The sequence below is a fragment of the Diaporthe citri genome (genome assembly GCF_014595645.1).
Source record: "Diaporthe citri strain NFHF-8-4 chromosome Unknown scaffold_10, whole genome shotgun sequence".
NCBI classification, from domain to species: domain Eukaryota; kingdom Fungi; phylum Ascomycota; class Sordariomycetes; order Diaporthales; family Diaporthaceae; genus Diaporthe; species Diaporthe citri.
The window spans coordinates 1,092,142-1,232,970 of NW_025064855.1; the positions used below are offsets into that span (position 1 = coordinate 1,092,142).

Below are 140,829 nucleotides of genomic sequence, written 5' to 3' on the forward strand. Positions count from 1 at the left end.
CTGGGGTCTATGTCTGGGCGAAAGCGCAACGCTCTTGGGTCCAGCTCCGATGAATAGCCCGGAGGCCAAGAAGGGGCTTTTTCGTCTTCGCCTGTGTGAGGAGCGGAACCTGCTTGACTCGTATGCGGTTACATGGCATACACTCTTGTAGAGCGTGTATTTCTGTTCATATTGTGGTCTATGGTGTATGTCCACACATTATCCAGCTGGCACATGGAGGACCCTGAACGGTAGAGTTTTTTTTTACCCCTTTGGCCTTCGAGAACCGACCTGTCACAGGTCCCGCCAGAGCCAGAAAAAGAAGATAGACCGAAGAGTTTGACCGCGCTCTCCCGGGCCAAGGGCAAAAAGGTGCACGAGACACATCCGCCCCCTGGGCCAAGCGACTCAGCTTTTCCGTCTCTTGCGCCCACTCCCCCGCTGGAATCATGTTTAGAGTTTGGTCGCTTCTCATTCTGCCCTGGGGCCCTGCCAGCCCGAAGGAGGCGCCAGTCTTGATCCGGTGTCTCAGATCCTCGCGAATATCAGGTGTCCTGTCGGATCTGGACGACAGGCGCGTATGTTGATAAAACAATGAAGCAAATGATAGTTGATTATTGTGTGTTAAGGAGAGAAATCTCCCGCTATTAAACGCTCAAAAGGAGCCTATTTATAAGCTAGCGCTAATACATAGGTATATAACCCTCGCACCTTCCAACACACCCCCCATTGCAAATATTATTATTTTAATAATAATAAGAAATATCTCATTTTAATAGCTAAAAGATATAATTTAAATATTCCGCTATAATTTATACCAAAACTACTATATAAATATCATCCAATATCTATATATTCCGCTTGCATTATTTTTAATTAATTATTTAAATGCCTATTTAGCAATATAAACTTTATATTTATCTTAATCTTAATCTTATATAAGCTTCTTTAAGAATAAAACAAGGTAATGCTTTTATATAAATATTAGCGAAATTATCTTTAAATGTAATATAATAAACGTTATATATCTCCCTAATTCCTTTATAAATAAAATAATAATAAATAGTGATATATTTTAATTAAGCATTAACTTTATAATTTTAAATAAGGTTTAATATTAATTAATTATTAATATATAAAATAAATAAACATTTAATATATTTAATATTTAAATCTTTTAATACTTAAATTATTTAATAAAGATATAATAATGCTAATAAATATGCTATATATTCCGCCTTATAAGTAAATTTTACAATAATAAATTAACGCTTTAATAATTAAATAACTAGGTTGTTATTAAGTAATTATATATATTTGCTAAATACTTTTAAATTATTTAAATCCATATTATAAGAAGCGTTAACATATATATTAAGTATAATAAATTAAAATAATAATATTTATTTTAGAAATCTTAAGGTATAATTTAATGTATATTAAATATATTAAAGCACTTCCTTTGCAATATTTAAATAATAAATTACAAGCTTTATATTAAATATTAAAAGCATTATATATAAAAACGCAAGATTAAGTCTCATTTTAATAATAAGAAAATTAATAGATTTAATAAGTAATTAATATATTATTGCATTTATTGCAACATTATTAAGTTTTTCTTATTATAAAAATAAATTTAAATTTATAAGAGTTTATCTTTAATTATAATTAAATATATTAAAGCATTTTAAAATTTATTAAGAATATTGCTTTTAAAAAATATAAATTTTATTATTAATTTATATAATTTTTAATTTAAGGAGATATTTATAAAGATTAAGATTCTCATACTTAAAACATTGCATAAGCTTAATGCAAAATTTATTAACTTAAGAGGGATTTTTAATAATAAGGATATTATTAATATAAATAATAATAATAATTTAATCTTTAATAAAAACGCAAGGGTTAAATATTATTTTTATTAAATATTTAATTAATTTTTCTTTAAAAGTATTAAATTATTTACAGCTTAATTATTTAAGTTTATATAAGGCATTAAGAAGTTTTAAAATAACCTATTAATTCTTAAATAATATTTAATATTCTTGCAATAATTATATATAAACATTATATTTTAAATAGCTATATAAGTATATTATTTTAATATTAAATTATTAAAGCTACTAACTTATTATAACGGCAATAATAATAATTAATCTTAAATTATTATAATACATTATAAGGTTATAAATATTATTATAATTTATATTATAGATTTATATATATTTATAAATAATAAGTTAAGCTTTATAGCAAATAAGCTTATTAAAAGCATTAAACTTTTTTATATATACCTAGTAAGAATTAATAACATATTAATTTACAATAGCAAGTACTTTAACTTATATACTTATATTTAAGAGTAATTTAAGTTTTCTTTCAATAGCTTATTGCTAAGCATCCCTTTTATTACTCTTTATAGCTTATATATATATATTAAAAATATTATTAATATTTATTATGTTAATAAGTAATGCTTAAGTAAAGATTTAATTAAAGTAGTTAGCATTAATAAATATTAATTAAGCAAGATTTAATATAAGGTTTGCATTAATTAATATTAAATTATTAAAATCTTTAAAATATTTTATAATAATATTTATATTTTCTTTCGCTTTTTATAAAGGCTAAATTTATTATTTTTAAGAATTATATAATTATATAAATTTTGCAAGTTTAAGTAGTTTATTAATGGGTTTTATAGGTTTAAATGGTTTATTAATGAGTTTCGTAGGTTTAAATGGTTTATTTATAAGTTTCGCATTATTAGCAGGTTTTATTAGCTAAGACGCTAATAATATCTTTATCTTAAGTAGCATATTTTTATTTAGCTAGCTTATTATTTATATAATCTTTATTATTAAATTAAATCAAATAATATAGCTTAATATTGCGGTTATAACAACTTTTTAAAGTAATATAAATAAATAAAAAATAGTTTTACTTTTAGCCTTAACTCTTATAAAGTATACCTTTTTAGCTTTATTTAATAATTTCATTTTTAATTTATAAGCTTTAATAAGGATATAAAAATATGCAAAGTAAAAATATAGTTAAAAATGTTTAATATTAAGCTTTTATTTATAAAGCGCCTTAAATAACGTTATTTAGCATGATAAGGCTAAGTATAATTTCCGATTTTATAAGTATATTGCATAGGAAATCGCTTTAAGCCATAAGAATAAATAGTTTTTATTGTAAATTATTATGTAAGTATTGGTAATAATGGTATATATAAACCTTTTAAGCATATTATTTAATTTATAATAATAAGGGGGTAATTTCTTATAAATAATTCCGCGTCTTTAAAATATTATAATAATTATTTTATTTATATATTTACCTTTATTATTTAAATTAAATATTTTAATTTTTATATTAAATTAAGTTTTAATTATATTTAAGAATCTCTTAATAATATTTAAAACGTTATCCTTTTAAGTAATAAAGTAAACTTAATAAAATTAAGTATAATTATTAATAAATGGAATAAAGTATTAAGAATTTTTTAATAATCTTATTAAGAATTTACCTAATAAATTAAATTAAATATATTTAAATAACTACATGGATTATTATTTTAATAATAAATATAAGCGTTTCTTAATAAACTTTATAAGTTAGCATAATTTATAATAAAAATCCATTAATTTATTTAATATAATATCTTTATCTTTATATAAGCATTAAGTAATTAATTTTAATAAATTGCTATAGTTAAAAGCTTTATAAAATTTATTATATATTATAAACATTATAAAGTTATTTTTTATTATTTAAATTTTAAAATTTTTATATTAAAACTTTATTTATAATATCTTACGAAATTTATTATCTTTTAATAATAAGAAGATATTATTTCCTTATGCATTTAATTAAAACCTCTTTTAAATTATAATCCAGCTAAATAAACAAGTATTCTTTAATGCATAATTATATAAAATATTAATAAAGATACTCTTAATAATTAATTTATTTAATAATTATAAAAAGATTTTCATAAAGCTAATGCCTTTTATAATAAGTTAATTACTACTTATAATAATAATTATACTTAAATATAATTATAAAAAGCTAAAAATTTTTATATATCTTATTATATACTTTAAAGCATTAAAATTAAAAATTTATAATATTAAAGTACTTACAATTATTAGGAGCTTTATTATATATATTAAAATATTAACTTGCAATGCCACTATATTTTCCTCATTATTATTAAAAATTTTAATAACTTTTTTATTTATAGCTTAATTTATAGCAACTTATTTCTTACCTTTTTTCTATTCCTAATTAGCTTTATATTTAATAAGCTTTATATAATTAATATATAAATAGTTAATAAATATAAAATTTTATATATAATATTAAGTGCATTCTTTATTGCTTAATATAAAGTTAATACTCATTAATATAAACTTTACAGCCTTTTTACACCCTTTAATATTAACCTTTTTTAAATAAAAATAAAATAAGCTTTAAATTATTTAACCTTTATATAGAAAATAATATTCATTATCTTAAATTTAATTTTAAAAAATATTATAAGGTTTTAATTGCTTAAATTATTAATAATATTATTTATAATATTTAATAGCATTATTAGGAAAAAGGAGCTTTTAATCTTATTACTTTTAAAAAGTAATTTTATTAACCTCTTAATTAATTATCTTAATATTAAGATTTTAATATAAAGTTTTATTTAAAAATTTTAAAAGGTATTTAAATGGCTTTATAAGTTAAAGCCATCCTTATATTATAAGTTTATTAATTAATAAAAGAAGTAAATAATTAAATTATTAATATTATAATTAAATTAATTAATTAATATTTTTTAAGTATTAAAAGATTTTTTATATAATATAATAAATATTATAAGGCTTAAATATATTAAGCTTAAAAGTATAATAAAAGCTTAATTATTAAGTTTTTCTTATTTTATAAGGGCTGCACCTTTATTTAATTATTTCTTAATGCTTATAATATATTTATTAAAGCTAATAAACTAAAAGCCATAACTTTATACTACCCTTTAATTTAAAAAGTTTTCTTCTTTTAAGTTTAACTTTAAGAAAGATAATAAGTTAAGCTTAAAGTTAAGTATATTTAATATCTTTAAGATAATATTTACATATCTTTAAGCGTATTTTAAATAATATTTATATATTTTTATTTATTTATAATAATTAGCATTAATTAATATAAATAAATAAATAAAAAGAAGTAAGTAATTAAAATATTAAATAAGGTAAGAGTATTAAATTATTATAAGTTATTATTAGCCATAGTAGTTATTATAAGGTATAATGATAATATATAGGTAAAGGCTAATAATATTAAAATCTTAATAATTTAAGTATAAAAATAATTATAAAAATAAGGGTATTAATATTTCTTAATGTTTTAAGATATCTTAAGTGTTATGATTACACCAAACCTTTGTAAGATTTAGCAATGGTTTGTAGGGTTTATGTTAGCAATCTGGCTGTAGAGGCGATACTTAACTGGGCAATATCTTATGCATGAATAATAATTACTAGCTATAAGGCTATTTAATAGGTAAGATTAAATACTTAAATTAATAATTAAAGAGTTTATTTTATAAAAGCTATTTATTATAATAATAATTATATCCTTATATATTCCTAACTCTTTAATAAATTAATAAGATTAATATTAATTTTATTAATCCTATCCGCTTAATAAAATTAATATTAATTTTATTAATTCATTCTTAAAGATAAGTCCCTAACCCTAACCCTAGGTTTTATATATCTCATAACTCCGCACTTTAATGCCGCTAGGTTGGCATTATAATTTCCTTTTATTAATCCCTTAAATTACTTAAATAAGTACCTTAATGCCATCTTACTTATTAATTTATAACATTATCTTTCTTCTTATTTTCTTTATCCTTAAAGGTTTATTTATAATCTTTATATATATTTTTCCTATATATATTTATGCCTTTTTAATTTATTATATTAAATAAAGTTAAAAGTTTTTAAGTTTTTAAATCTTATTTCATTAAGTCTTCTTTTTATTTTAAATAAAAAGCTTTATTATTATTTATCATTGCTTCCTTAAGTTTGCTTATTTCTATGCCTTATTTATATTATGAAAAGCATAACTTAAGCAAGGACTGCCTAGTTATTAATTTAAAATCCTCTCGCTATTTAATATGCGTTTAACTTAATTAATTAAATTATAATATTTAAGGTTTCTTTCTTAATTAATTAAATAAGATTATCTTAAAATATTATTACTTGAAAGAGAAGTTAAAGGCTATAAAGGAGAAGGCTTAGCTGCTAAATGCAAAGATCCTGCATCTTTATAAGTAAAAGTAAATATAATATAAGAAGATAATGCATGCAATGCATTGTAATATTAATAATTTAAAGGAGCTAAAGCATATAAAAAAGGAGGAGGTTAACGCTAAGCATTAGCATATTATTATATAATTTATTAAGGTGGCTAATCGCAGCTTATTTAAGGCTATAAGTAAAATAGTAAATTAAAAAGCTTAGCTTTATGCTAAGGGTAATATAAGTGTTTTTAATTAAAGTTTTATAATAGCTAAAGATTAATTTACTTTTTTAAATGCTAAGAATAAGGTAATTAATAATAAAAATATACCTATAAGTAGCTTATTTAATAATTAATTTAAAATAAAGTTTAATTATTTTTTTAATCTTTTAATACTTTAATTAACTAATACTTATTCTTAATTAATTAAAGTGCTTAATTAATATAATCTTTAATTAATAAGGCCGTTTATTTAATTTAATTTTTATATATATCTTTATTAATTTAAAGTATTCTTAACTAATTAAACTAATTAATTAATTAAAATCCTTATTAATAAACTTAATTAATTAATAAACAAAGTAATTAATTTAAGTCTTTAAGTTATTTGCTAAGCTTAATGAATCTCTTAAATTAATTAATTGCAATAGCTAATTAATTTATTCTTATTTCATCCTAGGCCGGGTTTTTAACTTAATATTGTTAAAAAATTTATTTATAATTAATAAGATTATTAACTAATTCCTATATATTTTCGCTTAAGTTATAACCCTTTTATTTAATAAGGTACTTTATCATTCCTTAATATTATTATAAGTTTATAATTTTCTTAACTTTATATTTCTTATTATACTTATTAATTATTTTAATTTATATTTTAAGTTTTACATTTTAAAGTATTAATTTTAAAAGTAAGATATAAAAGTTATTATATCTTTTTATTCCTTATAATAATAAAAGTTTATAATTAATATTTAAAAGTTTTTATAAAATTTTAAATAAGCTAATTTTCTTATAATTTAGTTTATTGCTAAATCGCTTAATTTTAATGTTTTATTAAAAAAGGTAAACTTTATCTCCCTCCTTAAAAATTAATTTCTTAATTTTCTTTTAATTTACATATTTAGTTATTTTAATTTATATAAATAAAAGTTTATTTTAAATATATTTTTAAATCTACTTAATCCTTATTACTTTTTATTTTACTGTTTTTATTATATTATTATTTAGCAAAGCTTTATAATATATTAATGATTTATATTTATAAATTATAAAAAGGGTAATTATTTAATTATACTTATAATCGCGTTATTATAAGCGAATTATATTAAGAATAGCAATTTAATTTAATTATCTTATAATTAATTAAGGTAGTGCTGCAAGTATTGTTTTAAAACTTAATTAATCCATTTTATTTATTTATATATTTATAAATGCATTGCTATAAAGAGCTTATGCTTTGCTTTAAGTTATTTTATTAATAACTTTTAAAAGTTTAATATAAATAGCTTATCTTTATTTAATATAATTTTTCATAACATTTTATAATTACTTATAATAGTTTATAAAAATATATAGGCAATATTATGGGCTTGCCTTAGGTTGTTTGCCATAAGGTGCTTGAATAAGGTTTATATTTAAAGTGCAAAGGAAAAGGTTTGCTCCCCGTTTGCACCTATGCTAAAGCCTATTCTTATAAGGCCAAAGCCCATTAATTAATCACAATGGGCAAAGCCTAAACCATAATATATCCTCCTTTTCTAAGTCTTTATAATAAGCCTTAAAGGGCAACTATATAATAAAAAATAAAGGATATTATAATTTAATTATAAATTAAATATTACTCTTTGCTTAGCTATTTAATTACACCTTAATGCTTTTTAATCCTAATTACGTTAAAAGCCCAGCCCATTATTTATAATTAGCATGCCTTAACCCTTATAATTTAATATATTAGCTAAAGCAAGCTAATAAAAGATAATTATTTAAGCATAAGCTAATGGCTAAATTAACGGCATTCTTATAATTCTTTAGTATAAGCTTTTTATATAAGCTCCCTTACTTAAAACCTTAAAACTATGGATTTATTATATAATTCATAATTAATTAATGCTTAATTACGAGTAATTTACTTTATTAGCAGGAATTTCTTAAATTTTAAGCATTTTTATAACGTTAAACTAACTAACACATAATTAACCTGCTTTAAGCCTGGGCCAGCATTAAGCCAACAATGCTTTTAAGCCTTACCTTATAAAAAAAATTTTATGCCCCCTTAAATAAACTCCTCCCCCTTACCAGCCTTAATTAATAAAAGCTATGTCCTTATTTTCTTATAATAATTAAAATAATTATGCTTATAATAGCTAAGTTAGCTATATATAAAATACTTAACTTTGCTTATTAAAATTACCATAATATTAATATTTATTACTTTGCTATTTTAGGATTAAGTATTATCCTTCCCCGCTGCAATATTAAAAACGCCCTTATATTGCCATAGGGCAAAGCAAAAGGCCTTAAATATATTTAACCACTCCTTATAATTAAGCTAAGCTTTCGCTATAAAGATTAAGTTATTAGCTATTAATAATATTTTATACTTATTTAGCTAACTTTAAGCCTTTATTATATAAGTTAATTAATTAAATTAAATAAGAAATTCTATTATTCCTTTTTTATAGCGTTGCTATAACATAATTAAGCTAAGCCCAATATGCTTTTACTTAAAAGGGTCCTTAAATATAAAGCAAACCTTCTTTAAAAAGCTTTTTAGCTGCCCCTTAAACATCTTTATAAAATTAATATAAGATAAAAATTAATTGTAAAAAGTTTTCAGCTAATTAAATATATAAAAGAATTAAGCCCCTTTAACGCTAATTACTTCCTTATTTATTATAAACTTAATCCTTATTTTTATTAGCTAAGTTATTAAGTATTCTTAAGATAAGAATTCCTTAAGATAGGGAAGGGCTTGGCGGGTTATTATTATTCTTTTTAAGTCTCGCTATATTAGGTTTTACATAATTATATTATAAATTTATAATGTAAAAGGATTTTAAATATATATTATAAGCTTACCTTAGGTTATTTGCCATAAGGTATTTAAATAAGGTTTATATTTAAAGTGCAGAGGAAAAGGTTTGCTCCCTATCTATACCTGCGCCAAAGCCTATTTTTATAGGGCCAAAGCCCACTAATTAATTATAATGGGTAAAGCCCAAACCGTAATAAGCAAGTTCTTTTATTATGCTAGCTTCTTTATATTATATAAAGTAAGCATATTTGCTTAGTTTATAAATTATTATTAAAATATTATTATATAATATTTTAATTAAGAATTTTTATAAGAAAAGTAGCTTAATAATAAAGTTTAAGTTAATAAATAATTAAATAGCTATAAATATTAATAAGAGCTTTAATAATTCATAAGGTTTATGCCGTATTATCTTGTTTTTATTACATAAATTGCATTTTCTAATGATTTCTTTTATTCTTCTTTAAAGGTTAGGAATTTAATAATTCCTTTAAATCCTTTTAATTATTACTATAATGCCCTAATATTTATATATTAAAGCTTTATAAATATTTTTAATTAATTAATTTTATTCTTTAGGATTTATAAGTATTTTTATTATTTCTTTAATCTTAATAATAATATTAAGTTCTTAGTTAAGCATAAAACTTTTATCTTTTTAAGTTTTAAAGATTATTTATTTCTTGGGTAATTCCTTATTATAATGGTTAGGTCTTCTACTAAGCGCGTTTGCTTTTGCGTTTTTAACTTTATTTATATAAATAATCTTAATATTAAATTAGGATAAAAATTTTATATATTTAACTTATTGCTTATTAAGTTCCTTTATTATAATAAAGATTGTTAAATTCTTATGATTTATATAAAGCTTAATTTATTATTTAGCGCTAATAAGGTATTATTATTATTCTTAAAATATATATATAATCGTTATAAATTCTTTATTAAGTATTATATAGCATGTTTTTAGTTTATTAAACTTTTTATTAAAGTTTATAATAATGCATACTTATCCTTAGTTATTTTTTTATGTAAGTTTTTTGCTTGCTGCATTATTTAAGGTATTTATATATATTTTAAATTTATTTTTTAGGTTTGCTTCTTTAAGTATTAGGTTTGTTATAACTTTATCTTTAAGGGTTTAAAAGGCTCATTATTTTTTCTTTATTTATTAAAATTTAAGGTTCTTTTTTATAAGGTTTATAAATAGCTTTATAATATTGCTATATTATATAATGAATTATTTATAAAAGTTAATATATCCTTGAAATGCCTTAATGTTTTTAATATATATTAAGGTTAGCTATTTTTTAATTACTTTAACTTTATTTTTTTGTATTTTAATGCATTTTAATTTAATAATATACTTAAGGTAGTTAACTTTTTATATATATTAATTGCATTTCTTTAATTTTATAAGAAGGTTAGCATTTTAAAGTTTTTAAAGCATTTATTTAACGTATTCCTTATATATCTTAAGGTTATTTAAAAAGATAAGGATATTATCAAAGTAGGCAATAATAAATATATTAAAATGCTTATGTAATATATAATTAATTATTTCTTAAAATAAAGCTAAGGCATTAATTAATTTAAAGGGCATAACTATTATTTTATAATATTTATAGCAAGTCTTAAATGCTATTTTTTATTCCTTTCCTTTTTTTATTTAAATAAGGTTATAATTATATTTTAAGTTAAGTATTGTAAAGTATTAAGCTCCTTTAAATCAATCTTATAGCTCCTTAATAAAAGGTAAAGGGTATTAATTCTTAATTATAATGTTATTTAACTATTAATAGTTAATATAAAGTTATAGCTTGCTATTTTTCTTTAATATAAAGAGGATTAGGTATCTTATGAGTAATTTAAAGGGTTTAATATATCCCTTTTTAAGATTCTTATTAATATACTCCTTAAGTGCTTTAAATTATTCCTTATTAAGGTTATAAATAAGCTTAAATTAGGATATTATCCTTAGTTTTAAGGGTATTTCATAATCCCATTAATTATATTATAGCAGCATTATATTAAATCGTTTTTAAAATACCTTTTTAAATTCATGGTATTCCTTAAGTATTTATGCCAGCTTATTTATATTAATATTTACCTTTTCTTCCTTAAGGTATAAAAGGTATCGCTATATTTCTTACTAATATATAGTTAATATATTGGTTTGCTATGGGCCGCTTCTTTTAAGTACCTTTTTTGCTTTTAAGAATCCTTTTTCTTTAAGTATCGCCTTTAGGTTGGTTTATGGCGAACCGCCCTTCTTTTAAGGTTTTATTTCTAATTAACTCCTGGCTGTTTTTAAGGTTTAAGGTTAATTTAATCCTTCTTTATTTTATTAAAGCTAAGTTTCTTTCTTACTTTTAAAGGTATTTATAGGTTTATTTAAGCATATTTCCTTGCTATTCTTAATAATTAAACTTTATTTTATGCTATTAATTGCAACCCTCTTTTAAGAAATAATATTATTTTAAGAATTTTAGCTAATAGTTTAATTAATTTAAGGATTTATAGCCCTTAGCTATAAAAGTCTTATAATTAATTTATATTATGCTATATTTATAATGTTTATAATTATAAAAGTTATATATCCTTAAATTAAAATAAGTAAATAATTAATCTTTATATTAATTACTTTATTTCCATATCCTACTTTTATTCCTTTTATAATATTAAGTTAATAAGGGTCTTCCTTTTAATGCTATAATATTTAATCTTTATTAATAATTCTTAGTAATATAAAGTTGCCTTAAGCACTATTATTTAATAATATATTATATATTTTTCTATTAATTTTTGCTTTTAATATAATATATATATAGCTTATTTATGTTGCATAAAGGGACTTGTAGTTTTAAATCGGCTATTATTTCGTTATAAGTAATTTTAATCTTTTTTTAATTTTTATTATTGCAAGGCTATAATTTCTTATTACATAACTATTTTTTATTATTATTTTTAATAATATTAACTTATAACCTTATATTTTATATAAATAGGGTAAAGAGGCATTATGCAATTTTAAGCCCTTTATTATTTACATAAGCATTTTAAGGATAAATTAAAGTTAAGCTTAAAGGTAATATAAGCCTTTTCCTTATTATAGCTTATAAGTTCCTAATGCTTAAGTTCGCCATAATTATAAATTTAAGTAATAAATCTTATTTTAAATTATTAAGAAAAGAAGGCATATTAAGCCTTTTATTAAAAGTATATATAACATATATAATAAATATAAGAAGCTTAAGAGACTTTTATATATATTAAATACTTAAGCCATAATCATGCTTTATCTTTAATCTTTTTAATTAAGGGCTTATTAAGTTCTTTATAAGCTTATTTAAGGGGTATATTTATAATTACAATTCTAATCATGCTAATATTTAAGGCGATGAAAATGCTATATCTTAAATATTTTTTAAAGTTTTTATTTAAATTCTTTATAAGGTCTTTTTTTATTTCCTTATAATCTTTTTAAGGGTCCTTTAATTCCTTATTTATAATGCTTAAGCAATCCAAGTTATTAATATTTATTACTATATTATATAATAATTTATATTTTCTTATTATTAATTATTATTCTTATTAAGGCTTTTTAGGAAACCATTTAAAAGCTTTTTTCTTTAAAAAATATAATATATATTAATTATAATAATAAAAGGTTTAATAAAGGGTTTTATACTATTTATTAATATTTATTATTTATTTAGGAATAAGTAATAAGTTATTTAAATCTTTTAATTCCTATTTATTAAAGTAAATTAAACATTTTATATAAAGATTAAGTTAATAAATGCAATTAATTTTGCTTTTTAAGTATATTAAGCATTCTTTATTAAGCTAACAGCTATATTATTTTAAGGTATTTTATTATTAAATTATATTTAGTTAACATTATCCTTTAAGGATTAGCTATTATTATTACTTTTTTAATTAATGGCAATCCCTAGCAAGGTGGCCTTTCTTATTATAATTATAGCAATCCTTATTAATAAGCCTTTGCTAAGCCATATTAAGTTTTATAAGCCTTATTTAAATTTTATAAAAAATATTACCATAACCTTATTAATGCTTAAGCTTATTATTGTCATAAAAGTTACTATTATATTAATACTTCTTTTTAATATTGGGTTGATTTTAAGGCTTTTATAAATTATTTAAGGTTTTATGCTATTATTTTTATTTTTATTTAAAGAGTTAATTATTAATGCATATAATTATAAAGATATATTTTATAAATTTATTTAGTTAATTTAGCTTAATAATTTTATCCTTAATATCTTTCTTAAGTTCTTTATAAAATTAGCTTATAAATGCTTTTTTACCTTAATTAATATAAGTAATAAGTTGCTTAAAGTATATAATGTAAGTAAAAGTTAAGTTATTTTATTAAAGCTGTATAAGTTATTATTTCGCAATCCTTTCCTTATTAGGATCTTTAAAAGCATCCTTAAGTACTTATTTAAAATAATTAAAGTTCTTAAATATCTTCTTTATATTATCATCTTATTCTTTTTCTTTATTTTTTAAGTAATCCCTTAAAATAAATTTAAATTATGCTAGCATATTGCCTTTAAGATAATATTTAATAAAGATAATCTTATTATAATTAATTTTAAATTAAAGAGCATAATGCTTAAAATAAGCTTAGCATTAAGTAAGGAATCCCTAAAGGGTTCCCTTGTTTCCTTTATAAGGGCTAGGCTTATTTATCTTATAGGACTTAGCTTATTAAGTAATATAAAGATAATTAATTTCTTGTTAAAGGAGTTTAATTTAATTAGCAAGTTTTTAAATATTAAGGCTAATATTATTGCTAATATTAAAGGAGGTAAGTATTTAAGGTGTTATTATATCTTAATATTACGTAATTAATATATATATAAGCTATTTTAAATAAGAGTTGTTAAAATGTTATAATTATATTAAATTTTTATAAGATTTAGCAATAATTTATAGGGTTTATATTAATAATTTAGCTATAAAGGCAATACTTAACTAAGCAATATTTTATATATAAGTAATAATTATTAATTATAAGGTTATTTAATAAGTAAGATTAAATACTTAAATTAATAATTAAAAAATTTATTTTATAAAAGCTATTTATTATAATAATAATTATATCTTTATATATTCTTAACTCTTTAATAAATTAATAAGATTAATATTAATTTTATTAATCTTATTTACTTAATAAGATTAATATTAATTTTATTAATTCATTCTTAAAGGTAAGTCCCTAACCCTAACCCTAGGTTTTGCATATCTCATAACTTTGCACTTTAATGCCGCTAAGTTAGCGTTGCGATTTCCTTTTATTGGTCCCCTGAATTACCTAAACGGGTACCCTGACGCTATCCTGCTCGCTGGTTTATAACATTAAGTAATGCTAAATTTATAACTTAATAAAGCAATAAAGTAAATAATAATTAATTATTATATATTAAGGAGAGAAATCTCCCGCTATTAAATGCTTAAAAGGAGCCTATTTATAAGCTAGCGCTAACGTATGGGCATACAACCCTTGCACCTTCCAACATATGTAGCCAAGTACATAGTCTACAAACATACGAGCTACGGGTAGAAGGCCGAAAGTGGTCATGTGCAATGGATGGATCGAATCATGCTCCCGTTCTGCCTTTCCCTGGTCCCTTGCTCGTAGCGTAGGCTACACCCATTCCCACATGCGTTTTGTGTGTATATGTGCGTGTGTAGTGTGCGCACAAAGCGGCTGAACTTTCGATATCCAGGCACACACGCGGGGCGGCGCCAACAGCAAGCCGCCCGCCACCAACCAACCTCTCTTACAGTAGAACCCCCTTGGCCGGGGATCCAGCCGGGCGGGCAGCGCCACGCTGCGGAGTTTTTCTGTTGTCGACAGCAGAATGCAGTCTCATCACGATCCTGGTCATCTGGCTCCGGGGGACTGGAACCCCAGCCCGACGACTAAACAGAACCAAGCCGGGCAGTCAGTCCCTCGCCTGTCTTCCCTGATAGATTCCGATCGTCTCTGGCGGCTCACATGGGACGAACACATGTTCTAGGGCGGCGGCGGCGCGGTCGACCCGCTCTTGGGTGGGCTAAACACGCATCGGCGACGGGCTTACTTGATTCGGATGTAGCTTGCGACTGTGGAGGGAGGGAGGAGAGGAGCCTCAACAGGGTGGGTGGTGGGGGCCGCGGGGAGGACAGAAATGGCCCCCGATGCAGTGAAAGATGTAAAAGTCGGGAGGACGAGATGCGCACCTCTCTCGAACGAGACACTCTACACTTACATGATGTTCCCGCGGTGAGCAGCAAAGGTAGGGAGGGGGGACGCTGACGTGTATTCACCGCCTCTATCTCCAACATATCCGATGCGGTGCGATCCGTGACGACGGCAACAAGCCCGCATCATCGGGGGACGAGGGCCCCTTCCTGCTCCCCACCATGTATGAACACGTCTCTCCGAGGAGAAGAGAGTCTTCAGCACCAACAGCACACCCAATGTGAAGGATCGCGGGCCCGGTCCCACCATGTGGAAATCTGGAGGCGCACTGGAGGGAATGGTGTGCCCTCATCAGACTCCTAACCCACTCAAGTGAGCGGGTGGGAGGCATCGAGAATTTGACCTGCCCCCGATAGACGAAGCCATGTACCATTTCCAGCCCATCGGGGCGTGATGAAGCAGGCCACAATAACATCCAGTCTCCAGGCGGTAAGGGGGGAGCGGAAGTCCAACAAGAAGTGCCAGTCTGTTCCTGCCTGTCGTCAGTTTCTTCCCTGTACGTACACATATACGTACGCACATATGCATGGCGGCTCTCCCGGCAGCACGACACGAAAGTCTCTGCATCCACTCGCATCTCATGCCCAAGTTGGCGGCAGACACGCACACATCACTCGTCTCGGCTGCGACACAGCCGCCGCTGAGAGGTGAGCAAGTGATCGGTCGATGTCGAGGAAATCGCCAGCCCACCTTTTCTGTTTCTGCTTTTTTCCCCCCCTCTCTCACTCTTTCTTTTTCTCTCGGGTCGGTGGTGCCCACAAGGCCCGACACGAGGCAGCTGTGTGGGAAACGTGCTTCGGAGGAAAGGCTGGTAGATCACCCGCCTGTGTCGACGGGTAGTTCCAGGCCACGCTGCTTGCTCACTGCCACCACGACGATTGGGAGGGCAGTATGGGGACAGGAGAAGGAAAAAGGAAAGCCAACTGTTCAAGCGGCCAAGGGTTGCCAGCAGGACGACACACCTTCCTTATTCGAACCCTTCAGAACAATAACCCCCCCTCCTCCTTCAAGGAAAGCCAAGAGGCGTAAATCTGGACTCACTCCTACAGACAGACAAGCCCCAGGCTCCCCAGACCAGTCGCAAGCCGGACCCCAAGATGGAAGACGCCTCGTCCCGCGCAAGCGAGAGACATTGATCTGCGGACATAAATCCCCGACGCAGGCCAAGGCGGCGGCGCGGGAGAGAAGCGAGAAGACGTAAAACCACCAAGATTGGAGAGGAAGAATGAAAGAAGTACAAAGAGGAAGAAGCAAAAGCTCAGGGGCGCGGGCCGCTGCGTTTCCTACATGGTACTGTACTGTACGTACACGTCAGCGCGCGTCGGCGCCGACGACCACCCACCCTATCGGCGCAGGACACGAACCACAACGCCATGCGGTCAATGTTCTGTGCTGCTGCTGCTGCTTCTGGGAGGGAAGGAAAGGGGCAGGAGAGTCGGGCTGTCGGGCTCTACTTGGGGAAACATGGACGGGCGGACGGACGGGGTGCTGCCCAGTCGGCGAGGAGGGCAAGGCAATCTGGGGGGAGGGAGTGTCATCCGTGGCGATATGCGGTGCTTGCCGGCTGGGAGCCCTCCCCCCCCCCTTCGGCCTCGCTCCCCGGGAAGCAGTCATATCATGGAAGGCAATACCTGCGGCGCCTGCTGTGCCCGCTGGCAGGTTTCTGCCCAGGGATGGCAGCAGTATCAGGCAACCAAGACGAGGTGAGGCGACTTGGGGCTGGAACCGGGCCCGGGAGGAAGGACGGACGGACAGACAGGTTTCACAAGACCACGAACCAGCACGTACGTATGCCCTTTCACACTCTCTGGCTGGTATTTCTCTTATGCCTGATGATAACAACTGCTGTTTGTTTGTTCGTTCGTCCGTCGTTGACCCTGATGCTTCTCCACCACCCATCCTCCATGATATCGCAACCTCACACGGCTCTCAGCGCTGACCCCATCTTCTCCGTCCCACAAGAAAATTCATAAACAAGAATGCTGTTTGTTTCCACCAGTTAGGTGTAGATAGATAGATAGGTAAGTAAGCTGGGTATTTTAGGTGATAGGTTAGGCATCCCCACGGAACCACGCCTCCCTCCCATCCAACATATATGTACGCTCAGTATCGGTACACCGGCCTCTTCCCCGACGAGGACCCGCCGTACGCGTCCGAGGAGGAAGGCGGCGGGTTGTAGATATCGTCGCTGAGGTCCGACAAGTTGCGCGGCCTCGACGCGGACGACGAGGAGTCGCCGTAGCCGCCGCCGTACCCGGCGCCGTACCCGGCGCCGCCGCTGACGACCTCCTTGTCCCCGTCCTGGTCCGACGACCCGTAACCACCGTACCCGGCGCCGTGCATGGTGATCTTGTTGGCCGCGCTGTCCTGGCGGCCAATGTAGCTGCGCGTGGGCTCGCCGAAGCCCGGATGGAAGGGCTCGTCGGCCAGCCGCGGCTCTTCCAGCTGGGGCGCCCTGCCTCCTCTCGGCCCCGCGGGCTCCGGGTCGCGGAAGGGGTCCTGGCCCTCGTCCGCCGGCGTTGCGTTTGCGGAGCGGGACGGCCCGGCTGCCGAGGGGTGCCCTGGCGGCGGCCCCGGCGGCGGTGGCACGTAGTCTGCTGGGTCGGGCTCTTGTCTCCCCTTACCCTTGCCGTTGTTGAGTGGCTTCCTTGGCAGCGGCGGCGCTGAGTCGCCCGTGTAGGCTCCGCCGCTAGGAAATGCTCCTCCTTGGACAGAGTATGACCCCGATGGCTCGGGCATGGGGGGTCGGTTGGAGCCATTTACTTCTGGCGCGGGGCTGACGTTCTCGGAACGGGCGTCGACGCCGAGTTCTTTCCTGGCGCTCAGCCTCGCGCGCTTCTCGTTGTTGAGCGCCTGTTGCAGCTCCTCGTTCACATCGATCAGGCTCTCCATGGTCTCGTTGTCTGGGCCAGGGTTCTCCGCGGTCATGTAGCCCTGTATGCTCCTGGACGCGCTGAGACACCTGTCGGCGAACTCCTTGACCAGGTCATTATCCAGGACCTCGGTTGACGGGGTGTTGGCTACCAGCTGCGACAACAGCTTTGCTGACGTCCGTGCCTCCTCTAGACGGTTTGCCAACTCAACGGGGCTAGGAAGACGCTTATTGCTGTGGCTCCTCGCGAAATAGTTCTGCGAGTGCGGGTCTGTAGGGGGCGCCGCGAAGTTCTGTGGACGTGGCGGTTGCGGCGGATGTCCCTGGAAAACATTAGCGACTCGCCACCGACACAGCTTCAGGAATACCAGGACGCACTCCGTAAGCCTTGTAGGCCTTGTCCTTCTCCTTCTTCCACAGCTCGATGATCGGGCCGAGGCCCTCGTCCCAGCCCTTCTGGTGCTCGAATGAATCCAGCGTCTCCATGAGCATTTGGCGCACAGAGAGGTCGCGCCCGTTCCGGAGAAGGTCCTTGACCACTTCCAGGAACTTGCCGTCCAGGTTCCGAGTGAATGTCGGCCCGGGGTTGTCGGCGAGAATCCTCGTGAGCATGAGCGCATTGTACTGGTAGGAGGGTTTCGACCAGTAGTCCTTCTTAAGGTATTTGCGTATCGTCCGCGCGCACTCGGCGGCTGCTGTTGGTGAGGACTCGGCGGATTCGACTATCGAGGGCAGGAAGGTGACCTCGTCGCCCTGTGTTCCATCCGATCAGCACTTCTGCGCCACAAGTAGTGTGTGAGGGGGGCACAGCAGCTGGAGAGACGATGACGGCACACGAGCGGGCGGCAGGGGGCGATGCGGAAGTGATGCGCCTGTCCTCCCGACCCCCACAGTGAACAATCACGCCGCCGCGCGCATCGCTCAACAAGGCCCTCACGTCCCGGGCAGGTGCCGCAGAGATCCATCAGCCATGCCGTGCGACACTTGCGCGGCTACCCAAGATGCCCAGCCTGGATTCCACAGGTGTCCGCCCCGATCATATGTAACATACCGTGTTGTTCGGGCCACCCGACTCGCAGAAAGCTTTCTGTGACGACAGCGTCAGCACTCATTTCCCAAGAATCGGTATTTGAGCAGCCCGGGGGGCGTTGGGTGTGGCTGTCGTACCACGCTCCTGGCGCCGACGGCCTCGGGCGAGTCGCCCTGCAGGTCGACGGCGGAATCGCTGCCTGCGCTCGCAGTATCGGCGGAAGAGTCGGTCCTCTTCTTGATGCTGCCGAGCATCTTATTGCTCAGGCCCTTCATGGACTTCATCTTGGGCGGGGGCGCCGTGCGACCGGATCACAGCGGAGAGGGAGTATGACGTCGTGAAAAAGGGGTGGGGGGCCCAGAGGGCAGACGTCGCGATAAGGCGGTTGTTTGAGTCGGGGTATGCCAAGGCTCCGAGTGAAGCAGCTGTGGACGCCCCTCGGGATGGGATGTTGACTCGTTCGGGGTGTGGCGGAAGAAGGCAGCTAACTGGTGGCGGGGAGGGCGTTCTCGTTCAAAGGAAGGAGGGAGGACGAGGGGTATCTCAACAAAGAAGAAAACAGAAAAGGATCGAGACGGAGGAACGAGGCAAACGCGAAGCGAAGCGGCGCAGTTGCGGTGCAGTCGTAATGATTAAAAGGGGGGATGGTTGTTGCGCACGATAATACAGTCCAGGCAGGCAGGTAGTAACACTGGGGTGCATGGGATCTGATTCGGTTTGTCGGTTGACCAAGGGTCCTCTCGAGCTCTAGCCTCTGGGGGATGAACCCACTTACCTACCACCTGGCAGCGACCCACGCCTGTTCTGGCTGTGCTGCGCTGCGCTGTGCTGTGTTGCGTGTGCTGGCAGCTGCTCGCTGTCTCGTGGTCTGTCTCTCTTTTGCCTCTCTCCCCACTCGCCTATCAGCTACCAAAGCAGATTAGGCTAGGCCAGTCGGCCCACTGAGACCTGCACTGGTTGTCGGCCGAAGGGACTCCTGACTTGCGAGCAAGACGGCAGTAGTTTCAACGGGCGGCCGGCGGTTTGAGGCCAGTGTTTTGACAGCTGCAGGAACGGGATCGGGCGGAGGGGCTTGTGTTTGTGTGCCCTGAGTTCGGTCAACAGGTTTGCCAGGGGAGACCAGGCACTCAGAGACAAGAGGTGCGGGGATTAATCAACAGTAGACACCTTCTGACGAGCAGCAAGACGGGATGAGACCGGATGGATTGGCTTGGGTGTCTTGTTGCTATTATAGCCTTCCCCCATGGTTGTTGTGTCCCGAGGAACCCCTGTTTGCCTCTCGTTGCCGCTTGCTGCTGCTGCTTGCTGCTTCTGCTGTTACCGCCGACGCCGCCGTTGCTGCTCCGTCACCGACGCCGACAACCTGCACAGCCTCAACTTCCACGCAACCCGACCACACTTCCAAGCTTCCTGGCACAGCAGCCCAGCGGGCGACTCAGCTCAGCCCGCACATCGTCTTACGTCTTGGTCGCGCTTGGCTGGCACGTCACTCGTCGCCCGTTGCCGTCTGGCATGTTGCCGAAAGAGACGGGCAAGGCTCGCTTGTCGCGGCCTGGAGGCTGCCACCTCCCGTCCCGTCAAAAATGATGGTGATAGAAGAATGACTGACGAGGCCGGCATTACACCTGCCTCGGCCAATTTTAACTCCGCCACTGCGTAAAAAGAAAATCATAGGAAACGATATCTTGCGAGGAACGACTTTTGTATTAATCTTTCAAATGCATCCACTCTAGCTCTATCGCTGCCAATGTTTTTCAAGTCTCCAGACTCCAGTTTGTATGGTGGCGGCAAGCGCAGCAACGCTGGCTCTTTGGCTAGACCCACGGCGCTTCTGCTCCTAACCTAGATTTGCGACGACGTTCTCGACCATACACAAAGATCCGCGCTCTGGTGAGTGCTCTGTCGGTCATCTCGCCATAACCAAATCGCACCGTGCTCCCACATGCGGCGAGTTCTTCGCACCAAACATCACTCAGACCGATGTCGAACGACTTGCTTTTGTGACTACCAGCGGGTGGCGAATACGTCCTCTGCCGTGCTTGCGACGGGCCTTTGGTCAGGGAGTGGACTAGGTAGACTGAGAGGATGTAGACGAGTCACCATCGATTGGTCGGCGTCCCGGTCAAAGAACACACCGAGCACGCTGCTAGTCTCGTCCGCTCCGCGATTGCTCTACGAGCTCTCCTCCGCAGAAGGCAACGGGACGGCCTTGTACAGCAGGATGAGGGCTGAGTGCGTCTCTCCGCCTCCAGAAAGCGTCTCGATCTTGTCCCCAGGCACCTCGGAAACCCTGTCGTCGTTGAACCAGTACCAGTTGCCGTCCTCCTCGCCGACCTTGCCTGTCTTGGGGTCTTTCGGGCCCGGCTTCTTGACATATGCCGTGTAGTGGCCGCTGTCCGCGCTGGACCCTTGGTGAGTGATTAAGGCCCGTAGTTCGTAAAGGCCAGACTGATTCGCGCCCTCGTCCTTCGCCAGGTCCTGGTTGACCAGAGAGAGGAGCTCCTTCTTCGCCTCACGGAGCGCTGACGCCTTCTCCTCCTCCCACTCAGCGTCCGTCTTGTACGTCTCCATCGACGTGTCCCCGTCAGAATCTGTAGCAGGCTTCTTGCCTTCCTTCTTGTCCTTCTTGCCAATCTCGGCTGGCTCCACTGGTGCGTCCGCAGATGCAGGGTTTGCCTTTCTCCTCTTGCGCGCGCGCGTGATGTCCTCCTCGTCCTTTTGAACCTCTCGAAGCCTGTCTCTGACCGGGATCAGCTTCTCCTTCAAGGAGTCCGTGCAGAATTCCATGATGTCAAGGTCCTTGGGAAAGGTGACCTTGCGGAGAATCTTGGCCTTCTTTTGTGTGTCTCTTCTCCAGAAGAAGCGGACAAATTGGACGGTCAGGTACAAGGGCAATCTTGAGATCTTGGACGACCTGGTATAGGATACGTCCCTTCCGAGGACCTCCGACCTCTTCTCGATCTTCTCTTTCAAGCCAGCCAAGATTCCGTCCCGCAGGTGGTTTGTCTCAGCATCGATGTGGCAGTTGAGCTTCAGGAACGTGTCAGTCGCCTCGACAGGTTGCTCGCCTCGCTCCCGGGCCTCGGCTTCGTCGCACTCGAGCTTCGACTCGAGCTGCAAAGACATGTAGCGGTCGACCCACGAAACGGGGGCAGAATCGTTCTTGCCCTTGATTTGCAGGCTGTTCCGGACCTGAGAAAGGATGTTGGTCCAGGCTTCCTCGGCATCCTGCTGCGCATAGCCCTGGCCCGTGCGAGACCTCTCGGCGAATTGGGGGAAACCCTGACGCAGGGCCTGAATGAAAGCGAAGGGCGCAAATGCCTCCTGCGTCTCACCCATGGCCTTGGAAAGGTTCTTCAGCTGCGTCGTGATGTCAAACTGGGGCAGGACACCGAGGGCACTGGAACCGGGTTGGCTCTTGTATTCGTACTTGACGAGAGACTCTTGGAGCTCAGGTATCGCGCGGAGGGTTTGCAGGGTTGAGTTGAGGTAGCAGGTGTTGCCGAGGTTGGTGAGACCGCTCGGGATCGCGCCCACCTGTTGGGCTTTCTCGGCGTCGGTCATGTCCTCCATGAACTTGATCTTCTCCTTGGGCCGAGCGAGTTCTGCGCCGCCGGAGCTAGGAGTGCCCATCATCATGATCTGCTGGCCGGGTTTCAGGCCCAGCTTGCCCATGTCCGCATCATCCTTCAGCTGACCGCCCTTGATGAGGATCTTCTGTCGTTCGGGCTCGACGGCTGTCAGGCTGTAGACTATTTCCTTGAATTCCGCGCCCGTGGCGGAGGGGTCCACCTCGACATCGTATTTGGTGCCCTGGTGTTTGATAATGACTGCAAGAAGAAATGTCAGCAATCGTCGGTCGAGTCGATCGTGGTAGGGATGCGACCAGCGTATTTGCAGCTTGGGTGCTTCGGAGGTAGGAGGGAAACTGGGGGTCTCAGCTCACCATTCACCGCCATCTTGTCAGTTGCTCGTATTGAGTCTGGTGAGCTACGATGTGCATTCGCAGAGTCACTGCGTAAATGGGAAGTTCAGAGGAAAAGTGGCAATCGTATAGACTTTATGGGAGAACTAGGTAGTGTTTGTCAACGTGGGCAGCAGGGAGGCAAAACTGCGGGAGGCGGGCAGGCAGCTGGGGGCTTGTGTCATCAATGGACATGGCGGGGTACTACAGATAGCCTAGCCTGTAACTGTGCAAGGGAAGGCGTGACAGGGGGGAGGGGAGGGGGGGGGCCAACACCGGAGCTCAAGCAAATAGGGTACGTACCTTCATGCCTTCCCCTGATTCCGCTGGCAGGTCCCGCCGCTCCTGACGCCCCACACGCGGGCTGGTTGACGTCGCTCCATTCGGGGACAGCTCCTCTGGACAACCACCTCGACCTTCACCACGCCAGCTCGGCATCTTGAACAGACCTGGCAGAGTTTCTGTGCCTTCAAGATGGTACGCACAGGCCCTCAGATCCCCCTACTCCCAATGCACAGCTGACACCCCTCCCAGTCTCAATCCCTTAGGCCGTACCTTCAGGCTGTCCGCAGCAGCCTGACAGCCGCCCTCTGCCTGTCCAACTTCGCATCCCAGACCGCCGAGCGACACAATGTCCCCGAAGTCGAGGCTCGGACGTCACCCGAGGTCCTTCTGACACCCTTGACGATTGCGCGCAACGAGAACGAGCGCGTCCTGATCGAGCCCAGCATCAACAGCGTGCGCATCAGCCTCAAGATCAAGCAGGCTGACGAGATCGAGCACATCCTGGTACACAAGTTCACCCGGTTCTTGGAACAGCGCGCCGAGTCGTTCTTCATCCTGAGGCGGAAACCTATCAAGGTGCGTGTTCGCAATGTCTGCGCTGCGGACCTGGCAGCTGCTGGGCGCCGCCCTTTCGTGGGCTGCGGGACACCCCTGACCAAGGTGGAGACTGACCGTCTGAGTAGGGATATGACATCTCTTTTCTGATTACGAACTTCCACACGGAGGAAATGTTGAAGCATAAGCTTGTGGACTTCATAATCCAGTTCATGGAGGAGGTTGACAAGGAAATCTCCGAGATGAAGCTATTCGTGAGCAACACATTACCCTACCCCCTTACTCCGTATCGACTAACTGGGTGCAGTTGAACGCAAGAGCACGATTTGTTGCCGAGTCATTCTTGACACCGTTTGACTAAGGCTCGATGTGCCTCATGTTTGTCGGAAGCCGTATGGATGCCATGATGGATGGCTTGTGGCAGACGACGCTCAGAAACGGAGTGATTCAACAAGCATGGCTCTTCCCTTCCACTGCAACCCTGGAAACTCCAAGCTGTGATATGCAGCTCGGCTACCATGGCGCAACTGAGAGAGGTTTTGAAGGGCACTGCTGAATGAGCATACATTGGCAGCACCTTGGCTGAGGGACAGCACATATCGCGGTCCTACTCATGCTGGCAACTGAGAGATGATGAAACGGATCAAATTAAAGGAGCGACCTGGACCAACAAAACATCAAATAGCCGTTTGTGATCAATTACCAGACGAAATGATCTTTCCAGACCTGAGTGAATAATTATGCTGTTTAAATATGCTGTGTCTTCCACGATGTCCTGCCAGGGAACTGGCACGGGTATCGATGCAGGTCTTGTTTCTGGTCAAGCCAAGGGCAAGTTTTAGGGCCTCATCAGATCATGTGAGTTCGCCATGCTGCATCATGAACGAGTCTTCCATGCTGGTTGACGATTCACCAGCATCGCTCTTCGCGTCACTCCACAGAGGTCTTTCCATATAATGGACTTACGCTCTCAGTCCATCAATGTGAGGATCAAGAACATTGAGGAGCTATGTTTGCAGAAATGTTCTCAGCCCCCTGTTATCATGCCCACCAAGCAACTATTGATATTGCACTATGTGCCTCTCAGAAGTCGCGTCCTTGTTCTGATTAAGAGAGAAGCGCATTCTGGTTATATATGATCGAACAAATAGAAATGTGCAGCCAAACTGTGGGCGCCCTGAAACATCGTCAGCTTGAGTATCATTGTTGACCTGGCGCAATTTGTGCACTTTGAGAACATATCGGACTTGGGATACTGGAGTGTGATTCGACAGTCATTGGACTGTGTGTTTTCCTTTCTAGCTTTTTCAAGTCACAGTCCCTGTTAATAGCCACTCTGCCTCCACTGCATACAGATCCGACGGAGCCCATTACACCCAAACCCATTATCATTCCTTGTTGATCTTCCTTCGCCCTGTAATCCATCTACCTTCCTCCCTTCCCTCCTTACACTTGTCCTTGATCAACCTGATTTCGTTCTGCTACTGCTTGTCTCCTGCTGCCGTCTGAGCTTGTACCCAGTCTCATCCTAGCTCAGCACCTCCTGACAGGTACTGACGCGTCTTGGTCCACATCACAAGCTTTAGGTGAGCCTGCCTTTTAATTTCTTCATGCGCTGACCTAAACTCTGCTTATTGCTGACCATTTTTCTTTTCGAAGCAACCTGCTTTAGTTCTGGAAATTCGGCAAGGGCAGCTGTACCCACGATACCGCCAACAGCAGCATCACATGTGCTCGAGGAACTCACTGTTGCCTTTGATCCAGTAAGTGCTCGCAGTTTCCTGTTCCCTCTTCATCGTCTGTTTTGTGCTGCTGCTTCCCTACCCCCTTCATGGCCCACTATCCTGCCGTTGTCGTCCCGTTGGCAGCGTTTCCCCCCACCACAAATACTTTCCTTATCGAGGCCGACACCTCTCCAACGCTGGATCCTGAAGACAGCGCCGGTGTCACTGGATCACCGGAACCTACACTTTGATCCATTTGTCAAGTCTGCCAGTCCGACCGTCAGGACGAAGGTGGGAACTTCGAAGGGAAGTGACGCAAAGTAGCTGCAGAACAGTGGCCGTATCTCAGCTTCCGCCGACCCCCACATCTTCATCATCTGTACTCTCCCTATCACACATCGGCATATTTTCTTGACACTTACTTCACCCGAAACTTTCCCATTGACTTGTTGGTGCTCACGCTTGCAATGTACTAAGCTCGATCAGCTCCAGTACTGACCTGCAATGGCCCCATCCCCGATCACCACCTCGACCCAAGTCGCCATGGTGAAGACTCTCGACGACACTGATCCCTTCTTCAACCATAGTCGCCGCGTCCAGTTCCAGCAGCTTCCTCCCCTCAAAGAGTCCTCGATCGAGTCGATCGACTCAACCAACGGCGGTGCCCCGCTTGCCACCTTTGACCCCAGCGACCCCTTCGCTGCGCTTCGATCCAAGAGCAAGAGCGCCAACAACTCCCCGTCTGCCTCATCGGACCACTCGTCTTCGATCAGGCACGCTTCTCAGATCAGTGAGCCCAGCGGTCTTCAATCCGCAGTCCAGAGAGCCAAGTTCAACCTGGCCTTGAAGAAGCTCGCAGGCTCCACCCACAGCAGTACTCCCAAGCTGGATCCGTCTACCGCAGAATTCCGACCGGCTGCTGCGCTTCAGGCTCCAGCCATGCACACCCAGCAGACTTCGCTGGGTGACTCCCAGGCTCAGGACAACGCCGCCATCGGATTGAACGCGTTCCAGCCTCAGCGAGGTGAATCATTTGAAGGTGTCAATCCCATCAACTCTCCTGGACCGAACACTTTCGCTCCCTACGCTGGTAATGTTGCCAGCCAAACTTCCAACGGCACACCTCACCAATACACCACCTTCCCAGCCCAGATCGGCGGTGTCCAGTCTCAGTCTCAGGTCCCTTTCCCCAAGAACAACGGTATGGCCATGGCCAACGGAATGGCCCTTCAGCCCGTCCGAAGTAATGTCAACGGTACCATTGGAGTGACTTACATGAGCCCCAACGGTTACAACCCCGACTACCAGCGACAGCAGCAACAGCAGCAACAATACATCAGCACCAATGGAATGGCTTTTGCTGTTCCCAATGGCAACGGTGTTCAGTACGATGTCAACAACATGAGCCAGGCCTTAGTTGCTAGAGATGGCAACGCGCCTCAGCAGCACGTCAACACCAACGAGATAGCTTTCGGCATGTCCAACGGCAACGCCGCTCAACATGTCAACAACATGAACGGATTGAACGGCACCAACTTTGGCACCGAGTATGATAACGTCTCTCAGCAGCACGGCAGTGGCGTCCGGGGTTTTAATGCTGTTTCCCCCTCGGCCATGAATTGTATGCCCAATGGCGCGAGGGCTATGGCTCCTGTCGCCGACGGAAGCAATGGCAACTCCTTTGAGCAGATGTCCATGTCCACTTTGCAGGCGCACCTGGATCTCGGAAGCCAGTACCCGCAGGCACAGCCCAGTCCGAAGCACACATTCCCGCAAGGCGCTGCTCGTTCTGCCCAGTACTCGAATCAGTCCCTTCCATTCCAGCCGCAGAACAATGTTGTCATGCAGCAACAACAGCAGGCGGCTACCACTCCGGTGCGATCTGTGGCGGGTAGCCCTTACGGCCAATCGACTCCCGCACCGCCTGCCAGCGTGTACAGCAGCCCTGGAGCAACCACGACGCGAGCTCAGCACATGGTGTCTCCCTCTTATCGAGGACGGACCGACCCGCGCAGCTATGATGCCCGCGCTAACGTCTCGACCGAGCCTCCTCCTCGATTCGATTTGCACACTCCCGTGCCTGTTCACCAGCAGGTATATAACAGTGTGATTTCGCCCTCCTCTGCCGGAGGTCCCTTTTCGCCTCGTGGGGCGACGGCGTCGCCAGGACACTCGTCCTCCAACAACTCTGTGATGGACCCGTTCAACGGACCTGCTCTGTCCAGCGTCATCCAGCCGATCGAGCCACAGTCCGCCATGGTCCTCCACGAGAGCGCCGTGCCGGTGCAGATCCGCAACATGCGATCCAAGCAGCTGAACGAGCTGACGGCCGGACCGACTGGCCGCCCCCGTCCAGAGGCTGCTCTGGATGCTTCGAACTTCCCGTTCCTTGAGAGCGCTCGCAACGCGCAGCCTACCACTCACTGTGGTGTTGTGAAGCTCAAGAACGTGAGTCTGAGACGTCTTTTCCCTTCCAATATGAAATTTGGCAACAGCTCGCTGACAGAACTCAATAGATCCCCTTTGGTACCAAGCGTGCAGAGGTCCTCGCCTTCCTTGGCCGCAACTCCAAGGTCCTGAACGACAACCAGGAACCCGTGCACATCATTATGGAGCGCGTTACTAGCAAGACGAATGATGCGTACGTCGAGTTTATGAGCATGCAGGCTGCCGTCAACGCGGTCGAGAAGCACCAGAAGACCGTGGCCAACGGCCGCCTCAGCCGCCTCGGCGACCGCCCCATCGAGGTGGAGCTTTCCAGCCAGGCGGCCCTCATGAAGGACCTCTTCCCTCTTGCCAAGGGCGTCCGCTGGGAGGGGGCCGTGCCGGTCGTCCTCGAGGACCACCCGTCGGAGCCGTGGAACTGCTTCAAGGGATTCGTCTCTGACGAGGAGATGGTAAGACTGCGATCGTCCGGGCCAGTATTCTGAAAATGCTGACATCTTTGTTCACAGGCGATGCTGGTGAAGCACGTTGAGGTTCCCCAGCGAGTAAGTTAAATCCCCATCGCATACCCTTCTCTTGACCAGTCGGCTAATCGTGTCTTCTCGCAGTCCCCCTTCTCTCGCGATTGCCCCCAGCGCCCTTTCGAGTGCATGATCAGCACCCTTCGAAAGCTCCCTTGGTACAAGACCGATTGTATCACGATCAAGCAGCGCCACTCGGTGTACAGCGCCTGCATCCAGCTCATCCGCCTGCTCCAGCATGCCATCAAGGAAAAGAAGGACGAGGAGCACCTGACGTCGCAGCTGCTCAAGCGCCTCTGGACTTCCGCGATGCTCTGCCACGGCTTCACCGTCACCATGAGGGACAACATTGCTTACCAGGTTGACATCCCCGAGGACCGCCTCCGCGAGTTCAACATGCCCCGCTTTGCCAACATGTGGGTGCACGCCTACACCCTGTGCCCCAAGCCTGGTACTCCACTGGATGTTCTCGAGGTACGTGAATTGCCTTTCTTCCTCTACCACGAAGTCAAGGAGCAACTTTGCTGACCTCGTCCTCCACAGTACTACATCGCCCTCATTCGCGAGGAGACCAACCGCACGGTCGGCCTTCAGCAGCCCAACATCCAGTCTCAGATCCACAACGAGGGAACGCAGACGAACCTGTACTGGGGCTTCTTCTTCAAGGAGCTGAACCTCCCCCACGGCCCGGCCTTCGACAACATGACGCTGGCGCAGATGGCGGAGCTGGAGTTCCGCGCCCTGACCAACATTCTCACGCGCGCTCTTGCCTGAGGTGCCTGTCAAGAGGTGGACGGAAATTCGAAGAGCTCATCCATGCACTTGTCGGTTATCGCTGGACCGGAAATCCATGTTACCCTTGAGGGACCTGTTGATTTCGTTCTAGATCGGATCGCTGATCTATACCACTCCTCTCCCCATCGCTCTATGTTGCTCCCCTGGTGGTCATGAGAGCGGCCAGGTTTTCAAGGAGCAAATTCTTTTTCGGCAAGCCTTCCTCATCTCGGCCGAGGCCGAGGACCTGGAGGACTCTTGTCCGATTTGATTGATGAGACTCATGGATCGGAGTTGTTGGCGGTATTTGCCCCTTTTTAATGCCTTCTTTTTTTCACTTTCCGGCTCTTTCCCTTGACCCCCTCGCCGCGGGTCTGGCGTTTCTGGACGGTTTGTTCACCCACAATTTGTGGTGGCCTGGTGGGGATACACTCGTACACATGGACGATGGGGCATGTCGCGACCGTGTGCGCTCCGTCTCAAACCATTCCCCCCAGGATTAGATTGATACTTCGGCGCAATGCCGCGACGATGGCCGAGGACATGATGGACTCGAAAACATTGCTAGACCAATAAAATTGGGAGGAGTTTATTGATGACTACTGCATGATTCTCCAGCGGTGATGTCCCGTGTGCCGTTCTGGTCGTGATATTAGCCGCTGATAGAAGAAGACTTCTTCAAGAAGTATCTATCTAGGGATGATAAGTGCTCGCTGTCTTCAATCCCTTTGATGTCAGTGGAATGAAGAGCTATCGAAGGGTAGCTGCTGCTCTTATGTAGCTTTGGCTTATGACATCGACATCCTCAACGAGCAGAGGCGTCGACTGTTAGGAAGCAAGTAGTAAATATATACAGAGAACCTAAGGATCATTGACATTGGCTGCTCTCGAGGCCTCCGAGGCTTGCATTGATGGATGAAGCGGGATGATTATTCACTGTCCGAGGTTGGCTAGCTTTCACTGCAAAATCTCCAATCACGGCTTAGATAATCACCAAGACAGACAGACCCCTGCCCAAAATTTTGGGCGGGAGACGTGCCAATCTTATCGGCGATTTTTCGTCATGGATGAGTTCAGTTTCCTCCCCATCAGTCGATTCTTCTTTTTGTCTCCTCCAACCTCGACCCACCGCCCGAAGGAACAGCCTCCAGCCCGGAACGACATGTTCTTCAGGGTGCGATAATACAGACTCCGTTTTCGTGGGTGGGATTCCGCAGGTTCAGCAGCCCTGAGTGGCAATGGCGCAAAACGCGACGCCGGCGACTTACACGATGGCCTCCGACAGGCACGATGGCCGAAGCGAGCAGCGGACGCCAGAACGTCTCTCGCCGCTTATCCAGTCGAGAGAAACCGGTGAGGTGATACCAGAGGCGCGTCCGATCGGTTCGAGCCAGCCTGTAAAGGCTTTACCGTTTGCAAAATCATGGCACCATATGGTAGCCGGAGCGTAAGAGAAGGCCCAAGCCCACCTCGAGCCTGCCAAATGAACTCTGAGCGTTTCGGGAGCCGGGTCCGTACTGACCGTGGTTTCTGATCTACAGCGTGGGCGGAATGACAGCCGCCGCCCTTACCGCGCCCCTCGACGTCCTCAAGACCCGCCTCCAGTCAGACTTCTACCAAGCCCAGCTCCGCGCCGCGCGGCAAGCCCACGCGAACATGAACCCGGTGCGCGCGGGCATGTACCACCTCACAGAAACGCTCCAGATCCTCTCCTCGGTGCCGAAGCAAGAAGGCTGGCGCGCGCTCTTCAAGGGCCTGGGGCCGAACCTCGTCGGCGTCATCCCGGCGAGGTCGATCAACTTCTACGTGTACGGCAACGGCAAGCGGCTCATCTCGGAATACCTCAACCACGGGCAGGAGGCGTCGTGGGTGCACCTGAGTGCGGCCGTCGTCGCGGGCGTGGCGACGGGTACGGCGACGAACCCGATCTGGCTCATCAAGACGCGGCTGCAGCTGGACAAGAACGTCGCGGAGCAGACGGGCGGCGTGGCGAAGCGGCAGTACAAGAACAGCCTGGACTGCATAAGGCAGGTCTTCCGCACCGAGGGCCCGCGGGGGTTCTTCAAGGGCCTGAGCGCCAGCTACCTGGGCGCACCGAGTCGACGCTGCAGTGGGTGCTGTACGAGCGGCTCAAGAAGTCGCTGAGGCACCGCGAGGAGAGGCTCGTGGCCAGCGGGCGCGAGTGGAACTGGTGGGACCACTTTGTGGACTACACGGGCAAGGCGGGCGCGGCCGGCGGCGCAAAGCTATTCGCGGCCGTGATATCTTATCCGCACGAGGTTCGTGATCTCCGGTCCCAAACCCTTTTTATTCAGCGCCCTGGGTTGGGTGAGCAACGACTGTGCTGACACAGCGAACAGGTCGCGAGAACACGATTACGACAGGCACCAACGGCGGGCGGACAGCCGAAATACACAGGCCTGGTCCAGTGCTTCAGGCGCGTGTGGATAGAGGAGGGCCTGGTGGGCCTGTATGGCGGGCTGACACCGCACCTCATGCGGACGGTGCCGAGTGCTGCCATCATGTTCGGCATGTACGAGGTCATCCTTCGGTTCCTGGAGACCCCGTCATGACCACACCGCGCAAGACACACACACATCACATCATATCACATCACACCAAGACAGATACTGTGCATCACCTACCACAGCCAGGATAGGAAGGGTCGTGGCCAGAATAAAGCAGGGCGACGATGTAAGATCTACGAAGGCATGATGGATGCTCCATGAGAATTACCTCCGCCCTCGCCACGGACGGGGTCAACACGCTACTCAGTTTCTTCTCAACCCCTGGCTCCTTTCTCGTTGGGTTGGTCAAGGTCAAATGCGCCTAACTATCTACCTACCTACTTATCCACCTCCCCCTCCCCTCTCGTGTCAGCTCATTTTGCATATATCCGGAGCCTGGTTGTACAATATCTAGATGAGGCCTATAGCATAGACTAGGAAGATTCTGGCTCATTGAGCCTGTTTGGCGTTGGAGGGGGCCACAAAAACTTAGGATATATAAACACATATAAGAATACTCAATATCGAGGTGACACCTCCCGGGATCTGAAACATCGCTTGCTGTCCCGAGAGCATGGTCAACATGCACAGACGGCTGCAGTTTGGGTATGATTGACACTGATGAATTACATCTGTCAGAATATATCCCAAACACAGACACCACCCAACTGACCGGACGGAGGCCGGCGGCCCGGCGGGACTCCAGAAACAAGCAAGCTGCTACAAGAAGCCGGGCGTGCCGTACCATTTCCTGGGCCCTTGGGCAGTGCTGTACGACGAACGTGGGAACCCCGGCAGTATGCACGCCAGCAATGTGTCTGTCCTCCACGTTCGGTCCGATCGGCTGTCAAAAGTTGGGGGCCATGCAACCCCCGTATGTAAACCTCGTATAATGAATGGTTGCACCTGTGCCAAGCCACAGTCGCATGCGACATGCGAGGAAGCCGAGCGATGTGCATATGGGGGACGTTGAAGGGGGAGGAAACCACATTCGTCTATCTCAAGCCTCGGCTGATGCTGTGGCACCGAAGTCTATTGTAGGTAGCGCATCACCATCAAAAATTTGGACACTGCACAGGCGTAGATACTGGATGACCTGAATGATCGTCGTCCGTCGCTAGCGGGCTATCTGAGCGTCCGTGGCAGGTGGGAACTAGACCTTGTGCCTGGGGCCCGGACAGCTGGCCAGCCTTGCTCAAGGACGTGCTTTTTCCGGGAGGACGTCAACTCTTTTCTTCCTTCCTTCAGGGGTAGGTGGGTAGTTCGAGACATGCTAAGGGATAGGACGTCATCCCATCTCTATGCAGACGATGGGGCCCGGGCAGTCGGGCTGCAGGTGGCGTGGCGTCCTTGACGGCTCTGGGCAGCAAGCCCTGGCTATTGCAGATGCTTGTACTTGAGTGTGTGTTTTCATTAAGGCTAAACTGGGGTGGGCGATATAATATTGGAATCGCCGTTGATCGCCACCAGCATGATGTCGTCTTGAACTGCTTGAATGCCCCGGATGGGTGCGCCAATGTGGGGTTCGTCATACCGTCTGTGTAAGGTAAGGTGATAAAGGGTAAAGGGGGGGCCTCCCGGCAGTCAGAAGAACGAGTTCATGCAACTCTGCGAGCTGTGGCTTGGCCGGCACCAGAGGACCGAGGAGGACGAGGGTGGGACGGGACAATGCAGCCGCTGCTCATCAGCCAGATTGCCCAATTCCAAGCAGACCCGAGTCCTAAATGACCTTGGAGGATTTGCCCTTTTCTCGTCTTGCTCGCTGCTGGGCCCGTATACAGTATCCACCTGCAGCAATCCCGCACTCACAACTCCTCCTGTCCTCTGCTCTGCATCCTCTGCCCTGCCCGGCGTCCTCGTCAACTCAAAAAGAAGACAGCCAACCGGCTTGAGCCCGAAGTTCCGTTTCGTGGAGCTTCCATCCCGCGAGGAAACAAAACCCATCCGCTTGGCTTTATTTATATCCCCCCTGCTCACATATTACCCGCCCGACTTGGCTCCACGACTCGTCACTCCTCGTCACTGGTGGTCTGCTTCTTGCGATCGACTTCCCTCCCGCCACTGCGCTGCCGTCCTGTTCTTCTTGTTCGCCTCACTGCCTGTTACGGCCAGCGCCATCGATCTGAGCAACTCCCTCGACTTCTCCACTACAGGTGGCAGCGATATTGGAGGCAAGGGCGCCCACGAAATGCCACATTGGTGACACCACGTCCGCGACTCGGCCCAAACCCTGCGGAGAGACCGGTAATCCCGCCAGCAGCCAGCAGCGACGTACGCCTCGCGCAAAAGAATCCCAAGCTGTCCACGATGGACACCCGTTCGCCAGCGTAAGTTCAGTAGATGCAGATGCGAGCCGGCCGGTGTTTCGCTCCCTCCATGCGTCTTTTCCAAGCGCCAAAGTCTAATGTTCCGCGTCATCGTGCAGAACCCCAAACACGCCTTACGGCCAGGCAAGCCAGTACAAGGTCAACGTCAACCGGCAGAAGACGAGGAAATGGGTCGAGGCCAAGACGCAGAATTACGACGGTGACGACTGGGGAGAAATCGACGACGAGTTTAACGACGACGATGCCCACGACACGGGCAGCGCAGGTGGGCGCCAAGATTATTTCAACCAGCCCCCGCAGGCTCAGAGGCCCGGCAGGTTGACGGCCGGGCTGCGCGCGATATCCAACAGCGGACCACCGACGCCCGGCTCAGGATCCGCCGGCTCGTCGCCCAGCCTGAGACCGAGCGAGCGCATAGCCCTGGAGAAGCAGGCGGCTGGGAACAGGAGCGCGAGCGGGCCGCCAGCTCTGCACATCCAGACGCCGACCAAGACGCCGACGCAGCCACCACCCCAGGTCGCGGGGCCGCCGGGGCCGATGGGTGCTGCAGCCTCACCGTTCCCGCCCCGAAAGAGCAGCATGACGAGCCAGGACAGACCCGACCTGACGAGTGCCGACGCGCGACCGCCCCGGACGAGCTCGAGACCCGAGTCCCCAGCGAACGCGGCGAGATCGCCTGCCTCGGCGACAGGACCACCGAAGTTCATCCGGCCATCCGACATCTACAAGCGAATGGAGGAGGAGAAGGAGAAAGAACGTAGGTCAATGGAGTCGGCGGGGAGGCCAAGCCTGGACAGTATCGGGGGTCGAAGTAGTGAAGACGGCGGCGACGCGACAAATGCCCGACGGCGCCCGAGTTTCGGCAGGAACGATGAAGGAGAGGCCAACCGCAGCTTGCGACCCCTGGACACGGTCGCAGAGAGAAAGAGCGAGTATGGATTTGATGGGCTGATGATCAACCCAGCAGCTCCAGCTCCACCGAACCCAGAGGCGTCGCACCAGGACCAGAACCAGACCCAGGCCGAATCTAGGAATGCAAATGTGCCCGAGCCTTCGATCCCCTCCCATCCCCAGCCGCCGACGCTGCACCACCCCCAGGCATCCAACGCTACGGAAACCCCAGCCGAACCAGTGAAGCGTTATTCTACGAGCCCCAAGCTGCCCCTCCTTTCGAGGTTGAGTGGTTTTGGTGGTGATTTCTTCTCTGGAGGTATGGGCTTTACGAGCGATTCACCCAAGTCGTCAGAGCCCCCCACCGACACGTCGCCAACGCGTACGGGACACGATACCGCGAGTGTGCCACGCACAGTAGACGACGGACAATCTGGCAACCAGTCAAAGCCGTCCCGCCCCTCCTTTCCTGGAGCCTGGGTCAGTGAGACGGCCACCACACCAGGAGACATGGCCACTGCTGGCAGCAGCATAGCCGCCGCCCCAGGCGATGTACCTTCCATCAGTGAGAGCCCAGAAGACGCCCACCTCAAACCAGCACCTCTGCGTACACCATCGCCAGGCAGTGCAAGTGCATTCAGCGCCCACGACGATCAACACTCCAACAGGTCCGGACGCGCGTCGCCCGCTAATCACAACTATCTCAAAGCTACAGCAGAGCGGCCCCAAGCGCGAGACGACGCCACGCAGGATTCCCTTCCGGAGCAAGACACCCAGGACAGGGCCCAGGCCCGCCGAGACATGACCCCGATCGCCCCATTGCAGCCCCGTAAAAACTCGTTCGTGGAGGAAGCCCCGACGCAACCGAGCAATCCCATAACCAGAGTCGACACGGTGAGCACGGCAGACAACGCATCGCCACTTAAGGAGAGCGATGTCCTTCGCGACGAGATTATGCGGAGCCTTAGCCCGGTCCGTCCCTCCGATGGGCACATCGAACCGCCTCGAGACGAGAGCGCAGCCCGCGAGAGCGCATACCTAAATGATGTCTACGGTGACTATTGGTCAGGCGAGGACAGGCCGCCCGAGGTCGAGATCCCTCAGAACCAAAGTGGTCTCCGCCAAGTCGGGTCTGCCTCACCAGCTAAGGACGAGGCTGCAGATGGCACGCCTAGACCTCCCGCGCAAGCAGCCTTCGAACCTGTGACGACGGACGCTACCCCGCCAGCCATCCCAGCTGCCGAGCCAGAGGCTGTCACGTCAGCGCCGAGGCGAGAGCGATTCTCATGGGAGGCAGGCTCTACTCCCGGCGGCGGCAGCTCTGCACAAGCCTCGCCGACGAAACAGCCAACCACCGAGTCTCCAGAGAGCTTGACAAGCCCGGTTACTGCAGCGCGACACGAGGACCCCACGAGCCCTGGCAGCGATGGCCGTGGCTCCCCTCTTCTATCCCTGCCGACGGTGAACTTCGACAGCGACATTTCCCCCCAAGTGGCATCAGCAGTAAGCACGCTGTCTCCAGGCCAGGACACCTTCTCCCCGCCACCTGAGGAGGGCGCGAACAAACACCTCTACCCGTCCGAGGAAAAGATGCTGGTCCAGTCACCAATGTCCCCCCTATCCCCGATGGAGCCGATTCCGATCGCAGAAGACGAAGAGCAACAACGCACCACATCGCCACCACCGCATGAGCCCCCCGAGGGCGTGCCGCTGCCGCGCAGCCCGTCGCCCACGCAGGCGGGCCCGAGCGGCGGGGTCGACGACACCAAGCGCCAGAGCCAGCCGGCGTACAACATGATGTCGCTCAAGCAGGTCCTGCAGCTGCCGTCGTCGCCCGACCGGGTGCAGAAGATGCAGGAGACGCGCGAGCACCTGGCGGTGCTGGAGACGGGCCTCGCCTCGTGGCTGGCGGAGATGGCGGCGCAGCCGGCGCACGAGAACGCCATGCCGTCGTACAACTACGCGCTGTCCGGGGACGACGCGGAGCTGTGGGGCACCAAGGGCGGCGCGGTGCGGATCCCGCTCAACGCGCCGGCGCCCGGGGTCGAAGGGGCCGGCGAGGACGGAGGAGGTGGGGGCGTCGGCCGCACGCCCAGCACCAGCCTCAACATGGGCAACCTGGTCATGCACTCCGGGCAGGCCGGGGCTAAGGGCAAGGAGCTGCTGCAGAGCGCCGGTAAGATGGGCAAGGGTTTGTTGAGTAAGGGCAAGAACAAGCTGAGGGAGAGGGCCGAGTCCAAGAGGGGCTGATGGGGATTTTTGACGACGGAAGATATAACCTGGCTAATGGTCCCCCATGTTTTCTCTTTTGTACTGGGCGGTGGTTGTGAGGAGGAGGGCATAGCGCATCATTTTGTGCTTTTTCTTGTCACTAAGTTGTCGTTATTCCGTGCATGGGTGCGATGGTTGGCTTTCTCTTTCTTCCTTCTCCTTTGTCTCTCTCTCTGCTGCAAGGAAGGCGATGGGGAAGAGAGGAACAGGGGTGGGTCGGTGGATGGTTCGTCGGTTGGGCGGTTGGTTGTGTAATTCTTTTTGGCATATACCGGCTGGTCAGGTACTGGCGGGGTCATAGGGCGTTTGACGAAGCACAACTGGGAGGTAGCGGTAAATTGATGAATGACCGTCTTTTTGAAAGTAATCCTCTTCCTGGAAATATAAGAACTGGAGGTTAGTCGCCTTGGAGTTGTCCAACATTGAATACATGTCTCGGCCCGTATGTGTACCTGGCTCTGTTGTTCGGTCTGTGTGGATCTGTCGTGGCCGCTCTCTCATGGCCTGTTCGTCCCAACGCGCGCTTCGGGCCTCGACCACGGGCCAGAACACAATAAGAGCCAAGGTTTTGGGCACTGATGGTGTCGGAGTATCGTCTCTGTTGCTCAGTTGTCGGACAGAGAGAGGATGAGAATGTAGACATAGGGAGTAAAACCGAAAAACATCAACGGTCCGCTACGAGCATAGAACGCAAGAGGTCTGCATGTAACAAGGCTGGCCGTTTGGTTGATTCCCTGTATGTTAGCTATACCGGGTAAAAAAATACCAAAGATGTCCTAATTCCACCAATCGAATCCTGCAGTATCAGCAGAGTAGTAGCTGGAACGGTAGAGTCGGGGATCGCAACCTCTCTCTCTCTCTCCTTCCCACCACCCGGGGGGTTATGCTCTGCGGCGCAGCTGGGGGGGGGGCGAGGTAGCTCATGTTCATGCTTGACCTTGAAACGCTTGACATAGATTGCGGAGCACGAGTTGATTTGAGGCTAATATCTCGCCGATATCAGTTGCAACACAATAGTTGACGGGTATCCAAGAGGCGTTGGTCTTAGACTAGTCTTTTGTTAGTGAGGAGAGACAAAGTGCCAATTTAGCGGTTTTGTACCTCGTCACTCGATTCCAAGCCAATCTAGAGATGTAATACACAGGTTTTTCATATCTTGTGGAGAAAGTATCGGATCTTGAACAACATTGGCAGGGCACAATTTTAACGATTGACTGAGTGATATGAGCCTAGAGCAGATATCTAACACTACTAACAACTACCAAATTGATTGCGTGATACCAAAGCATCTTCCAAATCTTCTACCGGGCCAGCGGGATCCCGCGTGCCACTGCTTTCTGCCTGCAGAAAAGCTTTTGAACCTGAGAATCCTCCTACTTCTTCTTGACTGCAAAGTGGGAGGTGGTGAGAACCTTTCCGTTCTTATCAACCTGGACGGCGGTGAAGTGATCTCGGGCATCCTTCTCGCTCTGGTGTGGAGTCTCCCTATTGTGGTGAATTTAGCTATTTCTGTAGGGTAGTAAATTCTCGTGAGGAACAAGGATGAACTTACTGCATATAAACTCCGACTGCGTCGGGCTTGATACTGTTCGCGTAGTCCTCCACGATCTTATTGAATTCGTTCTGGACCTTGCTGCTCAACTGAATCCTCTTCCATTTGTCGGTTGACTCCACGAAACCAAGCTTGATCGATCGGTTCTTCACAACCTTGTTTGCAACAGCTTTGAATGTCTTTGCCATGGGAGCCATTTTTGCGTATTGATATATTGTTCGCTGATTTATGTAGAAAATCGAGTGATGAAAAAGAAAAGGATATAATATTTTGTTGTTGAGGATGTTGATGTCTGGGAATGATGAATACGATGGACAAGACGATATTTGACCAGCAACAGAGCGCAATTTATATTTCAGCATTCTTCAAGCAATTCTCTAGAACAGAGCACCTCCGTCCAAGAATAGAAAGAGGAGGATTGCATTGTTGCAGTTGGTCTCTTCATGTCGCTCACCCGGCCGACAGCAACGTACGAGAACCACAATTACCGGTCCCAGTGGTGGCCGAGCGGACGAAAATACAACAACTTTTGGATCCAACACAAGTGCCTGGCGAACATCATGAGCATTTCGAGACAGCTTCGAGCCAACATCGGCCAGTTGGCTGGGCGTGGGCGTGAAGTGCGTCAGGTGGCATCTTGTTGTCTGATTGGCTGGAGGGAGGGATATAGTGGTGCCCGGCCTAATTAGAAGTCGATGGCATGCAGTGACGCCTCTGGCGGCGCCATAACGTCAGGTCCAGCCCAGCCTCAATTGGTCGACGTTGGATTCTTTGCCTCCTGTGCCGCACCAAGTCAGCCCCCACGAGGGCTGGATGTTAGACCGCCGCGCCTGCGCCTGCGCCTAGAATTGCGGAACGTCTCCACCAAGAAGGATCACAGGCGCTATAAATAATCGCCAAAATCTCCATGCAACCTGCAGATAGGCCGCGAGACAGTGACGACAGTCCTTCTGAGACATACTCGCCATGGGCATTAAAGTCGGCCGCATCTCCTACTCCGGCCTCGGGAGGCAGTTGACAACCCTCAGTCCACGCGCCGCATTCAGATTCCGACCTTCACTTGCCCGGCCCACCACCCTTGGGTTTGCATCTTCACGCCAGTCCTTCCGCGACATGTCGTCCTCTGCCCAAGCACCTCCACGCGAGCCTTGTCCGGTTGGAACAGCTCTTTCAGGAAATTCAGGGCGAACATACAACGTGAATACAATACTTGTCGACCGACGAGACCCTTTACTATGTGTATATCGCGCAAGGTACGGGCTCAACAAATCGGCCCACCCCCACCCCTCCCTTCCAAAAGGTTGACACGTTGACTCTGGGCTGACTGCATGACTACTTTTGAAGTTGCGAGGGAAAAGATTTCATCATCAAGAACGCCATCGTCAGCTACGAAGGCGATTTTGAGTACCCGCAGAAGCTGCAGGCCAGTCTGGCAGGATGCTCAAACCTGCGGACCATGGTCGATACGGTCCCAAGTCTCAAATTATACGTCTACCCTTTCATGACTGGTGACCTTCTTCAAGTCAGCCAGAAACCACTTTTGGAGGAGCAGAGAAAGCGTATCCTCAAGAGTGCACTCACTGGCCTTGCTGCACTCCATGACCGCAGAATCTTCCACACAGGTGAGCGCCTACACTCTCGTATTGGTTCTTAGATCTTCCCAACGGAACAGAATGGTTGACGTAATACCAGATATCAAGCCAAACAATATCCTTATCGACTACGAGGAGCAACCTGATGGGAAAGCTGTGGTGATCAAGGACGTCAAGCTTTCAGATCTAGAAGACGCGGTGCAGTTAGAACCTGACACGGCGATCGAAGGTGCCGTACTGGGCAACAAGCTATGGCGAAGCCCTGAGTCCTGGACGGGTGCCATACAGGAACCGCCGTCCGACATATTCTCCTTCGGCGTAGTCGCCATCTATGTGATGGTCAACAGGATGGTGTTCTACAATGGGCTCACCGACGAGCAAGTGAACGGGGAAGACGCGTGGTGGCACATCCTCCGCAGACACATCTCCATCTTTGGCACGGATACCGAGAGCTTGCAGGGCCTAGTACGGCACATCGGGGAGGACAGCCGGTGGTTCGGTCGCTTCGCCGAACTGGCGGAGAGCTTCGGCGAGCAGGAGCCTCGGAGGCCCTTCGCGGGGTGGATGCATGTGGACGAGTCGTTCAGGGACCTGGTTGGTAAGATGACGAATCTGGACCCGGCGAGGAGGATCACCGCACGAGAGGCTCTGGCTCACCGCTGGTTCAACCAGACGAGCCCAGGGCAATACGACCCAGATAGAGAGTAGAGGGTCTCGTTACGAGACCAATTGTATACGAAATTCCGTTGCCGTAAATTTACGGCCCAGGTTTCGTCACACTTGGAGAGCCTGCATATCCGAGTGCCCCTGAAGAAATGTGACAAACATTATCACATGTGATGTCGCTAGGCTGGTGTCCGGATTTATGTACGATATGAACAGATGATAGAGTCCAGCTTTGGCAGACAGGGAAGTTGAGCTTAAGTCTACTCCACAATCCAGGCTAGAGTTTGACTTGGAGGAGTAGGAACAAGAGGACATCCACGTCGAACCTCACGTCAACGGGGGTTTACGATGGAGAGTGACCAGCTTCGAGGCAGTACATGCTTGACGTAAATGAATGCCACTGTTTCAATTATGCCGGCCAAGATATCAACAAAATGTCTCCTCGCTACCATCGCCGCCGGGGGGGGGGGTTACATGATCCGTACCGGCTGTCCCCTAAAGAGCCAGGCAGCTGCCGCTCTGAATAGCCTGCGGCGGCGCGACAGTAGCGCTGTGGGCGCCGACAATGGTGACGCTGGCGCCATCCACACCGAAGAACGTGCAGGTCGCTCCGCCCTGGGAGCTGATGGTGTCGATGGCGAGGTTGTTGTCTGCTCCCCACAGATGGGTCCGGGTCAGTTCACAGGGTCTTCGCAGGGGGGTAGGAAGGGGGAAATCGAGTTGAAGACAGGCTAAGGTTTATGGCCCCTATGTAATTACTTACTTGTCTGGAACAGGGTAGCATCCGTGGGGACGTTCAGGGTGTAAGAGGCTGCAGCGCCAGTGAAGGTGATAACGGCCTTGAACTGGCGGGTCTCGGCCGCCGGGGCGGCGGAGGTGAGCCCGGCGAGGGCGGAGAGGATAGACACGGCCTGGGAGTACTTCATTGTTGTTGACTTCGGACTGGTGTCTCGGAAATAGCGAGTGAGATGTAGATTATGGCTCAAGATGTGCTAGATATTATGTCGATGGTGTTTGAATGGAGATGTGCAAGGAGAATTAGGCGGCGCTGTATTTATAATTCAGAGTCCAGAAGGACGGGTAACTCGGCAGGTCGCGCCTGATGCCCGCAAAAGGGACTTTGTCGTGTGAGACTCGGGACGAGTCTGGAATTATCTTACGCAGCGCCCGCCGGCTCATCACCGCGGCGATGTGAAGGGCCGACTGTAGTTGACCAATACGAACATCTGCACCCGCCGCCATGTACAGTCTCAGCTCAGCGCGATACGAGGTGTACTACCGCATGTCAGCCTCGACGGGCACGTGTTCATCATCTGATGGTGAGGCTGAACGTCGGCCTTATTAGTCGGGTGGTTTCCCTTGTGGGCAAGATGATTCCAAACAGCACAATCGCCTTGTGGCTGAGCTGATCAGCTCGGCCTAAGCCTTTTCAATTTGATACAATATTATGTTATTGACAGACCGCTTTATGCTTTCAGGTAATCTTTTAATTCGTTGTCATTATTTGAACTCGTACTACTCTGGATCTGTACCTAGGTAGACTATTGGAATGCCATCTTTGAATTTATTGACACCAAGTCAATTCAGAATTGAGTATGATTCCAACGCACGCTAAGCTTTCCTAAAGGCTAATTTAGGTAAAACCAAAGCTCGATCAAGCTCGTGGCAAAAGAAACGTGAAGCTTGAATTGAAGGTGAAGTGCTATCAGGGAGAACAGTTCTTAGGAAGAGGTAGAAGTCAAAGAATCCAGGCTAGCAAGTCCAAGCGTCGCAGAAAACCAAAGCAAACCCATGTCAGTCATCATTCATGCAGCATCGGTCTTCACCTGCGTCTCCTCTTGCCTCACTCCGGTATCTTGCGCAGTCTTGGACTCCTCAGTCTTGGAATCCTCAGTCTTGGACCCCTCAGTCTTCTCAGTGCCCTCCGCCGACTGCCCAGCCGCCGCCGTCGCAGCGGTAGCCTCCGAGGCACTCGACTTCTCCTTCTTGGAGAAGAACCCAGCACCCGGCACGCCGACACTGGGCAGGCTCACGCTGGGCATGGTGGGGATGCTCGGCTTCGGGATCGCCGGCAGCTTCGTGGGTATGTACCCCTTGACACCGGAGCTCGCCTGGGAGATGCCCGTGCCGGTCGACTGGGCGATCCCCATCAGGTACCTGTAGTACGTCTGCTTGTCCCTGACCTCGGGCACGGCCTCGCCCGTCGTGGCGTCCTCGGCGTCGTCTGGCAGGGGCACCAGGGACGCGGCCGCGGCGATGTCGAGGGGCGACTCGTCTGGGATCCCGTCGGTATCTTCTGAGGCTTGGGTGTCGTCGACATTCTCTGTCGTGGCCGTTTCCCCCTCGACTTCGACCCCCTCGTCCGTGGCTTTGATGGCGTTCTCGGCAGAGTCGGCTGGTCCTGGTTTTGTGATTTCAGGGTTGTCGACAATCTCGGAGTCGTCGTTGAACCAGGCGATCACCAGCTTGCTTGCCTTGTCGATCATGAGTTGGTAGTCCTCATTCTTGTCGCGCAGGAACAAAGACATGTGTGCCTGGATCTCGTCTTCCGCGTTGTTGACGACATGCCTGGAGAACAAATTGCTAGCAGGCTGGTCGTCAGCCGGGACAGCGCAGAAAGTCCGCTCTGGAACGAAGTAACCGCCGCTCCAGTACCCGTTCTCCCCCATTGAGCAGTAAATGTCGTGGATACCGATACCCTTCAAGTTCGCAAGCCGCTCGAGCCTCCGGTTCAGCTCCTGCTGTTTCATGAGCACGCCAACGAATGTGAAGTGGTCGCTCAGCCACGCAAAAGACTGCCCGACATTGCCGCGGTTGACATAGGCAAGACCTTGACCGAGGCGGTCCACGCCCTGCTGGTAACCCTCGACAATGTCCTGCTTCTTCAGGTTCCTCATGTTCTGATAGCCGTCCTTGATCTTCTGGCGGTGGACATAAGCGGCCACGCCGCCGGCGGCGATGGCGCCGACCGTGCCAGTCCGCACCGCGACGAGCTGCCACGTCTTCCAGGCCGCCGGGTTGGTGACCCTGCTTGATCCCGGCACGGAGCTCGCGCCGCGCTTCAGGGCCATGCTGATGCTGGCGGGGGCCGCGGAGAGTGCCGTCATGACATTAAATACCGAGCTGACTTTCTGGTAGTTGGAGAAGCCGCCGTACACGAACATGGAGCGCGCGAGGCCGTTGTATGGCGTGTCGAAGGCAAGCACTCCCTGGATCATGGGGAACAGGGGGGCCGTCGGATCACTGCTGTTGGCACGCTCGTCCAGGATGTGGAAAAGTGCCTCGCTGGCCACGAAGCCGCCCATGGAGTGGGCGATAAGGACGACGCCGACGCTCTTGTCGTTGGGCGGCCAGGGCTTCTCGAGCTTGGCCTTCCTAACATCCATCACTCGTTCCTTGAGCCTATCGTGGTGTCAGCTATGACAAGTCTGTAGAGAGATTGCGGCGAGGGCAGTCCTACCATTCGAGGAAGTTGACACTGGCTTCGGTGAGCTCTCCCTTGGTCGCATATTTTGGGTAGATAACAGACTCGACATTGTGGTCGGAGAGCTGACTGCTCAGGAGCTTTTGGAAATCCTAAACAGTTTTGGTCAATTAGTGATATGGAATACCTTGTTGAGAAAGGCCCCACACACCTCTGGGAAAGTGCCGAAGCTGTCGTCGTTGCCCTGGTGGTGCGAAGTTAGCACTGCTGTGGATTGATAATCTGGACCTCACCTCCGTCAAGACTCACCTTGAAGCCATGTATGTGGCACAATAGCAATGTTCGCGACATTGCTGCAGTGTGTGCGTGGCTGATGACGCCCGGTGTTCTAGGTTCGTCGTAGGGATAGATTCGAAATGATGATTCTGTAGATGTCAGGGAGCAGGCACATTACGAGACTACTTATGAATTGTGCATATGCCAGTGTTTTGTTTCCTCCCAAGGATTAAGCTCTCGATGTCGTCAGCCACACCCTCCCACCTGCTAGCACCCGAGAAGGCGACTATTCAGGCAGGAGGGTGGGCATGTGTGGCGTGACGAGCCACAACGTCACCCACGACGTCACCGGCAGCGCGGGTCGCCCCCAAAGCCAGGAGAGGTGGTGCATGTGAATGCCTGCACCCGACGCACACCACTCGATTGGACTTGGGGGAGGGAACGGCTGTCCGGGATGACAGCTCCAACGTGTGCATCAGAAAACTTGATTTGGCTGCGCTAACGCGGGCAGAGCTGGGAGCATCCAGCTAGGCTGGCCGTTGTGTCTGGGCATCCCGACAAACGTCGGAGGTGCGGCGGCCCCACTTCTCCGTCCCAGCCCACCGCTGCCGGTCACAGGACGGAGCCGATGCCCGGTCATGCTATATTCATTTGGCTTGGCTTACCATCCGTTCGAACTGAAGGAAATGCGAGATGTGTCAACCAATGATAAGTGGGCCTTCCTGACTATCCCCTCCACACTGGGCTGCCTCAATACCGCCCGTTAAACACAGCACGTAGCCTCTCTGTAGCGAGTACTATGGCCCGACTGTCTCGCTGATGCGAATGCAAGAGGACAATCAGTGTCAATCACACTACGCCTTCAACAAGTGTCACCAAAATGGGAGATTCCGATTAGCAACAGTAAGGCTGATGTTGAGTGGAGAATCAAGACAAGAACAACTGGGACTTGTTTTCGCAAGCACCCACAATTATTCTGAGTGCCAATCGTCAATCTACTTGGCATGAGATCTGCGATTCGTTAATTGGAACTGGAACACAATTTGCGATGATGGAGAAGAGTGGTTTGGAAATTATCATGGGGTGAGTTGATGGTTTCTCAGGCCTCCAAGACATCTTGAGAGCACGAAATCAACAAAGGCTGTGAGCGTTCAACTCAAAGATGGCAACTGGGGACTCGTATAACAACTAAACAGGTTGCAAGTTAAGTGCCAAACTCCCAACATGCCAAATTTTGAGCAAGATAGTGCTACGTAGTAAGGAGCAATACGTATTGTGGATTGCAAATCAGGCACATAACAACTCGTGCTATGCATATGAATTGCTGGATCGGATCGATCGAGTTCCGGAATGGACTGTCTTGCAGTCTTGATATTCCCACCTGGCGAGGTGAAATTCTCGTGCCTGTTACTCGCATGAAGTTTTCGCATGAAGTGACGGAGTGCAACATCGAGAGGAGACGCGGGCAGGACTCAACTAGGGCGCGGATTCTTCGTCTCGGACGAGGTCCTGTGAGAAAGCACTGATAAATCAAAGCGGCAGGCCCGCAGCCTCCATGCTCGCCTCTTCCCGCTCTCCATATATGGGGTTCGCAATGTCTTCGTCGAGCTTCTGGAATGCTCAAATGGGATGAGAATGTGAGTGCCCGGCCACACGCGTCCATACAATAGCGCATGGAAGATTCATTTCAGACAGCAGTCCTCCTTCATCTCTTCTGATTGCCCTTTAGTGGGATTTCTGCCCATCTGCTAGTACCTGATTAGAGGCCAGAACATATTGGTAAGGTGGTGACCAAGTGAGACATGGGGTTATATTAACAAGCCGCTCGTAGGGGCACGGGAAACCTGAAGTCCGGTCAGCAATCTCAGGTAACGTGCTAGGTAGAGGATATTTGAGCCTCTAGACCCCCGGACCTGGTCGGAGTGGGTCAGCATACAAAGGAGGCCGCTGGTCATGTTGTGCCCCCCATATCCCCTTAAGTGGAACCCTGCAAGTGAGAGAGAGCGTGGCCCCTTTTAGAGGGCCTGCATAGTCACCACCCTAGGCTTTGGCTAGGCCGATTGCCTGCTAGGCCGGAGGTTCTGATAACGTTTTAACTCAGGACCCTGGCTAGGGGATCTACCCGAGACCCCCTGAAGGTTGGCCATGTTACACTGTGTAGGAGATAAGACAAGCTGCGCGCTGGTGTAGCAGTGAGCCAGGGTAGCTGCGGCTTGAGTTATTGAAGCTTCGTTTTAATGCGAGGCGAGGAGCTGTGTCAAGGCACGGGATGATTCCCGGGATTTGTGCGGTGACATTGCTGTTGTGACCAAGGTCGTTGGGGTTGCCAAGAATCCCAATTGCTCTTGGAGTGGAATAGTCCAATCGGTACGAGAAAAGGTTATTCTCTATCCGAGTAATTTTTGGGGGCCCGAGTCGGGTCGCGGAATCTTTTGCTCAATCACAGCTGCCAAAACCGGACCCCAAAAACTCGCGTTCGCCCCAGATTCGCCCTCGTCGAGCGAGGGGGTGGCGGTTTTTTTCGCGCACATCCCATCGGAGCTTGCACTTTCTGATTCTTGGAATCCGAATTGCAAATCAGGGATTCTGGGTGGGTCTCTCCATGGTGGGAAAAAGGGGCGCCACCGCGGAACTATGGCCCCCAACGCCCCAATCCCGTCCCTATCGAAAGAGCAACGGCTCCGGTAAAATGCGGTATTTCGGCTGTCGGATAAAGCGATGGCACGCCCGCGCAATGCCCTTCGACCCCAAGAAAATCCATACGCTTCGCGGTCATGAGACAAGAGGATGTGCAGAGCGAAGCTCTTCGCTCATATAAGTGGCCTCGAGGGCTAGTGTAATTATGTGCTGCCGATTGTGAATTTGACGACTCAGGGGCTCGGGAATTCGAGCGCCACAGGACCCGTCGTGCCCGTGTAGCGAGGGCCCACCTGCGGTTCCTCGGTAGCCTCGATCCACCGGCTATGGATATCCTGTAAAATTAATCGCCAATAAGCTGCTGCAACTGGCCGGAGGGCGATTGGGGGGCCTTGCCTCACACGGTGAGGCCTGCTCTGGGAAGTGTGGGTTTTTGCAAGGGACCATGCTTAGATTGGGGCATTTTCCCACGAGACCACGGAGCCTCCAAGACCTCCTAATCCCCCTCCTCGCTGTAGCCCACGGAGAGACACCTGCCCCCGTTCCAACACAGCGTCCCCCCCTGCGAATCGTAAATAGGCAAGCCAGAGTCGGCCAGAATGCGCGAGCGGTCAAGGGCAATGCGGAGTGCCCACCGAGAGCCCCCCCGGGCAGCATCCGAGATTAAATACGGAGAGCGCGAGATCGTGACGTACCGTCGTGGGCGCTCCTTTTGACTTTTTATAAACTGCATCGCAGCCGCAGACACTCTCACAGCTCGTCCGCGCCGAACTACTCCGTCCCAGCAGCCTCTTTGCGCCAAAAACAAGTTCAGACCGGCAACATAGTCAACCAAAGAGGACGAGCCCACCAAGACACCAGACCAGCACGTCAACGACACAACGCCTCAACAGAAAAAACAAACAAGCATAACAGCCCATCCTTCAAGATGATTATTGTTCCCCTGTTCATGGTTGAGGTCTTCGTGATCGTCCTTGGTCTCCTCCTCGCCTTAATCATCACCTGCGGGAGGCTCACGGATATAAGCTTCAGCAGAAATTAAGCTTCAGGAGCCAAGTCGAAAAGGCGCAGGGCCCAGAAGCGTGCACACACACACACACACACGCCACACATAACGCGCACCCACGCACATAATCCGGCCCGGGTAGTCGGCTGAGGCCGGCCGAATCCACTATGCGTCTGTGACCAGAAAAACGCGGAGAACCGGCCGAGTGCGAAAATAATGACTGATCAGGTTCGTCGCGTGGTTCGACCTCTTTTGGACGACCCTTTTTCGCCTCTGCAGTCGTCGCTCCACCCGATCGAATGCTTATCGATTACATTCCAGCATTCGATCCGCAACAAGCAACCTGGATGCGACCATACAACTACTTGGTCTCGAAGCCTTCGACGATGAGAAAGGGTGCACGTGCCGGATGGCACACGGCCGTACCGATATGCCCGTGAGGCAGTGCAACGTAATTTTGTGGAGTTCACGGGCGTTTACCGGAGCATACAAAGGACAGGCAGGAGTCGAGGAGTTTTGGCAGGATGCATTTTCGGATCAATCGGACATCGGGGAAAATCAAGCAAAAAACATTACGGCTAGGAGGCTGCCACAACACTCGGCAGAGCCCGACAGAGAGACATTGTCCTCGCTCGATACAGTAATTCTCAACTTGACGTTCCAGAATGGAGGCAACACTCCTCTGGCGTCCCCCCGACTTGCACCTGACCCTCACGCTGCCTTGTGCTGGCGGAACCGCCCGGTGGCAACAATCGTGTGACATTGTGGCGACAAGACCTCTACGAGCATATGACGATCCGAGACGCGACGTGCTGAGGACCTGCGTAAATTTTGCTGTTGGAGAGGCAGGATCCCAATGCAACAGCAACAAGATACAGTCAATGAAGCAGCTAATCTCTATTACAAGCACCAGGGAAATTATACTCGGAAGACACAATGGTGTAGGCACTGTGGGACGTGATTATGCGCATGTGGCTCATAGTCTCACAATTTAGGTGATACCACTGCCTAGCTACCTAACTACCTAAGTCCAAAATACTTGGTTGTCAAACAACAACATCAGCTCAAAGCCTCGAGCGGCCAATGCGTGACAGTCTCTTTTTGTGTCCATCCAACCCGCTAACCTCGATCAATCCCACTCAATCGCTCCCTAGCTACCACAGTACTCATTTTCCCAGGCATCCGCGGCCCAGAGTCCAAACCGCCGCCGCTTTCCCCCACCTCAGGAAAAAGTTCATATCCAATTACCACCGAGAAGCATCAGAAGACTGGACCGCCACGTCCCCAGCAGGCAGCGAGACCTCGTACTCGAGGTCCAGCTTGACGCCCCTGCCGGCGTTGAGCTCGACGTCCCAGCTGACCTCGCCGCCCTTCTTGAGCGTGGCGGTGGCCCTGCCCCAGTCCTTGGCGTTGCCGCTGCCAGCACTGTCCTGCACGCCGGTGTTGACTCCGGCACGCCCCTCGACCAGGCCGCTGGGGTGCGCGATCTCGACGCGCAGCTTGTCGTCCTCGCTGACGGGGACCTGGTCGAGGACCACCAGGCGGACGGGCTTGGCGCCGCCGCCGTTGTTCTGGGAAGAGGATGAGGAGGATGAGGAGGCAGCACCGCGGGTGTTGGTGATTGAGACTGAGCGCCTGTACGCGGTGCTGTTCTCCTTGGAGAAGACGCCGCTCGAGCTGCGCTTGACGTCCGGCTTGGGGTAGGACACCCGAATGGTCGGGTCCACACCAAGACTCATGGTGAACGAGTCGCCCGACGAGCAGCGAGGCAGCGAGGAGCGGCCCATGAAGGTCCCGTCGAGGGTGAGGCCGACGGGGCCGCGGAGCAGGGACATCTTGCTCGCGTTGCGCAGCCTGGCCTTGAGGAAGGCCGCGGGGCGGTACTTGGCCACAACGGTGTGGCTGAACGCGACGTTGTTGAAGAGGATCCGGGCGACGCGCTGTTTCGACGCGTTGGTGCTGGGCGCGAGCGTCTTGGTCCCGGGGAGGTCGTACGTCGTCGTCAGGCCCGTCTCCTCCATCGCCGACTCCTGGAAGTCGAGAGAGGGCTCGGGCTCCTGGAGCGTGGCCTCCTCCTCGGCGGGCGCGGAGGCACTCAGGCTGCCGAACAGTTGGGTGGGTGCGGCGCCGGCTGGGGGAGGTGGGGCAGAGGCCCTGGCTGACCCGAACAATCCGCCGCCGCCGCTGAGGTCGGACTGACGCTGTTGGATTTGCTGCATTGCGTAAAGTTGCGCCTGTTGCGACTGTTGTCGCATTTGTTGCTGTTGCGGCTGTTGTTGCATTTGTTGCTGTTGCGGCTGTTGTTGCATTTGTTGCTGTTGCGGCGCCTGCGGCGCCTCGGGAGCACCAAAGGCCTGCGGAGCAGCAGGTCGAGAGCTACCAAATAGACCTGCTGCTCGAGGCATGTCATTGGAAGTGCCCATGCGCATGTTCATGTTGGCCTGCACAAGTTGGTCAGAAATCTTTTGATGGGATGGTTCTAGAAATCTCGCATGTGGGCGAGCCCAAACTTGACGTACATGGTTCATGAAAGGGCCCACCGGTAGGCCGATCAGGTTGGCACCTTGCTTGTCCTGGGATGTGGAGGCAGACGCGTTCTGGTACTTGCGCCGCTGTTCCACCTCCTGGATGCTCTTCGTGATGTCACCCTGGGCGACGGCGCCGCCAAACCTTCCGGCCAGCTTGATGCGCCACGGGACGAGCTTCGGGATGTCGTCCTGCAGGCCAGAGAAGACGGCCTGGGAGGTGGAGAGGATGATCTTGCAGTCCTTCCAAGCCTCCGAGGTGTTGTTGGTCAGCTGCGCATCGAAGAAAAGAGTGCCAGTGTTGGCGGTGGTGTTGAGCTGCAGGTCGTAGGACGGAGACCAGAATGCCGAGGACGTGACGTAGGAGAGGGAAATGTCGCAGGCTGGGTACGGGGTCTCAGGGTCCGGGGATGCAGAATCAGTGGGCTCATCTACGACGGGCTTCACGAGGTCGGTCACAGAGGAGACCGAGGACCGGCGAGAAGAGACCGGAGTGTAGTGAGTAGCGTCAAGAGTGATGCGGACAGTGTAGCAAGAGCGTGGCCAGAACTTCTGCTTCTCCCTGCGAATGCGCGCCTTCTCTGCTGCCTTCTTCTGTAGGCGGGCGGCTGCAATCTGATCCTTCTTGCGCTTGGCCTCCTGCTTCTTGATAGCGGCCTTGGTGCGCTTGTTGTCCTCCTTCTGGACCTGCGCCTTGAGCTTGTTCTCCTTCTTCCGAAGGCGGGACACCTCGGCATGGAGCTCTCGCTGGCGGATCGTTCCATCAATGTGATCCTGGAAGGTCTTGCCTCGCTGCTCGGCGTAGACGTCGACGATCTCGCCGACATCTGTTCCAGACTTGGGCTCAAATTTCTTTCCGTACTCGTCCAAGAGGCTCAAACGCTTCTCTGCGCTCGAGACCACCTCGTCTGCTCGCTTGACATCGTCGAGCACAGCCACAATCTTCCTCTGAACCGCCTTCAGTTCCGTCTTGGCGGGGGTGAGGCCATCATCGTCGGAATCCTTGGTCGAAGCATCCTGACCAGTCTCGTCATCTGATGCGTCCGACTCATCCTTGTCAGAATCAGGGTAGACCTCCTGGAAGATCTCTGAGTTCTCGAGCAGCTCGACGGAGATATCAGAGATGACGGCGGAGCCAGTGCCTTCGACCTTGATGGAGTGCTCGTCGACAGTGGGAGTCAATCCGATGACTGAAATTTGGTTCAATCCAGGCTATGAATAGAGTTAGCGGTCGAGAATGCTTGGGTAGGAGGGTGGGTTTGAGGGTAGAGCTCAGCGTTTGCATACCTTGAGGATGACGTTTCGGATGTCTCGAACAACCTGGGCGCGTGTGGGGAAGAGGGTGATGGACCGCGTGGGCAGATCGCGGACGCGATACTCCTGGGTGTGAGTGGCCTCCATGATTCCGGCCGTACTCAGTGATGAGTTGGGTAGCTGTGCAAGAGGTGCAACGGGATGTGGCGATGTGTCCTTGAGATGGTGGTTGATGGGTTGGTAGGATGGTAGGTTGAGTGCCTGCCTGCAGCTATGAATTCCGGAGGCTTTAAAGTGCTGTGGTCCACGGTTTGTAGGGACCCACTTTCGTACAAGTGATTAGAAAAGGATGTTCCTGAAGTGACACAGTTTGACTGAATGTTTGCAGGCAGGTTTAAATGTCGTCAGCACAGGATCAGAGGCAGCAGGCAGTCCATGTGTGGTCCTTTGGGTGGCAGGACAAAGAGCCAATGAGCTGCAGCCTAACCCTGCAAAAGTTTCTGCCTGGAGGCCTGCGCGTTCTTAGTGACTCAGCGTGGAATGATTTTGTCAGCGAAACAAAGAGTATCGAGGCTCAGATGGCCGTTTGGAGCCAGCTGGCAAGGCATAAGTCATTCGGCTTGCGGGCGCCCTCCTTACACGGCCAGGCAGCAATGTCTCTGCATTTTCTGTTACACGCTATTGGTGAATTCATGACCCTCCCCTACCCCTGATGACAAAGCATGCCAGCCCCCTCACTAATGAACCCCCCCCCCCCAAAGACTAACCCTTGTGCCGGTTCTTTTCGCTGCTCTAGGGAACAGCATGACACTGATTCAATATCAATCGAATCGCAACTCGGCCTTGTTCTCAGATCTACACCATATCAGCCACCAGGTTTGGGCTCATGCTATCGACTTCAAGCTTTGACTCCACTCCACGACCTGAGGGTGTGCCTTCACCCTCCTCGCATCGAAACCGATGACTTGGAGTCCTTCCATGCTGGCAGCTCGAGACAAAGCCACATAGCTTTGGCCTGTACACAAGATGAAATCAGCCATGATGTTCATATACCGGGACAACGGCCAGGGTGTCTTGCCTTTTTCAAAGACCTTGCTCAGATCAACCTTGACGCGCTGGATCGTCTGGCCCTGCGCCTTATGGATTGAAACAGCCCAGGCCAGGACGAGCGGGATCTAGAGATGAGACGGAAACCAAATGTTAGCGATGCCGCGAGCGTGAGAGATAGAGCGAGTCGACTGATGCAGGAATTGGCCCTACCTGGACACGCCTCGCAAGCAACTTGCCCTCGCTGTCCTCAGCCCGGAACTCGTCACGGGACACGAGCAGCGTCTCCTTCCCCCGAAGCGTACTGAACTCGACCAGCGGCAACAACTCATGACCATCGCCACCACCCTGTGATTTCTTCTTGTTGTTGTCATCTGGCGACGGGCAGAAGTCGAGCACCTTGCCCACGCTCCCGTTGACGAGGGTGTCGCTGACGTTCTTGACCAGCATCACCTGCGCGTCCCGCTTGAGCTCCAGCATCCTGACCGCCATCATGTTCTCGAGCAGCCTCTGTTTCTTGCCCTGCTCTGCGGATCCAGAGTCCCGCGCCACAAATGTGTGTGCCGGGCCGCTGAGGGCTGCGAGGCGGGATGCGTTGGCGCGGTCGACTTCGGTGCGCAATGGGAATAGTTGTGTGGGGAGTATGCCATCGTCTTGTGAGAGTGGTCTGGACAGGCCGGTCAAGATTCTCTGCGTGACTGGGGAGATCTTGCCGCGGCGTAGCTCGTTGAGCAGGCTGACAAAGTCTGCGGTTCGAACATAGCGTGTGAGTATTCGGGACTGAATACACCGCTTCATTTCCCTTCTTTCAGTTAAAGACTTACCGCTATCCTTTTGACGAAATACCTGCGTGAGTATCACGGTGCTTTCAATGCTTTCTTTCCATGCGTCGCTTTGGAATGCAAAGAACACATCCTTTCCACCCTGAGTAACTGGCGGGAGCTGGAAGAAGTCACCTGTGACAACGATCTGTTTGGCAGTCAGTAGGTGCACATTGCAGAAGTGCGCATTCCATGGCGAAGTTACCTGGATACCCCCGAATGGCCTGTCTGTCTTTTTCCGCAAGATAGCTGCGAGGGCGGCGAGGAGGTTGAAAAGCTGACCGTCGACCATGGATACTGAGATCCGCTGCATCAATAGAAGCCGGAAGACTCAGGTCTGTCAAACATTGCTTCAACGCACCTTCATCGATGACAAGAACCTTGACTGTCTTCCATCGCCGATGCGCAGGTCTGCATGTCTTGATATAGCTGATTTGCTTTTCGACGTCGAAGACACCTGGCGTAACAGCACCCCAGGCGTGTATAGTTGTCCCTATAGTACCTTTCAGCATCGGCTCAAACAACTAAGGGTGATATCCAGGATACAGACCGCCGATGTTTTGCGCAGCCATGCCGGTACTAGCACAAATAGCCAGGCATTGTGCCTTCTTGGCATATTTCTTCTTGAGAGCCTCTATGATAGCCCTCAACAACAGCGATTTGCCCGTTCCTGCATGACGGTCAGTACCACGATGGATGAGCGAAGTCCTCAGTCAATCTTTGAGAAGTCATGCCACTAACCTGCCGAGCCGGTAAAAAATATGTTCCTCTCATCGTCTACAACCATCCGCAACACCCTTTCCTGCTCAGCGCTTAGTCCAACATTGCGCCGGCCAGTCGATCCCTTTTCTGGTAGGCTCTTAGTTGATGGCTCCTTCGCCGCGGGACTCTCGTCCGGCGCAGGGCCAGGCACCGTCTGCCTCGGAGCAAAGAATGCATCCAGCGTCGTCCGCTGGAGCTTGGCCGGACCCTTAGTCTTGGAATCTCCGACGCTATTGCGGGCCTTTCGCTTCGTCACATTTGGTCTTGGTCCCGGCATTACGAACTGTGCCGCGTCTCTCGTGGATCGTCTGATTTTTGGTAGCACATTAGGCTATCGTTGGCCTCGCTGATGGTGAGGTCGCGCTCTGCACGCGTCGACCCACAGAGCTCACTGTTTACCGTCCTGCTCTATGCAGGCATTGTGTGGACCGCGCATCAGGGTTAAACCCTGGCTCCGTCATAGCCCAATGTCGGTCCGCAGTTCGATAATAAAGTGAAGGGATTGCCCTGAATCAAACTTCAACTTGTCCATCGAGCCCTTTATCACCTCGCTCCGACTCGGTTTTCAACTGTCACATACGCATCATGCAGACGATGCAGCAACTGCTCGCAAGAGTGCGGAACATGAGCAACAAGGGGCCCTCCAAGGATGATTTCCCTGGAAAGAGTTTCCTTGGTTCAGCATGTCAATTGCATTGCAAGTCCCTCTTTCTTTGCCTCTGTCTTTGGTCTCTCAAACCGTCCTCGTTGACATGAATCTCCCGAGTTTGTTCATTTGGGATGGGATTGTCCTGCGCTTGCCTCTCGTGTTCAAATCCTGTCGAAATCCTCATAACGTCCCCGGCCCAGATTCCCGCCCCCCCCCCCTGATTCCGGCCCCCCCCCTGATTCCGGCCAGTCGTTTTCTGGTGCACTGGCACTATAAGATACCCACTTTTCAATCTTCTATAATAAATCCAAATTAAATCCTACAACCCTAACCCTAGGTCCAAAGTAAAGGGCATTAAATATATTCTTATATTAAAATCGTTTTAAAAATATAACTTTAACTTAATAAATTTAAAATAATTATAATTAAATTTTATTATAAATAATAAATATTTTATTATAAAATATATAAATTGTTTTATATTTAAAATTTTTATAAGAAAATATTAAAAAATTTATATTTTCTTTATATAAAATTTTTATAAAAGAAATTAAAAAAGGTTATATTTTAAAGTTTTTTTTATAAATATAAGTGTAATGGGTATAACCCATTAAGGTAAGGGTTTTGGGTTTTAGCCCAAAACCTAGGGTTTCCGGCATTTTATTACTAGAATTTAAATAATTTAGTTTTTATACCTTTTCTTTCTCTTTCTTTATTCAACTAAGCTTAATTATAATAATGCTTAGCATTTATAATATATAAACTTATTATAATTAATTAAATCTCCTTAGAATCTTTTATAATTTTTATTATAAAGAAGATCTTTATAAAAAAATATTAAGAAAACTATTAAAAAGCGCTAAATTAAAAAGAAACTTTAATAATGCATTAAGCATTAATATAAATTCATTAAGATTTGGATTTTTAAATATGGAAATTAACTTTTTATAACGTGCAATTTAAAATCCAGCGTTTAGCTAAGTAATATAAGCAGTTATATAAAACTAAAGTTTATTAAATAATATTATATAATAAGCGGCTAAAAGTGCGTTAAGGGTAGCTATTAATATAATAAAGGGAATTATATAAGAATTAAAGAAATTTATTAAATTAATAAGCTAGCCATAAGCACCCCTTTATTTAATATTAATAATATAATTATACCTTATAATTACCTTTATCTTATTATTTATTAATTAAACTTTAGCAATTTTTAATAATAATAAATATATATTTAATAAATTAAAGATAATACTTAAGATTAATTTTAAGGTTACGCTTATAAGTTTCTTATAAAAGGCTTTTTTATAACTTATATAAAATAATAAATTAAATAAATATATTAATTTTTAAGCCTTTTTAATTTTAAAACTTTTTATTAATAAGCTTGCTAAGTATATAAGTAAAAAGCAAAAGGTTTAATATAGGATATATTAATGCTTAAAAGGTAATTAAAAGTTTAAAATTTAGGTATTTTAAAAAAATAAAGGTATGAATAAGGATTTTAACTTATAAAAACTAATTGCTTATATAAATTGCATATTTTTTATAATTATATATAAGGAAAAGAAGCAAGATAACTTAATTTAATTAAGATAAAAGAATAGCTAGCCTTTTAATAAGTTTTTTATGAATTTTAAAAGCGCCTTAGTAAAAGCTAAAGGATATATATAAAATAATAAATTTTATATAATATAATTATGTTAAGGAATATTAAAAGTTTTAAAGAATAAATTAATAATTATATTGCTTCTTATAATATTTAAAAAATATATAAAAGTAATTTAATAAATAGCTTAATAATTTAAATAAATAGGAAAGTTTAAATTGCTTATAAATTAATATTAACGAGGGCATAAAAATCTTACCTTAATTACTGCTGCTTTTAATTTAAATTATAAAAACTTTAATTTATAATTTTTAAAAAATAAAAAAGAATTAGCCTTAGATTTTAAAGAGGATATTTTAATAAGGATGAATTATATAGCTAAGAAAGGAAATTATAAGGGGTAAAATGGAAAACGCCTTATAGTAAGCGGCTCTTAAGAGTATTAATAAGTAAAGTGAGTTTTTAAAAAAGAGAGGAAGGCTTATTTTTAAAGCGAAAGGTGCGGAAGGTATAAAGCGTTGGGTTACTTTTAAAAAGGGTGTTTTTATATTTTATTTTTAAATTTAAATTGCAATTTAAGGAATTTAAGTTTTAATTTTAATTTAGCCTAAATAATTAAATTAAATCTTTTTAATAAATAAAAAGATAAAATTAATATATTTAAGCTAGAAAAAGAATAGCCTTAAAGTAAAGATAAGTTATAAAATATATAAAGAATATTTAGGTATAAGTAAAAATAAATATGCTAAAATTAAAATTTATATTTTGTTAGTTGGGTTAACATATATTGGTTGATAGCAAACTGGTTATATTTAAATTGGCTATATAGAAGGAAGGAGGGTTGCAGCCATAGGCTGCAAAACCTCCTTTTAACTATAAACTATCTAAAGGTAATCACATGTTACTGCATGTAACCCTTGCTTGTTAATGCTTTAATGCTAATTACTTATAATGCCTATAATGCCTATTATGCTTAATACTGCTATTCCCCTATAATATATTTATAATTATATTAGCAATCTTTAATTAAATAATTAATGCATGCTTTTAAAAAGTATATAAGTAAAAGAAGTTAAATTAAACTTAAAGCTGTTAAGTTTAAATTTATTAATTAATTAAATTAATTAAAAGTATGCGTTTATTTAATTATGTTAAGTATTTATAAAAGGCAAGTATATAAAAAGGCCTAAGTTATTATTAAGGGGTTAAAGATTAATTATTTTATTAAAGTGTATAATTAATAAATAAAGGTTATTTTAATAATTATGCATAGCAAATTATTTTAATTGCATTAATTAATAAAGTATAAATTGTTGCTTTTGCTATATAAATGTTTTATTTATAATGCATTTTATAAATTTATATTTTTATTACTTATAATGCTTAGGTTAAATAAGAACTAAATTAAATCCTTAAATTAATAATATTATTATTTAATTTCTAGCTTATAATATGCCTTAATTTAATTTAGCTTAAGCTTAATTATGCTTAATTTCCGTAATTAAATAAAGATTAATTAATTATAAAGAAAGGATAAGCAAGATAAATTATAAAGGTTGGCAAATAAAGTATTTAAATAAAGGAAAGAAGTTAAGTATTAAGAAATTATTTAATATTAATTAAGTTAATAAATAAAAACATATATAAAATTAATATATAAATATTAAATCGCGAAATTTAATTAAGGATGCTTATTAAATATAAGCTAGTAACTTAAGTATTTATAGGATAATAGTAACTTTTATTACCTAAACCCTTAATATATAAGCATTATTATAAAAATCTTAGCTATAAGATTTATTTTTAAAAGGAAAGTAATTTTAAATATAGGCTATATTATATTATTTCTTAAGATAATTTATAATTAATTAATAAAAGGAAGATTTAAACTTTTATTAATTTTATATATTTTTATTAAATAAAAGCAAAGATTAAGTTGTTTTAATAATCTTTTCTTTGCAACCTCATTGCAATTAGCTTAACTTATTAATTTTTATTAATTCTTATTTAAATGTTTTTTTAATAATAAGTAATGCATTAAGTTTTAGTATATCTTTTCCTTTTATTTAAGTAAATAATTATTTTTAATTAATATATCCTTATATCTTAATTATAATCTTATTAATACTTATAAATTGCTTAAAAGTTTTATTTAGCATATCTTTTATAAAGGCATTTATTAAATTATAATTACTAGCAATTTATTAAATTTTAAAGATTTTATATTTTTTATATAATTATTAAAGTATCATTAAGTTAATTATAAGATATTTTTCTTTAATTATGCTAAGCTTAATTAAGCACTTATATAAAGAGTATAAATTTATATAAATTATAAAAGGAATAATATTAATATTAAGATAAGTAATAATTTAATATAAAGTAGCTACTAAAATAATACTTATATTAAATTTATAAATTATATTATAAATCTTAAAAGCTAAAACGTTTTTAATAACTTTTTTGCATTTAATAAAGAATTAATAAATAATATTGCTATAAATATCCAATTCTATAAAGCTATTACCTTAAGTTTTATTAATAAGAATAATAATAAAGCTTATTTATAAGCTAAGATTTTAATTATTAATAAAAAAACTATTAATAAAGATAAGTAATTTAGCTATAATTAAGTTAAGTAGCATATATTATATACTGCATTTAAGATAATTAGCTTGCTATTAAAGCCTTTTATTAAGCTAAGCATAATTCTTTTTATCTAAATTAATAATTTAAATAGCTATAAATAAGTTAAATGCAGCCTTTAGTTAATAAATAAAAGCTAAATAAGTATTACAAGCCTATTACTTAGCATATTATTATCTTTAATTAAGAAAAGTAGCTTAAATAAGGGCAATCTTTATGCCCTAGCCCTTTTAATATATATTAATAATACTATTCTTTATAATAATAATCTTTATATTATTAAAGTTAAGTGCTATTTTAAGGGTAAGTATTATTTTTAGCTTATATTAAATATTTATCTTTTTAATTTTTTCTTTTTTTATTATTAAAAATATTAAAGTAATAATAAAGAAAGTATTATTTATTTATATAACTATAATATTAAAGTTATTTATATTATTATTTAAGATAAAAAAGTATAAATTATAAGTAAAGATAATTATGCTTAATTTTTTATAATAATATTTATAATATATTATTTATTAATATATATTAAACTTAATAATGTTATATAAAGATTTAATAATATGCATAATAATATTAAAAGGATATTTATTATAAATTTTTAGTAATAATTTTATAAATATTATATATTTAAGCTTTAACTTTAATTATAAATAAGCTTAAGTAATATCTTAAAGCTTAATATATATTTCTTATTAAAAAAGAAATAATATTAAAGTAATTAAAAATTATTAGCTTAATTACTAAATAATAAGAGATTAAATAAGAATTTCTTTCTTACTATAATTATTATAATTAATTATTATAAGGCATAATTTCTTATAAGGCTTTTTAATCTTACCCTTAATTTTATATATTATTTAAGACTTAAAGAATTATATATTGCTATATATTTTTTTATTATAAAGTATAAACTTAAAGATATTATATTTAATTAAGTTTAATACTTCCTTATAATTAAATTCCTTAAATAGATTTTTAAATATAATAATTATATTATTTTATTAAAGCTTTAATATAAATTTATAATTATCTTTTTTGCATTAAGTAATAAATATTTAATTAAGGAATGTTTAAATAATAAATATTTATGCTAAAAATATCTTAATAAAAATCTTTGGCTTATTCTTTGCTTTTAAAGGTTTATTTTTATTACTTTAGTTTTAAAGGATTTAGGTATATATTTAAAGGATTTAGCTTAAAGTATATAGTATATTATAAATTATTATTTAGCTATAAAGTTTAAATTATAGCATCCTTTATTTTATTATAATAATATAGCTATATTATTATAAATTAAAAGATTATTAAGTTATTTAAAAGATTTAAAGTAAGGTTATAATTATTAATAATAAGAAGTTTATATAAGCCTTGTTATTTATTCTTTTCTTATTATATTCTTATATTACTTTATAATAATAAATTAAGAGTTTTTATAATATTAAGTTTATTATAAGTATTAAAAGTTATATTTACTTATTATTTAATATTTATTTTTTTTAAAAACTTTATAGCTATTTTAATGGCTTTAGCTTGCTTTTATATTAAAAGAGTTGGAGCTAAATCTTTTATAAAATGTAGATAAGCTTTAAAGATAAGTAATATGGGTATAATGCCTTAAGGGCTATAAGTATTATTAATGGCCTTTATTGCTATTTAAAAAATATAGCTTTTTTTATATAAGTAATAATTAACTTAGCATATAAGATATTAAATGCTTATTAAAGAAAAGCGTAATAGCATTTAACCTTATTAATAAATTAATAAGCTTTTATTAAAACTTATTTATAAGCAATTTCCATTATTTATGCTATCCCTTAAAACTTAATAAATATAAAGTTTATATTAATATTATAAAGGATTTAGTTAAAGGGGCTAAGATAAGTATTAATTTAATATTTATAAAGTGCCTTTTATATATCTTTAGTTAAAAGTAATTTAAGAAATTAAGCTATTTAAAATATTATTATTAAATTAATAATATAAAGAATAAGCTTATTTTTAAAAAGATATATAATATTAATAATAATTTTATAATTAAAGTTATAATTATTTTTTAAAGTAAACTTAAATCTTTATAAAGCAAAATTATAAAGTTAATAATAATAATAAAACTTTATAATAATCTTTAAAGTTTTTGCTTTTATATTATATTTAATGTTTTTTAGTAAGTAGTTAAGATATTTAATTAATGAGTGTTTAAAATATTAATATAGTTAATATAATTCCTTTTTTATAAAGAATATAATAAGGATATATAGAAAGTATTATAAATATTCTTATTTTTAAGTAATTAAAAATATTTTTTTAAAGCTATTTAATTATTATTAAATTAGTTTATTTATTATATTTTGTAAATAAATATATAGCTTATTTATATTGCTTATATAAAGTAAAAAGGGGGTATATTTTTTAATAATATAAAAAGTAATTAAATTAATTATAGCCTTTATTATTATTATTCTTAAAGATAAAGCTTATAATTCTTTATTAAATTTAATAAGTGCTTTTCTTATTTATAAAATATTAAGTTAAATAAAAGGGTTTTTATATTAAAAAGCAAAATATTATTTATATTTTGCTATAAAGAAAATTATAATATTTATATTAAGGATAATGCCTTAAAACTAAATATAAGTATATTTCTTAATTAAGATAAATTAAAAAGTAAAAATAAATATTATATTTTCTTTATCTTTATTAATATTATTTTCCTTAATAATTATATTTTTTAAAAAGAAATTATAAAGAAAGGTATTATTTATAATAATTTAATAATATACTATATTATCCTTATAATTATTTTCTTTCTTATTAAAAATAATTCTTATATTAAGTTTCTTATATTTTATAAAAAATGCAATATAATTAGTATTAATGGCCTTATAGTTAGCATACTTTATTTATATAAGATATTAATTATAATATTGTTAATATTTTGCTAATAAGTAATTTAAAAATTAATAACTAATTTTATTATAAATATAATACTTTTTATTTCTTAAGGTATTTTATTAGCTATTATAATAAGAGTTATATTAAGAATGAAAGTTATTATTGCTAAAGTTACCTTAGTTAAAGTTGCCCTAATTAAAGTTGCCATGGCTAAAGCCTTCCTAGCTATATTTATTATAGCTTAATAGCTTATTATCTTAATATTAATAATTAATATAATATGCTTTATTTTTTTTATTATTAATACTTTAATTATTTTTATTATAATATTAATTAGCATTGCATTAAAAACTAAGTTTAAGAAAAAATCTTAATCTTAAGAATAATACTTTATATAGGTACTTAAAATTAAAGAGTGCATGTTATAATTTTGGCATATTTATATAAGCATAAATAACTATTATTTATAAGAAGTTATCCTTTTAATAAAGTATATTAAGTGCTTATTAATATAATTATAATTTATTAAATATTATAATAAGAACCTTTTAAGAGTACTTATTAATATTCTTTAAGTTAATATATATTTTATTAAATATAATTAAGATTTAATTATAAAAGTATTATTAATAGTTAATTTTTATATTAAAGTAAGCTTTAAGCTTTAGGTATATATTATAAATAAAGGATTTTATATTAATATAATAAATATAATAAATCTTGGCATAATCTTTAAGAATTAAGGGAAATATTATATAAAATTATTTAAGTTTAATATTTATTATTTAATAAATATTAAGAAAAATCCTTATTTTATTATTTAATAAATTATATAATTTACTGCCCTAATTCTTATTTTTATTTTATATCTTATTAAATTATATATTGCTATTAATATTAAGAAGATTATTTATTATTTCTTAAAGGGGTAGGTTTTAATATAAATTATATGCTTATAAAGGTTTTAATATTATAATAAATAATAATGTTAAGTATGGAGTTTTTATTAACTCTTTAAGGGAAATGCTTATAAACTATTTCTTAAGTTATAAAGTTTTTAAGTATTTTAATAAACTTAGTTTTTATTAAGATAATATTTCTTAATATTTTAAAAAAGCCCTTATATTTAACTAATTAAGGGTTTCTTTTTTATAAAATAATAATTATGGTATTTATTATAAGGAAGTTAGTTAAATAAAGTTTTTTCTTAATTTTATAAATAATTAAAGATAAGGAGGTTATAATGTTTAAGATTCTTTATTATTTTTAATAAAGGGAATTAATTGCTTTGAATTTTAATAAGAAGAAGTAAAAGCTATAAATAATGAAATTATATTAAGAGCTAAGGTTTTTTAAATTTCTTAAATAGCAAGTATTTCTTAAGTACTTGCTATTTTTAGCTTTTAAAATTAAAGTTATTAAGTATAAAACTTAAAAAGTTTATATATATTAGCCGCTTTATATAGTTCCTTTTCTTATTATAAAGGATATTTATTATATATAAGTAATACTTTTAAGTTAGCATATTACTTATTAGCGCTTTCTTTAATATTAACTTCTTTTTTTAAAGGAATTTCTTAAAGTTTTAAATAATAATTAACTTTTTAAATATTATTATATCTTAAAAAGTAAAGTCTTTTATAAAGCATTAAAGTAAATTATTATTTATATCTTAGCATTTTATTATTTTTTTTATAAACTTAAGAATAGTAATATTTATTTAATTAATTATGCTATTTATCTTTATTATTAGTTTATTTTAATAGCTAAGATTAACTTATTAACTTTAAAACCTTTTATTAAGGTTAAAAAGTAATTAAAGTTCTTATATAAAAGCATTATTAATATTTAAGGGTATTTCCTTAATATTACTATTAAATTTAGCTATCTTATTAAGTTATTAAAATATTTAAATAATTTATATATAAAGGAAAAGAAAGAGGGTAACTAAGGGGATATAATAAAGTTATTTTAAAGCGTAAAAAGAAAGTATTAATTATGCAATAAAAGAGTATTTATTAAAGAATATTTATTAATTTAAGTAAATATAAGTTATTATTTATGTTAAAGTAAAGTAACTATAAGCATTTTTAGCATTAATTACGTAATAAAACGCGCTATATAATTAATAAATCCAAGGTATTATTAAGAACCTATTAATTAATAGGTTGAATCTTTGCAATAAGAAGGTTAAGGCATTATTAATCTCTTTTTATTAGTTTTAATTATAGCATAGCTATTAATACTTAATTAAATAGGGTTTCATTACTAATAATTACCTATCTTTATAATGTTAATATTAATTATTTAGCGTAAATATTGCAACTTAATTATAATAATTTCCATTATTAATAATTACTGCTTAATTAATGGTAATATAAATTTATTGCTTGCTTATCTTACTATTTATAACTACTTATAAATAATTACTAATTAATATTAATTAAGTTAATATACATTAATTAATAACAAATTAGTTATATTTAAATTGGCTATATAGAAGGAAGGAGAGTTGCGGCCATAAGCTGCAAAACCTCCTTTTGGCTATAAACTATCTAGGGGTGGTCACGTGCTGCCGCATGTAACCCTTGCCTGCCGGTGCTCTAGTACTAATTGCCTATAATGCCCATAGTGCCTATCGTGCCCAGTGCTGCTATTCCCTTATGCCACGTCTATAACCACATATTTATTTATATAATTATTAATAATATAAATTAAGAAATTACCCTTATAAATAAAGAATATAAGTATTTTGCTATAATTAATAAAAAAATAGCGTATAAGATGGGCATTTTTATTATACCTATATAATTATAAATTTTAAAGGGTGTTATATTAAGGATTATTAAAGCAATTATTAAAGGGATTATGAGATTTATTATAAAAATTAAAAGTTATTAAGAATTAATTTATATTTATATTATTTTAAATTTAAAATTCCCCTTAGTTTTAAGAAAGCTATAATTAATAATAAATAAGGCTTTTTTTATCCCTTATTAAAAGAAAATTTAGCATAAAAAGGTAAATTATTAAATTTTTTATATAAGCTAATAATTATATTTAAATAAATTAAAAAAGCTAAAGGTAGTAATTTAAGTTGCTAAGTTAATTTTTATAGCATATCTTTAAAGAATTAAAAAGAATTATAAAAAATTTATAATAAAACTTATAATATTTATTGTTTCTTTAAAGGATATAAATAAAGCCTTATATATAAAAATCTTACTTATAAAAAAAAAGCTTTAAACAAGGATTTCTTTAAAATTTTATAATATGCTTTTGCTTTTTATAAAAAAGGAAGTAAATAAGCTTAATCCTTATAAATTTAAAGTAAATTATAAAATTAACCTTAAACTTAATAAAAAGAATTAAGAAATATTTATTTCTTTTAAGCTAATTTATAATATATTTTAAAAAGAACTTTTAATTTTTAAAAAAACCCTTAGAAACTTTTTAAATAAAGGCTTTATTAAAGTTAGCAATAATAAAGCAGGGTTCTTAATAATCTTTATTTAAAAATTAAGTAAGGGCTTATAGTTTTATTATAATTATAAGGCGTTAAATTAAATTATAAAGATAAATTAATACTTATTATTCTTAATTTTAAAAACCTTAAGAAATTTAATAAAAGCTTATTAATTTATTAAGGTAAATATTATTTAAGCATTTTATAAGATTTAAATAAAGGAAGGCTATAAATAAAAGATAGCTTTTTAAATAAGATATAGGCTTTTTAAATAATTAATTATGCCTTTTAACCTTTATAGCGTTTTTATTATATTTTAATAATATATTAATTTTATTTTATATAATTTATTAAATAAATATTGCTTAGCTTATATAAATAATATCTTAATATATATTAGCGGAATTTATAATTAGCATATAAAAACCATATAAAAGGTATTTTAATAATTAGTAAAAAATGGGCTTTACTTAAACTTAAATAAGTATAAATTTGCTTAAAAGAAGGTTAAATATTTAAGATTTATTATAATAATAAGCATAAGGGTTATGCTAAATCTTAAAAAGATATGCGCAATATTAAAATAAAAGGTATTTATTTTAATTAAAGGGGTATAAAGCTTCTTAAATTTTATTAACTTTTATTACATATTTATTAAGAATTATTTTATAAAAGCCGCGTTATTAATAATATTAATTAAGAAGGGTATGTTATTTTAATAAATAAAAGATTATTAAGGAGCTTTTAATAAATTTAAGGAAGCCTTTATATAAGCCTTGATTTTAATATAATAAAATTTAAATAAAAAGATATTCTTAAAGGTTAATTATAATAATTAAGGATTAAGAGGAGTGTTATCCTATAAAATTAATAGCTAGCTAAAACTTATAGCTTTTTACTTAAGGAAATTAATAATAGTTAAGCGTAATTATTAAATTGCTAATAAAGAAATGCTAGTAATTATAAACTATCTTTATTAATAACGCATAAAATTAAAAAATATAAATGAATTTATTATTCTCTTTAATTATAAGAATTTAAAATATTTTATAATTATTAGTTTGGCTTTTATATGGTTGGTAATAGATAAATAAAGTGTGTAATTAATTTGGCTATGGTGTGGAGGGTAGGTTGTAGTGAAGCTGCAGCCTTTTCCTGTTTAGTTATAGGCTAGCTATAATAGTTTATACATAGGGCACGTAACTACTAGCTAATAGCTAACTGGTATTAATTAATAGCTATTATTAATAAAATTAATTTAAACCTTGCACCTTTAAATTTATGCATTGCTTATAACGCACCCATTATATAAGCACGTTGTATATAATGCCTATATATACTATTTCTATACTAGCAATGTTTTATATATATACATGTAAATGCTTTAAAATTATACTTTCTTTTAAGAATTATTTGCTTTAAGCTAATTAAATTATTTATTAAGTTAATAAAAGTAAGTTGTTAAGTATTAAAGCAATATTTTAAAGTATTTGCAACTATTTAAAAAAAGTGCTTAAATTACTTGATTTAAATTATTTAATTATTAATACTTTAAAGTTTTAAAGTATTTAAAATGCTATGCTTTAATTAATTAATTATTATTTTAATAGCTTTTTTTTAATAATTAATATTAAATGCTACTTTTAATAATAATTGCTATTTTTGCTTAATAGCAAGGCTACTTTTACTTAGTAATAAGGCTACTTTTACTTAATAATAAGCATTACTCTTGCTTAATAGCAAGGTATTATTGCTGCCGTTAAGGCTATTACCGTTATTATTATTAAAGCAGATTTTATAATAATTAATTATAAGATAAAGGGAAAGAAAAGAATGTTTTTGCATTGCGCTTATGGATTAATAATTAATTCTTAAATTATTTACCCATAGGTAGTGGCACTTAAATGTTATTACTGCTTAGTAAATTAACTTATATTAATTTTAAGGTAATTTATACTTAAGATTTTATTAAAGGGTATTAATAAGGAGGGTATTGAAAAGAGGGAGGTTGTGCTTATTAATTAAATGTTAATTATTATTGAAAGGTAAGTATTTTAAAGGTTTAATTAAGTTGTTTATATAGCTAAATTAGCAGTAAATATTAATTATTCCCCTTAATGATTTTAAGCTAATTAAGTAAATAAAATAATTATATTAATAGCTTATTTATTAATTAATACTTTAAAGTATTTAATTAAGGATGTTAATTAAGTGCATAAATTATTTAAAAGAAACGTTATTTGCTAATACTTTAAAATATTTAAACGCCTTGTGCTTTGTTAAGTGCTTAGGGGGTTTTTTAAAGGGTTATAGGCCTTAAGGGTGTTGCATAAGTGCCCTAAGGGGCATTAATTGCAAACAAGGGCTTTTTAAGGGTGCTAAGCGAGGGCTTCTTAAGGGTGCCAAGCAAGGGCTTCTTAAGGGTGCTAAGCGAGGGCTTCTTAAGGGTGCTAATCGCAAGCAAGGGCTTCTTAAGGGTGCCGATTAAGGGCTTCTTATAGGTGCTGAGCGAGGGCTTCTTAAGGGTGCTAAGCAAGGGCTTCTTAAGGGTACCAATCGCAAGCAAGGGCTTCTTAAGGGTATTAAGCAAGGGTTTCTTATGGCAATTATAAGCAAAAGCATTAGTAATTAAGGGTGCCTTATAAAGGGCTTTTAAGGGTATTATAAGAAAGGCTTTTTAATATAAAGAGGTTGCAAGAAAGGCTTTTAATATATTATTATTGCAAGAAAAAGTATTTAATATAATGTTTTTAAGCATGCTTAATAAAGGGGTTAAAAAAGGTTAGCAAAAGTAAATATTAATATATACTTTTGCTTAAAGCCAATTATTAACCTTAAAAGCCATTATTATTAGCTTTATTTAAAGCATAATAAATATATAAAGCAATTATTAATTAAGAAAAGATACTTATAATTTGCTATTATAATTAATTAAATTAATAAGTATTTATTAATATTATAAACTGCATTATATAAATTCATAGCATATAATAATTATTAATTAATATAATTGCTTTTAATTAGCTGTTTAAGATTATTGCTAACTAAGAAAAGATACTTATAATTTGCTGTTAGCAATGAAATTAAACTGTTATTAAAGCAAGGCTATTTCTTTAAACTTAACTATTTATAATTGCTTTAGCAATTATTAATTAATATTAGTTTGGCTTTTATATGGTTGGTAATAAATAAATAAAGTATGTAATTAATTTAGCTATAATATAAAGGGTAGATTATAGCAAAGCTACAGCCTTCCCCTGTTTAGCTATAGGCTAGCTATGGTAATCCGTATATAGGGCATATAACTATCAATTGGCAGCCAGCTAACACTAATTAGCAGCTGCTATTAATAAAATTAATCTAAACCTTGCACCTTTAAATTTATACATTACCTGCAACGCACCCATTATATAAGCATATTATACATAATGCCCATATATACTATTCCTATAATAATAAAATAATAACTTTTAAAAAGATAAGCTAAATATATAAATTTTTTATAAATCTTTTATTTAATTTAATATATAAGCTAAGCAAGGAAGCATTAATATTTAATGCTTTTTTTTTAAAGGAATTAAAATTAAATGATATTTATAAATAAGGAAGTAAGAATTATTTAAATAATATTAAAAAATGCCCTTAATTATTAACGCTTTAATATTATTTAATTAAAAGGGGGTATAAAGCTAGAAAATCTTTAAATTTTTAATAATTTAAATTTATAATAATTATAGCTAAAAGCTATATTTAAAAATTAAAAGTATATAATAATATATAAAGTGATTTTATAAGGGGATTATAAATTAAACTTAAATTTTAAACTTTGCATTTAATTAATTAAATATAGCATTAATTCTTAAGAATACTTAAGATATTATAATAAATTATAAATCCTAAGGGTATTAATTATAATAAAAGATAAATATAAAAATGCTAGCTTAAAAGACTTAAAAGCTAATATTTTATATATAAAGATTATTTAAGGTATTTATAATTTTAGCGTTAATAAATATTTTAAGAGAAAAGGAATGATTTTTATTATAAGTTAGTATTTTTATTAATTACTATTATAATAAAAAGTAAGGTAATTCTTAAAGAATTATAATATTTATAAGAAAGTAAAGGTATAAAAAGAGGCTAAAAAGGTATTTTTAAAATTTTTATTAATTCTTAATTAATATTATTAAGAAATTATTATAAATTTTATTATAAAATTACTTAATTTAAAAAGGGGTAAATTTAAAAATATTTTTATTTTTTAAGATTATTAATATTTTTAAGTAATTTATAATTATTTAAATAAGGAAATTATATTAAAACTTATATGTTTTATAAATATAAAAGTATATATTAAGCACTTTATATAATATTAAGCAAGGTATTATTAATAATTAAATATAATTACCTTTAATTAAAGCTTAAATTAAGTAAGCTAGTTTTAAAAATATATTTATTAGCTATTATAAATTAATTAATAGCTTAATATAATATATTACTTAAAAATAAATAAAAAATTAAAAAAAATAAATTAAGAAATTAAAGCTTATTTATTAGCTTTTATTAATTAAAATTAAAAAGATTAAATAAAATAAGTATTAATAATATAAATAACATTAAATAATTAAGTAAATGCTAATATAGAAATATTAGCCTTTTTTATAATTTATAATTATTAATTTAATTTTATTATTTTAATATTTAAAATTACTAAATAAGAAATTTATTTAATTACTTTATTAAAAGAAAGAATAAAGGTATTTATAAAAAAGCTTTAATAAATCTTAAACTTATATTAAGTTATTATAGCATTTATTATATAAATTTAAGAGTTTACAATAAATTGCAAAAGAACCTTAATAATATAATTTTAAGTAGGAAACTTAATTTAAGTAAACTTAAAGAATTATAGATTTTTTTAATATAAAAAGAAACTTAATTAAAAGCATATAAAATTTTATATAAAATGCATAATATCCTTTTTAATTATAAAAATATTTAAATTTTTAAATAAAAGGTATATTAAGATTTATATAAAGTTATTATAACATGCTGCTTTAAATTCATTACTTAATTAAATTTAAAAGGATTTTTAGTTATTTATAATAATAATTAATAAGCATTAAGAATACTTAGTAAAAAAGTTGCTTTACATATATTTAAAGCAAATAAATAGGGAATTTAAAAGGGAGGGCTTAGTAAAATAAATAAGGTATAAGGAACTTAATTAAATTAATTTAAAAAACTTAATAAATATTATAATTTAAGATAATTTTAAATATAAATATAAAAACTTATAAAGAGCTAATAAGCCCTTAACTAATTATATAATATATAATTATTAATAAAAAGGGGGTAAATTATAACGTAAGTAATTAAAAAGGAATATAAGGAAATAAAGAAGGGGATAGTATATTTAAATATACTTCTTTTTAAGAAATATTAAGAATATATTTAATATTAAAGAAAATAAGAAAGAAAGAAAGAAAAAATAAAAAAGGTAAAATTTTAAATAAAGTTAAGAAAAATTTAAAATTTAAGGATAATTTTATGGTATTTAAATAAGGGGGATGAAATTTATAATAGCAAGGAAATGAAACTTACTTTTATTTGCTTTTTATTTTTAAAGGAAATAAAGCATAGGGAAATAGGGTATATATTTATAAGAAATAAGGTATAGGTCTTATTAATTAATTAAAGGAAGCGTAAAAGGCGGCGTTTAAAGGAATGATTTATAGTAATAATATAAAAATATTAAATTTTAGGAAAAAATAGTGGATTTTTAAGAATATCTTTATAGGATTTAAAATAATAATAAAGCAAAATATAAAGGTAAGAAATCCTTTTTCTTAATTTAAAAGCATTATTAATTTATAAATTAATTAATTAAAACTTAAGCTACTTAAATTTAAAATTTAAATAAAAACTTATAAAAACTTAATAAAATATATTAAAAAAGTTTTAATTGCTAGCATTAATATGCTAAATTATTAAGTTAATAAAATAAATAAAGATATAATTATTATTTTTATTAAAAAATATTTAGAAATTAAGGGGAAAACGATTTATAATAGGAAAATGCTTATTTCCTTACATTTTAATATAATGCAATATATAATATAAAGCTTTTTAAAGTAAGCATTTTGAAAAAATTAGTGGATTTTAATAATCTTTCCTTAGAAATTAATAAAATCTTATTATATAGATTTTAATAATATTAATATTATTATTTTTAAGCTTTTCTTAATAAGTAAGGATAAATAAAAGAGTTGTATTATAGGTAATTAAAAATAATTAATTAAATTTTAATAGTTTTTTTATAAAAATTATATATTTTTCCTTTTAATAATTATTATAAGCTTTTAAGGTTTAATTATTCTTATTAATAGCAAGATTATAATTATAGCTATTAAAGAGATAAGGGAAATATTTATATTAATTTTCTTAAGAAAATATTAAGAAATTAAATAAAAACCGCTAGAAATTATAGGAATTAAAAACTTACTTAATCTTTAAATTTAGCTAAATAAATAATAATAAATAATATAATAAATAATAAGTTTTTAATTTTAAGAATTATTAATTTTTAATTAAAAAGGTTTAAATATTAATTATTAAGAGTTGGAAATTATAATTTTAAGTTTAAAGTACTTACTTAATATATATATTATTAATAAAAGGGAGGAAAGGAGCGGAAAGTAATGGTTTTAATAAGTATTTATAATTATAAGAAGGGCCCTATAGATAAGTCTTTACCGCTTATAAATAATTTTTCATTGCCTTTTAATATAATGAATAGAATTTAAAAAAAGAGTAAAAAGGGGGTAATGTAATAAATATAATTTATTAAGGTAAGGGTTTTAGGTTTTAGCTTAAAACCTAGGGTTTCCGGCATTTTATTACTGGAATTTAGGTAATTTAGCTTTTATACCTTTTCTTTCTCTTTCTTTATTTAACTAGGCTTAGCTATGGTAATGCTTAGCGTTTGCAATATACAAACCCGTTATAATAAGGTTTTTAATATAATGTCTTTTAATATTATATTATATATTAATTTGTAAATAAATATTTTAAAGAAATAAAAATTTTATTTAATGTTATTAAAGAAATATTTACTTTAAAGTAAATATTAAGGTTCCTATATAAGATATTAAAGATTCTTAATATTTTAAGCATAGTACTTTTAAGAATTATTTTAAAAATAATGTAATCATAGTAAACTTTTTTAAATATATATTTGAAAATCTTCCTTTAAAATCCTATATTTTGAGGCTAGGGTTAGGGTTATGGGATTTAATTTGGATTTATTATAGAAGGTTGAAAAGTGTGAGTTTGTGTGGGAAAGGCGGCCGGAATCGGGGGGCGGCTGTTGAACAAAAGCAACGCCGCTAATGCGGCATAATTACACACACCTATACTTCCACAGCGGCCGGAATCTGGGCCGGGGACGTTAAGTATGCTGAGTTAGGTGCTGCCTGGGGAACTGTGCGGCAGTTTAGGAAATACTCTTGGTCATACCTGAAAAAATGCCAAGAAATCACAATTGCTGCGCATTGATGAGTTATTGAGCGAGTTGATAGTGATCTATCTGTAAATCCACAGCTAGAGTCACGATCGCTAGCTCTACAATGGGGACAATCGAAGCTCAGGGGCTAGCAGGAAAATGGTACAAGTATCAACGTCACAGAAATGTATCGTGCGTTTCTGGATCACTGAGCCTCACCTATTGAACTAATTTTCGGAGTCCGTTCAGTGCCCGAGAAGGCTGATGACTCTGCCCGGGCCGTGTCGGGAAAGGTATGGACATGTTGGGCATTTGCTGTGCCGCTGACCTTGGTATCGTTCCTGTGGCATTGCTGGCAGGCACACTTGAGACATTTGTGATGCAATCGAGGGGGTGATGCAATCGAGGGGGTGATGCAATCGAGGGGCTGTGCATGTAAAACTGTCTGACTTCGCCCTGTTTGTGCCTCGCTGGCTGTGCACAGTCTGAAAACATTGCTTTTTGAAGAAGTCATGCAGATGCCAACCAATTAACAATATAAGTTGCTGGGTGAATTCAAGGTTGTACAGTCAGAGGTATCAGCGCTTATGAGACAGTACAGGGTATGTTGTTCGAAAATAAGATTGCTACACAGCAGGATGTTTCCTGCAGGTCGTTGCCCAAGCCTTTCTAGGATGGTGATCATCTTGTTCTGATGTCGCCAATGGATTCTTTTGGCTGGAAACACTGCTACTTTTGCCCGAGCTGACCTATTTCTTGCCCGAATGTAGTATAAAAGTCCACGATCCTTCCAAGGTTGCATTGCATTGCCACAACTTCCGCGCAAAATTCTGCAAACATCCCCTCGAGCGTAAATTTCATTTCTCGTTAGAGGCATTCGAATCCGTCCAGTTACCTGGTGTGGCGATCTGAAATGGCGACTCAAATTGCACGAGAGCCGATGCTTGAAACAATCAGAACATTACCGCAGCAGGGATCGGAATCACCACACCCCAAGGCGTATGCAAAATGGCATCCCCTGACCAGGCTTTGGACCGAGACAATCACGGAATTTCGAAGCGAAATGGGCTCTACAAAATGGGGGAACACCGCATCGATTACATTTTATCTGTCTATTTGCTGCATCTGGGCAGTTGGGCTGGTGTTTATGTGCATATTTATCCCTCTCATGTCATTGAGCCACGATGATTCCGGAAATCACTGCGCTCCCGACGGCTCGTTCAGACTGGAATCAACAAATCTTCTGGCACCGAAATGGTTCTTCCAGGTCGTACTTGGTTTTGGATCGCTAAATTTCACGGCGGTCAAGACTGTAGATATTGTTTGGGACGTCGTGAGTGACTTTAACATAACAAATGTACAAGACAGCTGCTGACATTGAAGCAGGTTGTGGGCCGTGCCGGACAGACACTCCTGGCATATATCTCTTGGGAGACCTTCTCAATGTGCCTCTACTGCGTCATGATGACTGACCCCGTAACCTACCAGACTTTCTGGACGGTCTTCATGCAAGACGGCCCGTCTCTTTGGTTTATCCTTCACACCTTCAGGGATTTTACCAGGTTTAGAGGTCTTCGATCCAAGCCGACCATGTTCTTCATGATCCTAACAATGATATTCGTTCTGGTCTTCCCCACACTTGTCAGCGCCATGACTGGTTACTCCGCAAATAACCAAGCCGTGGTCAAAACGGATGATGTTAAGCAAGTGCCGTTCAGTCAGTTTAGAAGCGCCCGGTACGTGATACATGATGGAGACAGGGTTAATTTAAGTGTCAACTATGCTATCAGCTCGGATTATGATGAATTCATGGCTTGTGGCTTCTTTGGCTGTGTAACATCATGTAAGCACCTCGCTTCCTCGGATCAAGCCACATTTCTGACCTCTCTATCTGATCATTAGATATTTCAGAGTATGCTCGTGGAGTATCCAACTATACAATGTCCTCGTGGAATAGAGTAAATCTGGAACCTCCTACACTCAACATAACATCTTACTTAGACGAACAAAGCAGAAAGCCCTTTGTATTTGAAAACGAACTTTATGACTACGATAACTTCACCACCGAAGACAGGACCATCTGCCAACCAGTTATGGAAAACAACCAGCAGACGTACCAATGGGGATTTTCTGTACTCCAACTTGAACTCACTCTCTGCTTGCTCACGCTCTGGACCTTTAGCATATACATCATGTGGGCAACTGCTTACTTGCGTCTTGCAAGCATGGGCATAGCACATAACGCCCCGGGCAACTTCAAAGCAACCATGAGCCTAGCACACGCAATGCGCAAGGAATTCAGAGAGCAGCACGACAAGGATGTCAATTCTCTCACGGAGCGAGAACTAATATCCTATATCAAAACACGCCTCAATGGAGGCCGGGTGATGATGCAGTCACCACCACTCATTCCAAGGCAAAACGAGTGGGAATGGATTTGGAAGTGGGTTATGGAAAACAAGACTTGGACAGTTGCCTATGCTGTCGTTTCTTCGAGTCTGATGTTCTATGCAATAACGTTCTTAGTATGGCTGACGATGACGTTTTCAATGATTGCGGATTGGGGCCAGAAAACCAGGTACTTGGTGCTTCTATTAAGTTTAGTTTCAGGCGGAATCCTACCCGCTGGATACCTTGTGGTCAGACTCTTGCGGGAGCGCTTCAATGGCTTCTTTGGAGCTCATGTCAATGGAACTTCCGGGCAGGTTAATACCATTTCGTCGTATGTAGTATACCGCTAGTTCAACTTTATAGACATTTGGCTTAAGAGATGTCATTTAAACATTGTTGGGCAAGTGAAGCAGGTTGCATCGCCACAGAAATTAGCTTCTAGGATAAAGTCTGCCACATTACCAAAGAGTTGGCTAAATCATTACATTGCAATTTGCGTCATAAAACTCATGGATCGATGACTTATTGAAACAGAGGGCTCTGGATAAAAGAAAATAAAAGGTCTCGCTTGTGGTATTGTATCACTTGGGCTTCACCGTTCAGTGGCCAGGAAATGTGCACCAACTTATGGGTCAGAAAGTATGCTGATCTTTTCACGAGAAACATACAAAAGGCAAAAGCCTCAAGCCTTGCCCATGATCACAGAGTTTCAAATCAGATTTCGTGTTAGCCTGATAAACAAAAAGAGGGAGAGAGTTGCTTCCAATTACATTTGGGCCTTGAAAGCAAAGGGACTGGGGCTGTAGCCGGTATACGCTGTCCCGCTGCGCCGTCACAGTAATGGAGCTGGCATGTTATTTTAATAGATTCTTCGTAGAAGACTAGGCTCGGGAGCCTCATCAGATTAATACGTGAACTCTGAGCAATACCGGTTATATCATACTGAGTGACCAGTATGGAATCGGTCAAGATGACCCTGTGAGCTCTCAAGGTCGATCGGACTCATGATTTCAGGGGTAGAGTAGCATAACTATTAGCAAAGAACATTCCATATGCACTGAAGTAATTCTTCATATCTGTGTATAACAAGCTCTGTGAAAAATCTTCCATATAGCTAACTCCTCTTGCGATCTCATCCCTTCAAGTTTTGCATTATATAGGTAATGATCCTCCAAAATCTTGTCCCCTAACTGTTCCCACCTCCGAACAGTCATCATACCACAGCCAGCAAGCAATAATTGAATGTCAAATCCCACTGCCGAATAATCATTCCAGGCAGCATCCTTCATCCAAGTCCCGTTCTGCCCAGGCCGAATGCGCAACCTTCCGGCCACACGCCCCACCCGTATCTCCCATTACAACCCTGGCACGGTCCTGCACGTCGCTCACCATTCCCGCCAAGCCTCACGAGTGTCCGTCTCGTAGGAGGGAGCCGTACTGGCGGGTTCGTGCATGTTCCCCACCTGCCGCGGTACCCCATCTCGGAAGCGGGACCCTTCCCACAGTTCCAGGCCCAATTCGAGGCTGGCCGTGTTATGGCACAAGTCCGACATGCTCTCACGCAATCGACGGGTGAGAACATTTTGACATGCAGGGGACCCTTGGGGGTCGGGTAACACTTTTGACATGCCTGGAGAAATGCCATGATGGATTGAAAGTAGTCGGACTGCTCCGTTTCCGCACCTTTCGAGTTCATTTTGGGACTCTGGTCTGCCATAGAAACACCCGGTTTCTTCGAGGTCAAGCCATATTGACATTGAGCGTCTCAACATGGCAACAGATACGGTTCCCAGGCAGAAATGGTGGAAGATGCAATGGTATTCCGATGGTCAGTATTTGTCGCGTTCTTCTCCATTTCTCGTCTTGTATCATGTCTCGAAGGCACATCGACTTGCTGTGTTATTTGCTTCAAGGATTATACTGATACTCGAGCTAGATGACACGCCCGAGGAGCGCAAATTCATCATCAAGCTGGATCTGATAGTGGTCCCGTATGCCGTCCTTGCATACTGGGTAAAATACATAGGTTTGACGCCGTACTTCCCATGCTGACTGCGTCGAAAGCTAACCAACTCTAATTTACAGACCAGGCAAACTTGAGTACGCTTCCCCCATGGACCCAGTGCGAGCCCGCCTCTGACTCTTGCAGACAATGCCTACGTTGGAGGAATGAAGGAGGAGCTTGGTTTCAAAGGAAATGAGCTCGTGGAACTCCAGACGATGTACACTGTTGGCGCTGTTGTAGGCATGGTACCCTTCATGTTTATCTTCACTTATGTCCCTATGTACTGGACTATTCCAGCCATGGACGTGCTTTGGGGACTATTCACCCTGCTGCAATATCGCGCACACTCGTTCGGAGAGATGGCTGCCTACCGCTTCTTAGTAGGCTTCTTCGAGGTACATTCTGCCCCAGATAGATTTCGGCCACCGGAATCTCGCTAACTGACCCTATCAGGCCGCTTTCTTCCCGGCAATGCATTATGTATTCGGTTAGCAATATCACCGAATGATTGACTAAGTCGGCAGGATAATTCTGACCGACCTCCCAGGCTCTTGGTATCGAGGACACGAGATAGCCCGAAGAGGCGGCATCTTCTACACGGGCTTGAACCTCGGAACTCTGACGGCCGGTCTCATCGCAGCCGGAGCCTCGCACCGCCTGGAAGGAGTTCAGGGGATGTCTGGCTGGAGATGGATGTACGTAATTTCCTCTGAAGACTTGCCTCTTGTATTCATTGTTCGTGCTCCCGATTGCATTATACTAAACTCGTCTCACATGGCAGGTACATCATCTGCGCCATCATCACTATTCCTATTGGGATCCTCGGCTATTTCTTGTTGCCAGGCACCGTCGAACAGCCAAACCGCTGGATACTCAACGACCATGACATCAAGATCGCCAAAGCCCGACTCGAGCGCGGTGGCCACGTCACCCGGGGGAAGTTCAAGCTCGGCCACCTGAAGCAGATCTTCCTCAGCCCGCAGTTCTGGACCGTTGTCCTCGTGGACGTGCTGTTCTGGAACGCCGGGATTCACAAGAGTACCGGCAGCTTTCTCCTCTGGATCAAGAGCCTGGGGCGATACAGCCCAGCCCAGGTCAACGAGATGGGGACCATCGCACCGGCGTTGGGAATCCTGTACAATCTCGTGGCCTGCTTCCTATCGGACTTGGTCCTGGGCCCGGCTTGGGCGATCACCTTCTCCTCGCTCTGGAACGTCACCGGTCTCATCATGCTCGTTGTATGGGACATTCCCGAAGGCGCAAAGTGGTTCGCGTTCGCAACCATGTACTGGTCGAATGCGCTCTCGAGTGTCTTGCATGGCTGGGTCAACACCATCCTTCGCGACTCCCCTGAGCAGCGGTCCTTCACACTGGTCCTGATCACCATCATCGCCCAGTCGTCGACGGCTTGGACACCCCTGCTCACCTTCCCTACGGTCGAGTCCCCAAACTACCCCAAGGGTTTCTCTTTCTGCCTTGGCTGCGCTGTGTCTCTGATTGTGGCGACCCACATCCTAGACGTTTACATTAAGCGCAAAGAGTAAGACATCCTCGTCCAATAATTGTGAATCAATGGCTGACACGAGCGAATAGGAAAGCAAAACTCGTCCAACTCGGAAGCGACAGCGATCGTGGGGACAGCGTCAGAGCTGCTCCAGGGGTGGCATCCGGCAAGGGGGCGGGTGCGGATGTTGCAATAGTCCACTAAAGCTGGGCAGTTTGATGTCACTCTTCCGGCCAAGGTCGTGGTGAACGAAACAGAAACCAACGCAGTTTTGACTTGCTTTCAACCTCTTCATAGCTCCAAGAAACACAGAGGTAGCAGCCAAATATGTATCTTGGAATTATGCATTTGGAATCGGCCTTTCCTGTCGCTGACGACTGATTTGCTTTTCCCAGCGCTGCTTGGTTTTCAGCACGTCTACAGTCTCCACAAAGCCGACAAGGATGATCCTCTGTCCACTGGTGATTTTGGCGCCGGCATCTAACGAAGGGCAAGTTTCAGCATTCAATCATGTCGATCGTAAGAATTCTCAACCAGGAAAATTTCCCAGTTCCACGTCGGCTTTGAGCAATACTTACGCTCCAGTCCAGCGTCATGCATGAGCAGCCCGCCCTGCTCCACGAGAAAGGTCTCCCCACTTCCCTTGAAGAACGTGCCGCCGCCCTCGAAGGCGTCATGATGATTGAGCAGGAGCGAGAAACTCAAAAGACACCCATCACTGTGAAGTGAAAGCGATGCTTGCTTCGAGGGAATAGGGTATACTGGCACATCTACCTGCTTTCTAGAGCTCGATTCATCTGACCCAGCGTAGCAGACAACGAACAAATCCTTCAGGCCAAGATCCTGGGGTCTGAACCCAGCCGCGCTGGCCATCCGGGTCAAAATCCTTTCCGAAACCCATTCCTGGATCACATCGCCCGCGGTCTTCTTTCCAAGGACAGAAGAGTCGTCGAATTGCCGTGTCAACTCTGACACAGGCACGTCCGTCGTCGCGAACTTCTCGTGCCGGTCGGTCTGTAGACCACCCCGACGCTGGACGTAGTCAGCAACCGAGTTGAGTACCAATTCGCAATCTTGGGCGCTGAATATGTTTCCTAGTATGGTAGGCTGAAGGCGCTGTGCTGATGTAAGGATGTAGGCCACCCGGTTGTGAGCACAGGTCCGTTCCGAGGACGGTGGAAGCTCAGCAAGCTTTGCACGCCGGGCTTGGTCCGCGCTGTCCAGTAGTTGCTGTCTGAAATCGGCCGAGGCAGAGTCTGCGTCATCTTCAAAGAGGTCGAACTCTTCCTCCGAATCCGAGTGATCGGGTGAGGAGGGCGCGCCAGGTGTTGATCCAACCCCAGGCATTTCTTGAGGAAGCATGTGTTTTGTTTTCAATCAAAGGGGGATAGGAGTGGGTGTGGAGGCCGTATGACGGAGTCCGCAGAAATTGACGGATTGGAACGGCGCCGTACGCCCAGCAGCATCGGCGCCCCGATAGCCGCCGCTAAAGCCGGAGCCGTTTACTGATACGTTGACATGCCTACAACAGATGACCCCGGTGAGCAAGCTTCAAGTCCCTACCGGGGGGACTACTAATTTTGAAAAGTTATTACACATAGGACTTTGGCATGATGCAGCCTGATACCAACCTCGTGCTCCTCGTTAAAGGTTTTAAAGCTATTGATATCTAGTATGCTCTAGACCGGACTCCACGAAAGCAGGGGGATTTCTCATCTAGCACCTGGGCAGTTTGATGTCACTCTTCCGGTCAAGGTTGTGATAAACCATATAAAAATCAACGCACTTTTGATTTACTTCCAACCTCTTCATTCATCCAAAGACAGCAGCTAAAAATATATCCCTAGCTAAAACGCTAAAATTTTTAAAATTATAAACATTAAAATTACATTTCATTATATATTTTTTTTAATAATATAAAACTTTATAATTTAATATAATTTAATAATAATAAATTTATTTTAAACTTATTCTTATATTTAAAGTTAATTATAATAATTTATATCTTAAATTAAAGAATTTAAGCATTTAAGCTTGAATTTTGGGAGCCATGAAAAGTTATATGAAGAAGCACCTACATCCACTTGATGCAAATCTTTAGATAATGCTTATTTTTAAAGGCTTGAGATCTCTCAAAGAATGGCAGAGCTCTCCCCTGTTATGGGTTGTGCCCATGAGGTCTTGGTCTGATTATGTAACCCAACATTATGTGTATATAGCCGAAAGCTAAGGCATTGCCTTTGGCTTCCATTCTTTCTCCTTTGTCTTTCATACTCTTAATATACTTAATTATCTATGGCTTAAGCCCCATTATATTACAAAAGACCCTTTTTTTTACTTTAGCTAGTTAAGAAAAATATCGCTTTATTTCTTTCATTTCTTATTTTAAAATGACTAATTTCTTAAATCAACCTTATGCCTAATTACTTAACATTCCTTTACTTTAAGGCGCCCAAGACTTTAATACTTAATAAATTAAAATATATATAAAAATCTTAATAAATACCGCTATAATTAAATCGGAATATATTTAATTATATTATTAAAAACGAGCTACTTAAACAATAGGGGATAGGTTTTGCTAAACCCTTTTAAGAATAACTTAAGGAGGAGCTTTAATGTAATAAAGAGGGAAGATAGGAATAAAAAGGAATTAAAGAAAGGGAAAAAATAAATATTTTAGAAATTCTTAAAAATAAGAAAAGCTTAATTAAAGCATTAAATATATAAGAAAAGAGAAAAGTTAATTTCTTAAAAGAATGTTTAAAATAAGCATAAAAGCTAGCTTTTTATAGTTAGCCGGAATTTAGCGCGGTATTATTTCTTATGTAATTCCCTATACTTATTAATATACCCCTTTTTAAGTACTTTATAATAAGTATTATAAAAATTGCTAAAATAAAACTTTATTATCTTTAATTAAGCCTTTAAGTTTTAAAATTTATCTTGCTATAATTTTAATTATTATTATTATTTTTAATTCCTTATTTACTTATCTTATTATAGCTTTTGCTTTTTTATAAAAGCTTTAAATATTCTTAAGATTTGCTTAATAGCATATTTATTAATTATATTCTTTTAATTATTAAAATTTACTTTAATAATTAGCATTAATATAGCTATTAAAAATTTAAATATTTTTATAAAATAAAAAGTAAATTTATTCTTTCTTTTAATTATTATATTAAGCATAGCATGCTAGCTTTATTAACTTTTGCTTTTGCTTTTTATAATGCTTTTGCTTTTACTTTTAATATTTATGCCCTATATTTAATTGCTTAATTAGCTTACTTATAAGCCTTTTAAATTATTTTTAAGTAAACTTTATTATTATTTTAATTATTTTAAGTTAATTAGCGTACTTTAAATTCTATTTATATTTATTATTAAAATAAGTAAGTAGGAAAGATTCTTATATATATTAAGATAAGCGTTTCTTATTAGCTTTAAAATATTTTATAATGCAATGCTTAGGCTAAAGGCTTATTTAATTAAAATTATACTTAGCTAATTTTAAGCTATTTAAAAGTTTATGCCTTATTATATATTAAATATTTAAAATTAAGTTATTAAATTAATTTTCATTAAAAGTATTATTTCCTTTATACTCTTTTTATAATTAATAGTAATTTTAATATATTGCAATTTAAATAGCTGCTATTAAATAATATCCCTTTATAATAAGAGCTTACTTCTTACTTTAATTACTTTTATATCATTAATCCTAATAAGGGAAATTAATATAAGTATTTAAATAGCTTTATTAATTCCATTAAGCTTTAATTAAATAGCAAATATTTAAGTAATAATGTTAATAGCAGCTTTAAGCATTTTAAAGTATATAATTTTAATTAAAAAAGCCTTAGCTTAATTTCATACCTCTTAATTATTTTTTCCTTAATTTTTCCTAAAGTAGTTTTTAATAAACTTAGCAGCATGCCATTTATAAAACACTTTATTAATTTATTTTAATCCTAATGTAAACTTCTTATTAAAATCTTATATTTTATCTTTTAAGGCAATTATTAAATATTTATAAATAAGCGCTTTAATATTTTTATTTATCTTACTCTTTTCATTTCTTAATATAAAACTATTTTATAATAAGCAGTAATTTTCCATCTTATTAAAAATTGCCATTATTTAATAATTAAATATATAAATAAGCATAATAATAAATTTATAATTTTTTATTAATTTATATTATTAATATTTCTTAAGTAAAGTATGGTTATAATATAAAGATTTTTTAAGTAAGAATATAATATTTTAAAAATTAAAAAGTTATTAAGTTATAAGGGTTATAATATATTAAGTTTTTAGCTCTTTATATTTATAAAGCATCCCTTTTATATTAAAGAAATTAAAAGCAAGAAAGGCTTAATATTATTTTATTAAATTTATTAACTTAATTAATTTTCTTAGCTTAAAATAAAAATTAATGCCTAAGAAATATTCTTATATTATTTTTATAAGCTTATTATTAAATGCTATTTATTCTATATTAAAGAATAATAGCTAATTAAAGATTTAAATTTATTAAATATTATTTAAGCAAACCTTATTTATAATAATTCTTATTTTAAAAAAATCTTTAAAAAAGTTAATACTTACTTTTTAAGTAAAGTTTTATTAATTTTAAACATTTATAATATTTAAAAATTATAATACTTTGCTAAGTAAGTTTTTAAAGTTATTAAAGTAAGGAAGTTTTATAATTATTAATATTAAATTATTCTTTTTTAAATTAATAGGCTTAATTATTAAAATTAAGGCATTAAAGTTTTAAGGTATTTTATAATATAAAGATAATTAAGACTATTTCTTTACTTTGCCTTTTTAATTAAAAGATATTTTAGCTTTTAATTATAAAGAAAGGAAGTAAAGAAAATAAGTAATAAAATAAAGAATAAGTAATAAAAGTTAAGTAATAAAGAGAAAAGATATAATAATAAAAAAAGCTTTATACTTTTAAGGATTATTATATAAATAATTAAAATAAAAAGGATTAAAAATAAAAAAGAAATATAATTAATATTTAGCTATAGCTTAAAGTAGCTTTTATAAATAATTATTATCTATTCCTAAATAAGAATTAAGTAAAGGAAAAGATTAATATATTAAAAGTATATTATTATTAAAATAGCTAAGTAGCAACCAACCTTTAACCTTTAATTAATAATAATATAAAGGTAGAAAGAAAAAGAAAAAAAAGAAAAAAGAAAAGAGCTTAGTTATAAATAAATAAGTATGGCAATATATATAAGCTAAAGTAATAAAAGCTAATAACTTACTGCCCTTAAGTTAAATAATTATATTAATTAAAAGAAAGAAGTAATAAAAAAGCTTATAAGTTATTATTAAAAGCTATTAGTTTATTATTTTGCTAATAATTAAAATAAAAGGATATATAGTTTTTTATTTTTTTTAAATAGCAGCTAATTATAAAATACTTCCTTTTTAATTTATAAGTTTATTAAGCATAAATTAAAATAAGTTACTTAGCTAAAATTCCTTTATAGCAAAAAGATAAATAACTTCTTTATAAGCAAAGAATTAAAGGTAAGTAACTCCTTTTAAGTAATAAATTAACCTTAATTAAAAGCAAAATAATAAATTATTCCTTTTAATAATAAAATAGCTTATTATTAATATTACTTGCCTTCTCTTATTATAACAACTTTATATATATAAATTTCCTTTCCTTTCTTAAATTCCTTCTTTTTCTTTCCTTTTTTTAATATTCTTTTAATTTTAATTAGCCTTTAAGTTAAGCTAAAATTAAAGCAAAATATTATAATCCTCTTATCCTTAAATATTTTTCCATAATAGCATTTTCATTATTAAACCTTCCTTAATTAAGGTTAAAAAGTTTAATATAAGAGGATTTCTCTTTTTTTTTTTAAGCTATTTATTATAACCTATAAGCTAAGTAAATTTTAATTAAGAGCATTTATACCTTCTTTAAGCTAAAAGGCATTCTTAATAAAAATTAATTTATTAAGATTATTCTTTATAATATTTTTATAAAAGGTATTTATATATATAAGATTATTAATATTAAATAAAATTAATACTTTACTTAGCAACTTATTAATCTTATCTTTAAAAAGGTAATTAAGGAATTATTTAATAAATTTCTTAATAAATTATAAAAAAAATAGTTTTTAAATAATATTAAGAATTTAATTAAAAGTTATATAAATATTATTATTATTAAGGAAAGTTATAAAGCTTTTTATAAAAAGTATATAATAATAATATATAATTACTTTAATTATTATTATTAAGTAGCTTTATTTATAGCCTTTTATAGCTATTAAAACGCTTTTTCTTATAAGTATTGCCTAAAGTATATAAATTATAACTTTTCCTTAATTATAAATAAAAATATCTTTATTATAATTTCCTTTTTTAATTACCGCTCTTTATATAGTTTTTATAATAATGCTTATATTAATTATATTTATTATATTAAGAGCTTTAATTATATCTTTAATAAATATAATAATATAAAGAAAGTATAAAAGATAATAATAATTAAATAAGTAAAGTTTAAGGGTATGTTTAGCTTTATAATTATTATTAACAAAATAGCATAACTTAAAGAAATAATTAGCTTTAATATTATTTAAAATAAGGAGGCTAATATTATTTAAGGCTAATAATTATAACCTTATAATATAAAATTCTTATTATATTAATTATAAAAATAAGCTTTTAATAAGGTATAAATAGTAATTAAGGTAAAAGGAAAAAGGGAAAAGTAAATTAAATTATTAAAAGAAAAAGAAAGTTTTTTAATTTTAATAAGAAAATAATAAATAAGTATATAATAAATTTTATAATATATTTTTTAAAAATATAATATTTTATATTTAAACCCAAGGCTAAATTTAATTAAGTAAATAAATATATATAAAAAGAAATTTTATATTATAATAAATATATATATATGCATATATAAGAAAAGATAACCCCCCCCCCTTAAATAAATACTTAAGCTAAGATTTAAAAGTATTGCTAAGCTGGTTATATTAAAAACATTAAAGGTTATTTAATTAAAGTAAAGAAATATTAATAAATTATAAAGGCTTATTTCCTAAGTTCTTTTATTTTATATATAAGTATATTATAAGTTTAGCATTTTAAATATTAAAGTTTAAAGAGTTTAATAAATTTAAGCTTATAAATAATTAATATGCTTAAGTAATAAATAAAGATATATTTAATTAGTCTTAATAATAATTAAAGTTAAGGTTATTTAAGATAAGGTTAAATAAATTAAAATTCATTAAAATATTTAAAAAGGGGTTATTATTATTTATAATACTTATAGGGTTAATTTCCTAAAGTAAATAAGGTTTAAGTTCTTATATTTCAAAATGGTTAATAAATCTTTTTAATTATTTTAATGGAAATATGCTTAAAAGGTAAATATTATTAAGTATTTAAAGTTTATAAACATTATTATAATAAATTTTATAAATAATAAAAGAATTAAACTATTAATAGGTTAATTTCCTAAATAAGGAATAATTAATCTTTTTTTACTTATTAATAAGCAAAACTAAGTTATTCTTTTTTAAGGAAATAGGTTAAGGGAAACTATAATATATATCTTATTATGCAACTTTCTTCTTATAATTAAAGATTAATTTAATTATTATCTTTATATTTTATAAGAGATTAAAAAGTAATTAAAGTTAGGAATTAAAAGTATTTTAAGCAAATATATTTAAAGTTTAAATTTAAATACGCTATATGAAAATAATGATTTTAATTAAAATAATTAATTTAAAGCTATAAAGAAAATAAAAGGAATTTTTTTTATAAAATTTTTTAAGTAAAGTTTAATTAATAAAAAAAATATAAGATAAGATTTATATTTAGCCTTTAATTCCTTTATTAAGCATTTTCTTAATAATAGTTATAATAATAAAGTGCTTATATTTAATAATATTATTAATATAAGGGTTATATGCTAAGATTATAATCTTTTTAACTTTAATTATTAAGAAATATTGAATAAATTAATTTATATTTTTTCATTCCTTATTTACTATTACCTTTATTAAAAGCCCCTATTTAAAAAGGAATTTTTAAATAAAGAACTTCTTAATATTTTTTAAGTTAGCTACTTTAAAAAGTATAGCTTTAACTTATTTTATTAAGTTATATTATTCTTTAATTAGCTTATTATATTTTTAATTAAAAGGTAAATATTAAATATTAATATAAATTTTAATAAATAATTAATTTAGCATGATTAAAATAATTTCATTATTATAAATTTAGGTATTTTACTTATTATAATAAGGATAATTAGCAATAACTTTTCTAATATTAGCATATATTCCTTTTTAATAATATATAGCTTAAATCTAAAAATAAATAACATTTCTTTTATAATGCCTAAAAAGAGCATAATAGTTTTTAATAATTTCTTATCTTTAATTAGGGTTATTAATAATTTATTATTATAATAAATCCTTTTTAAGTTATCTTTAAAGAGTTTTTTTATAAATAAAGAAATAATAAGCCTTTTTATAAAAGAATAATTATTATTATAATATTAAGTTTTTAAGATAAATTTTATAATAAAGGTATTAAGCAATCTTAAGTAATTCTTTTAATTAAAAATAATTATTAAGTAATAATAATTTTTAATTAAATAATTAGGATTAAGATAATTAATTAAGAAAAGCATTATATTAATTTTTAATATTTTTTTTAAATTTATAGTTTACTTTATTTAATAGCCTTAATAGTTTTTTAAAAAGTATATTTATAATAATATTCTTAAAGCCTTTAATATAATAAATAGTAAAATTATATATTTTAATTACTATTAGCTATTTTATAATATAAGCGCTTAATATATTTAAGGCAAACCCTTTTAATTATTAAATTAAGATATTTAAATTTATTTTTAAGGTAAAGTAAACATTATAAATATAAAAGTATAAGCGCTTAATTATATATAAAATAGCTTTATATTTTTATTTTATTATATTATATAGCTTTTTAATCTTTATTTAAATATTATTTTTATATTAAACTAAGTATTATAGTTTATTTTTAATTTATATAAGGCATGCACCTTATTTCTTAAAATTTACATTTATTATAAGAATAATCTTATTGCTAAAATAATTAATATTAACTAAGTATAGCTTTAAAGTAATTATAGCTTTAAAAATATTTATAGCTTTTTAATAATTTAGGGTTTATTAATAAAGCATACCCTTCTTTAAAAGATTAAATAATGACTTAGCAATAATCTTATAAAAAGGCATTTATACTTTATAAAAGTTTAATAAGCTTAAAAAGAATTTAAGCTTAATTACATTATTATAAATATTTTACTTATTAATTTTAATAATCTTTTTATTTAATAAAGATTAATTAAATATTTTATAAATATAATTAATAATATTAGCTTATTATTTATATTATTTTAATTTAGTAATATTAATTACTCTTTTAATTAGCTTAAAATTATAAAAAACATTATTAAGATTCTTAATATACTTAATTATATATTTTTAAACCCTTAGTAAGATAAGTATTTCTTTATTTCCATAGTTTATTCCTAAACCCTTAACTATAATATTATTAAGAAAGGATTTATATATTATAGGAATTAAGTTATAAAAGATTTAAATTATATATTGCATAAATTAAATAATGAAATTTATAGCTTTTATAAATAAGCTATATTATTAAAATAGTTTAATTAAAATAGAAAATATTATAATATCTTAACTTTTTTTATTTAACTTAATTTAATTATATTTTAAGAAAAAGTTAAAGAAGAATAATATTTTATATATTATAAACTCCTTAATAAATTTATTTATTAATAGCGGGATAAAGGCATCTTTAATTATAACTTTATTAATTTTTAAAATATTATTAATAAGTTAATAATTAAAGTCTTTTTTTTTTATAAAAAATTATTAATTCTTATAAGCAGCATAAGATTCCTTAATAACCTTATTAGCTTATTAATTCCTAAGCATTTTAATAGCTATTTCCCTTAAAGCTTTTAAAAGCTAAATTATCTTTACTTAATATGCTTTATAAGGAATTATTTAAATAAATTATAATAGCATTATGTTAATATTAATTTAAGCAATATAAAATTAGTTTTATGCTAAAGATTTCTCTTTATTAAAAAGTAAATAAGTAAATATTTCTTTTTCTTACTTTAAAAAGGAGTTATAATTTTTTTATAAAAAAACATTTAATTAATTAAGTATTAATCTTAATTCCTTATTAATTAAAAAAAACTTAAGTTAAATCTAAGCATTATATTTACTTTTATAATTCTTATTTATAGCTAATTTTACTTCTTTTTTATAAGTAGGTTTTTAATTAATTATGCCCTTAAAAATAATATTATTAAAAGAATAGTTATTTATAAAATAAACTTTAATACTTACTTATTTATAAAGAGTCTTAATTAAAAATTAAATAGTTTTATTAATTAATTTAATAATAATTAAAGCAAAAGAAATCTTATTAACTTATTTTTTAATATATATAGCTTTTTTTTATAAATAAGCATTATAAATATAAGTTAATATTTATTAATCTTTTCTTTTAATTTAATAAATCTTTTAAACTTTAATTTAAAAATCTTTTATAAATATAAAAATTAAACTTTTTATATCCTTATTTAAAAGAATGCTTAAAACCTTTTTATTTTTTTCTATCTTAATATTAAAATAAATTAATATAATTAATATATTAATTAATATTAAGCTTTAATTAAGATTTAAAGAAAATAAAAAAATGCTTTTAAAAGTTAATAAATATTTTTAAGGAACTTAAGCTTTTTTAAATAAAGCTACTTTAAAGGGCTTTTAATTTTTTCATTTTAAACTATATATTATCTTAATATTGCTAAGAATAAAATAAGCATAAAGATATCCCTTTAATTATTTAAATATTAAGTTTATATTTAAGAAAAAGAGTATTTTTAAAAGAATATAATATAAGGTATTAAAGGCTTTATTATTAATAATAAAGAATATAGCTTTAATTTTATTTAAATTAATGCAAACCTATTTTTTTATAACTTTAATTAAAAATAAGAAATCTTTATTATATATTATTAAATTTATATTATTAAGTAAAGCATATAAAAGTTTATTATATTTATAATATAATAAAGGCAAGAAATTTATCTTAACTTTAATATTTAAAAAAGCAAGTTATAAAAAATAATTATTTATTTTATATAAATTATTAAATAAGCTAAATTAAAATATCTTTAATTAATTATATTTATAATAAATATAATAATAAAGTTAACTTAATATTAAATAATTTATAATAAATTAATTAAAGTATTAGCCTTAATATTATCTTTTAAAAAAATAATTACATTAATTTTAAGAAATAAGTTTTTAGCATAATCTTTAAAATATACTAGCTTAAAAAGTACCTTTAATAAAATATATACTTTAAATTATACTGCTAATAAATATTTAATTAAGGTTAAATTAATATTACTAAGCATTAAAATATTTATAATACTTATTTTAATAATTATAGCTAAAATTATTTAAGCTGCTTTTTTCTTAAGTAATAAGAGTTATTAAATATACTTTTTTAGTTTTAAGTTTATTATATTTATTAAGCTTATTTTTATTATAGAAAATTTAATATTTTCTTTTTAAGTTTAATCTTAATTAATAAATAAGTTTTTCCTATCCTTTATTCTTTTTTTATTCCTTAGCTATAATTTATTATTAATAATTTAAAATTAATTATTTTTTACCTTTTTAAAATCTTTAAGTTAAGCATAATTAGCCTTTATAATTCTTATAACTTTATTTTAATTTTTAATATCTTTAGCTATATGCTTTTTTTAATTATAATAATATTTATTTAAGAAAGCTTATTATTACTTATAATTATAAGCTTTTTTTTAATATAAATTATATAATTTATAGAATTTATAAATGCTAAAATTAAGCTAACTTTTCTTTAATTATTAAGCTCTTAAATTACTTTTAAGGCTTTTAATAAGGCCTTTTCTTTAAATAAAGAATTTACCTTAATAAGCTTATAATATTTAATTATATAAGATAAATTAAACCTTTTTTTTTTAAATAAGAACTTTAATTAGCTATAAATATATCTTTTTAAATTATAGCTACTTTAATTATAATATAATTAAATATAAGTAAGATTTAAATACTTTAAAAGATTAGCTTAAGTATTTTTAAATAAGCTAAAGAATATTAATAACCCCTTTAACTTAAAAGCTATTAATAAGTTATTTAAGGAAAGTTACCTAAGCTTATTACATTAATATATATTATAGTCTTAAAAAGTATAGCTATAGTAAACTTTAAATAACCCATTCTTTTTAAAAAAAAAGCATTAAATTTATAGCTTATACCTTATTATTATTAAAATTACTTTAATTAAGTTTTGCTAAAGGTTATTAAATAAAATTTATAGCCCTTAGCTTAATTATTTTAAAATTATTTTACTATTTATTATAAAAAAAAGCTTTAATATCTTATTAAAATAACTTAAATTTATTTTTAAACTTAATTAAATTAAGTTTTAACTTTATAAATCTTTTAATAAGTTTATTTATATTTTATAAATTTTAATTATATCTTTTAATAATATTAATATAATTAAATTTAAATAAAGATTATTAAGCCTATGGATTTTTATTTTAAAGGCAATTTAAAGAATTAAAATTATTTTAACTTTCTTAAAGGAAATTTAGCCTTTTTAAATTAAGTAGGTTTTAATTAAAATTATTTTATATAAATAAATACTTATCTTATTTAAAATATTTAAGTTCTTAATTAATAACTTTTAATAAAATATGCTTAAAGTTTAATTAAAGAATATTCCTTATTAATTTATAAATAATTCCTTTCCTTATTAATCACTTTTTTAAATATAATAAAAGTGCTTTATAAAAGGGCTAAATTATAATAAAAAAGATATTATTTATATTATTAAGTTCTTAATTATATTTTATAATCTTCCTTTTTTATGCTTTTAAGTTATTATAAGAGTTATTATAAATAATGTTTTTAATAATTATAATTAAGTTTATATAATAAGTTTAATTATTAAACTTATAAAAAGTAAAAAGCTTTTCCTTTTAATTTTTTTAAATAAATTATTTAATAATAATACTTTTAATCGCTTTTATTAAATTTAAAGTAATATAGCATTATTTAAGCAATTTTAAGATTTAATTATTTAAATAAGAGAATTAATAAATAATAATTTTAAAATTATTTAAAATCTTAATAATATTAATCTTATTAAATTTTAAGATATTTAAATTATAAATTATAAATAAAATTACTTATAGTAAAGTTATTATATTAATAAAAAATAAGACTTTTAAAATATTAATTTAAGTTCTTAACTTATTATTAATAATAAATTATAAGGTTTAATTAAAGTAAGGTTAGTATTTTAATTAATAGTAAATAGGATTAAATCTTTCTTTTCCCTTAATAAGTTTTTTAAAATTCCTTTTCTAGCTTTAAGTAAAAAAGAATAAATAGTTTTTAAAATTTAAAGGTACTTTTAAAATAAAAGTAAATTTAAAAGGGCTTTAAATTTAAAAGTATAATATATATATTATAATAATTCCTATTAAGATAATAATAAAATGAAAAAACTTAAAAGCAATAATATCTTTAATTAAAGTAATTGCTTTTAAGAAATTTATTTTTAATATTATTTATAAATATTTAAATTAAAATTTAAAAAATAAAGGTATAATAATATAATATAATAAATAAAATAAACTTAATAAAAAAATATTTTATTAAGAAATAAAGATTATAAAATTATAATAAAGAAAGCCTTTTAAATTTATATTTAATACCTTACTTATTAACATTATATTAAATCCTTAGTAAATTAAATTTAAGTTTAATTAAAGCTTAAGCAGAGTTATACTTTAAGTTTAAGTTTTTTATATAATTTAATTAATATAAAAATGCATAATATAATATTATTTATTAAATTTATAAATAAATAAAGTAAGCACCTTAATTTTGCATTATAACTTCCTTTATTTTAAACTTAAGATTATAATAATAATAATAAATATTAATTAAGAGTTTAAAGCATTTTTAATTAATATTAAGTAATATTTATAAAGTTTAAATTTATTATTTTAATTTTAAGTTTATATTATTATTATATTTTAAGCATAATCTTTAATAAAAAACTTAAAATAAGTTTAAAGCTTAATAGTATATTAATATAAGATTAAGATAGTATTTTATTTAAATATTAAAAGTATAAAAGGTATCTTAAAATTAAAAAATAGTTTTAAGGCATTTATAATATTATTATAAATTTAATTATACTTAATTCTTTTTTATAATAAGTTAAAGATAAATGCAAGCTTTAATTAAAGCTTTAAGCTAATATATAAAATAATTTAATAATATTTAATATAAAAATAAAAAGAAATAAAATTAATAAATAATTAGCTTATAGCTAACTTTTTATTTTTCTTATTATTAATTAAAAATGCATAAAATTAAAATTATGCTTAAGCCAAATTATTAATAAAAATAAGCTACTTAAATAATAAGGGATAGGTTTTGCTAAACCCTCTTAAGGATAACTTAAGGAGAAGCTTTAATGCAATAAAAAGGAAAGATAGAAATAAAAGAGAACTAAAAAAAGAGAAAAGATAAATATTTTAAAAATTCTTAAAAATAAGAAAAGCTTAATTAAAGCATTAAATATATAAGAAAAGAAAAAAGTTAATTTCTTAAAAGAATGTTTAAAATAAGCGTAAAAGCTAGCTTTTTATAGCTAGCCGGAATTTAGCGCGATACCATTTCTTACGTAATTCCCTGCACCCGCTAATATTATATATATACACGCTTAAGAAATAACCCTTTAAAAGTCTTTAGGTTATTTATAACCCATGCAAAAGAATTTAGCGCAGCGGGATTTAATAAATTTTCAACGGCTTCCTTAATTAACATAGTAAAAGCCGCTTATTAAGACCTAAATAGGTTAAAGAAAGCATAACAATATCTAGCGAATATATAATAAGTAGGCATTATAAACGCCTTTTTAAAAACCTTTAATTCCACCTTATTTAATGCAAAAGTTAATGCTTAGCCTTTAAATGCTAAGATTACTTTTTTAATTATAGCATTTAATATATTAATAAAGAAATAATTAAAAATAAAAGATTAGCTTAATAATTATAAAGCATTTTATATCCTTATGCAATAACTTTTTAATATTTTATTTATAAAACCTAAACTATAAATTTTAATAAGCAAACTAATAAATATAAATATTAATAATATATATATAAAAACTTATATAAAAAGGTTTAAAAGCCTTTGCTTTAAATATAGTAATTTGAGCTATATTGCTTAAAATTATAATAAAATAAGAATAATAGCAATTAAGTTCTTAATAATAGCTATTATATAATAAGTAGATCCTAAGAAAAATTAAGCAAAAAATAAAGGGAAAAAGGGGATAATTATGGCTATGCAATATAAAAACTAAGTAATTTGCATAATTTATTTCAAAAGGCGCTTAAAATTTTCATAAAACCCCTATTAGCAGCCCTTAAGTAGTTTAAAATATTAATTAAGGCTAATTATGTTAAAAGCATTAATTAAGGCAAATAAAGCAAAAACTAAAAGCAATAACATAATATTTATAAATAATAATAACATACTTAGTTAAATTTTAATTAATTGTAATTTCTATAAAATTCTAGGCGGTTTTTAAGGAACTTAAAGCGTTAATTAAGGCGAAGTTCTTAGTTAGGGGGTAATATTTTAAGTTATGCCTATAGAGTTTTGGTTTGATTATGTAACCCGATATTACATATATATAGCCAAAAGCCGGGGCATTGCCTTTAGCTTTCATTCTTTCTCCTTTGTCTTTCATACTCTCAATATACTTAACTATCTACGGCTCAAGCCCCGTCACATCCCCGAATGGATCCGGCGACGAGGTGCACGAGACTTTTGAGGTGCTGTGACGTAACACCCTTGGCGTCGTACTCGGAGCCAATACTTTGCCTGTCCACCCCGAGTCCCCCCGCGTTTTGGCTGCGCATCCCAAGTGAATAGACAGCGGTAACATGGGACGTCCTTGAAAGCATTTCTTTCAACGGCCGTTTCAAGCATTTGCTCAGTGTGTCTTTTCAATAACCAGCGAGACGTAACAGGCCTTGGAAGGTGCTGCCATTGATAGGCACAGGCACAGGCATAGGCATCCTCGCCCCCTCCCCCTCCTTTGGAAGTAGCCAGCATGGCCACCGGATCATCGCCAGCGACGGTCATCCGATATGGGCAGCCACCTGGCGCAGACACATCGGCTCCATCCAACCTGCCGCGGTATCCACCCCCGGGGCCCAGCATGTCGGGTGCCCTGCCCGATAACTGGCAACCTACCAAGATTTCTGACACAGGTCCGCCCGGCCAACCTTATTCCAGGCCCGTCCGAGTATACTCCCCGCAGGAGATCCCGACGAACATAAAGACCGCTCGCTTGAGCGTCGAGCACGGCTTGAAAGAGCTGATCAGCCTCCAGCAGCGACGTCCTCAGCTTGAAGGGGTCGCCTTCCTGGACCAGTTCCGGCTACAATCCGCCAATGTCCTCGGCGACCTGAACGCGTTGCGGGGGGAGGTGTCGGACACAATAAGAGCCGCAGAGCGGCATAGGTGGCGGAAGTGGCTTTTGGGAGGCCTGGCGTGAGCGAGCACCGTTCTCCCTGCATGCTCAGAACAGTTAACACTGACCAGTTTTGTCAAAGCGCGGCACTCATCCCAGCAGTGAGGGCGATATGGAAAAGACCACAGCATGACAGCGAGTCATCCAACACTACCGAATATGCATTCCAGAAGAGCAAGTCGCTCATCACTCGCATACTGAGTGCTGTCCGAAGCAGCTTCGGTGGCCTGGCGTCTGTGACCTTCTTCGTGTTTGCGGTGCTGTATGTCTTTCAGAATGAGGTGTCTCTGCGCGTGGCCAAGACGGTGTCCAAGAGGCTGAAGAGGCTACACGCCAAGGTCGAGAGAGGCGACCAGGAGATCACCCAAGCTGATCTGAAACTACTTCGCGGATGGCGGTGGCGGATACTACTGTGAAGATACTGGAAGTTATTTGCTGTTGTTGCCGAGGTACAAAATCGCCTCAAGCCGTTACTTTGACTCAACCCACATATTTTCTAGCCTAGCCTTAGAACACCATGAGGCTTCTGGGGGTCGTTAAGGGATAAAATTGTGGGTCTTTTCTGCACTTGATTAGCGCTTTCCAAGATGAAGTCTCACCATATAAAGTCAATTGAACGATGGTGGCTTATAAATGACAAGACTTCTTTCCACTCCGCCGTGGACGGTGTGCTACTCACCACAATTCTTTGGAACACCCGGTCAGCCGACGAGATCTCGTCTCGGGCGCTGTCTGGCGGGCGTCAGTCGACCTCCATCGGAGTTGTTAACAGACCTTGGCAGCTTGCTAGAAGAAGCGCATTTGTTATCTAGTCTCACCAACAGATCAGGTTGAAGTTTGGTTCTAGGAAGCAAGCTAGTGACCGGGGTCTGGTCACGACGCCGTCCAGAGAGAACATAAAGGTCAAGGCACAAACCAGCCAACAAACCTGAGGTGTGTCACGGGCTTCTTCCCATCTTATCATTCCGTATGCCCGGGGCGATTCTGAGCTCAGGCGCCAAGTGCGAGGTTCTCTTGGACTGACGTCTGAGACCAAATCCGCTCGAGCACTGCCACGAGCTTGGTGGCCCCCAAGATCCGGGGAAGTCTGTGGGGAGGGGGACTTGGCGGAGCAGAAACCTTCCAGACTGCCGGCTCCCCACACGAGAGGCACCAAGCCTAACCGCCGAGCGGCCAACAACAAGGGGCGGGAAATCCTCCTCTCGTTCTTGACTCTTTTTTACCCTTCTACTAGTGCCGCCCCCGCGGGTCTCATTTCGCTTCTCCTTTGAAACCTAGTCATTTCCTCCATTCCACCGGCTGGGCGCGCCGTGCCCAGAAAACGCCACGCGGGAGGCAGTCGAAGGCTTAACGCAAAAGGGGGGCGTCGGAACAGAACTTGAACTTGTATATACACACACGACACGACACGCAAAAGCGAGTCCGATCTTCTCGGATCCATGCCCCTGGGCCATCTCGACGCTAGTCCGGTTCAGCGCGCCTGATGGGGCTTGCCCGGCGGCCTGGGTTCAGATGTCGAGAACGAGTGGTTGAGCAGACGAAGCAATCTAGCAATCTCGCATGCGATGTGACCAGTACCATCGCCTCGGGCGCAGGGGGGTTGCAGCAATCTTGCCTGCTTGCTGAATCAACCAGGTAGCACATTTTGCGCCATTGTTCTGGACCACCAGCCCCAGGATAATGGGAAGAATGCGGGGAGTGAGCACTTGCCATTGCCAAGTCTTGGCTTCAAGCCTGTGGCTTTGGAGACGCGGCTGATATTGGTCCTTTGGCAATTGTGCCAGGGATAGTCCGTCTTGGTCCGGAATCCTGTCCAACTCTCTGTTATCAAGCCAGCTGCATACGAACGAATGGCCTCGCTGCAACCACACGGGCCAGATAAGTGCAGCGAAGCTGAGTGCGTTGGCGTAAGAATATTCGAGGGTTACACCACTTGTTCTTTTTCAAAAAAAAAAAAAAAAAAATGTCTCAGGTACTATCAATAGGCAGCGGCCGCTGACAGAGTCTCGACCATGCCAGCCCTGATACCAATAGTGATTAGCCTCAACAAAACGGAAGCTGAGGGAGGAACAACCATAAACCTTTTTGGCGCCTTGGCCAGGACTCGTGACGAATTCTAAGTCGTTCTCCCGGACAGAAGGGCCACCTCCTAGTTGTACTTACGGGATAGGTCATTTCCCTTCCAGAGCCTTGTCCAGTGGACTAAAAGTGAGACCCCAGGTGGCTTCGTCTTGGCTAGGCATTGGCATTTTTCCTTCGGGGTCCGGGGCACAAGCCATGGAAGACTCTGCCGCAGCGTTGGTAAGCCCAATCAAGAACGTTGTGCATCATCTTCCAAGATTGCCTTTCGGACTGCAGGCCGAAAGTGGTATAATATCTCGGGAGGGGTGGGATCCAAGCCCAGCATCTATAAAGTGAAAGCCTTCCCCCCATAGTCTTTGCTTAGTTTCACCTGAAGGCCTTGACACCTGCCGTTAGCTGAGCTTATACGCAGGGGAACAGCTTGCCCCCAACGTCTCTTTTCTTGTAAGCAAGGGTCCTGTCAACTTCCCCGATTATTTTCAACGCCTGTGCGTGGCCATGGCGGACATAAAAGCCCAAGTCGACAGCTCCGGCACGAGCATGGAAGAAAAGCCCGTAGGCAAAACCGTCGAGGATGTTGACGACATTGACACCCAATCCGTCGAGGGCGCAGGCTGGGATGAGTCGACGACCAAGAAGCTCATTCGCAAGATTGACTACCGGCTCATCCCCTTCCTTGCGCTCCTCTACCTGCTCTCCTTCCTCGACAGAACCAACATTGGCAATGCCAGACTCGACACCCTGGAGGCAGACCTTGGCATGCCCAAGACCAGCCTCCAGTACAACAATGCGCTCGGAATCTTCTTTCCCTTTTATGTCGCCGCAGAGGTGCCCAGCAACATGGCCATGAAGAGGTTCCGCCCGAGCATTTGGATCCCCATCATCATGATCGCCTGGGGCATCTGCACCACACTCATGGGAATCGTTCACAACTACCCCGGGCTGATGGCTGCGAGAGCGGCATTGGGTCTTGCTGAGGGCGGTCTGTTCCCTGGAATCACGTACTAGTAAGTTTACCTATGGTTTTTTTTTTTTTTTTTTTTTTTTTTTTTTGCAACTGGGCCTGTATGCTGACTACGCCGCAGCATCACGATGTGGTATGCGCGCCACGAGTGTGGTCTTCGGATGGCCATCTTCTTCTCCGCTGCGACAGCAGCCGGTGCTTTTGGCGGTCTGCTTGCGCGCGGTATCATGGAGATGCGAGGAGTCGCAGGTTTGTCTGGCTGGCAATGGATCTTCATCCTTGAGGGCATACTGACCTTCTTCGTCGGTAAGTCTCTCCTACGGTCCCAGCCACGAAGTCCGAGCAATGTGGGTGTTCCTGGACATCACCCGAGTTATTAACTCTTCTCTTCAGCTGTTTCGGCCTTCAAGTTCATGTATGACTACCCATCAACCGCACCCTTCCTCTCCGCACCGGAGCGCAAGGAGGTCACAGCGCGGCTCAAGCGCGACCGATCCTCCCTCGCGGACGAGTTCGACATGAAGTACTTCTGGGCCGCCCTCAAGGACTGGAAGATTTGGGTGCACATGTTCATCACGATTGGAGTGTACACACCGCTGTACTCATACGCCCTGTTCCTGCCGACCATCGTCGCCGACCTGGGCTACCGAAACACCACGGCGCAGCTTCTGACCGTGCCTCCTTACTTCGTGGCTTGCTTCTTCTGCATCGGCGCGGGCTACCTCGCGGACAGGATGAAGACACGAGGGATCTTCATGATCGGCTTCATGATCATCGCGTAAGCACATTGCCCTCAGCCTTAACCCCTTTTTCTTCTAGCCACCGCCAGCAACACTGACACTTTTGCCACCACAGCATGATCGGCCTCATCATGCTCCTCGCCTCCAACAGCAGCGGCGTCAAGTACACGGGGTGCTTCTTCCTCGCGACGGGCATCTACCCCAACGTGCCGCAGGGTGTCGCCTGGAACGGCAACAACATCGGCGGGTCCCTGAAGCGCGGCGTGGGGATCGCCATGCACGTCGGCTTCGGCAACCTCGGCGGCCTCATCGCCGCCTACATCTACCTCGCCAAGGACAGGCCCACATACCGCCCGGGCCACGCCACCCTGCTCGCCTTCCAGGCCATGGCCACCACCCTGAGCATCTTCATGACGCTCTACCTCCGCAGGGAGAACGCGCGGCGCGATAGGGCGCACAAGCCGCCGGGCGAGTACACCGAGGCGGAGAGGCATGCGGAGAGGGAGCTGGGGGATAATGCGACGTTCTTCAGGTATACGGTTTAGAGGTTTTGTCTTGTGGCTGTTGGTGTTTTAGAGTTGTCATTTAGAAAATCTCGAGGAGAGACGTAGATAATTTAGCTGTATCATATCTACGAAAGGTTGCCAGCGTCGACGAACCAAGTTTATCGAATATCTGTGACTGCTGGACTTCAAACGCTTAGAAGTGAACGGAAAATTGCTTGGTCGGTTTCTGCCCAACGGGACAATGTCTTTGCTGTGACGGCACAGCTTCGTAAGATGCACTGTAATGGCCTGACGTTCTGGAGAATTTTGACCTTGTGGTGTGTTGTGCGGCTCTAGTTCAGCGGCCAAGAGCGCTGTCTCATTTCTTAATTGTTGCAGGCTTTTAGCTGATCTTGATTTGAAACGAGGCAGCATCTTCTTTCAGCAGCGCATCGATTGTGAATTTAGAAAGCATGTGAGAGATAGATATGCTCCACCGCTCCGAATAAGAAAGCCGATGTTGCCATCGTCGCACGCAATGTTTTCTCCGTGACTGTAAGAATTCTTATAAGCTCTCTACTCTGCACCCTCCTAGCATTTTTGGATTCTTAGAGTCACCCGCTTTCTCGTCAGCTGGAGAGAAGGTCAGGCATAAAGTACTGAACATGTCGTATCAAAATAGAATATACCCTTTGGTCATATTTCGCACGGTGGACAGACATATGTAGTCCCTTCCCAGAGTTGACAAGGTGCGCCTCAACACTGGTCAGCTGCATTGACGGGACCGGCTGTAGAGCACTTGGCAAATGTTACTGTCATGATGACCTCCTGATGCATTACCAAGCCAAGTTCACGACTTACAGTCTTTTGTGTTATCTTCCCGTTAGGGCATGTGGGAGTTCGCTCAGCGAGTACGAGTTTCTCGTATCAGCCATCCACTCATCCTGTTCACTGTCTCGTATTCCACGCATGTCCTTCCCCACAACACCAACTCACATGATATCGGGTGCATATCGAAACGTTTCATGAATTCGATGCATAACGGGCCGCTAGAGGAGTATTGAGCAATAACCCCCGGCTGCCTCCAGGGAGCTGAAAATCGCCCCACATATTGGCCCTGGACGTGAGGGCATATTTAGGTCCAACGTCTGGTACTTCACCGAGCTGAATACAACGGGGTCGATTGCTATAAATGGAATCAGGACCACTCCGCTACCAGATAAACTCTTAGAGCTGTCAGATAAGCTTCTCCTGGGGCCGTTTAACGCATGGCTTGGCCGGAGTGATTTTCGGTCTAGAACAATCGTGAGGCTGAACTCAAATGACTCACTTCCCTGAAATTTCCCCACTTAAGCATGAGGCTATTCATGCAGGACTTCACACGAGCTAAGTGGTGTGTGATGGGGGTGGTTGGGACGAAGAAGACTTCTTATCCCTACCCTTGTGGCGAGACCTACAAGCTTGCTGAGAAGTTGTTGCTTGTCGTTCCCCTTGACTCAAGTCCTTCTCAGAATTCGTCCTTCGACATTTTCCCGATGTCCGGTCTGGAGCGATGCGAATCATGGGCCTGCGGCCTCAAGTGCCAGGCAAGAGCCGCAACAAAAATGGGAAACGAAAGTAGACCATGTTCATAAATGATAAGGATCATTATTTTTCAAGTCTATAGGAAATTGCCTAGGTTGGGTCTTGGATCACAGCTCTGATAGAGAGCACTGTCGAGTCCGGGGCAGGCTTCATTTACAGCTGCCATCAGTATGGACTTTCGGCACGGCCATGTGGTCAGTATTACTCGTGAGCTCATGACCTTGCCAGATAGATCAACATCTGCCCATGCGCTGAAACTTGGGCATCGTTCGTTTGGATTGGGTATCTATCATGAACTACGTGGCCTCCGGACGTCAACACCGTGCCGTTCTATTTGTTAGGGGGCTCGACGCGTTGGACTCAACGGATACACCCGGGCACCATTCGAAGTTGATATTGTGATTCACGCCCGTGCATAAATGTACGGAGACGAGCCCCACCAAGAGTAGGAATGGCAATCTATTGATAGACGCCACTCGGGACCGTATAGCTAGGGACGGATAGGAAGGGCGGGACGGGGAGATAAACCCGTGAGCGACTGAGTCTTGATTTGCCGATGCGTACCCAGAAAGCTGAGCATTCGAAACGCTTCACTTAGATGCAGGTCGCAAGGATCCCGAACTTATCTTGTCAATGTATTTGAGAGGATATGATGTAGATAGGGGGATCAGGAGGTCCACCCGAGTCCTGGCGTTCATCCCAAAATATGTGACAGATTATACAAGAAGACGGAGCAGGTGGTTCAGCGGGAAATTATTTTGAGGATGTAATCCCAGGAAAGTTTATTTCACAGGAAGGGTATGCTGGTTAGAACGGTGTCTGCCGTTGTGGTATGATCCCTGCGAAGTCTAGCACCAAGGTACAGTATGTTGCGAATATCATCCTTGATCATGCAGCTGGGTGTCATCTGTACATCTGGTTACGAAGACTGGTACGGAGAACTGATCTCGTACAACTCGTACGGCAGCGAATATCATTACAGGCACGCAGGAATGACATATTCTCGATCTCCAACCTTGTGACTGAACGAAATTGTGACCCAGGCAATCGCAATCATCATCAGGTCATGACGATAGTTGCTGGCAAAAAAGTGCCGAGTGCCAGCCGGTGGCGGGGATTATGTGCCCACAGAATCGATTGACCGCGCAGAGTATTGTGAAACAAAACGGACAGCCCGAGGAGCGACTCGGAAGCCCGAGAGGAATGGGCGCCCCACCACGAACGTTGATCGTCGCACGTTGTTGCATGAAAGCGTGCGTGGGGAGCCACGTGAATGGCGAGAGAAACGCAACAAGGCGTTGGTGGAATGGAAGCAAGGATGGGCAAAAAAAAAAAAAAGTTTCGCGAACAGGACCCAGCAATGAGCGGAACCAGGTCCCTACGGTCTGTCGCCGTCCAGGCCCTCCCAGGGCTGGGCTGGAGTGGGCTTGCCGGGGTTCCGCCTGGGCCACCCTCCCCTCCCACAGGGCTCGGGGAAATCTCGTTCCCAGCTGGCCTCAGCGCGTGTAACATTTGGATTGTCTCCCCGGCATCGCCAGACACGGAACACGGTTATTAATGAAATTTGCCCACCACCATTTTCCAAACAGCGCAATCCGCGCAACAGCGGCAGGGCGAGAAAGATGCTGCTGCTCTCTCCCACATGTGGGTTCCCCCATTCTTAGCCCGCCCCTCCCATTACACCTCAGCACCCAATGACCGCATCGAAGCCTGCTATTTGGGGGGACGGCCCTAGTGTCTCGAGTAGAACACATGGACACACAAGACTTCTGCCTAAAGATAGAAAAGAGGGCTGGGTGATCCACTTGGGCACCCCCACATACGCTCCTGATGAGCAAGCAGAATGCGCAGCACCAAAAAAAAAAAAAAATCTCGGATTGTAAGACGGTGAATAGCCAGATGGACAAAAAAAGGACCAATATCTGGTATCCATTATATAGCACACCGCAGCAAACAGTGTAGCGGGAGACGCACATTTGACAGGCCCTGCGGGAGGATGGGACCCCCCGCTCGGCTCGGCAAGAGGCTAGAGAACCACTGTACCTCAAACCGACTGGCTCATGGCCACCACCCGATTCACCCATCCGGGCCGTTCGAGCCAGCGCGGTTGGACGAGCTAGGGGGGGGGGGTGTGTTGCAAATTAGCAACGTAGTCATCATTCATCATTCAGTGATTGATTGGGGGGATGGGGAGGGGTGAGGGCTCGTCTATCTTTGACGGCGGAGTACGTCATGTGGCATGTGCAAAAATGTCAAAACTTGGCAAAATGCAAGGCGAGCGAGCCGTTTTTCTCTGTTGGCCTCTGAGGGAGGAGGGGAGAGAGAAACCCAGCCTGTCAGAGGGTGGATATGTAATGAATTTCTCCCACGACTAACCCCCCGGGGGGTCGGTCTGGCTCCCACTGCGCAGTTTTGACATAAGATGGGGGGCAGTGCCCGCTTCCTGCCCTCCACGTTGATCGACTTTCGGCATTCCTGGTGATCGACACTCCCTTTCCTACAAGTCATATCTTGAACAACTTTCCCTCTTGACGACCACTCGACGAAGCTTCATTCAAGACTTCCACGAACTACTAGTCTCAGACACAACGAGGCTTGGGCTACCATACAAGGCGACCACATAGCGCACACCCTCGAGGAAAAACCACTAGTCCAGGTGAGACCTCGCCAGGCCCGGAACAAGCCTTCACCCCACGTTCCTGATCTACCACTAACACGCCACCAGGATCGACCAACGCCACCGAAACTACCCACCTAGACTCTTGAGAGAGAGACAGAGCCTCCGGATCCCCGGAGCCTAGTATGCAATCATGATAGCCACTCCGGCCAAAGCTCTGGTGCGCGACGAAGCTGACTGGCGCTGTGGCTGTGGTCATCTTAATCCGGACTCGGAGAGCGTCTGTGGCGGCTGCGGCAGGAAGTAGCCGTCCTCGGGAGGGGAGCGATGTTTTTGAGGCCTCAGTGATACCCACATTTTCGCAACGTTGATTTCCTTTTTTCGGGTGTGGGACAACAACAAACATCGAATCTTTCGGCTTTCGGGGGTATTCAAAGTCAGGAAGGAGCCTTTTATTTCTTCATCATTTTTTGCAGATTGTGTGGGGAGCTGGGACGGACGTTATCAGACAGCCGAGGTCCCCAAGAGAGGTCGCCGGGCGACGGGATGCTCCGCTGATGGTCGACAGTCAAATCTCGATAAAAACGACAAAAAGACAAAAATAAATCTCATGACGGGGATCTAATTTCACTGTGTTCTGATACAGTTACCTGCCCACAGGTGTCAGGTTTTTGTGGCCTGCTCGCTGAGCTTGACCTTCACCATGGTCCGATCCACCGGCTTGGCCGTCACCTGAATACTCTGGGATGGGGATTAGCTACGAGTTCAGCTGACACCAAGACAGTACTGCAGAAGGAATTGCAGAGGAACTCACATTGAAAAGCTCCGACTTCGTCCGGTAATATCCCTTGTCATCCAAGATAGGCTTGCCGTTACTGTCCAAATCCAGCTCGCCGAGACCAACCTTTTGGAAGTCGTACCGCCTAGCAGCACATGCCAAGATGACCTTGGCCTCAATATGCGCCAGCTCCAGGCCGATGCAGGCACGCGGCCCCCTCTCGAAAGGCCTCCATGCACTCGCCGGTAGGCTTGACGTATCACCAAGCCACCGCTCGGGGATGAAGTCGTCGGCTGTGTCTCCGTACACCTTACGATCGCGCTGGATGACTGTGCTGCACAGATATATGATGCACCCGTCCGGGCAGATCTGTCTCCCGTCAGGCAGGGTGAGCTGGAAATTCGTGCCGGGCTGTGTCATCCGGACCGACGCGGCCGGAGGATGGATGCGTAAGATCTCCTTGATGAGGGCAGAGGTGTAGACCATCTGGCTCAGGATCTCGCTCCCACCGGGGGCGAGGAGCTTCTCCCGGACGACATCGGGGTCCGCGTCGGATCCGAAGAGCTCATCAAGCTCGGCTCGGAGTGCCCTTTGTTGCTGTGGTGACTTTGAAAGCTCGTAGAAGGCCCACTGAAGCAGAATACTTGTGGTATCGTGGCCAGCGAAGAGGAACACACGCAGGTTGTCGCTCGTCTGCTGCAGGAGCTCAGGGGTGAGCTGCTCGGTTCCTTGTAAGCTCAGCGCCAAGACGCTGCGGGATTTGGTCCCTCCAGCACTGAGCTGGGCATACTCGTTACGGACAATGTCTTTTAAAAGCCGGTCGAGTTTGCTGGCATGTTTCCGGCGGATGCGCTCTCGTAAGAAATTGGTGCCTGGGATGCTCGTCCCCCTGCGGCTGGTGTACTGTTCCATGATCGCCCTGAACGACAGCAGGATCTCGCTTTGCTCCCCCGGGATCTGGGCTCTGAAGTCCTGGCCCATGGTGACTGCCCCGATGATATCGAAGGTCAGCGTGACACAGTGCTCGTCGAGACAGAACTCCTCGCCAGTCCGGGCGTAGCGGTCCATGTGGTCCAGGAAAAACCTGGTCTTGTCCAGAACGATAGGCAGGACGGTGAGGAGGTGCTGAGGCGCAAAGCCGGGGTTGAGCTGCCGCCTCTGGGCCTTCCAGTGGTCCGCTTCGGACGTCAGGATGGAGTTCTTCCCGGTCAGATGCCAGATATCACCAAGGGTGGGAGACTTGGGAGTGCTCGAAGACCATTTTGGGGACGGCTTCGTGATCTGCTCGGCCATCTCGTGGTCGCAGACTATCAGCATGGGGTAGTTGATAGGCCGGAGGTCGAGGAAAAGGACTGGCGGGCTTCCCACACGGGGGAGGAAGTCTCGTATCACGTCGTCGAGGTGACGCCTCGGGTCTGGGGCGTTCTTGAACAGCTCACCCATGAGCTTCATGTGGCCCCACACGAAGGAAGTCTTCGCCTGGGGGATGCCAGCATACTGCCGAAACCGCTGGTACTGCCATTTTCTGAAGGTTTTGATACCGTAGGCGACGAGGAGCGCAAGCGCTGTCCACAGGACAGGCCCGTATTTGTCTAACATGTTTGTTTCCTCGAAGAATCAGCTGCGGCTGAGATATACAATGGCGGAGTCGAGGCACATGTAAGGCGGGTGGTTTCAGTTAGGTGGAAGACCAACGATGAGAGGTTCACGTCCGGTCGCAGGGTTCAATGGACACCGAGGGTGAGGATGGGTTAAGGATGAGGTTGGAGCTTTCGAAGGCTGAAAGTCGAAGGTTGAAGCCGGATGGGATGGGATGGACTGAGACTGAGACACTGCTGGGCTGCAATGTTTCGTTTTAGTGACCATCAAGCGCGGGAACTGCATCCCTGCCAGACTGGAACACGCTCCTTCTCCTTCTGGACCAACGACGTCGCAGCAAGCACCTGCAGAATTGCCAAACGCTGCGGCTGAACCTCTTGCATGCCAAATGTGCAATGACGGTGGTACATCTGCGTCACAAAATCAACCATGACCACAATTCCGCTGCTAGCGGCAGTGACTTCGAGTGAGGACAATCCCAAGCTGTCTATGACGCACTCCGCCGCCCGATGAGTTGGTGCAGCTGGTCATGCAGGGTCCTCCAACTCCTCCACAGCACAGGCGCGACGTGCCGGTACCTGCATCCGTATCCAAGCTCGAGCTGGTGAGATGAATTACTCAGAAGGCTATTGGGTGTAGGCCTTTTCAACACAGTGAGAGTAATGGAATGACAATGAGAACGCCTGCTCTGCATTACAACACTTTTACCATCCATGGCTGACAGAATATTCGAAAAAACCCACCAACAACAAGGAACCTGCCATCATACTATCACCGCAGGATATCAACTAGAACATCGAGCCAGTCTTATACATCAGGTACAGCAGGCCCAGCCACGCGATGATCAGCCAGATGCTGACGCCAAACACCGTCGGCGCCGCGCTGGTTTCCCTCCTCAGAAGCACCGCTCCCGTTCCCTCGCCCCCATCCTCCGACCTCTTCAGCTCCGGCTGCAGCTCCGGCCCGCCGTCCAGCGGCGTGCTCTCCACGGTGGAATACTCGTAGTCGCCTTGGGGCTGATGCGTGAGGATCTGCTGGTGTGCTGTGGCTTGCGACCCCTCAGTGCCCTCCTCGTTGTCCGTCTTGTGGCCGACTTGGTGCCCCATGAAGGCTGCAGGCGCCGCGGTGTCTTGTACTGCATGCCATTGTACGGCGTCGTCCGGTTTAAGGTCATGTGTACGCATGATATAGGGGCCAGGGTGTGAGCTGCCGATGGCCAGCACAGGTCCCAGCAGCAGGCTGGCTGCTGCGGCGAAGAAGACTGCGGCACTTGTGGGTATCATCCTCATCTCTGCTGGACGTCGACCACCTGGCTCTGTTGCTCCCTTGACGTAAGATAAGACGGCGATTCAATGAATATGCCTTTTCAATGCCAGGAGGATGGATTTGGATGTGATTTTTCTTGTCGTCTGCGCAGACATGTCCTCGTCGGGGTCAGATTGAAGCGTTTGGCGCCAGCCTTACCTGTGACACTTTGGAGCCCCTGACCTCGTCCTAGCTCCAAACCCTGACACTCGAGTGTCCACCCCCATGCATCCTGACCTTAACCCTGGGAACCCTTGAAAGTTAGTAGCCTGACGTCCTCGACTCTTGAGCAATCAATTCATCCACAACAAAGCCACGAGTGTGCTCAAATACGGCATGTTCTAGTGAAACACTTGGCTTTCCAGAAAAGAAGATTTCAATACAACCACAAGGACGTGTCTTAGTTCCTAGGCTCCCCTCTTGCTGCTGGAACGCTGAACTCGACGAGCATCTCGATCGAATCCACGGCAGAGGCTTCACCATCACCATATTCTCCTGGTCATCATCATGGCTCCACAATATTGCATCCGTTCTCTTCGTCTCATGGGTACTGCAGAAGGCAGCCCCCAAAGTTCTATCAGAGTCATTGGAGGGCCCCTACTCTCCTCAATCCTCAAGCTACTGCATAAAAGCGCCCGAGGGTTGGTATTCTAGTACTGCCTGCCTTTCCCTCCCCTGCCGCCTGTGGAAGCCACTCTCATTTCAAAGTTGCATTCCATTAACATGGCTAGGTTGATCTCTCACTGGAAATCTAGAAGGAGCCACACACCAACTCAAGACGACGGTCAGGGCTGACCGTTGTGCGCCGGCCCGTGCCGAGACGCGACTAGAGATGAGATGAACCCACGCGACAGAAGGTCACAAACTGTGGAGCCTCACGATCTGGGGTCATGGATCTGCATCTACAGGGAAACCTGACAAAGAAGCCTAATTCGTGACTTCCGTGGCGTTGGCGAAGGGTCCCTTGACTCTCCTTTCTTGTCTATGCATTACTATAAAAATAATATCAGCTTTTCAAGGTAAAAATAAGAAAGAAAAAGGTAGCTTTTCTATAGCATTATATCCTGAATTCGCTATAATAATATAAGTTTAATTATAAAAAGGATAAATTAGAAATTGTGATTGGTTGGATTTGGTTACATTCTTTCCGGGGAGTTGTATGTAGCGACATGGATAATCTTTTTCAGGTCACCCTGTACAGTAGATTTCCATTGCATACCACAGCACCCTGCCGTGCCTGACGTGCATTGCAGTGATCTTCCTCTCAGGCCCTTGGCCCCCCAAACCCAAGCCAGTGCAGGCAAGGCTGCCCCCCCCGGGAGCCGTCCCCTCCGCGGGTCAAGGATGTATGCGGAGTTGCATCGGGGCCACTGGGCCGACATTCCCCATCGTCACCCCTGGCCTCCTGCGCGTCTCCTCTGTTGGCGGGGAATGTGCTTTTCACACAGTCACATCACCAGATCGTCTTACCTTGCCCAACAGTCGTCAAAGTTGAGCAACTTGAGCTAGGCTGCGTGGGCACCGTGCCTCCACGTGCTCTGCCCTGTCCCGACCCGGACGACCGGAAATTGGACGCGCGCGTTGAGAGGCACTTGCAGTTGCAGTCACTCCCGCCAATGTTCACGTCGTAGACTCCGCAAGAGCTACCACTGCACGCAGTCGTCATCGACACGCCTCGTCCTTGCCCCGCGAAGGCGTCCCTGTCGAGCAACCTGGGCAGGACTTCCAAAGATGGAAACAATGGGGCACACACACCCGGGCCATGCCCCCCACTAGGCTGGCCTCGTTGTTTAGCGAGCGCTCTATTTTGTCCGAAATGGGGGCCGTCTATGCCTCTATACGAAATCAATCGACCGATATGTCGGCCAATGGCCACCCGACCACTGCGTCTGCCTACACTACGCGCGTAATAAATGTATAAGTACGTAGCACGCTTACGCACAGGAACATGCATGCTCTGGGGTTGCCCTCCCAGGTCTCGAGTCTCGTACTGCGCCATTGCCCTTCACGATGCGTCTCATTTTCTGGCAGGCACTTAGCGTTCTCCTCGTGAGCGTGTTGGCCACGGGCCTATCCAAGCCTCATGAGAAGAGGTTCCCCCAGGACATCCACGAGCGGACCATCCTGCAGAATGGCCAGGTCCGCCCCACCGACTACCCGGACACCCGCATCGACCCTGCAGAATATTCCTTCAACACCTACCTCCCGGATGCTGCCGAGATCTCGTACAAGGGTAGATGGGACTCGAAATATGTGTCCTGGTGGAGGTAAGCTCGACATCACTGAAAATCCCACCTTCGCGCGTAGCGGATATTGTACTAACACCAGAAACAGCGCACCTGGGATCAGGTTCGGCTACACCGGCCAGACGGTAGCCGTCAGCTTCGGCAACCTCACATCGGACGGCGTGCTGGTGGGCTACCGCATCGCCGGGCTGGACTGGCAGTTCACCAACATCACCGCGGGCGCCACGCACCTGCTGGTCACGCCAGACACGCCGGGGTCAAACCTGACCTACCCGATCTCGCCCGTGACCTTCGAGCTGCGCGTGACCAACTGGGCCTACGGCATCCAGCTCTCCGCCGTCCACGTCGCCGAGGGCGAGGGCCTGGTGCGCGTCCCGGACTACGGCCGCAGGGTCGAGTTCATCGGCGACAGCCTGACGAGCGGCATGTACACGACGTACGAGGGCCTGTCGAGCTTCGGGTACGGCATAGGCGCCGGCCTGGGCGGGTCCGAGTACAGCGTTACTGCGTACCCGGGGATTTGTGTGAGCGATCAGAACTGCTGGGGTAATGTGCGCGGGCAGTCGCGACAGTGGTTCTACAGCTGTGACACGAGTGGGAGGGCCGTCGAGCAGTACGGAGGTGAGCAGAGAATTCTGCGTTTTTGGTTCCCCTCTTTGCGTAGTGGGAGATATTGTCGCGGGCACAAAAGCAGCCACTAACCAGTGCCGTAGCGAACCTCGAGAACGCAGAGCCCTGGGATTTCTCGAAGCACCCGGCCGCCGACCTCGTAGTTATCAACATCGGCACGAATGACCAGAACGCCTACAACAACGTCTCTGCGCAGACGTACCAGGACAGCCTCACCCGTCTCATCCAAGGCGTCCATGGCGTCTGGCCTAATGCCCAGGTCGTCCTCATGGTAAGCAACGTCCAGGGGCGGGCCCCAAGTACACAGCCGGCATGACGTGCCCTTGCTCACACCCCCAACAGACCCTCTGGCTCGGCTTCTACCAGTACGGCAACAGCTACTTCCCCAACTCGCCCGACGGCTTCGAGCCGCAGGTGCGCGCCGTGCACGACTACTTCAACTCGCCCGCGTACCTGGCGAGCCCCGTGGTGTACAACGCCGTGACGAACCGGACGTGGCACCTCAACACGACGAGCGAGCCCTTCCTGCACCTGCTCAACACGAGCGGCATCCTGCAGCACAACGACATCGGGCCCCAATACCACCCCACCGACGTCGGCGCCGTCAAGGTCGCCAGCCACGCCCTGCAGTATATTAAACTAGTGCTCGGCTGGGAGCTGCTGGCCACCGGCCCCGAGATCCAGCACGAGACGCTGTACTGGAACGACGAGCAGAGCTACTAGACCCTCTCGGGTACCGAGGTGGAAGGTGTTATTGTGCGGTATGGGAGGGTAGTTTAGGATATCGTAGGGCACTTTATCACGGCTTTCGTCTTGAATCGTCGGTGCCGGGTAGCCTTGTGTATCTTACCAATCGTCATGTGAGAAACATATGTAATTCTCACAAATGTGTCGCTCGCAACGCGAATCAGTTCTCTCCGCAGAGAACACGCCTAGACTGTGGCATCTTTTCACGGCACGCTGAAGTGCGGTGTATTATATTCCCGCTACATAAGCCAAGGCCACAACATTCGCTAGCCATGGACGGCCTGCAGACAAGGTGCGCCGGTCGGCTAACCACGGAGACACCCTAGTTCTTACCGGCATCTTCCTTCAGCGACACGATCCTGTTCAGGACGATCTTGTCATCCGTGCTGTCGGTGTCCAGAGCCTGTGGGAAGTGCGTATTAGCAAATAATCGATATCAATAAAATCAGTAGCAGCCTGGGGTAATAACTCACAAAATAAGCCACCCGCATTCCCTGGAACCGGACGGACTCTGGGCCCCCCTTGCCAAGCTCGCTCTCGCCCGCCGCCTCGGGCCAGGGCGCGCGCCGCCTGACCTCGTCAATGCCGGACTCGATGATCGCGTCCGGGTAGACCACCTCGCTCTCCGGGTTGAGGTCGCTCAGGAAGCCGCCCTCGACGGCGCTCGGGTTGTCGCTCTTGAAGAGCGGGTTGTGCACGCGCACCTCGCAGCGGCGGGAGCCGTCCGTGCCGACCCACTGGATGTACGTCTTGGCCCTCTTCGCCTCGCGGTCGAACACGGCGCGCACCTCCGTGACCTTGCCGGTCGCTTCGTCCTTGGTGAAGGAGGTCGCCTTGATGGGGTAGGGGATCTGGAGTAGCCCGACGGTCTTGCCGGGGGCCAGACGGAAGTAGCTGGGGTCGTCGACCTCGCGGAAGTCGGAGCGGTCGATGTACACGGTCTTGGTGAGCTTGACGGTGTGGCTGCCCATGGCAGGGTTCTTTGGCGAGAACGGCAGCGTGAGCTCCTTGCCTTCTTCAGTGCCGATGTCCTCGATGACAACCGGGATGGGGTCCAGAACCAGCATAAGCCGCGGTACTGTGCGCTCCAGGTATTTCCGGATCGACTGCTCGAACCTGACAATCTGGATGACAGTGGCGTTGGTAGTAACACCAAGTTCGTTGACAAACTCGAGAATCGCACCTGGGGGGACACCCCTCCGCTTGATCGCCATCAGTGTGTACAGCCTTGGGTCGTCCCAACCTCGCACAATCTTGTCCTCCACTAGCTTTAGAATCTTCCGCTTCGAGAGGACAGTGCCGCTGAGGGAAAGGCGCCCGTACTCGCGCTGCATGGGCTCGTAGACTTCCAGAGTCTTGTTCAGCCACTCGTAGCTTACCCTGCTCAGGATGAACTCAGTTGTGCATAGCGAGTGAGTGATGCCCTCGAACGAATCGCATAGACAATGGGTGAAGTCGTAGGTTGGGTAGATCTTCCAAGTGTCTCCTGTGCGGTGATGAGGCTTGTCCAGGACGCGATAGGCCGCGAGATCCCACATCTGGGGGTTGCCGTCTGTTATGTCCTGCTTCATGCGGAGGAATGCTTCCCTGGGCTGGTATTTGCCGTCCCTCATATCTCTGAATTTCTGGAGGTTTTCTTCCGCGGACTGGTCCGCATGTTTGCATCGATATCGAGGACTCTCGCCCTTCTCACCGCCACGCTGCAGCTTGATTTCCGCGTCTGGGATCTTGTCAGCTAAGAACTTCCTTCCTGGGTGACATCTCACGAACCGTCACAGTGGCATACATATGCCTTGCTTAGCCCTATCAGCTTCTCCGCGAGGTCGTATAGCTTCTGGAAGTTGTCGCTAGAGTAGGTGATCTTGTAAGGTTTGAACCCGAGCCACCGAATGGTGTCCAGGATGGCAGTGAAGTAGACCTCCTCTTCTGCTTCGGGATTGGTGTCGTCGTATCTGCAGAGATAGCAGTTTCAGCGGCATGAAATATAGTTAACAGGGCATAATAAATTACCTTAGGTAGCACTCGCCGCCGTGGAATCTCGCGAAGCCAAAGTTGACTGCGATTGCTTTCGCGTGGCCGATGTGCAAGAATCCGTTTGGTTCAGGAGGGAATCGCGTGAAGACCGGCTTCATGGGCCTCTTTTCGAACACTTCAGCGAGGAAGCCCTGCTTGAACATGGCATCGGTGTCGATGACCTCCTCCTGCTTCTCCTTGGGCTTTGGTGGGGCCTTCTTCTCTGCCGGAGGCGCATCCTTCGCAATGGCTTCCTTGGCAGCCTTCTTTGCTCTCTTCTGCATTCTCTTCTTCAGCTCCCCCTTAGATACCATCTCTCCAGTCTCCTCGTCAAGCTGGAGCTTCGCCATGGCGGCATTGGCATTCTCGACCTTGTCCGCCATCGTGGGAGGTTTTGGAGGGGTAGACGGATACAATCAGGCGGGTGGGTGCGATTGCTGGAGCCAATTGGTGTTGTGCTGTAGGTTCCTGGGTGCAGGATGTGCTTATGATGTCTCGATGGTCCAATAGAAGGAAATTTGACGGCTCGATCGTCCGGCGGTCGTTGTTGAAGTGTTTGATCGCTGGCCGAGATGACTCAAAATTCCAAGCCGCAAATCCATCCAACACACGGTTGAAAGAACGAGGGGCGGTGCCCCTGATAAGATAAGCACTGTAGATCATGGTCTAAGCCCGCGGGACCGTTCAAGCTGACCCCTGCAGGCTGTGGAGCTGCGTGTAGCTACCTCCCCCGCTGTCGTCATCCCTATCCCTCCTGTTGGCCCATTATGTTGTCAGCATTCGTAACCTCAACTCTACAAACAACCACCTGCAGGCAACTGCAACTTTGGACATCGCAAGTTGGCGTCCTCCTGCCGGTCGATGTTTTTGCGCCGCTTTGCAACCAAATCAATCAAGATGTCGCTCCTCACGGCCGATGAGATCCCAACCCTCTCCTTGCTCTACAAGCTAGGCAAGCTCCCGTCGACGCCATCGGGCACCAAGATCCCGACGACCCTCTCCTTCAAGCCCGCCGGGCCCATCACCCCTTCCAAGGCGCTCAACGACCGCGTGTGCCTCGTGCGACACGATATCACGAAACTCGAGGTCGATGCAATCACCAACGCGGCCAACAAGTCGCTTCGAGGCGGCGGCGGCATCGACGGCGCTATTCACGCCGCGGCTGGCCCTGGCCTCCTGGCAGAGTGCCGCACTCTTGGAGGGTGCAAGACTGGCGACGCGAAGATCACTGGTGGACACGACCTGCCCGCAAAGAAGGTCATCCACGCCGTCGGCCCCATCTACGACCCCATCGAGCCCCAGGAGAGCGAGGAACTTTTGACTTCGGCCTACAACAAGGTGCTGAACTTGGCGGTGGACTCTGAGTGCAAGACCTTGGCCCTGTGCGGTATCAGCACGGGCATCTATGGCTACCCCCCTCTTGAGGCTGCTCCCGTCGCCATCTCCACTGTCAAGAAGTTTTTGGAGAGCGAGAAGGGCCAGAAGTTGGAGAAGATCGTCTTTGTCACGTGGGTAAAGCAGGATGTTGAGTCTTACGCCCACTACCTGCCGTAAGTGTATCAGATTTGGGAGATATACACTGTGAACACGAACCAGAGACTAATTATGTACTAGTGTTTACTTCCCTCCAGTTCAAGACGCCGCTAAGATCGAGCCGAAGGACGAGGCGGAGGCCGACCCCGAAGACGTCGAGGCCGCGAAGGAAATCGCCAGCAAGCTACCCGACGTCCCCACCTCTGAGCCCGGCGAATCCGAGCACCCCGAAAAGAAGCAGAAGCAGTGATTTTGTCAGTTTGGAGATGCATTCAACGGAGTCCAGGGATCGCAATCGGGGCAAGGTTGGGGCGTTACGGAATGGAACATTTGGTCGGGCACGTGACTTGTGACTGGTGCTTTCGCATAGCCAGCATGCCATCTTGAAATACCCCTGAAGCTGTCGTCATGGCCGGCGGGATACTTCGTATACGCCTCGGCTAACAAGTGACAGAGAAGACAGCAATGAATTTAATGAGAGCTTTCCGAGAATGACCTCGTGCTGATACTATACATCCCGCAGACATAGAGAGCATACGCCCTTCGACTCTTCCTTCCAAGTCACCCATAACAACAGCCACCTGTCGTAAGGCCCTTTAGTCTCTTCAAAAGTCATGCGGATCATCCACGCGTTCGCGCCCGGGTTCGCATTGAATCTAAGGCGCGGGGGATGGCTGCTGGCCCTGGGATCCCCCTGGAGGCGGGGCTGGTGCCCAATCCTGGAGAAATGGTGGTATCTCTGGAGGAGGGGAATGTCGTGGTGCTTCTGGGGGGTAACCCTGCTGCGGGCCCTGAATTCCCCCTTGAGGGGGGAATGGTGGCTGTGGAGGGACAAACTGCTGCGGGCCCTGGAACAGTTGAGGCGGAGGCGCCACTGGAGGAGGAAACACGTCCGGCCCCTGATATCCTCCCGGAGGCGGGAATGGTGGTGCCTGCGGGGGAGGGAACACGTCGGGACCCTGGAATCCTCCTCCGGGCGGAAATGGATTCTGTGGAGGAGTGGGAACAACCTGCGGCTGGTACTGAGGTTGTCCGACGGGGTCATAGAGCTGGTTTGCCGGGGCGGTGCCTGCCCCGGGCGCCTGCATTCCGACCTGCTGCGCGGCCATATTCCCCAGCGTGGCGTACGGGTCCGGCCCCAGCGCCGACTGCCTGATCAGGGCCTCCATCTGCTGGTTGGCCATGCTGTTCTGCGCGGCGGACCTGCCGAAGAGGTTGTTGGCGCCCGGCACGTTGTTGTTTATCAGGCCCGACCCGTTCGGCCCCGCGACGGTCTGCAGGGCCCGGTTGTAGATTGACGGGACGACGTGCCCTGCTATCGCTGGGTCGGCTTGAACCTGGCGTCCTCTCTCATTGACGAGGGCCCTGATAGCATCGAGTGCGTTGGGCCCGTTCAGAGGCTGGCCGGAAAACTGGAGCTGGAAATCAGGCGGAGCACCGGGCGCCTGCGCCGTCTGGCTGAGCCCTTGCATCAGACCTCTGAAGGCGGCGTCGGGGTCCGCCTGGAATTGCCCGCCGGGGAGTTGGACGTCACCACCTGGGGTGAAGCCTGGGGCCAAGGCGGCGACAAGGCTCTGGCCTTGGGCTTGAGCCTGCGCTGCCGCCATGGGATTCACCGACGGGCCCGCCTCGGTCGGGATGTTTGCCCGGTGGAACCGGGTGAGGCCGGTCCTCGGATCCCGGTACGGCACGAAACCTGACGCCTCGGCGTACACCGTCTGCCAGGGGTTGATCTGCCCCCGCGCCGAGACTGTGTTGAAGCGCTGGACGCGCATGGTGGCATCAGGCATGGCCTGGTTCGGCTGCAACAACCCCGGGTTCATCAACATTCTTGTCACATTATCTGCTGAAGGCGGGTGTTGCCGCGCCATCTCCATTTGATGACGCTGCTTGATGGCGTTGACGAAATCCGATGCACTGGTCAGTCTCGCGTTGAGATCTGCATCTGGTGTGCCCTCGCCCGGATTCCTGAGCCTCTCGCCTCGCTCGAGTATCGCTATCCACCCTTGTGCTATTGTCAGCAGTGGCCCTGTTAACCTGCGTAGTTGCTGCTTCGCCGTCTTTTCGATCCTCTGCGCGGTATCCGTGGCGGTGATAGGCTTGATGTACTTGAGGTCCTGTATGTTGAAGACATAGGCCAGGGGGTTCTGATCGAACGATAGTCTTACTGGCCGGATGGCGTGCTGGATCGCTACGAACTTCTCCCTCAGCACCCTCCTTGCGTTGTCCAACAAATCCACGGCTTGGTCGTTTTGGCTTATTCTTGCAAGAACCGCCGGATCGGTGGATTCGAACACATCCAAGAATTGAATGCAGTCAGCAGCGATCTGGCTGTGAATTGCATCCAGGCGGAGACACAAGTTTATGGCATAGAAGGTCAGGATGTCAGTCTTTGTTTGAAAATCCGTTTGTTTATGATAATCGGCAGTAATGAGCTGATAGGTCGCCACCTCATGGCTCAGGGCTCTGTGCATCTTGGACATGGCGGCGAAGGCTTCCCTGAAATACTTGAATTCGATAGGCGGCGGGGGGTTCGACGAGGGCTGCGCCGGGTGGACTTCGTTGTAGAGCTGTTGCAGGTACGCAACTAGTTGGTCGGCTTTGGCTTTGCAGTCGTTTCGTTTGGTCCACAGCAGCTTGTCCGCCAACTTCCAGTCACTGTGCTGTTTTCTCCACCGGACCATGCACGCTTTTGGCTCAACAGCCAGGTAGGCCAGTTGATTGAGCCATTGCCAGAGCAGGCCGTGCTCGTCGTCATACTGGACTCGTTCCGATACGTCTTGCATCCATCGCCTCGCTGGAACACCGAATCGAAGTTCAATCTGTCTCCACTTGAAGACTGACCAGCTGCCATACGCTCTTGGAGCGTCCAAGGGCCAAATCTTCATTGCCTCCGGGCCCCATTTCTGCAGCTCTTGGTCCCAGAAACTCTGGGTGAAAAATCTCTCGAACATGGCGAAGGGTATGGCCTTGTAAACGGGTTGTTGAAGTGGCGGCCATGAGTTGAAGGAAACCATGGTCAAAACCTCCAAGAGAAACCGCGACTGTGGGAGGAAGTCACCCTTACCCAGACTGTCTGGAGCGCCACCCCAATACTAAGTTCAGAAAAAGAAATAATATCAGCATCTAATGGCGAACTGGCCAAACCAATGGGGATCCATGCTCACCAGATTTTCAGTTGCCCAGCCTTCTTCACAATCATCCTCGTCTTCGAGGTAATCGTGGCCCTCGTCTTGTTTTTGTATCAGGTCCATGTCAAGATCCTCGTCGTTCCACACCTGTCGGTATCCAAACACTTGCAAGAGATTTAGCGCCTCATCGCCGATCTGGGCCGCCCAAGTGGGGTTGAACCTCAACCACAATCTGTCCACGTGAAATAATTGGGCTCGAGCGAATACTATGGCATGCTGTTTGAGCGAGCGAGGTTAGCAACTGACCAAAGACATTGCCCTTTCTCATCCACGCACACAAAGTTCATGCACCATGGTCGAGGCCAGGGTGAAACTGCAGGCCGCCTTCTCAGCTTGAGAATACTCTTCAATCAGCAGTGGCCATATATAATCCACGCTGAGGCTTATACGGATTACGAAAGGCCGGTTATGTTCCTCGCGCTCGGCTTGTATATCTGTCCATGCCATCTGGTGCTCGTCTGCCATAGTCTGTCCGGCATTGTCGGTGTACCTTGCGTTAAGCTGCCAAACGAGACACTCCTTCAGGATCTCGCAGACCCAGCGGACCGACTCGAACCCCATCTCCTTCAATCGCGCTATCTCCGGGTAGAACTCATCCGGATCTTCCTCTAGGTGTACGGCGAAGTAGTCTTTGCGCTCGACTCCCGCGTCGCGATGAACCTGACGCTGTGCGTATCGTCAGTAAAATACGAAAGGACCCTCCTGTCTCACGGGTCTCCTGCAATCTGCAACGGCTTCATCTTGGGAGCACAATGGCCTCGCACGGCGGCAGGTAACCCCATCCCAAGCCAAGCCGCAGCAAAATGGACCGGCGGATAATAGTTAAGTGAATGGGGGACCATACTATATCTTGTTGCTCATTACCAGCCTGCCTCGAATCCTGACATGGGCGCATCCTGTAAATATCTGCCCAGGCCCATGTTGCTGGGTGATCGCTGTTGAGGATCATTGTAGCCAGCTGAAGTGCGGGTTGGATAGCGAGCCAGAAGTAGTCATTCGCCTTGTAAAGTTGCTGTCAGTATGGTGTGTTGCGTTCCGCCGGGAGCAACTTTAGGGGGGAAAGAAACACTTACAGCACAGTATTCGCCTTGTTGTCCTGGGAAATTGTACACTTTTCTTGAGTCGAGGGGCACGCCGAATCTTGGATTTGGGACGGTGGCCCGGTTGGTAGTCACCTCCCATTTGTCCTTGGTAAAGAAGCTGTGTTTGGCTTGGTCAACGCTTGATGTGCACCGATGTCGTCGTCGGTCTTCAAACTTACTCGTGTAATGGGGTGACCAGATCACTGTTCGCGGTCTTGTCCATTGTCCATACACCCGTCTCCACGAGCTGCGACCGATGGTGTCAGTGAGTTCTATTACCACGGGGGAGTTGCCAGTCGAGTTACAGCACATGCGTACCTCGTTGGATGTACTGCCACTGAACAGTATTCTCTGGTATTCATCCCGTAGTACCAACTTATCCAACCCGTCTATGTATTGCAAGAGGGCACCGGCAATTTGCGCATCACAGGCAGCACCTAAGGTCGGATTCACGTTTCCAGCAGCCACATGGTTGAGCACTCGTTTAAAATCGTCTTCGGTGGCCATGCCGCCCTGACCGGCCACGGCGTCCCGGTACCGATTAAACAGTGCATCGTAGTCGTCCCTATCAACCACGTTTCTTACGCCTTGGTTGCTCGGCGTCACCTGGGGGCTCCCAAGCTGGACGTTGAAGTTCCCCTGCGTCGGGGTGGCTCCCGACTTACCGTACATCGCGTCGTCCTTCATGGCGGGATCCACCCCATACCTTTTGGCGGCAGCCGTGAGGTCCCTCAGCCCGTCCTCGTCCCGGAGAGCGGGCCTTTGCGTCTGGAGGAACCCCTGCTTCGCGTACATTTGGTACTGTGGGTCATTGACGGGGTCCTGCCCAGGCTGCCCCGTGAAGATGAACCGGTTTGACCAGTCTGGGTCGGTCCATGGCGGCACAAATTCGACATATTGCATCTGACCTCCGGCGCCCGACGCTGCCATCTTCTGGAACATCTCTTTGCGGAATTGCCCAATTGGCAACGGCGCAGTTCGCACATCCGGCCGAGTCCAGACCCCATTGGGATCCAGGAAGGTGTACGGGTATAGGGAAATGAGCTGTCTAAGTCGGTCATCTTCCCTCCCAGTAAGAGGAGCTGGGACCGAGTCATCACCCTCATCTTCAGCGATATCGTGTAGTTCGTATGTTGCGGGAGAAAGAGGAAATTGTGGTGGGTAGATGTCATTCTGATCTCCGTACGATGAATGGTCGGACAACTCCTCCCCTGACTCGGAACCATCCTCATTTTCATCGTCGACATCATCCTGATCTTCGTCATCCTGTTCGCCGTAGAACTCGGCCGGGATTGGGCCACCCTGGCTACCGTACTGGCTACCGTACGGGTCCATGCTTATTTTCAACTGTCTTGATTGGCTTGATCTATTCGATATTGAACATGAAACCACCAGAAAGTAATTTGCTGCAGGTACCTGGATCTTCTCGCAATACAAGTTGACAATACGAGTCTATTTGGGCATCGGAAATCTTGATTGGCCTGGGCATTTTGTCCACCGGTACTATCATGCGGACAAAGCACCATCATTCTCAGTTGCTAGGTCCAGACTCGAGACTGAAAGAACTATAATTATCGGTACCGCTTCCGGAGAACATGTTCTCTCAATTCTTCTCACACAAAGCCTCAAGTATCTAATCCCGATGGTCGCCGTTTTGGCCAAGTGTGAGCTATTACGCACCTGTGCTATTGCCTAATCGTTTTTCCTTGAACTGTCACAAGAGACATATTATAATTGTCGATCCCACGTACTGTAGAAAAGTGTCCAACATATCTGCACTTTCGCTGACTCATGATATGTAGGCGCAGCCTTTACACGGATTGCATAACGGGCATGCCGTCCGTGTGGCTAAGCCCATCAATGAAACGAGATGACATTTACCGTGACATTTGTATTTCTGCTAATAGTGGCACTTCCACCATTCAATGTGTTTACAGCATCCGGAAATCGTATGGCCATCACTTGACTTGCGCATGTACTGATCACAGCTATCTAACAACCCGCTATTTTGCCGTAACTCAGTGCTTCGTGTCGCTAGAATCAGAATTGCACGGCAGGGGAGACAGCCCCATCAACCAGCAGGTTGGTGCCGCTCACGAAGCTCGCCCTGTCGCTCGCAAGCCACACGACCGCGTCCGCAACCTCCTGAGGCTTTCCCATCCTCCCCATCGGGTTCTCCTTGACCTGCTGCGCGAAGAACTCGGGCTTCTCCCTCTATGCTGCCCCAGATGCCGTCCTCAACATAAATGTTCCCGGGGCTGACGGAGTTGGCCCGGACGCCCGAGGGCGCGAGCCTGTGCGCCAGCTGCGAGGTGTAGTGCACCAGCGCGGCCTTGAACGCGCCGTAGGGCGAGGGCGCGGTGAAGTCGATGTAGCGGCCCGAGACGGAGGAGATGGTGACGACGCTGCCCCTGGACTCCTTGAGGTGGGGGGTCGCGGCGTCGATCAGGGTGTAGGTGCCCACGATGTCGGTCTGGTACGTCGAGTCCCAGTTCGCGCGGCTGTCGTCCACGGCCAGGGCGGAGACGTTGGACACGACGACGTCGATGCGGCTGCTGACCTTGGCGCACTGCTTGACCCACTCGGATACCTGCTCGGAGTTGGTGATGTCCACGGTGTGGCCGAGGGCTTTCCCCTGGCCGTAGGACGAAGACAGGGACTGCTCAGTGGCGACGACGTCCGGCTTGGTTCGGGAGCAGAAGTGCACGATGGCACCCTCGTCAAGGAACGACTTGACAATAGAGAGACCGATGCTCTTGGTGCCGCCTGGTCATGGTCAGAATCGGCTCGGCTGTTGTTGTTCCTGTCGTGAGATCGCATGCATGCGTACCTGTCACCAGCGCGACCTTTCCCTGGAGTCCGAGTTGCATATTCGTTGAGTTGAGATGTGAGCAAATCGAGTGAGTTTAGTTGAGGGAGGAATGAGGAGACGAACGTCGTTGAATTAGACTCGGCCAAGTTGCACAACTTGGAGGACAGGCCCACTGCCGTCGGGCGACCCGGTTGGAGGTGGAGGTACTAGCGCAAAAGAATTTCACATCTTGTCGACGGTGGCCATGCAAACCAACATTCAAAACTGGAACGTCCCTCAATCTTTTGGCGAAGTCTTGTCTCTGACACTCCCTTGGCTTGTGCTGCTGAGACGGTGTACCAGGCTGGCAGTTGCGTTGGTGAGCGCCGAACCCTGCTTGAGTCCAAACCCTCTGGTTGGGGGGGGGGCCTCATTTATCCAGGAGTATGTCTGCTTTCAGGGTTTTGTGAATCAAGGGTCCGAGTCCCATGTCTTTGTCTTCTACAGTGGTGACGTACCACAGTTGGTCTGTTTGCAATAGACAAATCCAATCCAATTCCCAGCATTATTCCTCGCCAGGCAATTGCCCCTTTTCAGTAAACATCCTCGCACGATTGGCTGAGATTGCCTTGTGGTTGCATCTTTTCTTGGCTTTGAAACATCTGTCCCCTGCAGGGGGAGGGATTCGTGCTACAACAAGCTGATGTTTCTTCGAGGATGCCTCAGGGCCAATCATTCGCAACCGCCAGGGACGGCCACCAGATCCAACGGCCAGACTTAAGGTCGGCCAGGACGCCCTTCGCCATGGCCATGGAGGCAGACCGTGGGAGCAACAAGCTCATTCTCTTGTTCATTCTTTCGTGCACCAACAAATTGGACGAAAATTGCAGGCCAATTTTCCAGACCATTCATTCACTATGCACGCCCTTCACGCAACTCTTGTGACGCTTATCCTGTCCATCGTGGGCACCACCACAGCAGCCAGTGGCGATGGCGTGCCCCAGGCGACCAAGTACATCGACAGCAATTCAAACATCACATTCCTTGGCTACGCCAACAAGGGTTATCACTTCGGCATGGCACTGCCCTCCGACCCCAAAGACGATCTCATCGTACAGCTCGTCTCGCCCCTGAAGGACGGAGGCGGTTGGGGCGGTATCGACTTCGGCGCCTCCATGACAGGCCCCCTAATGGTCGTCGCCTGGCCCAACACGGCTAAGGCCAACACCGTAATGATCTCGCCCCGCGTCGCAACGGGCTACGAGATCGACAACGGCGCCAACGCCTACAATTCAAACCCCATCACCATCACTCAGATCCCAGACGGCACCTTTGTCAACGACACGCACGTCTCGGCCACTTTCGTTTGCGGGGGCTGCCTGAACGCGGACTCGTTCGGCGCCGCCAACAAGACGGCTACCTTTGGCTATGCCTACGCGTACGACCCCGTCGCGGACCCGGCGGACCCGGACACGAAGCTCTCGGACCACACGGCCAACGGGGAGCCGTACGGCGCCTTTGGCGTCACCGTCGCGCAGGCGCAGAGCGGCGAGTACTCCACCTGGGCTGCCATGACGGGGTCCGCCGCGGCGGCGTCTGGGACGGCTGCAGCAGGTGCCTCGGCGACGGGCGGGGCCGGTGCGGCTGCTGAGACTGGGTCTTCCTCTTCGTCGTCGTCGTCCTCATCATCTGGAGGCGGATCCTCTTCTTCTTCGTCAGACTATTCCGATGCTTCTGGCCTGAGTGGTGGTGCAATTTTCGCGCTGGCGGGCGTTGGCCTGATCTATGTTCTGCAGGCAGTTCAGATTCTTTGAGATACCCCTTTCTTCGTTCATTGTATGGGAGGCTAGATGTTGCTGGGGCATAACATTGAGCCCTGGTCCCTAACCGGATCTGGTCGTGGAGTTACTGGTCTTTTGTAGTGGTCAGGCTTGATCTGGAGTTTTCGGGGAGTTGCGCAGAGGCATTTTGCATCCATCTGGGAAGGAAAAGCCACCGGCAGCGGTGCGCATGCAGAGAGAGTCTAGGCGTATTTGAGAAATTTATATCCAAAGACAGACTTTGTATGATGTGACTGTATAATTTTGGACTGTGAGCCTACAAAAACTGACACTACAATTTCATTGTAACCCCTCCACAGTGGTACCGAGTCCCCCCTTTTTCGACTGGGTAGAAGAAGTCACAGCATTCAATAGACCCACGAAGATATTACCTCTGTATTGGGCTGTACAGGCCAGTCAAGGCAACCCTGGGCAATTCGCAGGGCCTCATATAAGCTGACACCTGCCTAATTTGTACTAACCTCAAGATTATTTCATCCTCGAGGTCCAACATCTCAAGGCCTGGAAGGACAAGTGATCCCACGTTTGTTTTGTTATTGCTGGGTCTGACATGCCCACATAGTAAAGAAAGACTTGTGTTTTCAGGGTCTCAAAGTTCTTGTCTATAGTCTGTTCGGAAGAGGTCCGCATCTGGTTTCCGCCTCTGCACGGTGTGTGCAGGTCTTGGCAGTGAATTGGATGCCTAATACTGGGGTCAAGGATCTGTGGGCACCGAAGAGCGAAGCCTGGGCCCTTTCGTGAAGACGCATACTTCTCACATAGTCCACTCCCGGATCGGCGTTTGAGACCTGCTGGAGTGAAGCATCTCACAACGATGGAGCCCACGCTGGAGTGGCTCCCAAACGAGCTGCTGGACCCCATACTGGCCGACCTCGACGTCCGCGACGTAGCCAGGCTGACGCAGTGCAGCAGGCGCCTCCGCGGGCGTCTTGAGGCAGAGCTCTACAAGGACACGGGTCGTGTCTCCCGGGCCACAGAGTGGGGCAGCAAGTCCGGCAACATCGACTGCCTGCGGGCGGCAGTGCGCCACGGCGGCGGGTTCGACGTCTTTGCGCTGTCCTTTGCGGCCAGGAAGGGTCAGCACGAGGCGTTTGCGTTCATGCTCGACCACGGTGCCCGCATCGAGGTCGTGCCCACGGACGACAGGACGCTCCGGCACCAGGTGTGGAAGCTGATGAGGTCGCTGAGCCAGCCGGGCAACTTTGGCATGATGAGGCGGTTTTACGAGGCTGGGCTGGACAGGCAGGCACGTGAGGCAGGTCTATGCCCGCAAGCTGTGTGGCCTCTGGGCAGGGTCATTGGGCACGGGGGGCCGGACGTGCTCGAGCGAGTTCAGCTGCTCTTGGACCGCGGAGGCATACGGCTGAACAGAAGCTGGCCTAACAGTGGCTCACTCATCTCTCTGGCCATCGCGGCTAATTCGCCGGACGTGGTCGACTTCCTCGTTTCCCACGGCGTCGACATTCACGGCAGGGAAGGGAACAAGCCAAGGTCCGTCGCCAGGTCAAGAGGTTGGCCTTGTCACGTGCCAGTCTTCGCCGCAGCACACGAGATGGCGAAGTCGGACCAAGGCGTCCTTATGATGCGCCTGGTCCTGCAGCATGGGGCGGATGTCAACCACCGCACCAAGGTTCTTCACTGGCCTCGGCAGGGGTACTGGGAGCAGACCGATTACTACTGCACCACGCCTCTGTTTGTGTTCCTTGACAGTGTCCGGTCTTGGAAAGACGGCTCAGGACAGGATATGATCGAAGGGCTCGAATTTCTCGCCAAGCACGGCGCATTGTTCCGGCTTCCTGACATGGAGGAGCCCGGAGACGTGGTGCCGCCGTACAGTTATACCAGACCCCCGCTGCCCATCGACCTGCTTTTGGGACGCTGGGGCTTGCAGACGCTCAACAGGCCGCGGTTCCTGGCGATCATCAGATTTCTCGTGAAGCACGGCTTGGATGGCGCAGGACTGTCGCCGGAGGAGGTGGCAGGCATCATAGCGCGAGATGCCGGGTCTAAAACTCTCACTTCTGAGTCGCCCGCTATGTTGAGGGGGCGCGGCTTGCTATTGGATGTCCTGCTGGAGAGCCGGACCGCGCTGGAGAGCACCAAAGTGCTCGACTGGCTGCTCATCAAAACCGGGCAGACAGTAGACAAGCTGCGTACAAGATATGGCCAGGCCTTAGATAGCCTGGCCTCTGCTGGAGCGACCACCGACCATGACCGTCTTTCCGATGGCAGCCTCAGATCTAACGAGGGTGTCAAATTGTTGGTGATGAGGGGAAGGCCGGCGGGATGACATGCACTCCTCAACTATACCTTGGAAACACTCATTTCAAGGTCCAAATGCACAAATGGTGGACGATGTGGTAGAACATAGAGTAAAATTTCCACATTTTGGAACGATCGATAATTCGACATAAAAAAGGCCACTAGGGATTTAGTTGGACATGGTCCCCAACGTTGCGCCGTCGCGTGAAGGGCCACGGGGTGGACGGGCTCCGAGCTAACAAGCCAAAACCTGGGGCCGCGAAAAATAGCAAGGGACCCGGGAATGGCAAGGGTGAGTGGCAGGGCCCTTGTCAATGGTCGTGTAAGCAGGAGGACGAGGGATGCAGGTGAGCGTGCCGTCCGCATTGTCATGGTAATAATAATAAGGTGGATGGGATCCTCGTGCCGCACCGGTGCAGAGGAGGGCTGACGGGCTGAGATGCTGACGGCTTGCAGGTCTACATGGGCTTACGCCGCACATAGCCCCGTGCAACGCAACGCACCGAGTTGTCTGTTGGGGCGGACAGCGTCGGGCGTGGAACAGGACGAACCAGGTGGATGCAATAAAATAGTCCCCCTGCTGGTCGACCTCAGTTGGCGGCAGGACGATGGTCGGAAGTGGCACTGCCCAGCCCAGCCGGGCGAGTTGTCTGTGTAGTGCCAGCTTGTGCCTGGCCCTCGTTTGGAATTACTGGGATGTTGCATGCTGCGACAGTCTGGCTGTGGTTCTAATCCTGGAGACCAGACAGTTGGGGCTCGGAGAACCCGTGGCGGACTGGCCTCACCCGACTGGCTCGAGCAAGAGACATCAGAGGAGCGTCGAGCCTGCCGTTCTATGGGCCGTCCGAAGCCACGCACACTTTGCATTCACACAGCAAATAAGCCGAACGCCGACGGTTCGCGATGGCTGTTGCGAGGGGAACAGGGCGCCAGCAAGGGGCAGGGCTCCATATCAAGACAGCTTATCATTGCTGATAACGAAAAAAGGAGACAGGTTTGAAACAGGGCTTGTTGTTCCCTCTCGACAGTGAATGTTGGTGGCTTGAGCCAAACTGCGAACAGTGACGTCGCCAGGCTGTACAGTATTGCAGTGTTCGAGTCGTGTCAATATTGACGAGGGCAAGTGGCAAAGTTTATCGATGAGAAAGTGTGTTGTGCCTGTGCCTCGTGCTCTTGAGATGCACGCCGGACCAGTCACTGCCGACGGTGACGGACGGTGATGTCGAATCCAGACGGACGGAAAAGTGAAAATGCCACCCACGACCTCAACCCGCCGCCCACTTGCCCCTCCGGGCTGCCGCATGAAATTTGCCGCCCTCACCGCCTTGACGTGGTTCCTCATCCGGACTAGCGCCCCTGATCGATAAGCGATAACCAGCCAATCAATGGTGGGGTAATCCTGGACCAAGCAGGATCGGGTGGTGGCCACCCCCCATTGCCCCCCCACCCACCACAGCTCTCACAGTCCCCAACGGCTTGGACAGGCACAGCGGCGAGGGATTGATGACTTGGGAGACTGGACCGGGCTGGACTGGGCACCTTTGGACCCCTTGGACACCTAGGCACCCCCCGGACAACACTGCAACACCACCACCAGCACCGAACTTTTTTTGGGCAGAAAAAAAAGTTTTCCAGCCATTTTCAAAATTCCCACCCTTAGTCAGTCAGCCTGCCCGCGCTCCCTCCGCCCTCTGCGCTTTTAATAAAGCCACCTCTTCCATCTTCCCACCCGACCTCTTCCTCCCGACACATACCCACCCTCCGTTTTCTTTCCCTTAATACCCATCCTTCTATTCTGCTCATCCTGCAAACAGTTGTGGTCTCCTCGACGACAACGACAGCAGCAGCCCGAGCATTTCCTCCACTCGGTCTTGGACATCTAGACTCGAGGTCCGGAACCCTTTGGTTAGACCCGACCCAGAGGCCTCGATAGAGCAGCAGGATTCGACCTCCATCGACTCTCTTGCTGTGGGTTCTCTGTTTCCCTCCGACCTTCCTCCATAGATCGCGCGCGGTTTCCGACACGATCTCCCTCCTATCTTGAATAGACACACTTCGGTCCGACACACCTTGCGGCTTGTCGACAGTCTCTACATAGATTTTTTTTCCCGCAGATTATACCGTCATTTTTGACACCAGAAAAACCAATAGCATGGCTGCCAAGGAAAACGCCCAGAGCATCAAGGTGCTCGACGAGCTCCTGTCGAAGCTCAACATCTCCAAGGATGCCGCTGAGATCAAGGGCTCCTCTCTCGAGCTGGCCTCTTTCATCAACGGTCCCATCCAAGACTTCGATGTTCCCATCAAGTGAGTAGCCTTTCCCTGTGCCCCGATTCGTTTGCGCCGTTGCAGCAGAGCAAAATTACATGGTCTGCGAGATCATTTTGCCCTGGTTCGCCTCTGCACTATTCGCTGCTGTGGGTTTCTTTGGCCTGCAGCGCAAATGCAGCAAGGGTGCGCCGTGCCTGGAGCGTTTGGCTTTTGCCGATGCAAATTTTGCATGTGCGTTTCGGGTGGCAACTTGGGCGCCGCGACCTTGGGGTCAGGCTCATGTCTGCCCCAAAAACCCCGCTGGACATGCGGGTTTTAGTTGTCCGGCTGCACTCTGGGCGCTGAAGCGTCCAACCCAGCCCACTAAAAATCCCGGGCTCCCGACAACCTCTTTGTCGGTTTTTGGTGGAACACGGCCGCTAACATGTGAATCCCTGCAGGACCATCGAAGGCCTGAAGAAGCAGCTCGGCAACAAGAAGGATGCCGCTGCTCGCGAGAGGGCTCTCAACGCCATCGAGGCCATTGCCCGCCACTCCGAGGTCTCTGCACACGTCGAGCCTTTCCTCGTCGCCCTCCTCCCCGGCGTCCTGGCTGGCGCCGGTGACAAGATCACCGCCGTCAAGACCGCTGCTTTCTCCGCCGGTCTGGCCATCTCCGAGGCCGTCAACCCCAACGCCATCAAGAACCTCATCCAGCCCCTGAACGAGTCTCTCCGAAATGCCCAGAAGTGGCAAGAGAAGATGCTCGTCCTGGACATCCTCGACAAGCTCGTCGAGACCGCCGCCGTCCAGACCACCTTCCGTGTCCCCGATCTGCTGCCCGTCATTTCCGAGGCCATGTGGGACACCAAGAAGGAGGTCAAGGAGCGCGCCTACAAGGCCATGGAGAAGCTTTGCACCCTCATCTCCAACAAGGATATCGAGAAGTTCATTCCCGAGCTCATCAAGTGTATCGCCAAGCCAGAGAACGTCCCCGAGACCGTTCACTTGCTCGGTGCCACCACTTTCGTCACCCAGGTCGAGCAGCCCACCCTGGCCCTCATGGTTCCCCTTCTGGACCGTGGTCTGGCCGAGCGCGAGACTGCCATCAAGCGAAAGTCTGCTGTCATTGTTGACAACATGTGCAAGCTTGTCGACGACCCCAACATTGTCAACCCTTTCTTGCCCAAGATGTGGCCTGCCCTGAACAAGAACTACGACAACCTGGCTGATCCCGAGGCTCGTGGCAAGACGAAGCAGGCTCTGGATACCCTTGTCCGCGTCGGTAACATCCAGAACGGCAAGATCCCTGAGCCCACGCACCACAGTGAGATCAAGATCGTCCTGGCACACCTCAAGGACGTCCTCTCCGTCAAGCACAAGAACGTCACTGGTGACAAGTTCAACCCCGTCCTCGAGCACATCTCCGCCATTGCTGGCGAGCTCATCGACGAGAAGGACGTCGACTCTAGGTCCTGGGTTGACAAGCTCAAGACTTACGTCGCCGTGCTCGTTGGCGATGACGCCGCCGAGGCTGTTATCGAGTCCCTCCGCCAGAAGGCCTCTCCCGAGGCTGCTGCGGGCGGTGACCGTCCTGAGGATGAGGACGACGAGAACCCCGATCTGTGTGAGTGCGAGTTCTCCCTCGCCTACGGTGCCAAGATCCTGCTCAACAACACTCGTATCCGCCTCAAGCGCGGTCGTCGTTACGGTCTGTGCGGTCCCAACGGTGCCGGAAAGTCAACCCTCATGCGTGCCATCAACAACGAGCAAGTCGAGGGTTTCCCCAAGCAGAGCGAGGTCAAGACAGTGTTCGTGGAGCACGACCTTGACGCTGCCGACACTGAGATGACCACCATCGAGTGGACAATGAAGAAGCTCGAGGAGGCCAAGGTCGAGGCTACTGAGGCTGATGTCAGGGCTCGTCTCAACGAGTTCGGCTTCACCGACTACATGATCAACGGTCTCATCACCTCCCTTTCCGGTGGTTGGAAGATGAAGCTCGCTCTGTGCCGTGCTGTCTTCGAGAACCCCGACATTCTGCTGCTCGACGAGCCTACCAACCACTTGGATGTGAAGAACGTCAAGTGGCTCGAGGAGTACCTGGAGAACTCTCCCTGCACTTCTATTATCGTCTCCCACGACTCTGGTTTCCTCAACCGCATTTGCCAGTACGTCATCAACTATGAGCGTTTCAAGCTCAAGACCTACAAGGGCAACCTGGAGGAGTTCGTCCGCAAGAACCCCGCCGCCAAGTCCTACTTTGAGCTTGGTGCTTCCGAGATGGAGTTCACCTTCCCCGAGCCCGGTTTCCTCGAGGGTGTCAAGACCAAGGCCAAGGCTATCCTGCGTGCCAACAAGATGTCCTTCCAGTACCCCGGCACAAGCAAGCCTCAGATTACGGACATCACCTTCCAGTGCTCTCTCGGTTCGCGTATTGCTGTGATCGGACCCAACGGTGCCGGAAAGTCAACTGTCATCAACGTGCTCACCGGTGAACTCATCCCCACAGCTGGTGAGATTTGGGCGCACGAGAACATCCGAATTGCCTACATCAAGCAGCACGCTTTCGCTCACATCGACAACCACCTCGAGAAGACACCATCGGAGTACATCCAATGGCGATTCCAGACCGGTGAGGATCGTGAGACCATGGACCGAGCCAACAAGGTCATCACCGAGGACGACGAGCAGGCCGCCAGGAAGATCTTCAGGATCAACGGCACCCAGCGTCGTATTATCGGCATCCACTCCCGCAGAAAGCTCAAGAACTCTTACGAGTATGAGTGCTCTTTCGCCCTGGTTGAGAACGCCGGCCAGAAGAACGAGCGTGAGGTTCCCATGATGACTGCCGACAACGAGTGGCTGCCCCGTACCGAGCTGCTGGCTTCTCACCAGAAGCTGGTCGCCGAGGTCGACATGAAGGAGGCTCTCGCCTCCGGCCAGTTCCGACCTCTGGTCCGTAAGGAGATTGAGGCTCACTGCGAGAACTTCGGTCTTGACGCCGAGCTGGTTTCTCACTCTCGTATGAAGGGTCTGTCCGGTGGTCAGCGTGTCAAGGTCGTCCTGGCTGCTTGCTCTTGGCAGCGACCTCACCTGATCGTCCTCGACGAGCCCACCAACTACCTTGACCGTGACTCTCTTGGTGCTCTGTCCAAGGCCATCAAGAAGTTCGAGGGTGGTGTCATCATCATCACTCACAACTCTGAGTTCACCCAGGATCTGACTGAGGAAGTCTGGGCCGTCATGGACGGAAAGATGACACCTTCCGGTCACAACTGGGTCCAGGGTCAGGGCTCTGGCCCCAGGCTGGACAAGAAGGATGACGACGAGGAGGACAAGTTCGACGCTATGGGCAACAAGATTGTGTCGACCAAGAAGAAGGCCAAGCTGACTTCCAGGTTAGTTCCACCCAGTGTCCCCATCTATCGTCTGAATCATAAGCTAACCAAGTTCACAGCGAGGCACGAAAGAAGAAGAAGGAGCGTATGGCACGACGCAAGAGGGGTGAGGAGGTCTTCTCTGACGAGGATGACATCTAAACGCCTCGTGCACAGCAGTTGATTTCACTTGAAAGAAAAAAGTTCCGGGAATGAGGGGCTTCGGCGTTCATTTGGGTCTGACTTAGAGCATTGTCTATTCTACGAATTATGTGGCCCAGAGGTTCAACACGCAAGCAGCTTTTCTAATCCGTCATAGAGATAGACACGAGATCTACAATGTCTCCTGCTCAGGGAATGGAGGCCCTCGAGGAGGAGGCTCAGGTCCACGTGGTTTGTTGAGGATTCTGGCTGGAAGAGAAAGTCCCCGCGTGCGCAGTAGAACCAGATACCAGTAGATGAAATAGAAGGGCAATAGACGAGAGACGAGATAGTTCTTGAATCATCACATTCAAAAATCCTTGCCCAATACGCATGTGCGTCAATGATCAACAGACGTGGATGAGAAGGGTCGACATTTAGAGTGGTCCGAAGTCGGACTTCCTCTCACATCGCTGTGAAACTAGCCATAAAGGACCCAAGAGGGCGGGCTAGTATAATGTGATTTCCCACGACTCATTCGATGCAAGGAGTAGCGCAGAACATCCAGCTATAAGCAGAGGAAACATACTCTAGCATTGTAGTACCGGTAGAGGTTGTACCGGAAGTAGTGACGCGGAGGCCGCTCAAGATGTGGTCGACGGCTCCCCAAGGTCGGTCACAACCTGGCCAGCGCGCAGGCAAGGTGCACACCGAAGACATCTATCTCCCTGAGGAGGAGACGGCCCCACTGCATGGAGCGTTTCCCCAGGCCTAATTATGCCCCGAGGCCAAACGGGAGATCGACCGGCCCGCAGGTGAATGGGCGGAACGTGATGTGGTGTGGTCGATGTTGCGGTCGACACTGTCGACGCACGCACCCGGGTGTCGGATGACGTCAAGTCGGTCGAGTACGTCATGTTGAAGCGGCTTCAGTTCTCGCGCTTACATCCATTCGCCTCCTTTTGTTGACAGATTTATCCAGAAGTCACCTATCTGTGTTATCATCACCACTTATAGTAAATCGCAGGATTGAAGTCTCAAATCCAACCAAATTCCTAGCAGCGTCTTAAAAGCACACAGCATTATCAACATGTCTGGCACCGAGAATCAACAGCCCAGCCTCGTAGGAGGACATGCTGAGTACGTCAAGGGCGCCGCGGAGGTAAATCTTCTCTCGCCTCAGTGTTCTTCTGCCTCTCAAGGAATCTGCCAAATGCCAGATTTCCTTCGTAGTACCATCACGTTGCCCTCATTCATATAACCCAGCGCCCCGTCTGTTCCCCAAAGCACCAGTTCACAGATCCTCCTCGCTGACATCCGATCAACCCCCACAGGCCGCCATCGGCAACGTCACAGGCTCCCAGGCGTGGAAGGCATCGGGGGAGCAGGCCAAGGCGCACGGCGTGTCGGACATGAAGGCCGCGAGCGAGGGCCGGGACGCTAGCAGCCAGGGGTACGGCAAGGCCGAGGAGCTGGCTGGCAAGGCGGTGGGCTGTGAGGGCATGGTGAAGGAGGGGGATGCCAGTGCGAAGAAGGATTAACTAGTTTGTTTTCTCACATGGAACAACGGGAATCAATCCTTCAAACCCTTCACGTGCTTGAGATGTGGCTTTGGGCTCAAAGTTTAACACCGCTTGATGAATACCTGAGGCCACACGACTGCCTTCGATGATACGTTCATTCCAAGGTTCTCGAACCGCGGTGTTCCCGTTGGTTCCATCCACATCGCATGTCTTTCATTTTCAAGCACACCACAACGTAGGGCACATATCTAGGAACATGCCGTTTTGATGTACCTGCGGAATTGTCGAATGGGTAAGAGATGGATGGTTCAAGTCAGGGCATGAACAAGCCCGTTGGTGAAATAAGAGATGACGTCCTGGTTATACTGAGGGGTTGACATCTTCAGCAACATTCTACCTACATAATCTGCACTTCCTTGAACAATGAGCCATCTTTCTCCTTGCATCCAGAGAAGACTTCCCCTTGCATTAGACCCGAAACATAGCATGGTCCAACAAGCTTGAAATAAGATCCGTCTTGACCCAAAATGAGCGGTACTCGGCATCCACGCAAGAGAGCAACGTAGTCATCCGTCCGAGCATTGCGAGGGCCAGTACCGATACGACCATGTCGTTTGCTAAAAAATAGCCGAATTTCCCTTGTCCGTGGTCTCGTCTGCGCGTGCAAGGAACTCCACCCAATGCCTGTGTCTCTTGTTCATATCCAGCCTATCTCGCTGCAGGTGCTCCCAGAAGTTGACTCCAAGGCTCTTGAACAAGTCCAAAAACGCCGTAAGACTCCCCAATTGATGATTGAAATGTTTTCTTAACTCTTCATAGAAACATGATATCAACCCGATCAATGCGCGCTCCTGTATCAATTTGATGTGATCTGTCGACCTCAAAGCATTCCCTGAAAACATCATTTTCATAAATTCCTCCCGTATACCTCGTACGATCTCTCTATCTATTAACGAGTCGTTTGCCTGGCCAAGAAAAGACGCATCCTCGAAGACCATGGCTTGGAAAAAAGCAGTGAAGCTTTGGCAGAGATAGTGTTGAGTCTCTGCCAATCAGACAGAAGTTGATGACCAATTCCTTCCACCCTTCATCTCTGATCTTTTCCAAATCCTGATGGGCCAGCAAAGTATCGGCAAGATATGCTTGTGTCTTCATGATGCAATCAAAGCCATTGTCCAAAAACGTGACAGTGGCGTGAGTCGGCTCAGCTGCGTTGAACCGCTCGAGACTAGCCCCAACTACGTATCGCATGTTGACACCTTCCATACTGCGCAAGTCGGGAACCCAAGAAAGCAGCCCGATGTCGTCGCCATGAGCTGGAGTCCACGCGCCGGCTGTAAGCAAAGACGAGTGGTCGCGGTCGGCCCGGATGCGCTTCATCGAGAAATCAACATAGACATCCCGCGTTGACAGTGCATAGTTGGGTTGTATGGCCTTTGCGAGGGTGTCGCACACACCTAAAAGTGCGTAGAGCTTGTCTTAGGATCTTGACATTGCAAGTGTCTCGTCGGCAGGACAACATTGCGGAAATGAGTAGCCTGCGCCCGCGAAACGAACAGATGTGCGATTTTGAACAGTGCATTGCGTAACTCAAGGGACTCCTCGTGCTGCCCTCCGGTCATATTCCAGGCGGCGCGGCTTCCGTAGATGGCGTCAAATTCTTCGAATTCCTCCCACGGTTTGGAATGTGCACCACAGTGCACCACCACTTGCTGAGCCAGGACAATTTCCTGGAAAACCCACATGCGGTTCCAATACGATCGACTCAGTAATTCTGTGACTGCTTTGATATCGGGGCGTATGTTGCTCACGACCATTGGCTTGTTATAACCGGCGCGAAGAGTATTGTCGATAAAGCCAAATGCCGCTCTGATGTCGGTGAAGCCGGGTAATCCTATCCACACGCGTACGGTTGAGGCGTTGGAGTAGATCTGACCCATGAGACCGACTTGTATGGCACGCTCTTCGATACTGGCCTGGTCGATGCAGATACTGTCTACCCAAAGATTCTGTGAAGTGGAAGATTTCTGGGACGACAATACGCTTCGCATCTCCTTGAGAGCGCAAAGGAGATTTTCCATCACAGGTGTCCTCATACCATTGACAAAAATGTAGTGATGCCCCGTGGAATACTCCCAACGATACGACAGAGCGTCATATTCTGGACTGTCATCCAAGGAGAGGAAACATATTAACCCTGATTAGATCTGAATCATGGCACTCTTCAGACGGACAGAGTTCAATGAGGCGGATCTGACCAGCTTGAAGCGGTGAAGTCTGGTAGATGGTCTTTCCGAGTTCAGTCGCATTTGACGGGTGTGAGAATGAGTGTACTGGTGAAGCCGGAGGACGCGAAACGATGGCGTGTCTCGCGATGGTGCGTCGTACGTTGTCATTCAGCGATCGTCTCTCCGCAGAGCTAGCCAACCCTGAGGATCTTGGCCTGCTATTATGAGAGTTGGGAAAGGCAGCCGCTCTTGAGAAATATGTAAACTCAAAGTCCACGTCTTCGCCAACAGAAACCACAGAGGAGTGTATCTCACAAGTCCATCCAACAAAAATGGAGCGGGTTGTGACGCCGTGAGACGGATGTAGATGTCTGGGGCACTGATCTACAGGATGCCGATAGTTGACACAACGACAAAACGCATACAGCTGAATGACTTGATAACACATTGTAACTGTCAGCTTGGAAAGTGTGGCAAGGGTCTGATTTTCAAACGCTTTAATATGCCATTGTTCTCGCAATGTACACATGAATAGGGATTCCAGGTTCTGGGCGACTTGTGTGTGTGTTGACGTAATGTCTCGATTGGTTACATGAAGAGGCCTCTCACAGTAGGCCCGATTCGACAGCGATGCGTGCTCCACGTCAGCTGTCCGTTTTGTCACACAGCATGGAGGCAATCATGGTCTGCCAGTCGCCATGCGAAGAATTCGTGCTGATCTTGAGACGCCGAATCAGAACCTTGAGGGGCGAGAATAGTTGAGCAACATACCTACGTCTTGCCACGGGGTTCAAAAGAACTCAGGCTGCTGGTAGAGCACAATATTGGCTTTTACGCAGGACTACATGGATATAGCACGTTTCACTCACTTATGTTCTTAATATTGTCAGCTCCGGAGCAATTGCGGTTCCAAAAGCGTGGTTTTTCTTTTAATTTCATCGAGTTCAGCCGCCTCAGAGCAGGAAATCTGTGAATAATCTCTGTTAGTAGGTCGTACAAAACAGTAGTATATATGGTCCGCGCCAGTGGCCTCTGGTCTATGTTGCGTCGCAACAGGAATCAGAAGTCAAGAGCTGAAGGATCAACACGAAATATGTTGTAGTGTAGGTCTAAAAACAGCGGGAAAATAGATACATGAGAAAGGAGTTTGTCTATGCATATCTTGAGCGTCCTTATGTCCCGACTTGCAACACATGAAAACCGCCCGGCACCTTGGCAGGTGCGCCAGGACCACTGTACCCGGTGCCAAACAGAATGTATGGCCCGTCAACAGCAACACCGCCATGAAAGTTGGTCGTCAAGTCGAAATCAGTTATAACAGTTCCGTCAGCTTTGTCGAGAACCACTAGCCCCCCTTGAGACGCGTCGTAGCTCGTAGTCCCATTCGGGTCTTCCCCAGTCCTAGCCACAAGCACGAGGTCTCCCACGACCGTAGGGGGGCCCATAGACACACCATTCATCGAAACCGGGGTCTCCCAGAGAATCTTTCCGTCTGAGAGAGATAGTGCGCCATACGCGCTCCTGTTGATCGTCTGGTTTGAGGGCTGGAGCTGCCACGTCTTGTAGTCTGAGTTGGTAGCAGTGAAATAGGCTCGGGAATCGTCAACGGAAATACCCCAGCTCAATCCACCGTTGACGCCCACGGGGCTAGTTGCTGTTTCCCACAGGACGTGTCCATCATCGGCCGATATCGAATACAGCTCGCCAGTCTTCCTCCCCACGAATAGCTTGCCCGCGTGATCACCGGCGGGCACGAACACTGGTGCCATTCCAAAGTCGGCGTTGGGACCAGGAACCGGGGCACAGAGTCGTATTCTGCGGTAGGACGCCCGGAAAGCCACATGCTGCCGTGAAGACATCTACCCCAGGCTGCTGCTGTACCCAGTTCACTTTCCCGGTGTCGATGTCGATGGCAAGCACAGAGTCTTGCCAGACGTCTGATGGAAGGCAGGTATCATTTCTCAAGGTGTATGGAACTATCGGAGGGGCGACTTCCCGCTGACACTGACGGTGACGTTGGAAGCCGAATAGGAGTTGCCAGTTCCCACAAACACTTGACGATTACCCGCGTCGATGGCTGGCTGACTGCCCCAAATCGCAGCACCTGCCCAGCCTTCTTGTTGGCGGGCGTCGGTAATTGTGGCTACCCTCCACGCGACGCTGAAGTCTCCCGTTGCAGAGTCGAAGGTCAGGGCAACCATATTTCCCACGAAGGAGCAGCACTGATACCCGGGGCGCCGGGTCACGCTTGTCTCGACGCTGGCAGTCCCAACGAAGAGTTTCCCATCAAAGAACGTCGGAGACATGGTGATGACTGCCACTGGGGTGGCGTCGATCTGAACGACGCCGAGGGTGGTCCCGTTGCGCTTGTCCACGGCCACGATCAAGGCATGCGTCAAAGTGCCAAAGTATAGGGTGTTCCCGTCGATTTGCGGACTTGTTCGCGACACCGGCCGGGTAGTCTCAGCCTGGAACTCTGATACTGGGGCAAAGCCTTCGACGATTGACGTCACGTTGATTTTCCATACGGTCTCACATGTGTGGAAGTTCAGCGCGACGAACGACCCTTCCCAAGTGGGGAAGTACGCGATGTCCTCGAGGATCACTGGAGTGGCACTGACCCCGATGGGAAAGCTCAAGTTGCAGTGATCGGCGGCGGAAAGAATGTTGCTGGACGAAATGTTGTTGTTTTGTGCGGCCCATCTGTTGTTGTTGCTGTTCCCGCCCCAGCCGGACCATTGCGTCGAGGTGTCATGTGTTGCCTCATAATGCCGGCTCGAGAAGGGGCTGGCTTGCACCACAAACGGCACGCTCAGCAGGGTTGAAAGCACTGAGAACAGCATGTCGTTTTACAGGGAATGAAGTGTGCGATGATTGCGGTCCGACGGACGGATATGGACCGATATATTAGTACATGTAATTGAGCAACGGACCCCTTTATCACATTGATCCTCCACCTCGTTGTACACGGAAGGAACGAGCTGAGCATCCTGTAATAAGACATCCCGTGCTGAGGGTAAAATTGATCCGCCACTGCCGCCCCCCGGGAAGATTATGAAAGGACGTGCTGCCCACCATACCAGCGAGTTCCAGAAGCCTGGGCTGGTTGCACGGCTATGGGGGGACAGGGCTGAGTGCTAAAAGTGTGCAAGCATTGAATCAAGCTTCTGTTGCACAGTTGAGCTGTCTGTCTCAAACGAAACTATTCCCCCCCCCCTGTCAATCGAGTCATTCGCTCTCCCCCCGCACACAAAAAAACACCCTCTTCGCGCGTGCGTCAACGCAGCGTATTCGCGTCTTTTTAGCCCTCATTTTCGCCCTTATTTTCGCCCTCCGCAAGCATTTCCACTATGCGCGCAAGCTACTTAAAAATTTATTGCATGCCTTATAAGAGCTAAATATTTATTCCCTTCCTTAAGTAAAGTTTTTAGTATTTAAATTAATTAATATAAAAAAAATTAAATAACTTAAATTATTTAATTTACCTTTTTTATTTATTTATTTTTATAAAATTAAAATACTTTTTAAAGAAACTTAATTATAATAAAAAATAAAATTTTATATTTATAATCACTTTATATATATATAAAGTAATACCCTTTTATGCCCTTTTAATTATAGCAATAATATATATAATTATAAGAAAGGTAAGAAATGCAAGGTATGCACCATGGTTTATATGCAAAGAGGGTGCGAAAACACTATGCAGGCGCGCTTAATTGGAGGAGATTATGACATTTTTAGAGTATGCAGAAGATTTGAATACTGTGATGGGCTTGGGCTATTGCCCAAGCCTTATATAGTGTGGCTAGATAATCCAAGGGAGCTTGGATTATTACGTACCTTTTGGCGCAAATGGTTGCTGCTTTGCAGCTTATAGGAGAAGGCGCTAGCCAGCTTGCAGCCCCTCTGGGGCCAGCCTATAACAAATAATCCAAGCTCTAGGGTCGAGAGTTCAAGTCATGGTCTCACCCAACCATGAAGAAGATCTTTGGCTTGAAAAGGCGATGTCGCGGGTGAGCCTTGGGGGTAATTGTACCACTATATTAAGCCGGAGGAGGGGGCTATGTGATGGGCT

At 42.9% G+C, this 140,829-nt stretch overlaps 28 protein-coding genes across 28 annotated transcripts; 14 read left to right on the top strand and 14 right to left on the bottom strand.

Moving 5' to 3' along the window:
- Positions 1-17,711: 17,711 nt before the first annotated feature.
- On the bottom strand, positions 17,712-19,794 carry INS49_003513 (uncharacterized protein; the record flags this gene model as incomplete). Its single annotated transcript, XM_043164307.1, has 4 exons — positions 17,712-18,803; positions 18,859-19,233; positions 19,532-19,567; positions 19,648-19,794. 4 exons carry the CDS (start codon positions 19,792-19,794, stop codon positions 17,712-17,714), a joined length of 1,650 nt encoding a protein of 549 aa, XP_043019072.1.
- A 1,888-nt stretch (positions 19,795-21,682) lies between these two features.
- On the bottom strand, positions 21,683-23,469 carry INS49_003514 (uncharacterized protein; the record flags this gene model as incomplete). Its single annotated transcript, XM_043164308.1, has 2 exons — positions 21,683-23,340; positions 23,457-23,469. The coding sequence occupies 2 exons, from the start codon at positions 23,467-23,469 to the stop codon at positions 21,683-21,685; spliced, it is 1,671 nt and encodes a 556-aa protein (XP_043019073.1).
- Positions 23,470-23,948: 479 nt separating this feature from the next.
- On the top strand, positions 23,949-24,675 carry INS49_003515 (uncharacterized protein; the record flags this gene model as incomplete). Its single annotated transcript, XM_043164309.1, has 4 exons — positions 23,949-23,951; positions 24,009-24,335; positions 24,443-24,568; positions 24,622-24,675. The coding sequence occupies 4 exons, from the start codon at positions 23,949-23,951 to the stop codon at positions 24,673-24,675; spliced, it is 510 nt and encodes a 169-aa protein (XP_043019074.1).
- A 1,906-nt stretch (positions 24,676-26,581) lies between these two features.
- Positions 26,582-29,778, top strand: INS49_003516 (uncharacterized protein; the record flags this gene model as incomplete). The annotated part of the gene is made up of 5 exons (XM_043164310.1): positions 26,582-28,486; positions 28,555-28,935; positions 28,993-29,028; positions 29,092-29,478; positions 29,548-29,778. The coding sequence occupies 5 exons, from the start codon at positions 26,582-26,584 to the stop codon at positions 29,776-29,778; spliced, it is 2,940 nt and encodes a 979-aa protein (XP_043019075.1).
- A 1,433-nt stretch (positions 29,779-31,211) lies between these two features.
- On the top strand, positions 31,212-32,351 carry INS49_003517 (uncharacterized protein; the record flags this gene model as incomplete). Its single annotated transcript, XM_043164311.1, has 4 exons — positions 31,212-31,225; positions 31,320-31,809; positions 31,878-32,057; positions 32,139-32,351. The coding sequence occupies 4 exons, from the start codon at positions 31,212-31,214 to the stop codon at positions 32,349-32,351; spliced, it is 897 nt and encodes a 298-aa protein (XP_043019076.1).
- A 2,241-nt stretch (positions 32,352-34,592) lies between these two features.
- INS49_003518 (uncharacterized protein) lies at positions 34,593-37,753 on the top strand (the record flags this gene model as incomplete). Its single annotated transcript, XM_043164312.1, has 2 exons — positions 34,593-34,612; positions 34,711-37,753. 2 exons carry the CDS (start codon positions 34,593-34,595, stop codon positions 37,751-37,753), a joined length of 3,063 nt encoding a protein of 1,020 aa, XP_043019077.1.
- Positions 37,754-39,147: 1,394 nt separating this feature from the next.
- On the bottom strand, positions 39,148-39,523 carry INS49_003519 (uncharacterized protein; the record flags this gene model as incomplete). Its single annotated transcript, XM_043164313.1, has 2 exons — positions 39,148-39,259; positions 39,327-39,523. The coding sequence occupies 2 exons, from the start codon at positions 39,521-39,523 to the stop codon at positions 39,148-39,150; spliced, it is 309 nt and encodes a 102-aa protein (XP_043019078.1).
- Positions 39,524-40,292: 769 nt separating this feature from the next.
- Positions 40,293-41,626, top strand: INS49_003520 (uncharacterized protein; the record flags this gene model as incomplete). The annotated part of the gene is made up of 3 exons (XM_043164314.1): positions 40,293-40,339; positions 40,671-40,948; positions 41,019-41,626. The coding sequence occupies 3 exons, from the start codon at positions 40,293-40,295 to the stop codon at positions 41,624-41,626; spliced, it is 933 nt and encodes a 310-aa protein (XP_043019079.1).
- A 453-nt stretch (positions 41,627-42,079) lies between these two features.
- INS49_003521 (uncharacterized protein) lies at positions 42,080-42,510 on the bottom strand (the record flags this gene model as incomplete). The annotated part of the gene is made up of 2 exons (XM_043164315.1): positions 42,080-42,234; positions 42,348-42,510. 2 exons carry the CDS (start codon positions 42,508-42,510, stop codon positions 42,080-42,082), a joined length of 318 nt encoding a protein of 105 aa, XP_043019080.1.
- An 879-nt stretch (positions 42,511-43,389) lies between these two features.
- On the bottom strand, positions 43,390-45,359 carry INS49_003522 (uncharacterized protein; the record flags this gene model as incomplete). The annotated part of the gene is made up of 4 exons (XM_043164316.1): positions 43,390-44,986; positions 45,045-45,160; positions 45,220-45,252; positions 45,318-45,359. 4 exons carry the CDS (start codon positions 45,357-45,359, stop codon positions 43,390-43,392), a joined length of 1,788 nt encoding a protein of 595 aa, XP_043019081.1.
- Positions 45,360-78,269: 32,910 nt separating this feature from the next.
- Positions 78,270-80,212, top strand: INS49_003523 (uncharacterized protein; the record flags this gene model as incomplete). Its single annotated transcript, XM_043164317.1, has 8 exons — positions 78,270-78,327; positions 78,436-78,525; positions 78,585-78,599; positions 78,649-78,884; positions 78,958-78,991; positions 79,052-79,199; positions 79,286-80,044; positions 80,098-80,212. 8 exons carry the CDS (start codon positions 78,270-78,272, stop codon positions 80,210-80,212), a joined length of 1,455 nt encoding a protein of 484 aa, XP_043019082.1.
- A 136-nt stretch (positions 80,213-80,348) lies between these two features.
- INS49_003524 (uncharacterized protein) lies at positions 80,349-81,355 on the bottom strand (the record flags this gene model as incomplete). Its single annotated transcript, XM_043164318.1, has 2 exons — positions 80,349-80,488; positions 80,587-81,355. 2 exons carry the CDS (start codon positions 81,353-81,355, stop codon positions 80,349-80,351), a joined length of 909 nt encoding a protein of 302 aa, XP_043019083.1.
- Positions 81,356-96,316: 14,961 nt separating this feature from the next.
- On the top strand, positions 96,317-97,155 carry INS49_003525 (uncharacterized protein; the record flags this gene model as incomplete). Its single annotated transcript, XM_043164319.1, has 2 exons — positions 96,317-96,759; positions 96,822-97,155. The coding sequence occupies 2 exons, from the start codon at positions 96,317-96,319 to the stop codon at positions 97,153-97,155; spliced, it is 777 nt and encodes a 258-aa protein (XP_043019084.1).
- Positions 97,156-99,319: 2,164 nt separating this feature from the next.
- On the top strand, positions 99,320-101,070 carry INS49_003526 (uncharacterized protein; the record flags this gene model as incomplete). The annotated part of the gene is made up of 4 exons (XM_043164320.1): positions 99,320-99,828; positions 99,907-100,091; positions 100,179-100,563; positions 100,641-101,070. 4 exons carry the CDS (start codon positions 99,320-99,322, stop codon positions 101,068-101,070), a joined length of 1,509 nt encoding a protein of 502 aa, XP_043019085.1.
- Positions 101,071-105,874: 4,804 nt separating this feature from the next.
- On the bottom strand, positions 105,875-107,588 carry INS49_003527 (uncharacterized protein; the record flags this gene model as incomplete). Its single annotated transcript, XM_043164321.1, has 2 exons — positions 105,875-105,952; positions 106,026-107,588. The coding sequence occupies 2 exons, from the start codon at positions 107,586-107,588 to the stop codon at positions 105,875-105,877; spliced, it is 1,641 nt and encodes a 546-aa protein (XP_043019086.1).
- A 788-nt stretch (positions 107,589-108,376) lies between these two features.
- On the bottom strand, positions 108,377-108,877 carry INS49_003528 (uncharacterized protein; the record flags this gene model as incomplete). The annotated part of the gene is made up of 1 exon (XM_043164322.1): positions 108,377-108,877. The coding sequence occupies one exon, from the start codon at positions 108,875-108,877 to the stop codon at positions 108,377-108,379; it is 501 nt and encodes a 166-aa protein (XP_043019087.1).
- Positions 108,878-110,903: 2,026 nt separating this feature from the next.
- On the top strand, positions 110,904-112,492 carry INS49_003529 (uncharacterized protein; the record flags this gene model as incomplete). The annotated part of the gene is made up of 4 exons (XM_043164323.1): positions 110,904-111,160; positions 111,228-111,760; positions 111,853-112,040; positions 112,112-112,492. 4 exons carry the CDS (start codon positions 110,904-110,906, stop codon positions 112,490-112,492), a joined length of 1,359 nt encoding a protein of 452 aa, XP_043019088.1.
- Positions 112,493-112,838: 346 nt separating this feature from the next.
- Positions 112,839-114,912, bottom strand: INS49_003530 (uncharacterized protein; the record flags this gene model as incomplete). The annotated part of the gene is made up of 4 exons (XM_043164324.1): positions 112,839-112,919; positions 112,990-114,236; positions 114,287-114,468; positions 114,527-114,912. 4 exons carry the CDS (start codon positions 114,910-114,912, stop codon positions 112,839-112,841), a joined length of 1,896 nt encoding a protein of 631 aa, XP_043019089.1.
- Positions 114,913-115,426: 514 nt separating this feature from the next.
- Positions 115,427-116,312, top strand: INS49_003531 (uncharacterized protein; the record flags this gene model as incomplete). Its single annotated transcript, XM_043164325.1, has 2 exons — positions 115,427-116,079; positions 116,144-116,312. The coding sequence occupies 2 exons, from the start codon at positions 115,427-115,429 to the stop codon at positions 116,310-116,312; spliced, it is 822 nt and encodes a 273-aa protein (XP_043019090.1).
- Positions 116,313-116,718: 406 nt separating this feature from the next.
- On the bottom strand, positions 116,719-121,670 carry INS49_003532 (uncharacterized protein; the record flags this gene model as incomplete). Its single annotated transcript, XM_043164326.1, has 7 exons — positions 116,719-119,157; positions 119,230-119,469; positions 119,530-119,919; positions 120,098-120,253; positions 120,327-120,453; positions 120,515-120,582; positions 120,654-121,670. The coding sequence occupies 7 exons, from the start codon at positions 121,668-121,670 to the stop codon at positions 116,719-116,721; spliced, it is 4,437 nt and encodes a 1,478-aa protein (XP_043019091.1).
- A 705-nt stretch (positions 121,671-122,375) lies between these two features.
- Positions 122,376-123,205, bottom strand: INS49_003533 (uncharacterized protein; the record flags this gene model as incomplete). Its single annotated transcript, XM_043164327.1, has 3 exons — positions 122,376-122,549; positions 122,599-123,101; positions 123,166-123,205. The coding sequence occupies 3 exons, from the start codon at positions 123,203-123,205 to the stop codon at positions 122,376-122,378; spliced, it is 717 nt and encodes a 238-aa protein (XP_043019092.1).
- Positions 123,206-124,043: 838 nt separating this feature from the next.
- INS49_003534 (uncharacterized protein) lies at positions 124,044-124,940 on the top strand (the record flags this gene model as incomplete). The annotated part of the gene is made up of 1 exon (XM_043164328.1): positions 124,044-124,940. One exon carries the CDS (start codon positions 124,044-124,046, stop codon positions 124,938-124,940), a length of 897 nt encoding a protein of 298 aa, XP_043019093.1.
- An 841-nt stretch (positions 124,941-125,781) lies between these two features.
- On the top strand, positions 125,782-127,257 carry INS49_003535 (uncharacterized protein; the record flags this gene model as incomplete). The annotated part of the gene is made up of 1 exon (XM_043164329.1): positions 125,782-127,257. The coding sequence occupies one exon, from the start codon at positions 125,782-125,784 to the stop codon at positions 127,255-127,257; it is 1,476 nt and encodes a 491-aa protein (XP_043019094.1).
- Positions 127,258-129,381: 2,124 nt separating this feature from the next.
- On the top strand, positions 129,382-133,021 carry INS49_003536 (uncharacterized protein; the record flags this gene model as incomplete). Its single annotated transcript, XM_043164330.1, has 3 exons — positions 129,382-129,536; positions 129,941-132,880; positions 132,940-133,021. 3 exons carry the CDS (start codon positions 129,382-129,384, stop codon positions 133,019-133,021), a joined length of 3,177 nt encoding a protein of 1,058 aa, XP_043019095.1.
- A 1,069-nt stretch (positions 133,022-134,090) lies between these two features.
- INS49_003537 (uncharacterized protein) lies at positions 134,091-134,541 on the top strand (the record flags this gene model as incomplete). Its single annotated transcript, XM_043164331.1, has 2 exons — positions 134,091-134,162; positions 134,335-134,541. 2 exons carry the CDS (start codon positions 134,091-134,093, stop codon positions 134,539-134,541), a joined length of 279 nt encoding a protein of 92 aa, XP_043019096.1.
- A 1,439-nt stretch (positions 134,542-135,980) lies between these two features.
- Positions 135,981-136,604, bottom strand: INS49_003538 (uncharacterized protein; the record flags this gene model as incomplete). The annotated part of the gene is made up of 1 exon (XM_043164332.1): positions 135,981-136,604. The coding sequence occupies one exon, from the start codon at positions 136,602-136,604 to the stop codon at positions 135,981-135,983; it is 624 nt and encodes a 207-aa protein (XP_043019097.1).
- Positions 136,605-137,923: 1,319 nt separating this feature from the next.
- Positions 137,924-138,610, bottom strand: INS49_003539 (uncharacterized protein; the record flags this gene model as incomplete). The annotated part of the gene is made up of 1 exon (XM_043164333.1): positions 137,924-138,610. The coding sequence occupies one exon, from the start codon at positions 138,608-138,610 to the stop codon at positions 137,924-137,926; it is 687 nt and encodes a 228-aa protein (XP_043019098.1).
- A 117-nt stretch (positions 138,611-138,727) lies between these two features.
- Positions 138,728-139,594, bottom strand: INS49_003540 (uncharacterized protein; the record flags this gene model as incomplete). The annotated part of the gene is made up of 1 exon (XM_043164334.1): positions 138,728-139,594. One exon carries the CDS (start codon positions 139,592-139,594, stop codon positions 138,728-138,730), a length of 867 nt encoding a protein of 288 aa, XP_043019099.1.
- Between the last annotated feature and the right edge of the window lie 1,235 nt (positions 139,595-140,829).